This window comes from Salvelinus alpinus, chromosome 34 (assembly GCF_045679555.1).
Source record: "Salvelinus alpinus chromosome 34, SLU_Salpinus.1, whole genome shotgun sequence".
In the NCBI taxonomy this organism is placed as follows: domain Eukaryota; kingdom Metazoa; phylum Chordata; class Actinopteri; order Salmoniformes; family Salmonidae; genus Salvelinus; species Salvelinus alpinus.
In genome coordinates, this window is record NC_092119.1 from 14,189,726 (window position 1) to 14,333,904 (window position 144,179).

Consider the following 144,179-nt stretch of genomic DNA (forward strand, 5'->3'; position numbering starts at 1 on the left):
CACTCTTATGTGTGCATCATTTTGCTGTAGTTCTTCTTTGCTTTTAACTGCATGCAGCCTCACCACAAACTCTCCCACCTACAGGTGGACCCCAGCATTACCTTGTGGGTGCTGGACTTCCTGTTTTACAGGGGGAAGTATGTCAAGTTCAACAACACAACATCCCTTCCTCTGTGTACATCTACCAGTTCCCCCCAAGGAACTGTCATCTCTCCAGGGCTATTCTGGAGTGAAATATGCAGATGACACTGCCTATGTCAACCTCTCGGACGACACACTACATTTCCAAACATAAGTTAACATGGTTCATAACTGTTGCCATAACAACTATCTCACGCTCAAAAAAATAATAAAAATAAACTGCTTATTGATTTCCAGAGGAAGGCAGACCCAGTGAGCCACCTAGTCCTGGGTGGTGAAGAGATAGAGAGTGGAGAGTTTTAAGTACCTGGGAACCATCATGGACAGCACACTCTCTTTACATGCCAACTCTCAGAACATCAATAAAAAGTGACAACGACTGTACCTCCTGCACAGGATACTGTCCAACTACTGCACCAGACTGAGACAACAGACTGTCAACACCAGGATACTGTCCAACTACTGCACCAGACTGAGACAACTGAATGTCAACACCAGGATACTGTCCAACTACTGCACCAGACTGAGACAACTGACTGTCAACACCAGGATACTGTCCAACTACTGCACCAGACTGAGACAACTGACTGTCAACACCAGGATACTGTCCAACTACTACACCAGACTGAGATAACTGACTGTCAACACCAGGATACTGTCCAACTACTGCACCAGACTGAGACAACTGAATGTCAACACCAGGATACTGTCCAACTACTACACCAGACTGAGATAACTGACTGTCAACACCAGGATACTGTCCAACTACTGCACCAGACTGAGACAACTGAATGTCAACACCAGGATACTGTCCAACTACTGCACCAGACTGAGACAACTGAATGTCAACACCAGGATACTGTCCAACTACTGCACCAGACTGAGACAACTGAATGTCAACACCAGGATACTGTCCAACTACTGCACCAGACTGAGACAACTGACTGTCAACACCAGGATACTGTCCAACTACTACAGCAGACTGAGACAACTGAATGTCAACACCAGGATACTGTCCAACTACTGCACCAGACTGAGACAACTGACTGTCAACACCAGGATACTGTCCAACTACTGCACCAGACTGAGACAACTGAATGTCAACACCAGGATACTGTCCAACTACTGCACCAGACTGAGACAACTGAATGTCAACACCAGGATACTGTCCAACTACTGCACCAGACTGAGACAACTGACTGTCAACACTAGGATACTGTCCAACTACTACACCAGACTGAGACAACTGACTGTCAACACCAGGATACTGTCCAACTACTGCACCAGACTGAGACAACTGACTGTCAACACCAGGATACTGTCCAACTACTGCACCAGACTGAGACAACTGAATGTCAACACCAGGATACTGTCCAACTACTGCACCAGACTGAGACAACTGACTGTCAACACCAGGATACTGTCCAACTACTGCACCAGACTGAGACAACTGAATGTCAACACCAGGATACTGTCCAACTACTGCACCAGACTGAGACAACTGAATGTCAACACCAGGATACTGTCCAACTACTACACCAGACTGAGACAACTGACTGTCAACACCAGGATACTGTCCAACTACTGCACCAGACTGAGACAACTGAATGTCAACACCAGGATACTGTCCAACTACTACACCAGACTGAGACAACAGACTGTCAACACCAGGATACTGTCCAACTACTGCACCAGACTGAGACAACTGACTGTCAACACCAGGATACTGTCCAACTACTGCACCAGACTGAGACAACTGAATGTCAACACCAGGATACTGTCCAACTACTACACCAGACTGAGACAACTGAATGTCAACACCAGGATACTGTCCAACTACTACACCAGACTGAGACAACTGAATGTCAACACCAGGATACTGTCCAACTACTACACCAGACTGAGACAACTGAATGTCAACACCAGGATACTGTCCAACTACTGCACCAGACTGAGACAACTGACTGTCAACACCAGGATACTGTCCAACTACTACACCAGACTGAGACAACTGAATGTCAACACCAGGATACTGTCCAACTACTGCACCAGACTGAGACAACTGACTGTCAACACCAGGATACTGTCCAACTACTGCACCAGACTGAGACAACTGAATGTCAACACCAGGATACTGTCCAACTACTGCACCAGACTGAGACAACTGACTGTCAACACCAGGATACTGTCCAACTACTGCACCAGACTGAGACAACTGAATGTCAACACCAGGATACTGTCCAACTACTGCACCAGACTGAGACAACTGAATGTCAACACCAGGATACTGTCCAACTACTGCACCAGACTGAGACAACTGACTATCAACACCAGGATACTGTCCAACTACTGCACCAGACTGAGACAACTGACTGTCAACACTAGGATACTGTCCAACTACTACACCAGACTGAGACAACTGACTGTCAACACCAGGATACTGTCCAACTACTACACCAGACTGAGACAACTGACTGTCAACACCAGGATACTGTCCAACTACTACACCAGACTGAGACAACTGACTGTCAACACCAGGATACTGTCCAACTACTACACCAGACTGAGACAACTGACTGTCAACACCAGGATACTGTCCAACTACTACACCAGACTGAGACAACTGACTGTCAACACCAGGATACTGTCCAACTACTGCACCAGACTGAGACAACTGACTGTCAACACCAGGATACTGTCCAACTACTACACCAGACTGAGACAACTGAATGTTAACACCAGGATACTGTCCAACTACTGCACCAGACATATAGAGAGTGTGCTGACTTTCTGTTTACTGGCTTGGTACAGTGGGCAGTCAGTGGCCTGGTACGGTGGACAGTCAGTGGCCTGGTATGGTGGGCAGTCAGTGGCCTGGTACGGTGGGCAGTCAGTGGCCTGGTACGGTGGGCTGTCAGTGGCCTGGTACGGTGGGCTGTCAGTGGCCTGGTACGGTGGGCTGTCAGTGGCCTGGTACGGTGGGCTGTCAGTGGCCTGGTACGGTGGGCAGTCAGTGGCCTGATACGGTGGGCTGTCAGTGGCCTGGTACGGTGGGCAGTCAGTGGCCTGATACGGTGGGCAGTCAGTGGCCTGGTATGGTGGGCTGTCAGTGGCCTGGTACGGTGGGCTGTCAGTGGCCTGGTACGGTGGGCTGTCAGTGGCCTGGTACGGTGGGCAGTCAGTGGCCTGATACGGTGGGCTGTCAGTGGCCTGGTACGGTGGGCTGTCAGTGGCCTGGTACGGTGGGCTGTCAGTGGCCTGGTACGGTGGGCTGTCAGTGGCCTGGTACGGTGGGCTGTCAGTGGCCTGGTACGGTGGGCAGTCAGTGGCCTGATACGGTGGGCTGTCAGTGGCCTGGTATGGTGGGCAGTCAGTGGCCTGATACGGTGGGCTGTCAGTGGCCTGATACGGTGGGCTGTCAGTGGCCTGGTACGGTGGGCAGTCAGTGGCCTGATACGGTGGGCTGTCAGTGGCCTGGTACGGTGGGGTCAGTGGCCTGATACGGTGGGCTGTCAGTGGCCTGGTACGGTGGGCTGTCAGTGGCCTGGTACGGTGAGCAGTCAGTGGCCTGGTATGGTGGCTAATAAGGGGACCCTCAGTCGGACTGTGAACTTGGGGTCCAAGCTCTGCGGGCTGCAGTGCAGGGGGCTTCAAGATCTCTATGATAAATGGGCAAGGGACAAGGCCAAACACATCATAGAGGACCCCACACGTATTCTTGCCCAATGTTTTGAGCAATGTCAGTGGCCTGGTACGGTGGGCTGTCAGTGGCCTGGTACGGTGGGCTGTCAGTGGCCTGGTACGGTGGGCAGTCAGTGGCCTGATACGGTGGGCTGTCAGTGGCCTGGTATGGTGGGCAGTCAGTGGCCTGATACGGTGGGCTGTCAGTGGCCTGATACGGTGGGCTGTCAGTGGCCTGGTACGGTGGGCAGTCAGTGGCCTGATACGGTGGGCTGTCAGTGGCCTGGTACGGTGGGCTGTCAGTGGCCTGGTACGGTGAGCAGTCAGTGGCCTGGTATGGTGGCTAATAAGGGGACCCTCAGTCGGACTGTGAACTTGGGGTCCAAGCTCTGCGGGCTGCAGTGCAGGGGGCTTCAAGATCTCTATGATAAATGGGCAAGGGACAAGGCCAAACACATCATAGAGGACCCCACACGTATTCTTGCCCAATGTTTTGAGCTGCTGCCCTCCGGAAGGAGTTTAAGGGTCCCACTGTTCAGTAAGAATAGGAGCAAGGCTAGCTTCATTCCATCAGCCATTGGGCTGCTGAACAGGGGGACATAACACAGAGATTCACACCCAATACACGGTCAGGAGGCCGCTCACACTTTGAATATGTGTAAATGTAAGTGTGACTTGTGTACTAATTTTCCAGTTTTCCGTACTGGGTGTATTATAGTGTGTTGTGTTTGTGTATTTGTATGCTGACGTCACAGAATTAATTTCCATGTAACTGGAAAGATAAAGTACAGTATATCATATCGTATGGAAGTAATGAAGAATGGGACTATAGTGCCCACTGCTGTCTGATACATGTAATTGCATACAATGCACTTCATTGCAACACTATGGTAGTACCATTGAGCTTCTTCTGTACTTTAGGTGGCTTACTCAATAACTGCTGTGTATACTTAGTAATAGCACACACCATGGACTGTATCATGTGTCCTTGGTATACGATTGTATCCATAGAATAATAACTGATGGGGAATTTGGTGCCCTAAGAGATTTCTCTGGATTTTTAGCATGCTCAAAATAAGGTTGGGAAATGCAGCTGTATTATTGCTACATTTCCTGTCGCTCACAAAGATATTCCACAGATATGTCACCCACTGAGATATTCCACAGATATGTCACCCACTGAGATATTCCACAGATTTGGCATGAGTAATTTAATGATACATTTCCTCCTCATGAGTCAGAGCACACACACACACACACACACACACACACACACACACACACACACACACACACACACACACACACACACACACACACACACACACACACACACACACACACACACACACACACACACACACACACACACACACACACACACACACACACACACACACACACACACACACACACACACAAGTACAGGAATGGAGTGAGGCATGGTGGAGGAACAATAATCTGGATGTAGGGATTCCGCTATACAGGCGCGGGGGGGAACAGGCAGTGGCTCGGGAAGTTAAAGAGAAAACCTCATCCTCAGACAACTGTACTGTTTCTTCTGTTTCTCCTATGTCTCTCGCAGTTGTCTGACTGTGAGCGTGTCACAGACAAGGCTATGGGGAGAGGTCATCAAGGCTGAGTTCCAGGCTGACTATCTTACAGTCACCTGCCACATCTCAAAACATATAAACTGTGAAGCCGATGATGTGGCATGTAATCATTGGTTGATGAGCACAACGTGACTCTTATATAGTCAACCTGGAATGGGGGCAGTATCTTTCTGGCCAATCAAACGTCACTGCCTGAGTCAGTGTGGTTCATTAGGGAAAACAGCTGGATTGTACAGAGCTCTGACATCACAAAAATCTGGATGAGAAGCCAGCCAATCAAAGACAACATCTGTACAGCAGCCAGAGAGCAGCCAAACAAACAGCATGATGCAGGAACTCATATTCACAGTTCCCAGTTCCCCACAAAACATCAACGCAAACCTTCTTCTTGTTCAAATTGCCTACACGACTGTTTCACTAGCACAGACTGGAATATGTTCTGGGATTCATCCGGTGGCATTGAGGCGTTTACCACATCAGTACATCGACAAAGTCGTCCCCACAGACTGAACATATCCCAACCAGAAGCAATGGATTACAGGCAACATCCGCACTGAGTTATAGGCTAGAGCTGCCGCTTTCAAAGAGCGGGACACTAATCCAGACGCTTATAAGAATTCCCGCGACGACCTCAGAAAAGCCATCAAACAAGCAAAGCGTCAAAACAGGTCTAAGATTGAATCCTACTACGCCGGCTCGGACACTCGTCGGATGTGGCAGGGCTTGCAAACTATCACGGATTATAAAAGGAAACCCAGCCGCAAACTGCCCAGTGACATGAGCCTTCCAGATGAACTAAATGGCTTCTATGCTCACTTCGAGGCAAGCAACACTGAACCATGCATGAGAGCACCAAATGATCAGGACGACTGTGTGATCACGCTCTCCATAGCCGATGTGAGTAAGACTTTTAAACAGGTTAACATTCACAAGGCCGCAGGGCCAGACGGATTACCAGAGCATGCGCTGACCGGCTGGCAAGTGTCTCCCTTGACATATTCAACCTCTCTCTGAACCAGTCTGTAATACCTACACTACCTTTCAAAAGTTTGGGGTCACTTAGAAATGTCCTTGTTTTTGAAAGAAAAGCAAATTTTTTGTCCATTAAAATAACAGCAAATTGATCAGAAATACAGTGTAGACATTGTAAATGACTACTGTAGCTGGAAATGGCTGATTCTTTAATGGAATATCTACATAGGTGTACAAAGGCCCATTATCAGCATCCATCACTCCTGTGTTCCAATGGCACATTGTGTTAGCTAATCCAAGTTTATCATTTTAAAAGGCTAATTGATCATTAGAAAACCCTTTTGTAATTATGTTAGCACAGCTGAAAACTTTTGTCCCGACGAAAGAAGCAATAAAACAGTCCTCAACTGGCAGCTTCATTAAATAGTACCCGCAAAACACCAATCTCAACATCAACAGTGAAGAGGCGACGCGGGGATGCGGGCCTTCTAGGAAGAGTTCCACTGTCCAGTGTCTGTGTTATTTTGCCCAACGTAATCTTTATTTTTATTGGCCATTCTGAGATATGGCTTTTTCTTTACAACTCTGCCTAGAAGGCCAGCATCCCGGAGTCGCCTCTTCACTGTTGACGTTGAGACTGGTGTTTTGCGGGTACTATTTAATGAAGCTGCCGGTTGAGGACTTGTGAGGTGTCTGTTTCTCAAACTAAACACTCTAATGTACTTGTCCTCTTGCTCAGTTGTGCACCGGGGCCTCCCACTCCTCTTTCTATTCTGGTTAGAGCCAGTTTGTGCTGTTCTGTGAAGGGAGTAGTACACAGTGTTGTACGAGATCTTCAGTTTCTTGGCAATTTCTCACATGGAATAGCCTTAATTTCTCAGATCAAGAATAGACTGATGAGTTTCAGAAGAAAGTTCTTTGTTTCTGGCTATTTTGAGCTTGTAATCGAACCCACAAATGCTGATGCTCCAGATACTCAACTAGTCAAAAGGCCAGTTTTATTGCTTCTTTAATCAGGACAACACTTTTCAGCCGTGCTAACATAATTGCAAAAGGGTTTCAAATTGTCAATTAGCCTTTTAAAAGGATAAACTTGGATTAGCTAACACAATGTGCCATTGGAACATAGGAGTGATGGTTGCTGGTAATGAGCCTATGTAGATATTCCATAAAAAATCAGCCGTTTCCAGCTACAATAGTCATTTACAACATGAACAATGTCTACACTATATTTCTGATCAATTTTATGTTATTTTAATGAACCAAAAATGTGCTTTTCTTTCAAAAACAAGTACATTTCTAAGTGACCCAAACTTTGAACAGTGGTATACATGTTTCAAGTAGACCACCACAGTCCCTATGCCCAAGAACACTAAGGTAACCTGTATAAATGACTATCGCCCCATAGCACACATCTGTAGCCATTAAAGGCTTTGAAATGCTGGTCATGGCTCACATCAACACCATCATCCCAGACACCCTGGACCCACTCCAATTCACATACTGACCCAACATATCCACAGATGATACATTCTCTATTGCACTCCACACTGCCCTATCCCAACTGGACAAGAGGAACACCTATGTGAGAATGCTGTTCATTGACTACAGCTCATTGTTCAACACCATAGTGTCCTTCAAGCTCATCACTAAGCTAAGGACCCTGGAACTGAACACCTCTCTCTGCAACTGAATTCTGGACTTCCTGACGGGCCACCCCCAGGTGGCAAGGGGAGGCAACAACACATCCGCCACGTTGACCCTCAACACAGGGGCCCCTCAGGGGTATGTGCTTAGTCCCCTCCCTGTACACCCACGACTGCGTGACAGCACATGACTCCAACACCATCATTAAGTTTGCTGACGACACGACAGTGTTAGGCCTGATCACAGACGATGATGAGACAGCCTATAGGGAGGAGGTCAGAGACCTGGCAGTGTGGTGCCAGGACAACAACCTCTCCCTAAACGTCAGCAAGACATAGGAGCTGATCGTGGACTACAGGAAACAGAGGGCTGAGCATGCCCACATTCACATCGACAGGGCTGTGTTGGAGCGGACGGAGAGTTTCAAGTTCCCCTGTGTCCACATCCCTAAGGATCTATTACAGTCCACACACACCAACAGAGTCGTGAAGAGGGCATGACAATGGCTCTTCCCTCTCAGGAGGCTGAAAAGTTTTGCCATGGGCCCTCAGATCCTCAAAGTTCTACAGCTGCAGCATTGAGAGCATATTGATTGGCTGCATCACCACTTGGGATGGCAACTATGTAAAGCCCAGTACATCACTGGGGCTGAGCTCCCTGACATCCAGGACCTCTATACCAGGCAGTGTCAGAGGAAGGCCCTAAAAATGGTCAAAGACTCCAGCCACCGCACGGCAAGAGGTACCAATGCATCAAGTCTGGACCCAACAAGCTATAAGACTACTAAATAGTTAGTTAAATAGTTAACCAAATAGCTGTTAGTTAACCAATTTTACTCATCACATACGCTGCTGCTACTGTTTAGTATCTATCCTGTTGCCTAGTCACTTTAAACCTACCTATATGTACATATACTGTATACTTCAATTACCTCATACCCCTGCACATCAACTCGGTACTGGTACACCGTGTATATAGCCAAGTTATCATTACTCATTGTGTATTTATTATTACGTGTTATTACTTTTCTATTATTTCTCTAACTCTGCATTGTTGGGAAGGGCCTGTAAGTAAGCATTTCATTGTTAGTCTACACCTGTTGTTAACAAAGAATTATGACAAATACAATTTGATTTGATTTGAGAGCAGATTGTCTTGGATTAGATCCTGTTGATGAATGCAGGCTAGGATAGTGTAGTCACAAGAGGATGCTGTCTGGTTGTAAATCCAATAAACTGGACAACAATGTCGGTAAATGTATAGAAGTGCCACCCTACAGCACACACATACACAAGCGCGCACACACTAACACACTAACACACACACAATGTTACTTAATATTGAATGTGCAAGTAAACAATAATATACCTGCCTACTGTTGCATAGAACTACTTCACTGCGAATGTATTTGAGGTAAAAATATATAGAGACCTGTGATTGGCTTACCATGGTCACATGACTGCAGATTTTGGTCCCTATACACGTGGCTTAGTAATTGAGGTTTCCATATGATATAGATCAGATGTTAACCACAGACTTCCTCCAAGTCTCCATTTACATTGAAAACCACCTCGCCAAATACAGTACAGATTCAGTACACCATCAGAGGAAGAACCAGAGACCTAGGAGACAATCTCTGCTCTGATAAAATGCCCTATCTATCTGTGTCTCTGTCGGTCTGTCTCTCTGTGTCCATCTGTCTTTTTGTCTGTCTGGCTCTCTCTACCTCTCTGCTGGGGTTTTGGTCTGTCAGTCTGTCTGACTGCCTGTCTGTCTGTCTGTTTGTTTGTCTGTCTGCCTCTGTCTCTCTGTCTGTCTGCTTGCCTGTCTGTTTCTGTCCCTGTCCATCTCTGCCTGCCCTCCTGCCTGTCTATCTCCCTGGACTCTGACATGTTTTCATAGTAATAATCTCCTTGCTTGGACCCAGACATTTCACACACCACAGCTCTCTAGATGAGCAATCATTGAAGCTGTCCAAACCAGAAAGACTACTGTGTGGGTAGTGGGTACCTAACTATTTTATCAAACTGTCCTAAACAGCATGTCTCCTAATGATGTTTTACCCAATTCTGTTCAGAATTAGCTGTTGTGTGATGTCAATGTTGGCCTAGCAGTTCAGGACAGTTCAGGACGTGTTGCCTAATCCTGTTTTACTCTTATCCTTTAGAAAACAAATGAATGATGAAGAGAATTAATGTGATTTGAAACTCTCCTTTGTCTGAGAGTAATAAAAAACACATATTGAAAACAGAGGTTGTTACATACAGCCTAGTAAGACTACAACATTATCCATCTCCGCCTCTGTCTTCCATTTGAACATGATGGGACAATGAGGCCAAGGGAGATTAACAGACATTTTAAAAGGAATTGACCACACAAATGTATTGTAGTCTACTCATATGCAAGTTTAATTCAATCAAACAGCTAAACAGTTGAATACTTTATACATTTTCCATCTAGTAGTGAGTCTGAGGTAAGTAACCAGCAAGGTCACACCAGCAACAGCATTGTTGTGTTGTGTGAGGGAGGCGGGTAGTGAGAGGGCAGTGACGCTGAATAGTGCCCTCCTCCCTTCCCAATTCTGCCGATTTAGCGGCTGCCCACTCCTCGCTCCTGCACCGACCTCCAGGGGAAACCGCTTTGTTACCAACCGTATCCAAATTTTACGCGGGTTACCCAAGTCCGACTCAATTAAAATACAGTAGCCCCAGAGAGGTAGGTTTTGGAGAAATAACGTGTACTGTCTCTTTAAGATCCCTTGGCTAGTTTGCTTCGTATTGATCAATCCACCATTTTCCAACACACAGCGGCGGCAGTGGTAACACAGCGACAGCTAACCCTACCTGGAGACGCCAGGACCCGGGGCAGTCATGGCAGCGAACATGTACCGGGTTGGAGGTAAGGGGGAACACATTTTGGGACAATTTTGTATCCTTTATGTTGCGCTCGCCCGGTTCGTCGCAGGATTTGCAGCATGTTTTTACCCTTCCTCTTATTTCCTAAAGCGCCTTGTGTTTCAGTCAGAGTGATGAAGACGATGGTGACTGTGTGAGGAGGAGGATGGTGATGAAGGGCAGTCTCGTAGAGCTAGGGATCGACCCCGGGTTTTTATTGTTGTTGTTCCCATCCCGTGTCGCTATAGTTGTTACACAAACCAATATGATCGTCTTTGGTAGGCCTAACAGCATTTGTTTTCACTAAAATAGTTAAACCGCGATTCGCTTTTAAAAGTAAAGTTTGGCTTGCCAGGCAGCTACCAAACGTTAGCTAGCTAGGTTGCTAACATGTTATTTTGCTCTCTGGATAGAGTGAGTCAGAATTAAAGGAATTAGTATTAAATTAGTTTTCTAGCTATCTCTGGTGCGAGTGTTATGAGGCAGGGCAGGATGACTACTGCTGGTCTCTGAAGTTAGCTAACTTAAATACGGTAGCGAGCTACCTTCCAGAATTATAATAAATTACAATTTAGTCTACTCAGGTTCAGGTTGAGTTAATTTACCTGAGAGTCTAGCTATCCAACTCACCTGGATCTTTTAGTGTTGGGGGGTTGATTATAGTTAGAAGACTGAGGTAGTTGGAAGACTGAGGTCAGGTGTTTCACTCTCCTGCAATACATTTGAAGAGGAGTTTGTCAACAAATTGGTGACTATCCAGTAAGCTAACGTTAGTCAAGCCACACTTTTTAAACCAAGCTTGTTAGCTAGTGTGAAAATGTTTGTTGACCACAACTGTGTGTGTGTGTAAAGTGTTGGTTTCATAAACGGAAATAAAAGATCCCAGAAATGTTCCATATGCACAAAAAGCATATTTCTCTCAAATTTTGTCAACAAATTTGTTTACATTTCTCCTTTGCCAAGATATTCCATCCACCTGACAGGTGTGGCATATCAAGAAGCTGATTAAACAGCATGGTCAGTACACAGGTGCATCTTGTGTTGGGGACAATAAAAGGCCACTCTAAAATATGCAGTTTTGTCACACAACGCCACAGATGTCTCAAGATTTGAGGGAGTGTGCAATTGGCATGCTGACTGCAGGAATGTCCATCAGAGCTGTTGGCAGAGAATTGAATGTTAATTTCTCTACCATAAGCCACCTCCAACTTCATTTTAGAGAATTTGGCAGTACGTCCAACTGGCATCACAACCACAGACCACATGTATGGTGTCATGGGTGAGTGTTTTTCTGATGTCAACGTTATGAACAGAGTGCCCCACGGTGGGGTTATGGTACGGGCAGGCATAAGCTACGGACAACGAACACAATTCAATTTTATCGATGGCAATTAGAATGCTCTAAAATACCGTAATGAGATCCTAAGGCCCTTTTCTTTTTCTTTTTTAGGTATCTAGGTATCAGATGCATATCTGTATTCCCAGTCGTGAAATCAATAGATTAAGGCCTAATTCATTTATTTCAATTGACTGATCTCATATGAACTGTAACTCAGTGAAATTGTTGCATATATATATATATATATATATTACACTGAACAAAAATAAAAATGCTAAAATGTCTGATTTTACTGAGTTACAGTTCATATAAGGAAATCAGTCAATTTAAGTAAATTCATTAGGTTCTAATCTATGAATTTCACATGACTGGGCAGGGGCGCAGTCATGGGTGGGGCCTGGGAGGACATAGGCCCACCCACATGGGATCCATGCCCAGCCAATCAGAATGAGTTTTTCCCCACAAAAGTGCTTTATTACAGACAGAAATACTCCTCAGTTTCATCAGATGTCCGGGTGGCTGGTCTCAGACGATCCCGCAGGTGAAGAAGCTGGATGTGGAGGTCCTGGGCGTGGTTACATGTGGTCTGTGGTTGTGAGGACGGTTGGACATACTTCCAAATTCTCTAAAATTACATTGGAGGTGGCTTAGAGTAGAGAAATTAACATTACATTCTCTGGCAACAGCTCTAGTGGACATTCCTGCAGTCAGCAGGCCAATTGCACACTCCCTCAACTTGAAACATCTGTGGCATTGTGTTGTGACACAACTGCACATTTTAGTGACCTTTTATTGTCCCCAGCACAAGGTGCACGTGTGTAATGATCATGCTGTTTAATCATCTTCTTGATATGCCACACCTGTCAGGTGGATGGATTATCTTGGCAAAGGAGAAATGCTCACTAACAGGAATGCAAACACATTTGTGCACACATTTTGAGAGAAATAAGCTTTTTGTGTCTATGTAACATTTCTGGGATCTTTTATTTCAGCTCATAAAACTTTGGACCAACACTTTACATGTTGCGTTTATATTTTTGTTCTGTGTTTCCCCCCCCCCCTTTTTTTCAAACAATTGTTAACGGTGACCACGGTCATTTGGCTAACCAATAACCATCATCCAAAATGTCATGACCGTCACAGCCCTAACCTCAACACAGTGTTAGCAGCACCAGTTGTAGATTGTGAATGTGACAGATGGGGTCAATGGGACCAGTCATGGAGGAGACAATACTATATAACAACACAGCCTAGTCTTCCCACTTATTATTCATACATGTCAACTGGCTGTCAGCTGTTATGAACAAGTTGTTTTTCAGACAAGTGAGACAACTCACTGTTAAGATAGCTAGCTTTCATACAATATAGCCTACGGTTTGGTTCAGGCACTGTGTATAAATGGTGAGGATTGTGTGTGTGTGTGTGTGTGTTGTTGTGCCTGTCTGCATGCGATCAGGCCCATGCTGCTGTATAGAAGAGACTCGTGAGTTGTTGTGGAAACAGGTGAATTGAAGCCACTCCTCTTCTGTGTTAAACAGTCACTCGGTGCACACTGAGACGAGCTACATTTTTCCCCCATTTCCAGCAGATCATTTTAATTGATAGCTGGAAATGCAACTTTTGACAGCAGATTCACTACTGCTTTACACTAATTTTAGAAATTATGGAACTGTTTGCCAGTATCTCAAGAAGCTCTGATGAATGGCCAATCAATCAGTACCAAGATAGTAAAAGTAGGCCTAGATTTTAAGGAGTGAAATGGTTTTGAATTTCCATGTCAATAACATTTATTTTATAAAGCTCTTTTTACATCAGCAGTTGTCACAAACTGCCTTACAGATACCCAGCCTAGAACCCAATAGAGCAAGCAATGCAGAAGCACAGTGGCCAGGAATAACTCCCTAGAAGGCTGGAAACTAGGGAGGAACCAGGCACCAAGTGGTGGATGGTTCTCTTCTGACCCTCTAAATTCCCCGTAGGTCTCCTGTTTGGACCTACCACCCCAGTCATTGCCTTAGCTCTTCGGTACAATGGCAGTACACTGATGTTCAGAAATGGCTTTGGTCACAATTAGGGTTCTGAAGAGAGTCCCACATGTCAGTGAACCATTGTCAGAAGAAGCACCCATGGCACACTTTGAAGCTCTGTGCGAAGATCCAGGATAAAACAGATGCCACTGTGGCTGCCTTGTCCCCTCCTCCAGGCTTGGTTGGCATCAAAACAAAGCCTGGCTCCTCTCAAAGATGGCCAACACTTAGCAAGACAATTCTGGAGACAATGCTAGATCATCAGAGGCACTGAGGACTTTCCTTGTGGCTGAATTATGAACACAGTACGCTTGCCAGGCCCTAATGTCTTTGTTTCCCCCATTAGATCAGGACTTAGACCACTGCGCCTCACGGGAGGCCCTCATCCAATAGATCATTTGTCTTTTCTAGTACATCACTCTTCTGGAGAGCGAGAGAGAGCGCCACCTCTGGCATTTAGGTACCCTGAACATTTTATCCTCCAAAACCCAAGGACCATTTTTAAAACAAGGGTCTGGATGGTTGTTATTGGATGTTAGTCACACATCATTATTGTGAACTACAGGTAACTGCCAAAATAAAGGAAACACCAACATATAGTGTCTTAGTAGGGCATTGGGCCATCAGGAGCCAGAACAGCTTCAATGCACGTGGTGTAGATTCTACCAATGTCTGGAACTCTATTGGAAGGATGCGACACTTCTTCACGAGAAGTTTCATTTTTTTGTGTGTTTTTGTTGATGGTGGTGGAAACCGCTGTCTCAGGCGCCGTTCCAGAATCTCCCATAAGTGTTCAATTGCTTCTGAGACGGCCATTGCGAATGGTTTACATCGTTTTCATGCTCATCAAACCATTCAGTGAACACTCGTGCCCTGTGGATGGGACATTGTCATCCTATGGGGGCATAGCCATGGTAGTCAAAATAATGGCCTGTCCAGCATGATGATCCTAAAGCATGATGGGATGTTAATTGCTTCATTAACTTAGGAACCACACCTGTGTGGAAGCATCTGCTTTCAATATACTTTGTATCCCTCATTTACTCAAATGTTTCCATTATTTTGGCAGTTACCTGTACCATCATAATATCCAAAACAGATGAGTTGTCCTGGCATTGAGTGTCCCTGAACATTACCCTTAACAAAACCCATTGTAGCCTTCCTTCTTACATCGGAGGAGAGTTAGCCAGAGTTGCTTGATCAGCATTATCTACCTGGCATCTTCAGCTTATTTTCTCAGGCTCACACTAAATGATCACCTAATTGCCATCATGCCTACTTTCCCTGTAGGCGTGTAGTCTCAGGCCCTGGGATCAAAGGCCACGAGAGGATCCAGTTAGTTAAGCTATTTGCTTGAACAAGCTCTACTAAGTGTTTAGTTGGATTGGCTCTCCTGTGGAAACCCCCCCCCCCCCCCCCCCCCCCCATGGCACGGTCACATGGCATCTTCCTGACAAATGGCATTGGCTCATCAGAGTAGGTTACATGTCATGCAGAGACAGCCCATGGTGGGATCGATGTTTCGATGAACACTGTTAGGACAAAGAGCATCACTGTCTTCAGTGACAAGTCCCCTGGCGGCCAGTCACTGCGATAGAGATGTGATATATAACAGCAGAAATAACTGTAAAAATTTCCTCAGCAGATCAGTAACATATTGTGTGATGGTTAGGTGACAAACAAATGACCTGCGGCCACACAGAGGTGTGCACACCTGTATACACACACACACTGACTGCGTCTCCATGGAGCCGAACAGACTCCATCACACAGGTGGTAAACACACAGCATAGATTGTCAGCAGGATTGCCGCAGGTTTTAGACAGAGAGAACATGACACCGTGCGTCTCTGATAGAAGGCATCGCCTCCACCTTTTTCCCAACAGTCACGGACAGCACCGATTATCATAGTCAGTTTGGCTGTTGTTCATAAGAGGAAATGCAGGACCTATTTTAGTGAGATGGATGGACAGAGCGTATATGAGAGTTGGAGAGTAAGTGGGAAAAGAAGAGTGTGATAGGTTCAGTGGGGGATTGAATTACCTGACTGCCATTGCCATAGTAACCCCCATACCATATCCCTGCACACCGAGACTGACCCTGAAATGGCCTGTGGTGTCTGCTCCTCTCCACAAGAACATACCGCTGTGTAAGTGTGGACTGGACTTGGGTGGGAGGATGTTCTCTACCTCTCGTCTGTATCTCCCGCTAGTCCCTATGCCCATGTCTTTGTCTGTTTTTAATTGCTTACTTATTTACTTATTTCGCCTTGTACGTCAGTCGATGTCTGTCTGGCTCTTTCTCATTCCGTCTGTCTGTTTGTCCGTCTCTCTGCATGTCTGTCTTTCTGTCTGACTCTGGCCTGGTTTGGTTCCACTCAGAGCGGGCTGACTGTCTCTTTGGGTCTCAGCTCAGCAACATGGTACGATTGGCTCAGAGGATATTTGACTGCACTGTGACGTGGCGGTTAATGAGGGCGCGTGATTGGCTGAGGCTGGCAGTGGGGGAGGGGTGGGTGTAGCAGACGCTGGCTGTGGGCACATGTAGGTTGAGATGGCAGGAGGGTAGGCAGACAGACAGTTTGGTTTGCATGGAGCCTGTTCTGTATTTTAGCTGTATAACAGTTTTCTGCTTGTATGTTGTTTTTTTCTAGGAGCCCCTCTCTCTTTCTCTCTTTGTTTACATGAACCCTGAAGTATGTGTGTGTGTGTTCCTCCCTTCCTGGGAGAGTGGAGACTTACTCAGACAAGAGACGAAGATTCGGACTGGAGGGAATGGGGCAGGCCTGGAATTTAGTGATTTTTAGGGGCAAGGCCATTAACCAAAAATTGCCAATTTGAAATTGATTTGAAAACTGAAAAAGACTAGCTATTCTGTTATGAAAAACACAAGTGTACATAAGTAATTGGCCTACAGGTCAAAGGGTAGGTGATAGCCTATGGGAATTGGTTACAGTCTGTCATGTCCACACTGACACTGACAGGAGGAAGGTGCCTGACAATGTAGCCAAACTTTAATGAGACTTTTATTTATTTACAGATACACACACACAGGCTAAAGGAGCTGTCTTGTTTAACAATCAGAATGCAGGATAATTAACATGAACATCTAAGGCTTGATTCTGTAGTACTAGCGCCACTGTTTTCAGATGGCAGAGAAAGGCCAGTGCCTGTTCCGCACCACATCATCACCCACCTTGCAATCTGAGCAGAGGCAGTTATCATTTTTTGAAACTATTTAACCATAAATGCAATTGTTCAAAACCTGGATTTTTATATATATATTTTTTTCCCATGTTCTGACCATAGGAATGTTAAAAGAATTGTTTTATAAAAACTTCCTCATATGCCATTGAAACCAGTATTTCTCTCATGTTCTCAATTTTCCTTTGTTGTCCAGCAGCCAAAGACAAACTCCTAGTCATATTAACAACCATGTGCTAGTTGTTGCATTTCTACATCTTCTCTCTTTCTTTATTTCTAAAGGAGATTTTCATTTATGCATTTATGAAACTGCTCTCATTTGCGGCGCAATTTGGAGAACGGTGTATTCCCGCTAATTGCATTTTGGAACATTCGCTCTTATATGCAAGGCTTACTGTCTTGTGCGTGTTTCTGCGCTTATAATGTGAAGAAATAGCCTAATGGCTTATCAACATTTTAACCTAAATGTTCTGATCTGTTGCATCAGCGTAATTGTTTTTAAAATGTTTTTGATGTACAGTGGGTGTAATCATTTGGAATCTGTCCCAGAGTCGTTTTGGAATATTTATTTCTCGCCCAGAATGACCAATAGAATTGGTCAACTTTCGTACTATGGGGGATAGTAGATTGACATAGGCTAGTGCTTTTGTTGTTTGTTACTCATCTAGTTGGCTTAAGAAAAGTAAATGTGGACAGTTCTTCTAGCGTCTTGGAATTTGATAAGAAGGATGTGCGTCGTTTCCTCCCGATCTGTCTTCACTAGTAGCCTACTTCAGAGCTGCGACGCCTGTGAGAAGGACCCCATCATGTGACGGGCATTGGCTAATAAGAATTGAGATATCTGAAAGAGCCATGTGAGTGAGAGGTGCTTCGGAACAGGGTGATTGGCAGACGGGAGAATGGAATTATAATTATTATACTCATGGCACAACAGCCACTTTGGCTGCAAGGCATGAAAATGGGAGGCCTGGATAGGGGTCGACTAGGGAGAGTGGAGGGGGGAGATTTGAGGGGGTGGGAGTAGACTGTGGAGGGGTGAGAGAGTACGGGGTAGACTACGGAGGGTTGAGGGGGTGGGAGTAGACTGTGGAGGGGTGAGAGAGTACGGGGTAGACTACGGAGGGTTGAGGGGGTGGGAGTAGACTATGGGGTGGGGGGAAGCGAGTGAATGGATGTAGGGAGAATAGAGGAGGGGACGAGGGAGGGTTTAGCTCCAGGCAGCCTACCAAGTGTGCGGTGTGATAATCTGACGTTAGCCAAGACGCATGCAGGGTTAAGACTAGGCACCCTACCAAGCCCAGGGCCTAAAGGGATGTCAGGCTGAGTACTGAGGCTGCTATGGGCCTGGAGCTGGGCCAAGATCAGGGAGCGGGGGAGGGGAGAGCAGGGGGAGAGCATTGGGATAGGAGAGCAGGGGGCGAGGAGGGAAATGAGAGCAGGGGGGGAAGGGGATAGGAGAGCAGGGGGGGAAGGGGATAGGAGAGCAGGTGGAGCGCGAGAGGGGATTGGGGAGAGCAATGGGAGGGGATATGAGAGAGGGGGGAGAGAGCAGGGGGGGTTGGAGGGGGATGGGAGAGCAGGGGATGGAGGGGATGGGAGAGAAGCGGCGGAGGGGAGAGTTGGGGGAGAGCAATGGGAGGGGGATGGGAGAGCAGGGGGGGTTGGCGGGGGATGGGAGAGCAGGGGAGAGTGAGGGGATAGGAGAGCAGAGGGAGCGGGGAGAGCAGGGGGGAGGGGATGGGAGAGCAGGAAGGGATAGGGGGGAGCAATGCAGGGGGAGAGCAATGGGAGGGGATAGGAGAGCAGAGAGAGAGGGGAGAGCAAGTGGGGAGGGGATGGGAGAGCAGGGGATGGGTGGGAGAGAAGCGGCAGAGGGGAGAGAGATGAGGAGGAGGAGGAGAGCAGAGCAGAGCAGAGCAGAGCAGGAGGGGAGAGGGGATGGGAGGGGATGGGAGAGCAGGGGGAGGAGAGCAGGGGGAGAGGGTAGGAGAGCAGGAGAGGGGAGAGAAGGAGCTGGGTCAAGAGCACAGACCGAGGTAGAGGGAGCTGGAAATGGAGTGAAATGGAAAGGAGGAAAATATTGAATTGTGGGTCTGCACGTTTTGATTTACTGTACAACAAGCTATTGAAGTCATCCATTGGTCAGAGGGGCTAAACCACTCTGAGAATCCAGTTGCCACTGTCTCTGTCAGTTGGATATACAGAGTGACCTTGTTAAGACACTGTACTGACGTTCTCTCTCCCTCCTTTCTTCCCTCTTCCTCCACAGATTATGTTTATTTTGAAAATTCATCCAGTAACCCACTGCTGATCCGGCGGATAGAAGAGCTCAACAAGGTGAGACCGTGTGTGTGTGTGTGTGTGTGTGTGTGTGTGTGTGTGTGTGTGTGTGCGCAGTCTCTCTCGTCCTTTTATCTACTTCCCAAGAGTCAGATGACCTCGTCGATACCATTTTTATGTTTCTGTGTGCCATTTGAAGGAAGTTGCAAACTAGCGCTAGCGCAATTGCTAGCAGATACCCATAGACTTCCAGTCATTGTGCTAATAATAGTTAGCATTGCCTCACAAAACTACCTCTTACTTCCTTCATACTGGACATAGAGACATACAAATGGTATCCACGAGTTCATCTCTGAGGAAGTAGATAAAGTGCCAATCATTGCCAAAATCCGAAGTGTCCCTTTAACAGATGGACACAGACCTGAGCCTAGGCCTAGCTTAGCTGCTACACTCACTCATGCCACTGTCAGTCTGCCCAGACAGGCATAGCAGTGGCTCTTTCCCAAATAGTCTCAGATCCCTTGCTTTCTCTTTCTTTCACTCCTAAAAAAAAAATGCATTGGAGGAGAAGGTCTAAGGATATGGTTTGAGAAGGTGACGAGATTAACACCAATAATCGTTAGTCACCCCACTTTGATCAATCAACACTGGCATGTAAATGACTTCTTATAGCATAGTTATTACATGACCTAGGCTAGTTCTACTGTTGCTCACCAGACTTCACCAGAGTTTCTGCTCGTTCTGATATCGTAAGCAAACCTGAACTCCAACTCGACACTCTGTGTGTGTGACCAATGACGTGTGGCAGGCGCGCGCGGCTTGTGGTCAGTTACCATGGCAACCCTCAGTCTTCAGTTCTCTCTCTCTCTGTCTCGTATTGTTTACAGACGGCCAATGGAAACGTGGAGGCTAAAGTGGTCTGTTTCTACCGACGCAGAGACATCTCCTCAACGCTCATCGCCCTCGCCGACAAACACGCACGTGAGTGACACGCACGGTTCACTGTTCAGTCAGAATCCACTATTTCTTCACCAGCTAACCACTGTGACTGTTCAACATTGAATGTCAGCGTTCAAATCCTCTAGTAATAGTGACTGTTCAGTCAGAAACCACGTATTAATGTAACCTTTATTTATACAGGTTAAGCTATTGTCATTCAGATTCAACCTCTTGCAAGAGGGACCAGTTCCCTCTACACTGATTGACTAAGCACCATTCAGCATCCAATGCCACTTCGTTCCCTTGTATAGGCTAGTTCACAGAGAGATGGTTGGACTGAACTGTTTTCAAATGTGCCAGTAAAGCTAATTCAATCTGATGAGTTCTGTCATGTATAGTGAAAGACAATAGCTGTGTTCGAATACTCATACTAACTGTACTATTTGTGACGTGAATTGAGTATATAGTTAGTATGCCAAAAGTTCCCGGAAGTCGTACTAAATTCGCCAAAATACGAAGTATACACGCAGTGGACACGTTCTGTGCTTTTAAGGCCCATAATGCAATTCTTCAGAAAATGGGCTTAGCTTCACAATGTTTTCAGATTTGAAGAAAATGGCGAAACATTTGCGGCCGAAGTTTGACGAGAGGGTATACAAATTCGTTGCTTTAACTATATTAATTTTATTTAATCTTTATTGCTTTAACCAATTATAACAAATGTAAATAAAATGTTGAGTAATGTAATAAACGAATTACTTTTCAAATAAGTTACATTACACGTTATGTTGGCTGACAATTTGTTAGCTAGGCTATCCTTACAAACCGCATACCCGGTACATACTGCTGTAATGATATGCTATGTTGGCTACCTACTGCAACGTTAGTTGGCTACTAGTACATTGAACTTGCCAGTATATTTACTTTATGCTATCTAACTAACTACCCAATGTTTATTGACTTGATTATTCACGTCATTCATAGCTTGGCATAGTCGTTTTTGGATTCGTTTGTAAACTCGCTCTGGCGATCTACTCCAATTACAGAGCACTCTCGTTTGACTGCCAGAGGCAGAGCTCAGAATAACTGATTAATTGACAAACGCTGTGGCCAGTGTCAGTAAACGTCGGTAAAAAAGAGTAATTAAATTGTTGCCGGCAGCACGGTTAGTCACCAACACTGGATAACATGAAAACAGCCTAACCAGCTCTGCTAGGGTGAGTGAAATGGTCAGAGTGATGTGTTCTCTCTTTTGTGTCTGGGAATAGCTAGCCAACTTTAGCCAGTTAGTTTGGGTGCTTTACTGCGGTTGTGAGGTCAGCACGCTCGGATCAACCATACTCCTCGGCCAGAGCGTCCAGTGTGCGCTCTGTACGCTCCAAGAGCGACATGCTCTGAATTTACGAACTGACAATCTGACAACGCCCTGAATATACAAACGCCCAGAGCGCACCCTGGCACTTCAGATTGAATTTGCGAACACACCCGAAGTCTAGCTAGTAATTTGTTATGCTAACAAGCTAGCAAGAGGTTGCATAGCAACAGCATCAACTTCCGGTAGACTAGGTGAAGCGCTAGTACGCTCAACTGAAAGGATACCGTTAGTTTACAGCATACTAAAATGAACTAATAGTAGATGTTAGTATGGGTATTCGAACACAGCTAATATCTCTATCAGTTCTAGACTAGTCTAGGCAAATGTCAGTGTTTGTTTACGTTTGCTCATCTAAGCAGGACTGTGTGTGAATGACTATTTTCAGGCCAGCGTAACTGTGTACTCATCCTCGTGTGTGTGTGTGTGTGTGTGTGTGTGTGAGAGAGCTGGCTCTGCAGTGTTAGCGGCTGTAGCTAGCTGTGTGCTGTATCTTCGAGCTGTTGCTGTTTTGGGCTGCTTGTATCTGTTCTATCAGAGTGCAGTAGACTGTAGCTGTGAGGGCTGTCTGTAGCTGTGAGGGCTGTCTGTAGCTGTGAGGGCCTGACTGGGGAAAAAAGTGAATCGTTCTAGAGCAGTACTCCCTCTGTTCTGTCCTACTCTAAGTCCTTCCACCTACTCCCAACCTGCGTCCTTCCACCTACTCCCAACCTGCGTCCTTCCACCTACTCCCAACCTGCGTCACAAATGACACACTGCTCCTTATATAGTGCACTACTTTTGACCAGGACTCATAGTGCACTATGTAGAGAATAGGGTGCCATTTGGGATGCAAGACCCAGACAGACATTTACAATATGTGAAGTATGCATGTACGGAATGGCTCCTCACCGCATGGGTGGGCTGGTGTGTGTGTGTTTGTACGTGGTGGGCTGGTGTGTGTGTATGTGGTGGGCTGGGGTGAGTGTTGTGGTGGGCTGAGGTGTGTGTGTACGTGGTGGGCTGGGGTGTGTGTGTGTGTACGTGGTGGGCTGGGGTGTGTGTGTGTGTACGTGGTGGGCTGGGGTGTGTGTGTACGTGGTAGGCTGGTGTGTGTGTGTACGTGGTAGGCTGGTGTGTGTGTGTACGTGGTGGGCTGGGGTGTGTGTGTGTAAGTGGTGGGGTGTGTGTGTATGTGGTGGGGTGTGTGTGTATGTGGTGGGGTGTGTGTGTATGTGGTGGGGTGTGTGTGTACTTGGTGGGGTGTGTGTGTACGTGGTGGGGTGTGTGTGTACGTGGTGGGGTGTGTGTACGTGGTGGGGTGTGTGTACGTGGTGGGGTGTGTGTGTGTGTGGGCTGGTGTGTGTGTGTTTGTACGTGGTGGGCTGGTGTGTGTGTATGTGGTGGGCTGGGGTGTGTGTGTACGTGGTGGGCTGGGGTGTGTGTGTGTGTACGTGGTGGGCTGGGGTGTGTGTGTACGTGGTAGGCTGGTGTGTGTGTGTACGTGGTAGGCTGGTGTGTGTGTGTACGTGGTGGGCTGGGGTGTGTGTGTGTAAGTGGTGGGGTGTGTGTGTATGTGGTGGGGTGTGTGTGTATGTGGTGGGGTGTGTGTGTATGTGGTGGGGTGTGTGTGTACTTGGTGGGGTGTGTGTGTACGTGGTGGGGTGTGTGTACGTGGTGGGGTGTGTGTGTGTGTGTACGTGGTGGTGTGTGTGTACGTGGTGGGCTGGGGTGTGTGTACATGCTGGGGTGTGTGTACATGGTATGCTGGGGTGTGTGTGTACATGGTGGGCTGGGGTGTGTGTGTACATGGTGGGCTGGGGTGTGTGTGTGTGTGTACATGGTGGGCTGGGGTGTGTGTACATGCTGGTGTGTGTGTTTGTACATGGTGGGCTGGGGTGTGTGTGTGTGTGCACATGGTGGGCTGGGGTGTGTGTGTGTGTGCACATGGTGGGCTGGGGTGTGTGTGTGTGTGTGCACATGGTGGGCTGGGGTGTGTGTGTGTGTACACATGGTGGGCTGGGGTGTGTGTGTGTGTGTACACATGGTGGGCTGGGGTGTGTGTGTGTGTACACATGGTGGGCTGGGGTGTGTGTGTGTACACATGGTGGGCTGGGGTGTGTGTGTGTACACATGGTGGGCTGGGGTGTGTGTGTGTACACATGGTGGGCTGGGGTGTGTGTGTGTACACATGGTGGGCTGGGGTGTGTGTGTGTACACATGGTGGGCTGGGGTGTGTGTGTGTGTACACATGGTGGGCTGGGGTGTGTGTGTGTGTACACATGGTGGGCTGGGGTGTGTGTGTGTGTACACATGGTGGGCTGGGGTGTGTGTGTGTGTACACATGGTGGGCTGGGGTGTGTGTGTGTGCACATGGTGGGCTGGGGTGTGTGTGTGTGCACATGGTGGGCTGGGGTGTGTGTGTGTGCACATGGTGGGCTGGGGTGTGTGTGTGTGTACATGGTGTGTGTGTGTACATGGTGGTGTGTGTGTGTGCATGGTGGTGTGTGTGTGTGTACATGGTGGTGTGTGTGTGTACATGGTGTGTGTGTGTACATGGTGGTGTGTGTGTGTGCATGGTGGTGTGTGTGTACATGGTGGGTACATGGTGCTGGGGGGTGTGTGTGTACATGGTGGGCTGGGGGGTGTGTGTGTACATGGTGGGCTGGGGGGTGTGTGTGTACATGGTGGGCTGGGGGGTGTGTGTGTACATGGTGGTGTGTGTGTGTGTACATGGTGGTGTGTGTGTACATGGTGGTGTGTGTGTGTGTACATGGGTGGGCTGGTGGGCTGCTGCTGTATCCTGTCTGTATTCTGGAGCCAGCTGCCCAGACTGACACCAAGGACCTGTAAGAGAAAAGAGGGGATGATCAGAGGGCCTGGTATCTTGTCCAGACTTTCTGTTTGTTTAATAGTGGGAACCGGGTAAAATAACTTGGAGAAACCGGTATATTATAATAATTTATTTCTATGAACAGCATGGGGTGAAATGGAACTGTTATATGCAATGTCCAAATCTGGCTTCTCACATCCTTCTTTACTAACTGCATGATCAATCATCAACGCTCAGTGTGTGTCTCTGAGTGCGTGCGCTGTTGTACTAGCCTATCGTATTTACTATGTTGTTTAAGCATATTGTTTATGCTGAAACTGTAAACACCACCTTGACATGCAGTTGGTAGGCCTATGGCAGGGCTGCCCAACCCTCTTCCTGGAGATCTACTGTCCTGTAGGTTTTCGGTCCAACCCTAATTTAGCATATCTGATGAACATCCCAAATGTATTTATTTTATGGATGTCGGATGTTGATAAATGTATTTAATTATCATAACATTCCTATGAATAGCCTATGCCTTCGTTAACAAATAAGACCTTGCGAGATTATCAATGTCTTTATTGCTTTAAAATTACTGTTAGGCTAGGCTAACGAATGATACAAATTATACTTTAGAATTACTGTTAGGCTAGGCTAACGAATGATACAAATGATATTTTAGAATTACTGTTAGGCTAGGCTAACAAATGATACAAATGATACTTTAGAATTACTGTTAGGCTAACAAATGATATGAATGATACTTTAGAATTACTGTTAGGCTAGGCTAACGAATTATACAAATGATACTTTAGAATTACTGTTAGGCTAGGCTAACGAATGATACGAATGATACTTTAGAATTACTGTTAGGCTAACAAATGATACGAATGATACTTTAGAATTACTGTTAGGCTAGGCTAACGAATGATACAAATGATATTTTAGAATTACTGTTAGGCTAGGCTAACAAATGATACAAATGATACTTTAGAATTACTGTTAGGCTAACAAATGATATGAATGATACTTTAGAATTACTGTTAGGCTAGGCTAACGAATTATACAAATGATACTTTAGAATTACTGTTAGGCTAGGCTAACGAATGATACGAATGATACTTTAGAATTACTGTTAGGCTAACAAATGATATGAATGATACTTTAGAATTACTGTTAGGCTAGGCTAACAAATGATACGAATGATACTTTAGAATTACTGTTAGGCTAGACTAACAAATTATATGAATGATACTTTAGAATTACTGTTAGGCTAACAAATGATACGAATGATACTTTAGAATTACTGTTAGGCTAGACTAACAAATTATATGAATGATACTTTAGAATTACTGTTAGGCTAACAAATGATACGAATGCCATTGGAACATTTTAGATTTGATGTATAATAACACATTGGAATGGCATATGATTCTGTCCCATTGGTTTTATATGCTTTAGAATGACACTTCTGGTTTTGGCTGGAAATACCGGGTTACCTGGGAGAAAAGTTATTTGTTTTCAGAATGGAACATTTTCAAAATACTGGGAAAATATTGAGAGAGTGTGTGTGTGTGTGTGTGGGGGGAGGGGGGGGCCTGTGGAACATTGTCCTTGTGTGGAACATTGTCCTTGTGTGGAACATTGTCCTTGTGTGGTACTGGATGGCTTTCTTTCTCCCTTCTGGACTGGATCATTTCAGAATGGCTGTGTGTGTGTGTGTGTATTCTCCTCTGTTTGTGTGCTTGTCTTTGTGTGCGCGTGTTCGCCTGTGTGTGTGTATTCTCCTCTGTTTGTGTGCTTGTCTTTGTGTGCGCGTGTTCGCCTGTGTGTGTGCTGTGAGTCATAGATTAAATATTTTCCTTGCTAAGATTCGGTTAGAGCCTTAACTCAGAGGGCCCCTACGTGTCTTAGCCCCTCCCCTGCCGGCAGAGATGCCTCCTGAGTGGTCGGTCCCAGGGATTGACAAAGCCTTTGGCTCCTCTGGCCCTTCCCTCCAGTCATATGACTTAAGGCGTCAGTAGGGTTGCAAAGGGTCAGAAACTTTCCAGAAATTTTCCATGGCAAGTTGAGCCCGGGAATTTAGGGAATTTAGCTTAAATTCATAAAAACGTTAGCTTAACAGTGAACCTTTTTTGTGGGATACACATAAGGCAATTCTAGGTATTGTGGCATATTTTGGTTAAACTATCCCCAATTCATGGGAATTGCAATCCTCTGCATGCACAGTGCATTCTTCCATCACATTTACAGCTGATCCTCAATATCTTGTAAACTAATGAGATGCTATTGAGCCCACAATACTGCACTGTCTAGGCCAAGGACTACATGCTTTCTGGTAAGTTTTGATTACAATTCTGGGTGGGGTGAATATATTTTATGACATAATTTTTTTGTTAACTAGTAAATAGTATCCTACAGCAAAGTGTGTTTAAATAATTTTTAACTTGTTAACAATTTCTGCTAGTTAGTTTTTGCTATCATGTGGGGTTTAGCTTGCTTGAGCCTGCTAACTGAGTGTTAATTCACCTGTTTCCATACATGTTTCATTTTAAAACATTTATCTTACAAAGGAGTTGTTTTAATCTAACTGCTTAACTATTTATCTGTATATGGAATTGTATTATTATTTTTTCTTCTTCTAATCTTTCCAGATTAGCCACAGGCACTATCTGATGTGTGGAGTCATTTCACTGCAGCTAATGTAGAAGGAAAAGCTTTGCACATTTGCAAATACTGTGCCAAATCATATGTGAAGAATGCAACAAAGATGCAGAATCATCTGGCCAAGTGCATAAAGTTCCCTCAGCGCTCACAACAAGCACCCTCTGACAAAAGTCCTCCTACTTCTATTCGAGGTGAAAATGATGAATCGGACACCTTATCGATAGCAACAGCTCATGGTCTTCCTCGAATCTGAAGTTTTTTTGATTCAATGGAGGAACGTAGTCAGAGAAATGCTGATGAATATCTTGCTCGAGCTGTGTATGCAACTGGTTCACGTCTGATGCTCACAGGCAATGTGTGTTGGAAGAGATTTCTGAATGTTCTTCGCCCAGCATACACCCCTCCAACCAGACAGGCTTTATCTACTCATTTGCTGGATGTAGTTCAACAGAGTTTAACTGAAGGTCAAGCAAATCATAGAGAAAGCAGACTGTATTGCAATAATCTCTGATGGATGGACAAATGTTTGTGGGCAAGGAATTATTAACTACATCTCCACCCCTCAACCAGTATTCTACAAGCGCATAGACACAAGGGACAACAGACACACCGGTCTTTACTTTGCAGATGAGCTGAAGGCAGTCATCAATGACCTTGGACCACAGAAGGTATTTGCACTGGTGACAGACAATTCTGCGAACATGAAGTCTGCTTGGTCTAAAGTGGAGGAGTCCTACCCTCACATGACACCCATTGGCTGTGCTGCTCATGCATTGAATCTGCTCCTCAAGGACATCATGGCACTGAAAACAATGGATACACTCTACACGAGAGCCAACGAAATGGTTATGTAAGTGAAGGGTCATCAAGTTGTAGCAGCAATCTACCTCACCAAGCAAAGTGAGAAGAATTAAGAGCACCACATTGAAGCTGTCCAGCAACATCTGTTGGGGTGGTGTTGTCATCATGTTTGATAGTCTCCTGGAGGGGAAGGAGTCTCTCCAAGAAATGGCCATTATGGACAGCCCCATCAAGAGGATCCTCCTGGATGATGCATTTTGGAAGAGAGTGGTAAGCAGCCTGAAACTCCTGAAACCTATAGCAGTAGCCATTGCACAGATTGAGGGAGACAATGCCATCCTGTCTGATGTTCAGATTCTGCTTGCAGATGTAAGAGAATAAATCTGTACTGCCCTGCCCACTTCACTGTTGCTCCAAGCAGAGGAAACTGCAGTTCTGAAATACATCAAAAAGCGTGAAGACTTCTGCCTGAAGCCCATACACACCGCAGCGTACATGTTTGACCCCAAGTATTCTGGCAAGAGCATCGTGTCTAGGGCAGAGATCAACAAGGTCTATGGTGTCATCACTACCGTGTCTCGCCACCTTGGCCTGGATGAGGGCAAGGTTCTTGGCAGTCTGGCGAAGTACACTTCCAAGTTAGGGCTTTGGGATGGAGATGCAATATGTCAGTTGTGCCAACATATCTCATCAGCCATCTGGTGGAATCCCTTTGTGGATCTGAGGCTCTTTCCCCTGTTGCCTCCATCATCCTCCAAATCCCACCAACATAAGCCTCCTCAGAGCGCAACTGGTCCTTGTTTGGGAACACACACACCAAAGCACGCAACAGGCTGACCAATACAAGGGTTGAAAAATTGGGGGCCATCCGGGCAAATTGAGGCTTTTTGAGCCTGACAACGAGCCATCCTCAACACGGTTGTAACGTGACAGTGAAGATCAGGCCTGGAGAGTCTGATGTTCAAGAGCTGGACATTGAGAAGGTCCAGGGAGACGACATGGAAGGTTGAGAGGAAGATAACCAAAGCTTTAGTTTCTAGACTATCATTTTACAGATGTATGTTGAAAACATTTTTGGGAGATGCGATGGATCATTGGGGATCATTCAATATTCCCTTTCTTTTGTTCAGTGAAATCATCCCATGTGAAGAGTCAACTCATTTAATTAAAGTTCACTCCGTAACTAAATTGTATTTTTATTGCTATTGGCAGGATTTAATCATTTGCAATTGTCTACTTATGAGATAAAAGGTGTTTGTTCCATATGGTAATATATCCAATGCAAAAAAAATCTACATTTAAATGGTATTAATATAAATTTGCATATATTCCCGTTAATTCCCACGGAAAGTTTCCACCTCTGAATATTCCCGAAAATGTGCAACGCTAGGCGTCAGCATGCTTCAGTTCGGCTATCGGCTAGCCGAACGAGTGTGCTCGCATGCTCCCTCAAAAGACGTTCCCTTGAAAAAAATTAAAAGGGGATATTACCCCAGGACGGTAGAGAATGATGAGCTGGTAATAGCCATCTATGGCCAAACAAGGATGGAACGACACACCCAAACAAGGAAGACATGCGCGGGAGAATGAATTAGTTTTTCCAGAGAGACACTTGACTGGCGAATTTAATTTGTGAGAATTTCCTGGGATCTACTAGATTGGCTGTACCTAGCAACAAACATTGCATTCGGGAAAGTATTCAGACTCCTTCACTTTTTCCACATTTTGTTACGTTACAGCCTTACTCTAAAATGGATATAAAAAAAATCCCTAATCTATTGACACACCCCATAATGACAAAGCAAAAACAGGCCTTCATAATTTTCTAAAGTTATTAAAAAAAACGTAAATATTTCATTTACATATGTATTCAGACCCTTTACTCAGTACTTTCTTGAAGCACCTTTGGCAGTGATTACAGCCTTGAGTCTTCTTGGGTATGACGCTACAAGCTTTGCACACCTGTGTTTGGGGAGTTTCTCACATTTCTTCTCTGCAGATCCTCAAGCTCTGTCAGGTTGGATGGGGAGCGTTGCTGCACAGCTATTTTCTGGTCTCTCCATAGATGTTCGATTGGGCTCGGGCTCTGGCTGGGCCACTCAAGGACATTCAGAGACTTGTCCCGAAGCCTATCCTGCGTTGTCTTGGCTGTGTGCTTAGGGTCGTTGTCCTGTTGGAAGGTGAACCTTTGCCCCAGTCTGAGAACCTGCTCCAGAGCGCTCAGGACTTCATCAAGGATCTCTCTGTACTTTGCTCTGTTCATCTTTCCCTCGATCCTGACTAGTCTTCCAGTCCCTGCCACTGAAACACATCCCCATAGCATGATGCTTCCACCACCATGCTTCACCGAAGGGATAATAATGGCTAGGTGATGAGCGGTGCCTGGTTTCCTCCATACGTGAAGCTTTGCATTTAGGCCAAAGAGTTCAATCTTGGTTTCATCAGACCTGAGAATCTTGTTTCTCATGGTCCGAGAGTCCTTTAGGTGTCTTTTGGCCAACTCCAAGCGGGCTGTCATGTACCTTTTTACTGAGGAGTGGCTTCCGTCTGGCCACTCTACCATAAAGGCCTGATTTGTGGAGTGCTGCAGAGATGGTTGTCCTTCTGGAAGGTTCTCCCATCTCTAGAGGAACTCTGGAGCCCTGTCAGTGACCATCGGGTTCTTGGTCACCTTCCTGACCAAGGCGCTTCTTCTCCGATTGCTCAGTTTGGCTGGGCGGCCAGCTCAAGGATGAGTCTTGGTGGTTCCAAACTTCTTCCATTTAAGAATGGAGTCCACTGTGTTCTTGGGGACCTTCAATGCTGTTGACATTTTTTGGTACACTTCCCAAGATCTGTGCCTCAACACAATCTTGTCTCGGAGCTCTACGGACAAATCATTCGACCTCTGTTTTGTTTTTGCTCTGACATGCTATGACACGTGGGACCTTAATCTAGACAGGTGTGTGTGCCTTTCCAAATCATGTCCAATCAATTGATTTGACCACAGGTCGACTCCAAGTTGTAGAAACATTTCAAGGATGATCAATGGAAACAGGATGCACCTGAGCTCAATTTCGAGTTTCATAGCAAAGGGTCTGAATACCCTTTGGGGCGGAAGGTAGTCTAGTGGTTAGAGCGTTGGGCCAGTAACTGAAAGGTTGCTGGATTGAATCCCCGAGCGGACAAGGTAAAAATCTGTCGTTCTGCCCCTGAACAAGGCAATTAACTCACTGTTCCTCGTTAGGCTTTCATTGTAAAAAAAATTTGTTCTTAACTGACTTGCCTAGTTAAAAAAAGGTTAATTTAAAAACACTTATGTAAATAACGTAACTTTTATTTTTAAATGTGCTTAAACCAGTTTTCGCTTTGTCGTTATGGGGTATTCTGTGTAGATAATTAAAAAAAAAATCAGAATGTTAAAGGGAAGGGGTTTTTAACATTTTTCGAATGCACTGTATAATAGGCGAGATCCGGAGACGGAGAAGATGCCCGCTACAGGTTCACAATGGTGGATGTAGGGGCATACGGCCGAGAGCTATGGTGGATGTAGGGGCATACGGCCGAGAGAGCTATGGTGGATGTAGGGGCATACGGCCGAGAGAGCTATGGTGGATGTAGGGGCATACGGCCGAGAGAGCTATGGTGGATGTAGGGGCATACGGCCGAGAGAGCTATGGTGGATGTAGGGGCATACGGCCGAGAGAGCTATGGTGGATGTAGGGGCATACGGCCGAGAGAGCTATGGTGGATGTAGGGGCATACGGCCGAGAGAGCTATGGTGGATGTAGGGGCATACGGCCGAGAGAGCTATGGTGGATGTAGGGGCATACGGCCGAGAGAGCTATGGTGGATGTAGGGGCATACGGCCGAGAGAGCTATGGTGGATGTAGGGGCATACGGCCGAGAGCTATGGTGGATGTAGGGGCATACGGCCGAGAGCTATGGTGGATGTAGGGGCATACGGCCGAGAGAGCTATGGTGGATGTAGGGGCATACGGCCGAGAGCTATGGTGGATGTAGGGGCATACGGCCGAGAGAGCTATGGTGGATGTAGGGGCATACGGCCGAGAGAGCTATGGTGGATGTAGGGGCATACGGCCGAGAGAGCTATGGTGGATGTAGGGCCATACGGCCGAGAGAGCTATGGTGGATGTAGGGCCATACGGCCGAGAGAGCTATGGTGGATGTAGGGCCATACGGCCGAGAGAGCTATGGTGGATGTAGGGCCATACGGCCGGGAGCGCTATGGTGGATCTAGGGCCATACGGCCGAGAGCGCTATGGTGGATCTAGGGCCATACGGCCGAGAGAGCTATGGTGGATGTAGGGGCATACGGCCGAGAGAGCTATGGTGGATGTAGGGGCATACGGCCGAGAGCTATGGTGGATGTAGGGGCATACGGCCGAGAGCTATGGTGGATGTAGGGCCATACGGCCGAGAGCTATGGTGGATGTAGGGCCATACGGCCGAGAGAGCTATGGTGGATGTAGGGGCATACGGCCGAGAGAGCTATGGTGGATGTAGGGCCATACGGCCGGGAGCGCTATGGTGGATCTAGGGCCATACGGCCGAGAGCGCTATGGTGGATCTAGGGCCATACGGCCGAGAGAGCTATGGTGGATGTAGGGCCATACGGCCGGGAGAGCTATGGTGGAGTGTTACTAGAGTTATTTTGGGTCGTAACTGCCCGTAAAAGACCCTCGATTTACCACCGCAAGCTGTCCTGCCAGGTACCACAACTCCAACTCCTCATGTTTTCCTGGGAGATGCAGCTTTCCCCAACATGAGAACCTCATGCGCCCTTATCCAGGTATGTTGATAATAGAATGTTGGAATCAATTTCACTTTTTCTGTTTCTAATTTCCCTTGTTACTGCATACATGAATGAACCTCTGAGAAATACCATTTTTATCAAGGCTTTTGGAATATGGTATGGGGTTTTATATTATTACCGAATAGACACTATATCTGACATACACTTTTTACCTCTCATTTACAGGTGTCCATCTCAATAAACCTGGGCGTACCTGGAACTTTTCACTCTCGTTGACGGAGAGTCAAGGGAAAGCATTCGGCATCATGGCTGCAAGGATGAGGATTCTTGATGGACGCACAGACTCAGTTCTTTGTGAGCCAGTAGAGTTTTAACCTGATTCTGGGAGGTCTGTGTGCAGTCATTTTAGATTGAACTACACCACAGGTAGAAAGCCTGTGGCACAGCTCTTCTGTACATCGTCAGCACTTGATGTTCAAATAGAATGCATTGAAACACCTTGAAGAAATGCCAACAGAACTTTTTCAGCACACAAATAAACCTTTATTCTTGCTTCTGAAAGTAAACCACAATAGAAGTGTCTGCCGAGGACAGACATGAAAACAAGTATCTATGGAATAAAGTGTCAGTGTAGTTACACATTTCTGAATATAAATATTTCAGAACAATAGTAAGTGTTTTTATGAAAAGACATGTAAATAACAAGTGTCTTTGGAATAAAATTAAAGTGCCTAGTTTTTGACTCCTGAGATGTCTGAACAACAGAACAAGTTATTAATTTCACTGTGGTCTCAGTCCTGCGGTCCATGTCCTCTTGAAGTCATGCAGCTGGTGATCGAGTTCTGGAGTTTTGGTCAGAGTTCATCCATGAAATCAGCTATAGGTTCCAGGACCCTGTGGAGAGGATGAGAAGAGGAGGGGGGGATTAGGAGTGTCTGGAGATAGGATGAGAAGAGGAGGGGGGGATTAGGAGTGTCTGGAGAGAGGATGAGAAGAGGGGGGGGGATTAGGAGTGTCTGGAGAGAGGATGGAAAGAGGGGGGGGGATTAGGAGTGTCTGGAGAGAGGATGAGAGAGGGGGGGGGGGATTAGGAGTGTCTGGAGAGAGGATGAGAAGAGGGGGGGAATTAGGAGTGTCTGGAGAGAGGATGAGAAGAGGGGGGGAAATTAGGAGTGTCTGGAGAGAGGATGAGAAGAGGGGGGGAAATTAGGAGTGTCTGGAGAGAGGATGAGAAGAGGGGGGGATTAGAAGTGTCTTGAGAGAGGATGAGAAGGGGGGGGGGATTAGGAGTGTCTGGAGAGAGGATGGAAAGAGGGGGGGGGGGATTAGGAGTGTCTGGAGAGAGGATGAGGAGGGGGGGGGGGGATTAGGAGTGTCTGGAGAGAGGATGAGAAGAGGGGGGGAAATTAGGAGTGTCTGGAGAGAGGATGAGAAGAGGGGGGGATTAGAAGTGTCTTGAGAGAGGATGAGAAGAGGGGGGGATTAGAAGTGTCTGGAGAGAGGATGAGAAGAGGGGGGAAATTAGGAGTGTCTGGAGAGAGGATGAGAAGAGGGGGGAAAATTAGGAGTGTCTGGAGAGAGGATGAGAAGAGGGGGGGATTAGGAGTGTCTGGAGAGAGGATGAGAAGAGGGAGGGGATTAGGAGTGTCTGAAGAGAGAATGAGAAGAGGGGGGGATTAGGAGTGTCTGGAGAGAGGATGAGAAGGGGGGGGGGGTATTAGGAGTGTCTGGAGAGAGGATGAGAAGAGGGGGGGATTAGGAGTGTCTGGAGAGAGGATGAGAAGAGGGGGGGATTAGGAGTGTCTGGAGAGAGGATGAGAAGGGGGGGATTAGGAGTATCTGGTGAGAGGATGAGAAGAGGGGGATTAGGAGTGTCTGGAGAGAGGTGTGCATGGTAAAGAGGAAAAAGGACAACAGAAGAGAGGAAAGGGGATCAGAGTAAAGTCAAATCATTTTTATTTATTTGCCTCCGGGACAAGCTGGTGACTTGGTGCATGACGTTGTCCAGATCTTGAGACGTCTTCAATCATTTGCAATGCCTGTGCGAGTGATGTGTGAATGACTGAGTCTGCAGCTCTTTTCACCCCCCCTTCTCACACCCCTGCTACCACTGCTGCTGCTCTGTGGCATCGCTGAGGGGAAAGCCAATGGATTAGGTCTTGGAGGTGGGCCCAGGATAGAGCTTCCCAGGTCCTGCATGAAGAGCGGTTCTAATTATTCACTGCAACTCAGTGCGGGAGATGGGCTGGGGGCCGGTCACCGGTCAAATCAAATCAAATCAAATTTTATTAGTCACATACACATGGTTAGCAGATGTTGATGCGAGTGTAGCGAAATGCTTGTGCTTCTAGTTCCGACAATGCAGTAATAACCAACAAGTAATCTAACCTAACAATTCCACAACTACTACCTTATACACACACACAAGTGTAAAGGGATAAAGAATATGTACATAAAGATATATGAATGAGTGGTGGTACAGAACGGCATGGCAAGATGCAGTAGATGGTATAGAGTACGGTATATACATATGAGATGAGTACTGTATGGTATGTAAACATAAAGTGGCATAGTTTAAAGTGGCTAGTGGTACATGTATTACATAAAGATGGCAAGATGCAGTAGATGATATAGAGTACAGTATATACATATGAGATGGGTAATGTAGGGTATGTAAACATTATATTAAGTGGCATTGTTTAAAGTGGCTAGTGGTACATTTTTACATAATTTCCATCAATTCCCATTTTTAAAGTGGCTGGAGTTGAGTCAGTATGTTGGCAGCGGCCGCTAAATGTTAGTGGTGGCTGTTTAACAGTCTGATGGCCTTGAGATAGAAGCTGTTTTTCAGTCTCTCGGTCCCTGCTTTGATGCACCTGTACTGACCTCGCCTTCTGGATGATAGCGGGGTGAACAGGCAGTGGCTTGGGTGGTTGTTGTCCTTGATGATCTTTATGGCCTTCCTGTGACATCGGGTGGTGTAGGTGTCCTGGAGGGCAGGTAGTTTGCCCCCGGTGATGCGTTCTGCAGACCTCACTACCCTCTGGAGAGCCTTACGGTTGTGGGCGGAGCAGTTGCCGTACCAGGCGGTGATACAGCCCGACAGGATGCTCTCGATTGTGCATCTGTAGAAGTTTGTGAGTGCTTTTGGTGACAAGCCGAATTTCTTCAGCCTCCTGAGGTTGAAGAGGCGCTGCTGCGCCTTCTTCACAACGCTGTCTGTGTGGGTGGACCAGTTCAGTTTGTCCGTGATGTGTACACCGAGGAACTTAAAACTTTCCACCTTCTCCACTACTGACCCGTCGATGTGGATAGGGGGGTGCTCCCTCTGCTGTTTCCTGAAGTCCACAATCATCTCCTTTGTTTTGTTGACGTTGAGTGTGAGGTTATTTTCCTGACACCACACTCCGAGGGCCCTCACCTCCTCCCTGTAGGCCGTCTCGTCGTTGTTGGTAATCAAGCCTACCACTGTAGTGTCATCCGCAAACTTGATGATTGAGTTGGAGGCGTGCATGGCCACGCAGTCGTGGGTGAACAGGGAGTACAGGAGAGGGCTCAGAACGCACCCTTGTGGGGCCCCAGTGTTGAGGATCAGCGGGGTGGAGATGTTGTTACCTACCCTCACCACCTGGGGGCGGCCCGTCAGGAAGTCCAGGACCCAGTTGCACAGGGCGGGGTCGAGACCCAGGGTCTCGAGCTTGATGACGAGTTTGGAGGGTACTATGGTGTTAAATGCTGAGCTGTAATCGATGAACAGCATTCTCACATGGGTATTCCTCTTGTCCAGATGGGTTAGGGCAGTGTGCAGTGTGGTTGCGATTGCGTCGTCTGTGGACCTATTGGGTCGGTAAGCAAATTGGAGTGGGTCTAGGGTGTCCGGTAGGGTGGAGGTGATATGGTCCTTGACTAGTCTCTCAAAGCACTTCATGATGACGGAAGTGAGTGCTACGGGGCGGTAGTCGTTTAGCTCAGTTACCTTAGCTTTCTTGGGAACAGGAACAATGGTGGCCCTCTTGAAGCATGTGGGAACAGCAGACTGGGATAAGGATTGATTGAATATGTCCGTAAACACACCAGCCAGCTGGTCTGCGCATGCTCTGAGGACGCGGCTGGGAATGCCGTCAGTACTGGGGGCAGAGGTAGTGCTTGGGGCCGGTGAACAGGCAGTGCTGGGGCGCAGAGAACAAAACCAGGTGCTGTCTCCACTCACTGGTGTTTGAGCCTTAAATAAAAAAGGAGAGGGCTATTTAGTATACATATCCAGAACATTGTTGAACATCAAATATCATTAACCGTGACTACGATAGACTATATCATTTTGCAAACGTTTGAGCAGAGTTGAGTAGGCCTGGCCTAGCAACATTTTGACTAGCTGGACCTTGCAACCTAACTTTGACTTTGGTGTTACCAATGTCTGAAGCTTATGATTTTTCTTTCTATAACAAAATGATGTTTGAACAAAAGTTGTAAAGATCTTTAGTTTAGTTGGTTGGCTTGCTTTCCCTGCACGAGTATGCTGCTAGGCTAGCTAGCCACTAGCCAGCCAAGTAGCTAGAGCTAGCTGTCTAGCTATTGTTAGCAAAACATTTCTACTCTTTTCCTTGACTATAATAGAAAATACAACAACATACCTCATCCTTTGGTGTAGACAGCATGTTGGTTTAAGTCCTCCCATACTTCACGTGCCGAACAAGCTAGCAGTAACATTTCTGGAGTAGCCTTTCCGCCGGCATCTCCACTGTGGAGTAGCCTTTCTGCCGGGATCTCCACTGTGGAGTAGCCTTTCCGCCGGCATCTCCACTGTGGAGTAGCCTTTCTGCCGGCATCTCCACTGTGGAGTAGCCTTTCTGCCGGCATCTCCACTGTGGAGTAGCCTTTCTACCGGCATCTCCACTGTGGAGTAGCCTTTCTACCGGCATCTCCACTGTGGAGTAGCCTTTCCGCCGGCATCTCCACTGTGGAGTAGCCTTTCCGCCGGCATCTCCACTGTGGAGTAGCCTTTCTGCCGGCATCTCCACTGTGGAGTAGCCTTTCTGCCGGCATCTCCACTGTGGAGTAGCCTTTCTGCCGGCATCTCCACTGTGGAGTAGCCTTTCTACCGGCATCTCCACTGTGGAGTAGCCTTTCTACCGGCATCTCCACTGTGGAGTAGCCTTTCTGCCGGCATCTCCACTGTGGAGTAGCCTTTCTGCCGGCATCTCCACTGTGGAGTAGCCTTTCTGCCGGCATCTCCACTGTGGAGTAGCCTTTCTGCCGGCATCTCCACTGTGGAGTAGCCTTTCTGCCGGCATCTCCACTGTGGAGTAGCCTTTCTGCCGGCATCTCCACTGTGGAGTAGCCTTTCTGCCGGCATCTCCACTGTGGAGTAGCCTTTCTGCCGGCATCTCCACTGTGGAATAGCCTTTCTACCGGCATCTCCACTGTGGAGTAGCCTTTCTGCCGGCATCTCCACTGTGGAATAGCCTTTCTACCGGCATCTCCACTGTGGAGTAGCCTTTCTGCCGGCATCTCCACTGTGGAGTAGCCTTTCTGCCGGCATCTCCACTGTGGAGTAGCCTTTCTGCCGGCATCTCCACTGTGGAGTAGCCTTTCTGCCGGCATCTCCACTGTGGCCTTTATTTATTTTCTTTGCCTTGACGAACTTTTTGCGAATCCTACCCCATTTTTAGAATTAGTGTTTGGGTCGGACCCCAGCGTCTCCGCAATCTCTTTCCATGAATTGGCATTTACATGGATGTTTTTATATAATGCATGGCTAGAATCGTACTAGTGAAGGTACTTTTGTACCTCCTCGGTCAATCGATGCTCCAAGTTGTCGTTCGCCATGTTGAACCCACACTGAATTTCGGGCTGAATCAACAAGAAGCAGAAACTCGCGTCGCCCCCTACAGTTCACCAATCATGGATGAAAGGGCATAGACTTCGGCTTCCGAACTTTGACTGGCCCCTGAACAAAAATGTGCGTGCCCGAACAGCCGAAAAAACCCTCACCAAACTCCAAAACGAACAAAAACGTCAGAAAATGTTGTCGTAAAATACGCACGAACTCTTCTGAACTGTTTCGGCTGGGTAGCATGTGGCCGCCTTTAGCCTCTCTTTAATGGGCCTTTCAATTCTAAGTCTAGAACTCTGGGCCCTTAGTTTCACTAAACAATAGACATCAATGTTGACTATGAATCTATTCACAAATACTAAACAATCTAGCGGCAAAGTATAGAATAACTGTTGCTCAATAGGCTACACTACATAGTATACTATTTGAAATAAAATTGAAGTCCTTCGAAACTCAGGATTATAGGTGTTGGTCCTCTCTTCCTCTCCTTTCGTCTGGTAAGGCGACTCACTCATCAATAACTGATAATTGGTAGGAACAGGTGAGATGGAGAGGCAATTTGTGGAGGGTATGGTCTAGGTGCTGTGTCAGTGGATTGGCTCTGTCTGTCTGTCTGGGGGTAGAGGGTCAGTCAGTCAGGAGCTGGTAGTGATAATGATGCCTCAGATTGTACTGAATTGATATCAGATTTGGATTGCCTGGCTGCCTGTAAGATTGAATCGGCTCGGGGGCTCTTGGATTGGGGTGCATGTTCACTCTGTGATGGTGTGTGTACAATAGTCTATGAGCCAGTCTGTCTGGTAAGTGAGAGTGAGAGAGAACTTATTGATTTTGGCCCCATATCCCTTCTCCTGAAAATCCCATTTGATTGCTTCTGTTCTGCTCTCCTCTCTGTCTCCCTCTCTCTGTCTCTCACCTTCTCTAATGAAACTCCAAATGAGCTGGAGCATGCTTCAACTGGTTTCTGCCCCCCCCCCCCCCTTCTCTGTCCCCCTCAGTCTCTTTCCTTCAGGGGGGTTATAGAGAGAGAGGAGAGTGGGGGTTATAGAAAAGAGGGGAGTGGGAAGAGAGGGTGTTATAGAGAAACACACCAGTCCAGGCAGGGATCTATATCCCTATTTATTCCTAAATGAGCCAGGTACCTGCAGTGTCACAAGGTGTCTTCACTGTTTTCCTGGAAAACCAATCCCTGTGGTATCTAATCCTCTTGTTTGTCTCAATTCTCTGGTTCTTTAATATGTCGTGCCCTAACCTCACCCTAAATTCTGAGCGAATCACAGGTGTCACAACTATGAGGCGTGGCTCTAAATCGAGGCGGGAGAGGGTCATCACTAGTTAACACAGCCACCATGTAGAAAATTACAGACACCGACATCATACCGAAGCAATTTTGCATATGTAGGTCATTTTTGGTGATTAGCCTACACAATATTCATGTGTGCATGAAACAATAGCCTACAGAGCGGCGCGGCATATATGAAAGCCAAGCGGCATAGAAAAAGACACTTTCATCTATGCCGTTTTATTTGAACCAAAACTACAACAGCCAAAGTGGATATGATGCAACTTCCACCAAGCCAGTGGATCCTCTTCACTGTCTACCAAAGGAGAAAACATGTAGCTATTCATCTCTGCTTCCCGTAGTGACACAGCGGGGACAGATGTTGAAGCTGCTGTGTCGCCTCCCTTGAAAGCTCCACAAAGACTTCCTGGGCCTTTTATTTTCTCCTATGGTGCACTAACTGGTGAGGTTCTGTCCTCACTGTGGGCCTCTCCGCCGTTGGGGTTCTGTCCTCACTGTGGGCCTCTCCACCGGTGGGGTTCTGTCCTCACTGTGGGCCTCTCCACCGGTGGGGTTCTGTCCTCACTGTGGGCCTCTCCACCGGTGGGGTTCTGTCCTCACTGTGGGCCTCTCCACCGGTGGGGTTCTGTCCTCACTGTGGGCCTCTCCACCGGTGGGGTTCTGTCCTCACTGTGGGCCTCTCCACCGGTGGGGTTCTGTCCTCACTGTGGGCCTCTCCACCGGTGGGGTTCTGTCCTCACTGTGGGCCTCTCCACCGGTGGGGTTCTGTCCTCACTGTGGGCCTCTCCACCGGTGGGGTTCTGTCCCTACTGTGGGCCTCTCCACTGGTGGGGTTCTGTCCTCACTGTGGGCCTCTCCACCGGTGGGGTTCTGTCCTCACTGTGGGCCTCTCCACCGGTGGGGTTCTGTCCTCACTGTGGGCCTCTCCACCGGTGGGGTTCTGTCCTCACTGTGGGCCTCTCCACCGGTGGGGTTCTGTCCTCACTGTGGGCCTCTCCACCGGTGGGGTTCTGTCCTCACTGTGGGCCTCTCCACCGGTGGGGTTCTGTCCCTCACTGTGGGCCTCTCCACCGGTGGGGTTCTGTCCTCACTGTGGGCCTCTCCACCGGTGGGGTTCTGTCCTCACTGTGGGCCTCTCCACCGGTGGGGTTCTGTCCTCACTGTGGGCCTCTCCACCGGTGGGGTTCTGTCCCTACTGTGGGCCTCTCCGCCGTTGGGGTTCTGTCCTCACTGTGGGCCTCTCCACTGGTGGGGTTCTGTCCCTACTGTGGGCCTCTCCACCGGTGGGGTTCTGTCCCTACTGTGGGCCTCTCCGCCGGTGGGGTTCTGTCCCTACTGTGGGCCTCTCCACCGGTGGGGTTCTGTCCCTACTGTGGGCCTCTCCACCGGTGGGGTTCTGTCCTCACTGTGGGCCTCTCCGCCGGTGGGGTTCTGTCCCTACTGTGGGCCTCTCCACCGGTGGGGTTCTGTCCCTACTGTGGGCCTCTCCACAGGTGGGGTTCTGTCCTCACTGTGGGCCTCTCCACCGGTGGGGTTCTGTCCCTACTGTGGGCCTCTCCACAGGTGGGGTTCTGTCCTCACTGTGGGCCTCTCCACCGGTGGGGTTCTGTCCCTACTGTGGGCCTCTCCACCGGTGGGGTTCTGTCCCTACTGTGGGCCTCTCCACCGGTGGGGTTCTGTCCCTACTGTGGGCCTCTCCACCGGTGGGGTTCTGTCCTCACTGTGGGCCTCTCCGCCGGTGGGGTTCTGTCCCTACTGTGGGCCTCTCCACCGGTGGGGTTCTGTCCCTACTGTGGGCCTCTCCACCGGTGGGGTTCTGTCCCTACTGTGGGCCTCTCCACAGGTGGGGTTCTGTCCTCACTGTGGGCCTCTCCACCGGTGGGGTTCTGTCCCTACTGTGGGCCTCTCCACAGGTGGGGTTCTGTCCTCACTGTGGGCCTCTCCACCGGTGGGGTTCTGTCCCTACTGTGGGCCTCTCCACCGGTGGGGTTCTGTCCCTACTGTGGGCCTCTCCACCGTTGGGGTTCTGTCCTCACTGTGGGCCTCTCCACCGGTGGGGTTCTGTCCCTACTGTGGGCCTCTCCACCGGTGGGGTTCTGTCCTCACTGTGGGCCTCTCCACCGGTGGGGTTCTGTCCTCACTGTGGGCCTCTCCGCCGTTGGGGTTCTGTCCTCACTGTGGGCCTCTCCGCCGTTGGGGTTCTGTCCCTACTGTGGGCCTCCACCGGTGGGGTTCTGTCCTCACTGTGGGCCTCTCCACCGGTGGGGTTCTGTCCCTACTGTGGGCCTCTCCGCCGGTGGGGTTCTGTCCTCACTGTGGGGTTCTGTGCTCACTGTGGGCCTCTCCGCCGTTGGGGTTCTGTCCCTACTGTGGGCCTCCACCGGTGGGGTTCTGTCCTCACTGTGGGCCTCTCCGCCGTTGGGGTTCTGTCCTCACTGTGGGGTTCTGTGCTCACTGTGGGCCTCTCCACTGGTGAGGTTCTGTCCCCACTGTGGGGTTCTGTGCTCACTGTGGGCCTCTCCACTGCTGGGGTTCTGTCCCCACTGTGGGATTCTGTGCTCACTGTGGGCCTCTCCACTGCTGGGGTTCTGTCCCCACTGTGGGGTTCTGTGCTCACTGTGGGCCTCTCCACTGTTGGGGTTCTGTCCCCACTGTGGGGTTCTGTGCTCACTGTGGGCCTCTCCACTGCTGGGGTTCTGTCCCCACTGTGGGATTCTGTGCTCACTGTGGGCCTCTCCACTGCTGGGGTTCTGTCCCCACTGTGGGGTTCTGTGCTCACTGTGGGCCTCTCCACTGTTGGGGTTCTGTCCCCACTGTGGGTTTCTGTGCTCACTGTGGGCCTCTCCACTGCTGGGGTTCTGTCCCCACTGTGGGTTTCTGTGCTCACTGTGGGCCTCTCCACTGGTGGGGTTCTGTCCCCACTGTGGGTTTCTGTGCTCACTGTGGGCCTCTCCACTGGTGGGGTTCTGTCCCCACTGTGGGTTTCTGTGCTCACTGTGGGCCTCTCCACTGCTGGGGTTCTGTGCTCACTGTGGGGTTCTGTGCTCACTGTGGGCCTCTCCACTGGTGGGGTTCTGTCCCCACTGTGGGTTTCTGTGCTCACTGTGGGCCTCTCCACTGGTGGGGTTCTGTCCCCACTGTGGGGTTCTGTCCCCACTGTGGGTTTCTGTGCTCACTGTGGGCCTCTCCACTGGTGGGGTTCTGTCCCCACTGTGGGTTTCTTTGCTCACTGTGGGCCTCTCCACTGGTGGGGTTCTGTCCCCACTGTGGGTTTCTGTGCTCACTGTGGGCCTCTCCACTGGTGGGGTTCTGTCCCCACTGTGTCACTTAAGGGAAGCACTGTAAGCAGAGATGAATAGCTACATGTTTTCTCCTTTGGTAGACAGTGAAGAGGATCCACTGGCTGAGTAGAAGTTGCAACATGTCAACGTTCCTACAGTAAACAAACTGGCACAGAAGCACCTGTGTATCCCTGCCACCAGCTCGCCGTCTGAACGAGTTTTCAGCACAGGCGGCAGCATTGTTACATGCCACCGATCATGTTTGAAACCAGACAAGGTCAATATGTTGGTTTTTCTGGCTAAAAGCCTTTAGTAGGTTGAGACTGAAGGCCATGTTGAATCTAATTTTATAATTTTTCAGTTTACAAATGTACAGTTTACAAATGTACTGACACTGAGATAAAGCGAAACTGAACAGAACTTTTTGTTGCTAATATTTTAAATTGAAGAGAATAGTTAGCCTATTATTCAAGATAAAAATAACATGTTATGTAGCTACTCATGTCAAATAACTGAAACTAAATAAAAGAGTTGAGAATTGTAATCGCATTTTTACATAAAAAAAAAAAAAAGTTGACCATGTTTTTGCAGGATTTTGACCTTCTAGGTACTTTGCCCTTGTCAATTCTCCATATCCCAGGTTAATGTGTTACATTTTCTGAATAATGCCTTTTTTTCCCTTTTCAGCCTTTTGCTGGATCACTTGGTAATCAAGTAACTTTCTTTGACCTGGTATAAAAAAGGCACTAATGGAGAATAACCACCCAAAAATATAATTTATCACAATGTATCGTTATCGCAGTCATAAACCTTGCCTATTTCTACAATTTATCTTCTTAAAATCTGATTTAAACCTTAACCCTAACCTTAACCACACTGCTAACCTTATGCCTAACCTTAAATTAAGACCGAAAGCTCATTTTTGTAGCCAATTTTGACTTTGGCTGTGCAATTTGACTTTGTGGCTGTGCAATCTGACTAAGGCAGGTGGTTAGGGCGTTGGACTAGTAACCGGAAGCTTGCAAAAATGAATCCCCGAGCTGACAAGGTAAAAATCTGTAATTCTGCCCCTGAACAAGGCAGTTAACCCACCCTTCCTAGGCCTTAATTGAAAATAAGAATGTGCTCTTAACTGACTTGCCTAGTTAAATAAAGGTGTACAAAAAAAAAATCTGAATAGTCGGCCAAATCGGTGTCCAAAAATACCGATTTCCGATTGTTATGAAAACTTCAAATCGGCCCTAATTTAATCGGCCATTTCGATTAATCGGTCGACCTCTAATCTGCACGCACAGTGAGGCTAAGACCTTTGGAGGATGGCCTGGTGTCAAGAAGGGCAGCAAAGAAGCCACTTCTCTCCAGGAAAAACATCAGGGACAGACTGATATTCTGCAAAAGGTACAGGGATTGGACTGCTGGCTCACTCACAATTTTACCTAAGAACACAGCCATGAATAAAGAATGGTACCAACACATCCTCCGAGAGCAAATTCTTCCAACCATCCAGGAACAGTTTGCTGACGAACAATTCATTTTCCAGCATGATGGAGCACTTTGCCATAAGGCAAAAGTGATAACTATGTGGCTCGGGGAACAAAACATCAATAGTTTGGGACCATTGCCAGGAAACTCCCCAGACCTTAATCCCATTGAGAATTTGTGGTCAATCCTCAAGAGGCGGGTGGACAAACAAAAACCCACAAATTCTGACAAACCCCAAGCATTGATTATGCAAGAATGGGCTGCCATCAGTCAGGATGTGACCCAGAAGTTAATTGACAGCATGCCAGGGCGGATTGCTGAGGTCTTGAAAAAGAAGGGTCAACACTGCAAATATTGACTCTTTGCATCAGCTTCATGTAATTGTCAATAAAAGCCTTTGACACTTATGAAATGCTTGTAATTATACTTCAGTATTCCATAATAACATCTGACAAAAATATCTAAAGACACTGAAGCAGCAAACTTTGTGGAAATTAATATTTGTGTCATTCTCAAAACTTTTGGCCACGACTGTAGTACTGTGCGCCTCCCATAGTCTGTTCTGGACTTGGGGAATGTGAAGAGATCTCTGGTGGCATGTCTTTGGTGTATTCATGGGTGTCCGAGCTGTGTGCCAGTAGTTTAGACAGACAGCTCGGTGCATTCAACATGTCAATGCCTCTCACAAATACAAGTAGTGATGAAGTCAATCTCTCCTCCACTTTGAGCCAGGAGAGATTGACATGCACAAACTCCCTCTTTGTGGTACCTGACCACACATCTGAACAGAAGTCCAGGTGCGACAAAACTAGGGCCTGTAGGACCTGCCTTGTTGATAGTGCTGTTAAGAAGGTAGAGCAGCGCTTTATTATGGACAGACTTCTCCCCGTTTTAGTTACTGTTGTATCAATATGTTTTGACCATGACAGTTTACAATCCAGGGTTACTCCAAGCAGTTTAGTCTCCTCAACTTGCTCAATTTCCACATTATTCATTACAAGATTTAGTTGAGGTTCAGGGTTTAGTGAATGATTTGTCCCAAATACAATGCTTTTAGTTTTTGAAATATTTAGGACTAACTTATTCCTTGCCACCCATTCTGAAACCATTTGCAGCTCTTTGCTGTAGTAGCTGACCTGGGGAATTCCTGATTCTACATGGATTATGTTGGAGAGGCTTCCATTTAACAACACCCTCTGTGTTCTGTTAGACAGGTAACTTTTTATCCACAATTTAGCAGAGGGTGTAAAGCCATAACACATATTGTTTTTCCAGCAGCTGACTATGATCGGTAATATCAAAAGCCACACTGAAGTCTAACAAAACAGCCCCACAATCTTTTTATCATCAATTTCTCTCAGCCAATCATCAGTAATTTGTTTAAGTGCTGTGCTTGTTGAATGTCCGTCCCTATAAGCGTGCTCAAAGTCTGCTGTCAATTTGTTTACAGTAAAATAGCATTGTATCTGCTCAAACACCAATCCAAGGGGATTTAACAGTTTTTACAGTACTTTTCATAATGGGTGCGTGCTTAGTAGTAACTGGAATAAGCAATTTCGTAAATGTGTCAAGTGCAGCATCTGGTTGCTCCTCATTACACACCACAGACCAGCAAATATTCTTTACATCATCAACATAAGAATCACTACAAAACTTATTGTATGACCTCTTATACACTACATTAAGCCCAGCCTTTGGAACTTTGGTTTTCCTCAATATGGCTATTATATTGTGATCACTACATCCGATGGATTTGGATACTGTTTTAAAGGACATTTCTGCAGCATTTGTAAAGATGTGATCAATACATGTTGATGATTTCATTCCTGTGCTGTTTGTAACTACCCTGGTAGGTTGACTGATAACCTGAACCAGGTTGCAGGCACTGGTTACAGTTTGAAACTTTTTCTTGAGTGGGCAGCTTGATGAAAGCCAGTCAATATGGAAATCACCCAGAAAATGACTTCTGTTTATCTCATACATTATCAAGCATTTCTCACACATTATCCAAATACTGACTGTTAGCACTTGGTGGTCTATAGCAGCTTCCCACCAGAATGGGCTTTAGGGGAGGCAGATGAACCTGCAGCCATATTACTTCAACAGTATTTAACATGAGATCCTCTCTAAGCTTTACTGGAATGTGGTTCTCAATATAAACGGCAACACCGCCCCCATTGGCATTTAGTCTTTTCTGTAGATGTTATAACCATGTATTGCTTCCACTGTATCATCAAAGGTATTATCTAAGTGAGTTTCAGAGATAGTCAGAATATGAATATCATGTGTTACTAGCATGTTATTGACTTCATGAACCTTGTTTCTCAGGCTACATATGTTAACGTGGGCAATTTCTTGCACTTTTCTGGGGTGCTTGATGCATGTGTAATGATCATGCTGTTTAATCAGATTCTTGATATACCACACCTGTCAGGTGGATGGATTATCTTGGCAAAGGAGAAATGCTCACTAAACAGGGATAGAAACACATTTGTAGCACTTTTTCTTTCTTGAGAAGTAAGCTTTTTGTGCATATGGGATTTTTAAAATGTCAGCTCATGAAACGTGAGACCAACAGTTTACATGTTGTGTTTATATTTTAGTTCTGTGTAGATGGGACTTAACTGTTCTAACACATTAACCATATTATTTATTTTTTTAATAACATTTTTCGTATGTGTGGCAAGATTCCACTGGTTTCGTGAAAACTCAGTTGAGCTAACCAAATGTGAGTATTTACCTTTGACCCATATCAGGAGAGATGGAGGAGATGCTGAACTGTGTGTGTGTCTGTGTCTCTGTGTGTGCACCCGTTTTGTGTGTGTGCGCACGCCTAACTAACGTTAGTGTGTTTGACTTCTGACCCCTATCCAGGAGAGATGGAGGAGGAGATGGAGAACCCAGAGTTGAACCCAGTTGACCTGCCAGAGAAACAGAAACACCAGCTGAGACACCGGGAGCTGTTCCTGTCCCGCCAGCTAGAGTCACTACCCGCTACACACATCAGGTACACCATGACACTGTCACACCTTTCCCTTCATCCATCACACCTTATATACCTGCTACACACACATCAGAGAAACCCATACACCAGCTGAGACACCGAGAGCTGTTCCTGTCCCGCCAGCTAGAGTCACTACCCACTACATTATATACCTACTACTAGACTAGCTAGTCACTACCCACTACATTATATACCTGTTAGTAGACCAATTAGTCACTACCCACTACATTATATACCTACTACTAGACTAGCTAGTCACTACCCACTACATTATATACCTGTTAGTAGACCAATTAGTCACTACCCACTACATTATATACCTACTACTAGACTAGCTAGTCACTACCCACTACATTATATACCTACTACTAAACCAGCTATAGTCACTACCCACTACATTATATACCTGCTACTAAACCAATTAGTCACTACCCACTACATTATATACCTGTTACTAGACCAATTAGTCACTACCCACTACATTATATACCTGTTACTAAACCAGCTAGTCACTACCCACTACATTATATACCTGTTACTAAACCAGCTAGTCACTACCCACTACATTATATACCTGTTATTAGACCAATTAGTCACTACCCACTACATTATATACCTACTACTAGACCAGCTAGTCACTACCCACTACATTATATACCTGCTACTAAACCAGCTATAGTCACTACCCACTACATTATATACCTACTACTAAACCAGCTATAGTCACTACCCACTACATTATATACCTGCTACTAAACCAATTAGTCACTACCCACTACATTATATACCTACTACTAAACCAGCTATAGTCACTACCCACTACATTATATACCTGCTACTAAACCAATTAGTCACTACCCACTACATTATATACCTACTACTAAACCAGCTATAGTCACTACCCACTACATTATATACCTACTACTAAACCAGCTATAGTCACTACCCACTACATTATATACCTGTTACTAAACCAGCTATAGTCACTACCCACTACATTATATACCTGCTACTAAACCAATTAGTCACTACCCACTACATTATATACCTGTTACTAAACCAGCTAGTCACTACCCACTACATTATATACCTGTTACTAAACCAGCTAGTCACTACCCACTACATTATATACCTGTTATTAGACCAATTAGTCACTACCCACTACATTATATACCTACTACTAGACCAGCTAGTCACTACCCACTACATTATATACCTGCTACTAAACCAGCTATAGTCACTACCCACTACATTATATACCTACTACTAAACCAGCTATAGTCACTACCCACTACATTATATACCTGCTACTAAACCAATTAGTCACTACCCACTACATTATATACCTACTACTAAACCAGCTATAGTCACTACCCACTACATTATATACCTACTACTAAACCAGCTATAGTCACTACCCACTACATTATATACCTGTTACTAAACCAGCTATAGTCACTACCCACTACATTATATACCTGCTACTAAACCAATTAGTCACTACCCACTACATTATATACCTGTTACTAAATCAGCTAGTCACTACCCACTACATGATATACCTACTACTAAACCAGCTATAGTCACTACCCACTACATTATATACCTGTTACTAAATCAGCTAGTCACTACCCACTACATTATATACCTCATACTAAACCAGCTAGTCACTACCCACTACATTATATACCTACTACTAAACCAATTAGTCACTACCCACTACATTATATACCTGTTACTAAACCAGCTAGTCACTACCCACTACATTATATACCTACTACTAGACCAGCTAGTCACTACCCACTACATTATATACCTACTACTAAACCAATTAGTCACTACCCACTACATTATATACCTGTTACTAGACCAGCTAGTCACTACCCACTACATTATATACCTACTACTAGACCAGCTAGTCACTACCCACTACATTATATACATGCTACTAGACCAGCTAGTCACTACCCACTACATTATATACCTGTTACTAGACCAGCTAGTCACTACCCACTACATTATATACCTACCACTAGACCAGCTAGTCACTACCCAGTACATTATATACCTACTACTAGACCAGCTAGTCACTACCCACTACATTATATACCTACTACTAGACCAGCTAGTCACTTCCCACTACATTATATACATGCTACTAGACCAATTAGTCACTACCCACTACATTATATACCTACTACTAGACCAGCTAGTCACTACCCACTACATTATATACCTACTACTAAACCAATTAGTCACTACCCACTACATTATATACCTGTTACTAGACCAGCTAGTCACTACCCACTACATTATATACCTACTACTAGACCAGCTAGTCACTACCCACTACATTATATACATGCTACTAGACCAGCTAGTCACTACCCACTACATTATATACCTGTTACTAAACCAGCTATAGTCACTACCCACTACATTATATACATGCTACTAAACCAGCTAGTCACTACCCACTACATTATATACCTGTTACTAAACCAGCTAGTCACTACCCACTACATTATATACCTGTTACTAAACCAGCTAGTCACTACCCACTACATTATATACCTGTTACTAGACCAGCTAGTCACTACCCACTACATTATATACCTACTACTAGACCAGCTAGTCACTACCCATTGCATTATATACATGCTACTAAACCAGCTAGTCACTACCCACTACATTATATACATGCTACTAGACCAGCTAGTCACTACCCACTACATTATATACCTACTACTAAACCAGCTAGTCACTACCCACTATATTATATACCTGCTACTAAACCAATTAGTCACTACCCACTACATTATATACCTGTTACTAGACCAATTAGTCACTACCCACTACATTATATACCTGCTATTAGACCAATTAGTCACTACCCACTACATTGTATACCTGCTACTAAACCAGCTATAGTCACTACCCACTACATTATATACCTGTTACTAAACCAGCTATAGTCACTACCCACTACATTATATACCTGCTACTAGACCAGCTAGTCACTACCCACTACATTTTATACCTGTTACTAAACCAGTTAGTCACTACCCACTACATTATATACCTGTTACTAAACCAGTTAGTCACTACCCACTACATTATATACCTACTACTAGACTAGCTAGTCACTACCCACTACATTATATACCTGTTAGTAGACCAATTAGTCACTACCCACTACATTATATACCTACTACTGGACTAGCTAGTCACTACCCACTACATTATATACCTGTTAGTAGACCAATTAGTCACTACCCACTACATTATATACCTACTACTAGACTAGCTAGTCACTACCCACTACATTATATACCTACTACTAAACCAGCTATAGTCACTACCCACTACATTATATACCTGCTACTAAACCAATTAGTCACTACCCACTACATTATATACCTGTTACTAGACCAATTAGTCACTACCCACTACATTATATACCTGTTACTAAACCAGCTAGTCACTACCCACTACATTATATACCTGTTACTAAACCAGCTAGTCACTACCCACTACATTATATACCTGTTATTAGACCAATTAGTCACTACCCACTACATTATATACCTACTACTAGACCAGCTAGTCACTACCCACTACATTATATACCTGCTACTAAACCAGCTATAGTCACTACCCACTACATTATATACCTACTACTAAACCAGCTATAGTCACTACCCACTACATTATATACCTGCTACTAAACCAATTAGTCACTACCCACTACATTATATACCTACTACTAAACCAGCTATAGTCACTACCCACTACATTATATACCTGCTACTAAACCAATTAGTCACTACCCACTACATTATATACCTACTACTAAACCAGCTATAGTCACTACCCACTACATTATATACCTACTACTAAACCAGCTATAGTCACTACCCACTACATTATATACCTGTTACTAAACCAGCTATAGTCACTACCCACTACATTATATACCTGCTACTAAACCAATTAGTCACTACCCACTACATTATATACCTGTTACTAAACCAGCTAGTCACTACCCACTACATTATATACCTGTTACTAAACCAGCTAGTCACTACCCACTACATTATATACCTGTTATTAGACCAATTAGTCACTACCCACTACATTATATACCTACTACTAGACCAGCTAGTCACTACCCACTACATTATATACCTGCTACTAAACCAGCTATAGTCACTACCCACTACATTATATACCTACTACTAAACCAGCTATAGTCACTACCCACTACATTATATACCTGCTACTAAACCAATTAGTCACTACCCACTACATTATATACCTACTACTAAACCAGCTATAGTCACTACCCACTACATTATATACCTACTACTAAACCAGCTATAGTCACTACCCACTACATTATATACCTGTTACTAAACCAGCTATAGTCACTACCCACTACATTATATACCTGCTACTAAACCAATTAGTCACTACCCACTACATTATATACCTGTTACTAAATCAGCTAGTCACTACCCACTACATGATATACCTACTACTAAACCAGCTATAGTCACTACCCACTACATTATATACCTGTTACTAAATCAGCTAGTCACTACCCACTACATTATATACCTCATACTAAACCAGCTAGTCACTACCCACTACATTATATACCTACTACTAAACCAATTAGTCACTACCCACTACATTATATACCTGTTACTAAACCAGCTAGTCACTACCCACTACATTATATACCTACTACTAGACCAGCTAGTCACTACCCACTACATTATATACCTACTACTAAACCAATTAGTCACTACCCACTACATTATATACCTGTTACTAGACCAGCTAGTCACTACCCACTACATTATATACCTACTACTAGACCAGCTAGTCACTACCCACTACATTATATACATGCTACTAGACCAGCTAGTCACTACCCACTACATTATATACCTGTTACTAGACCAGCTAGTCACTACCCACTACATTATATACCTACCACTAGACCAGCTAGTCACTACCCAGTACATTATATACCTACTACTAGACCAGCTAGTCACTACCCACTACATTATATACCTACTACTAAACCAATTAGTCACTACCCACTACATTATATACCTGTTACTAGACCAGCTAGTCACTACCCACTACATTATATACCTACTACTAAACCAGCTAGTCACTACCCACTACATTATATACATGCTACTAGACCAGCTAGTCACTACCCACTACATTATATACCTGTTACTAAACCAGCTATAGTCACTACCCACTACATTATATACATGCTACTAAACCAGCTAGTCACTACCCAGTACATTATATACCTACTACTAGACCAGCTAGTCACTACCCACTACATTATATACCTACTACTAAACCAATTAGTCACTACCCACTACATTATATACCTGTTACTAGACCAGCTAGTCACTACCCACTACATTATATACCTACTACTAGACCAGCTAGTCACTACCCACTACATTATATACATGCTACTAGACCAGCTAGTCACTACCCACTACATTATATACCTGTTACTAAACCAGCTATAGTCACTACCCACTACATTATATACATGCTACTAAACCAGCTAGTCACTACCCACTACATTATATACCTGTTACTAAACCAGCTAGTCACTACCCACTACATTATATACCTGTTACTAAACCAGCTAGTCACTACCCACTACATTATATACCTGTTACTAGACCAGCTAGTCACTACCCACTACATTATATACCTACTACTAGACCAGCTAGTCACTACCCATTGCATTATATACATGCTACTAAACCAGCTAGTCACTACCCACTACATTATATACATGCTACTAGACCAGCTAGTCACTACCCACTACATTATATACCTACTACTAAACCAGCTAGTCACTACCCACTATATTATATACCTGCTACTAAACCAATTAGTCACTACCCACTACATTATATACCTGTTACTAGACCAATTAGTCACTACCCACTACATTATATACCTGCTATTAGACCAATTAGTCACTACCCACTACATTGTATACCTGCTACTAAACCAGCTATAGTCACTACCCACTACATTATATACCTGTTACTAAACCAGCTATAGTCACTACCCACTACATTATATACCTGCTACTAGACCAGCTAGTCACTACCCACTACATTTTATACCTGTTACTAAACCAGTTAGTCACTACCCACTACATTATATACCTGTTACTAAACCAGTTAGTCACTACCCACTACATTATATACCTGTTCCTAAACCAGCTAGTCACTACCCACTACATTATATACCTGCTACTAGACCAGCTATAGTCACTACCCACTACATTATATACCTGTTACTAAACCAGCTATAGTCACTACCCACTACATTATATACCTGTTACTAAACCAATTAGTCACTACCCACTACATTATATACCTACTACTAAACCAGCTAGTCACTACCCACTACATTATATACCTGCTACTAGACCAGCTATAGTCACTACCCACTACATTATATACCTCATACTAAACCAGCTAGTCACTACCCACTACATTATATACCTGTTAGTAGACCAGTTAGTCACTACCCACTACATTATATACCTGTTACTAGACCAGCTAGTCACACATCAGGTACACCTTTATACCAGCTAGCTACACACTTCAGGTACGCTATATTCCCTTTTTGGTATTAACGCTGCCTGGAAAATAGACGACTCTTCCTCTCACGGCTGGGAACACATATAGGCTGGGTGTGTAACGGTACACATATTCATAACGAACCGTTTGGGGATCTCTGATCAATCCGCACTGTGAATCTTAATGAATACATAATAAATAAATAAAAGCTATGCCTCTTGAGTAAATCTGAGGTGACGTTTTTTTTCTTCGGGCTATTCCGTTAAAACAACTACAGCCTATATACACGTAATCAACATTTTCATCTTAACTGGCACATTTCAAACGGTGCTTTTTTGAGGCGCAGCCGGGAACTAGTTCTTTATGATGGCTAGTGGTGGGGTCGATAAACCAGAGTTGGAGGATCCTCCGGCTTCGTTTAAATCTCCATTTTGGCTCACCAGTAGATTAGCCCTTGGCAGCTGATTGTGAACGGGCCAAAGAAATTACAAGAGCGAGAGGTAGGCTATATTTATATTTCAAACAATCTTTGGTTTATAGCTGCGGATATGCGTCCATTCTCGGTGGGTGAGAATAGGGGGTTTCAGGCCCTCATGAAAGATTTTGAGCCACCTTAAGAACTTCCCTTCTGCACCCAATTCAGCAAACAGGTAGTACTCGCTCTATATAAGCGAACCAAAGCCGAAGGTTTCAATGAATTGGCCAATGCACTTTGTGTTGTGCTTGCTTATCAGTGACAGTCCATCACATTACCCCAGAGTGGGAGATGTACTGTGCTACAGATACGCCCCCTTTATGAGAGGCACAAGTACAAATATTGCACTGAACTAGGCAGTGTAAGCAAGTGGGAAGGTGGAATTTACCACATACGACTGGTAAATTCCAGCCCTCAAACTGGTAATTACTAGTGGGAAACTTGTGTACCGAAAGCGAACCATGACCCCAAAACCGTAATATGTACCGAACCATGGGTTTGGTGAACCGTTACACACCTAATATAGGCTGTACTGTGCTTCATTATATAATACATGTAAGGGGTTGTTTCTGACTTTGTGTGTGTGTGTGTGTGTGTGTGTGTGTGTGTGTGTGTGTGTGTGTGTGTGTGTGTGTGTGTGTGTGTGTGTGTGTGTGTGTGTGTGTGTGTGTGTGGTAATCTCAGGGGGAAGTGTTGTGTCACTCTGCTGAACGAGACGGAGGCTCTGAAGTCCTATCTGGACCGAGAGGTATGTGGCTCACCTCTCAAACACTGCCCTTCTCTCTCTCACTGACTCTCAATCTCTCACTCACCCACACACACACACACTGTCCTCACATAGAACTGCTGGATGGAGAATGGGATGTACTGTCTAAATGTACTCTATATTAAATTAATGTGTGTGTGTCTTGATGCTGGATTAATAATTCAGTGTGTTGAACCAGAATGTTCTTTTCACAGTCAGTAATGAGAAGACGAGAGACTAGCTGCTACACACATACACACACAGCCCCACTCAACCTCTTCAATCCTTTGTCTCTTACTCTCCCTCTCTCCATCCCTCTCTCCTCCCTATCTGTCCCTCTCTCTTGTCCTCCCTCTCCATCCCTCTCTCCTCCATCTCTCTCTCCATCCCTCTCCATCTCTCTCCCCATCCCTCTCTCCTCCCTCCATCTCTCTCTCCATCCCTCTCTCCTCCCTCTCCATCTCTCTCTCCATCCCTCTCCATCTCTCTCTCCATCCCTCTCCATCTCTCTCTCCATCCCTCTCTCCATCCCTCTCCATCTCTCTCTCCATCCCTCTCTCCTCCCTCTCCATCTCTCTCTCCACCCCTCTCTCCTCCCTCTCCATCTCTCTCTCCACCCCTCTCTCCTCCCTCTCCATCTCTCTCTCCATCCCTCTCTCCTCCCTATCTCTCACTTGTCCTCCCTCTCCATCCCTCTCTCCATCCCTCTCCATCTCTCTCTCCATCCCTCTCTCCTCCCTCTCCATCTCTCTCTCCATCCCTCTCTCCTCCCTATCTCTCACTTGTCCTCCCTCTCCATCCCTCTCTCCATCTCTCTCCATCCCTCTCCATCTCTCTCTCCATCCCTCTCTCCTCCATATCTGTCCCTCTCTCTTGTCCTCCCTCTCCATCCCTCTCTCCATCCCTCTCTCCATCCCTCTCACCTCCCTCTCCATCCCTCTCTCCCCCCTATCTGTCCCTCTCTCTTGTCCTCCCTCTCCATCCCTCTCGCCATCCCTCTCTCCAGGATGCGTTCTTCTACTCCCTGGTCTACGACCCCCAGCAGAAGACTCTTCTGGCTGATAAAGGGGAGATCAGGGTGGGGAACAAGTACCAGGCAGACATCACAGACTTCCTCAAAGAGGGTACATTTATATTTTAGTCATTTATCAGACGCTCTTATCCAGAGTGACTTACAGGAGCAATTAGGGTACGTATGCCAAAGACACTCATACGAAAGACTGAACTGTTAGCCTTTCCCATAGCAAAATGTGTCACGCTAGCCTGTAGATTAGCCTCTTGGCTAGTATTCTCTTTGGTACTGCAGGCAGGGTCCTATCTCATCTCAGGGCGCAGTCAGTGGGAGGGCATGGGCGTCTATCACACTGCACTGGAAACTATTATGCAACGTTATGTCAAAGAGTGTGAATCAGAGTGTGTGAGTCAGAGTGTGTGAGTTTTAGTGAGAGCCATGTCACCCCAATAGTGTTTGAGAGGGCCAGAGGGCAGGATATATAACATTATGTCAAAGTGTGAATCAAAGTGTGAGTTTTAGTGAGAAGTCATTTCTCACCAATAATGTTTGAGAGGGCCAGAGGGCAGGATATATAACATTATGTCAAAGTGTGTGGATGTGTCTACAAGCAAGTTTTATGAGGAACGAGAACCACATCACCCCAAGACTGATGGAGAGCCAGAGGGCACGTCTGTCTCCTCACTTTACTGCACCGTCATAAGTTTAGTTTAAATACCCACAGGGCGGTTTAGTCAGGTTGGTGTAGTGTAGCAGACTGGGTGACTGTAACTGGTTTGTAATGGGTGACTGTGCTAACTGGTTTCTAACAGTGACTGTGTTAACTGGTTTGTAAGGGGTGACTGCTAACTGGTTTGTAACGGGTGACTGTGCTAACTGGTTTCTAACAGTGACTGTGTTAACTGGTTTGTAAGGGGTGACTGCTAACTGGTTTGTAACGGGTGACTGTGCTAACTGGTTTCTAACAGTGACTGTGTTAACTGGTTTGTATGGGGTGACTGTGCTAACTGGTTTCTAATGCGTAATTGTGCTAACTGGACCTCCAGGTGAGGAGGATGGCAGGGACCTGGCCAAGCTGGAGGAGAAGGTGTGGGACCCCAGCAGTCCCCTCACAGAGAAACAGATCGACCAGTTCCTGGTTGTGGCTAGGTATGTGGCTCCGGTCCGGTGGGCTATGGTGGAAGGGTTGTGGCTCTACTATGGTGGGAGGTGCTAGTAGCTTGGTAAGACTGCTGTGAAATGGATAGGAAATGTAAAATGCTTTTTCAGTAAGACTCTGGTGGGACTAGGAGGAGATGGAGCAGGGTTTTTGGTGTAGTCGTTGGTAAGATAGACTCTGTTGTGGTATAAGGATGGAGGGGGTTAGAAGACTGGTCTGGTGGAGGGGTTAGAAGACTGGTCTGGTGGGAGGTGGAGGGGTTAGAAGACTGGTCTGGTGGGAGGTGGAGGGGTTAGAAGACTGGTCTGGTGGGAGGTGGAGGGGTTAGAAGACTGGTCTGGTGGGAGGTGGAGGGGTTAGAAGACTGGTCTGGTGGGAGGTGGAGGGGTTAGAAGACTGGTCTGGTGGGAGGTGGAGGGGTTAGAAGACTGGTCTGGTGGGGGGTGGAGGGGTTAGAAGACTGGTCTGGTGGGAGGTGGAGGGGTTAGAAGACTGGTCTGGTGGAGGGGTTAGAAGACTGGTCTGGTGGAGGGGTTAGAAGACTGGTCTGGTGGAGGGGTTAGAAGACTGGTCTGGTGGGAGGTGGAGGGGTTAGAAGACTGGTCTGGTGGGAGGTGGAGGGGTTAGAAGACTGGTCTGGTGAGAGGTGGAGGGGTTAGAAGACTGGTCTGGTGGGAGGTGGAGGGGTTAGAAGACTGGTCTGGTGGGGGGTGGAGGGGTTAGAAGACTGGTCTGGTGGGAGGTGGAGGGGTTAGAAGACTGGTCTGGTGGGAGGTGGAGGGGTTTGAAGACTGGTCTGATGGGAGGTGGAGGGGTTAGAAGACTGGTCTGGTGGGAGGTGGAGGGGTTTATTGACACCTCTTCCTCTTAGCTCTGCACTATGTTGTCATACCTCTAAATCTGGAGGGTTAACACAAACTCCTCTTGATTATCTCTCTCTTCTCCCCCATCTCTTTCCCTCCTTGTGTCTCCCCCATCTCTTTCCCTCCTTGTCTCTCCCTCGCTCTTTCCCTCCTTGTCTCTCCCCCCATTGTCTCTCTCATCCTTCCCCCTCCCTCTCTCCCCCTTCCTCTCTCCATTCCTCTGTCTCTCAGGTCAGTGGGTACCTTTGCGCGGGCTCTAGACTGCAGTAGTTCTGTCCGGCAGCCCAGTCTTCACATGAGTGCTGCTGCTGCCTCTAGAGACATCACCCTGGTAAGACACACACACATACACACATACACACATTGCCCACTGCCCTAGGTAAGGTCAGGGTCAGGCCAGAGGTGAGTGCTCGGCAGGATTGCTGTTAGCCTAGGGGTATGCTGTGGGTGCATTCATGCGCATGTGTGTCTGTGTGCGTGTATGGGGCATCTCTGTGTGACTGAGCGTGTGTGTGATATTGCGTGTGTGTGTCTGAGTATCAGTAACGAGCAGGCTTCAGCGGCCCCAGACGACCCATGTGGCCATGTTCTGGCCCAATTCTGCACCTCATACATAAACATGGAACACAGGCCTCCGAGCTACAGCGTACACACAAACACACACATCCATATACATGAAAACAACATGCTCACAACACACATCCATATACAGTACCAGTCAAAAGTTTGGACACACCTACTCATTTAAGGGTTTTTCTTTATTTTGACTATTTTCTACATTGTAGAATAATAGTGAAGACATCAGAACTATGAAATATCACATAGGAATCATGTAGTAACCAAAAAAGCGTTAAACAAATCGAAATATATTTTAGATTCTTCAAAGTAGCCACCCTTTGCCTTGATGACAGCTTTTCACACTCTTGGCATTCTCTCAACCAGCTTCATGAAGAATGCTTTTCCAACAGTCTTGAAAGAGTTCCCACATATGCTGAGCACTTGTTGCCTGCGTATCCTTTACTCTGCAGTCCAATTCATCCCAAACAATCTCAATTGGGTTGAGTTCGGGTGATTGTGGAGGCCAGGTCATCTGATACAGCACTCCATCACTCTCCTTGGTCAAATAGCCCTTACACAGCCTGGAGGTGTGTTGGGTCATTGTCCTGTTGAAAAACAAATGATAGTCCCACTAAGCGTAAACCAGATGGGATGGCGTATCGCTGCAGAATGCTGTGGTAGCCATGCTGGTTAAATGTGCCTTGCATTCTAAATAAATCACTGACAGTGTCACCTGCAAAGCACCATCACACCTCCTCCTCCATGCTTCACAGTGGGAACAACACATGCGGAGATCATCCGTTCACCTACTCTGCGTCTCACAAAGACATGGCGGTTGGAACCCAAAATCTCAAATTTGGACTCATCAGACCAAAGGACAGATTTCCACTGGTCTAATGTCCATTGCTCGTGTTTTTTTCCCCGAAGCAAGTCTCTTCTTCTTATTCGTGTCCTTTAGTCCATGAAGGCCTGATTCACACAGTCTCCTCTGAACAGTTGATGTTGAAATGTGTCGGTTACTTGAACTCTGTGAAGCATTTATTTGGGCTGCAATCTGAGGTGCAGTTAACTCCAATGAACGTATCCTCTGCAGCAGAGGTAACTCTGGGTCTTCCTTTCCTGTGGCGGTCCTCATGAGAGCCAGTTTCATCATAGCGCTTGATGGTGTTTGCGACTGCACTTGAAGAAACTGTCAAAGCTCTTGAAATGTTCCGTATTGACTGACCTTCTTGCCATAATATGGACTTGGTCTTTTACCAAATAGGGCTATCTTCTGTATACCACCCGACCTTGTCACAACACAACTGAATGGCCCAAACGCATTAAGAAGGAAAGAAATTCCACAAATTCACTTTTAACAAGGCATAATTCAAAAAGGCACTCGCACATCTGAGCAATCTTATTTGCAGGTGCATGGCATCAATTGAACAAGATGAAGGAAAAGGAAACCGCACACTGCTCTTGATAGTATCACCGATATTTAATAAGCTTACGTATCGGCCACACGGCCTTCGTCAGAGCTTTTGGGATTTTTTGAAAGTTGCACCCTTATGTAGACCTGGCTCCACCCACATCCGTTCTACACATCGAAGGGGGTTGGAGGCAAAGGAAAATAAATAAGTGCTACCAAATATAACAATGTGCATTTCATAAATATTACAAAAGTGTATAAATAAGGCGTATTGAACACTTCTGTATAATCTCAATGAGGACATAGCAAGTTCATTAGTCATTGGGTACATCATATGAAAAACGTCAGAATAATCTACAAGAGACACACATTTCATGTTCCAATTCACAGCATAACATACAAAGGCATTTCATCATTAAGTCCTTTTGGAAACAATGTCTGGAGGGTGAAAATCCAAAAACATTCTCTTTTACTCAGAGTATTATTAATATCACCTCCCCTGTCTGATATCTTAACTTTCTCTATGCCACAAAATCTAAAGGTGGAAATGTCATGCTTCATGTCATTGAAATGTACAGCGACTGGATAATCCCTGTCGTTTCTCCTGATTGAACTTTTATGTTCACTAATTCTCTGTTTGAGAGAGCGGGTGGTTTTACCGACATAACAGAGCCCACATGGACATTTAATAATGTAAATAACATGGGTGGTGGAACACGTAATAATGTCATTTATTTGGAACCTTTTTCCTGTGTGTGGGTGACAGAAATATTGACACTTCATCATATTGTTGCACTGTGCGCATCCTCTGCATTTATAGCTACCATTTGGTAGAGGGCGTAAAAGTGCTTGGCTAATTTTCTTAAGTGGCTGGCAGTTGGCATGAACCAATTTATCGCGTAAATTGCGACCTCTCCTATACACAATACGTGGTGGATATTTAAATTCAGCCGGCAAAGCTGGGTCCGATGATAAAATATGCCAGTGTTTCTTGACCACCTCTCCCACTTTTCGCGAATTCAAAGTATATGTGGTTGTGAACATTACGGAGTGTTCTTTAGCTTTAGCGGGTCTTTTTTGTAGCAGTTCATCTCGTGTTTTTTCCAATGCCAAGTTATGAGCTTCATCCACACATTGTGACGAATAGCCTCTTTTTAGAAACCTCATGCGCATCTCCGCTGCTTTTTCTAGATAATCATCTGTGGAGTGGCATATACGGCGCAGTCTAAAAAATTGGCTTCTTGGAAGTCCTCTTTTTAATGGCTCAGGGTGGAAGCTGTCACCCTGTAATAGAGTATTTCTGTCCGTTTCTTTTCTATATAGACTTGTAAACAAGGTTCCATTTGATTTCTCAATCCACATATCGAGATAATGAACACGTTTAGTGTCACGTTCAATAGTGAATTTGAGATTGGGGTCAATGTCATTGAGTAGTGCCATAAAATCTGACAGTTCTTCTTCAGTTCCTACCCATATACAAAAAAATGTCATCAATATATCGATACCACTTAAGGACTTTATTCAAAAATGGATTCTCGTTTTCATTATTAACAAAACGTTCTTCAAAAAGACCCATATAGAGGTTGGCATAGCTCGGAGCAAATGTAGAGCCCATCGATGTTCCATTCGTTTGGAGATAGTATTCATCATCAAACCTGAAATAGTTGTACGTCAAAACATATTCAGCCAACTCTAGAATGAAGTTTGTTGGTGGATATTCATTAGTATCTCTGTCTCCCAAATAGTGTGCTAGTGCTGCCAGCCCCCCCACATGGGGAATGCTGGTATAAAGACTCTCGACATCTAATGTGACCAAAATACAGTCTTCTTTTAAACCCGTTATTGGTGAGATCTTGTTTATGAAGTCTATAGAGTCCTTTACATATGATGGCAATGATTGCACATGAGATTTAATAAAAGAGTCTACAAAGTTTGACAATGGCTCTAGCATTGAGCCTATTCCTGCAACCACTGGTCTGCCTGGATAGTTGCCTTGTTGTGTTTTAGGTTTGTGTAATTTCGGTAAAATGTATAAGCATGGACGTATGGCACATTTGCAACAAAGATATTCATATTCAGGTTTTGAGATAAGGTTGTTTAATAGGGCTTGCTCCAAATTAGAGCAAATATCCCTTTGGAACACCTGTGTGGGATCAACACTCAATTTTCTATAGAAACGTTCATTGCTGAGTTGTCTCTGAATTTCTTCTTTATATTTGTCATAGTCTAAAACAACCACAGCACCACCCTTGTCTGCAGGTTTTATAACCAAAGATGAATCTTTCATTAATTCTTTGAGTGCCAGTTCTTCTGTTCTAGTGAGATTCTTCTGAATATGTTTTGTTAGTCTTGTATATACTGACATGGCTTCTTGTTCGACTAACCTACAATAGGTATTAATCGAGGAGTTGTTAACCATAGGACAGAATTTGCTTTTGGGCTTAAAATGGGTGCCAGTTCCTTGATGTGTTACTAGGCCCGAATCAGTGTTTTGCGAAAACACATGCTTAAGTTTAATCTTGCGAAAGAATTTAAACAGATCTACTTTCGTATCGAATGGTTTATCTGTACATGTAGGTACAAAAGAGAGGCCCTTAGATAAGACTGAGACTTGAGCGTCAGTAAGGTCTTTTTTGGAGAGGTTAATTACCGCGTCCTGCTGTAGCTCCGTGTCCACGGCCTTTGTTCCTGGTCTCCTCTTCGACCGCTTACCTCTCCTGCATCGTTTCTTTTCTTTCGTGGAGCCCTCTGTTGCTTCCGGGCTAAAAAAACGGATTGTGTGCCATGGAAGCTGGAGTCACTGTCTGTAGGGAATTCGCTCTCGGTGGATGCCTCTGTGTCCAAGTTTCCATGTCCTCCCGCTGCTGCGTATCTGCGTCCCCCGATCAGCGGTGCGTCCCTCCGTCGGCCTCTGCGTGCTCCTGTCCTTGGGCCTTCCCATGCGTACACCTGGTTGAGCTGGTAATCCTCTGTGTCTCGCTGGTATTTCCTGATTTTTGTTGCTTGTAGAGAGTCTCTGTATTTCCCAATGGACTGCTTGATCATGTCGTCTATGGTTGTAAAATGAGGGCCTAGAATCTCCTTCATTATAGCCTCATGTTCGCTAATCTTAACTTCAACTTCTTTCACTTCCTTCAACACATGTTCCACGATAAGTAGCATTAAATCTAATGAGCATTTGTTGAGTATTTCACCCCATTGCTGAACGAAAGTTTTGTCGTTATTACCTATAGTAGGCTCCTTCTGTATTCTCAGTCCTCTTGGAATGCGCTTGTTGCGCCAATACTCACTAAGAGTGGTGCCATGCAGGAACAAACGTGTTTCTTTCTCTCGAAGTCTCTGAAGTTGGATTTTGAGTTCGACAGTCGAGCGTGGAACTGGGTTGTCCATGTTGGAGGTAGGAAAAAGAATCTTATTTGCGTCTTCTTGTGTGAATGAAAGGGTACTCGCACAATGCGTGGTAAGTGAGTTGATCTCTCGTAGTGGATCCATTGTATACTTGGTACGTCTTTAACTAGTGTGTATACTTACAAGATTTAAGAGTGCGGAGTGAAAGATAGTTATACAAATTCAAAAAGGCACTCGCACATCTGAGCAATCTTATTTGCAGGTGCATGGCATCAATTGAACAAGATGAAGGAAAAGGAAACCGCACACTGCTCTTGATAGTATCACCGATATTTAATAAGCTTACGTATCGGCCACACGGCCTTCGTCAGAGCTTTTGGGATTGCCAACTGCCAGCCACTTAAGAAAATTAGCCAAGCACTTTTACGCCCTCTACCAAATGGTAGCTATAAATGCAGAGGATGCGCACAGTGCAACAATATGATGAAGTGTCAATATTTCTGTCACCCACACACAGGAAAAAGGTTCCAAATAAATGACATTATTACGTGTTCCACCACCCATGTTATTTACATTATTAAATGTCCATGTGGGCTCTGTTATGTCGGTAAAACCACCCGCTCTCTCAAACAGAGAATTAGTGAACATAAAAGTTCAATCAGGAGAAACGACAGGGATTATCCAGTCGCTGTACATTTCAATGACATGAAGCATGACATTTCCACCTTTAGATTTTGTGGCATAGAGAAAGTTAAGATATCAGACAGGGGAGGTGATATTAATAATACTCTGAGTAAAAGAGAATGTTTTTGGATTTTCACCCTCCAGACATTGTTTCCAAAAGGACTTAATGATGAAATGCCTTTGTATGTTATGCTGTGAATTGGAACATGAAATGTGTGTCTCTTGTAGATTATTCTGACGTTTTTCATATGATGTACCCAATGACTAATGAACTTGCTATGTCCTCATTGAGATTATACAGAAGTGTTCAATACGCCTTATTTATACACTTTTGTAATATTTATGAAATGCACATTGTTATATTTGGTAGCACTTATTTATTTTCCTTTGCCTCCAACCCCCTTCGATGTGTAGAACGGATGTGGGTGGAGCCAGGTCTACATAAGGGTGCAACTTTCAAAAAATCCCAAAAGCTCTGACGAAGGCCGTGTGGCCGATACGTAAGCTTATTAAATATCGGTGATACTATCAAGAGCAGTGTGCGGTTTCCTTTTCCTTCAACAAGGCATAATTGAAATGCATTCCAGGTGTCTACCTCATGAAGCTGGTTGAGAGAATACCAAAAGTGTGCAAAGCTGTCAACAAGGCAAAGGGTGGCTACTTTGGAGAATCTCAAATATATAATATATTTTGATTTGTTTAACACTTTTTGGTTACTATATGATTCCATATGTGTTATTTCATAGTTTTGATGTCTTCACTGTTATTCTACAATGTAGATAATAATAAAAAAATAAAGAAAAACCGTTGAAAATCTTATTTCATTTTTTATTTAACCAGGTAGGCTAGTTGAGAACACGTTCTCATTTACAACTGCGACCTGGCCAAGATAAAGCAAAGCACTTCGACACATACAACAACACAGAGTTACACATGGAATAAACAAACGTACAGTCAATAATACAGTAGAAAAAGTCTATATACAGTGTGTGCAAATGAGTTAGGATAAGGGAGGTAAGGCAATAAATAGGCCATGGTGGCGAAGTAATTACAATTTAGCATTAACACTGGAATGGTAGATGTGATGTGCAAGTAGAAATACTGGGGTGCAAAGGAGCAAGATAAATAAATAAATACAGTATGGGGATGAGGTAGTTGGAGGTAAGGGAGGTAAGGCAATAAATAGGCCATGGTGGCGAAGTAATTACAATTTAGCATTAACACTGGAATGGTAGATGTGATGTGCAAGTAGAAATACTGGGGTGCAAAGGAGCAAGATAAATAAATAAATACAGTATGGGGATGAGGTAGTTGGATGGGCTATTTACAGATGGGCTATGTGCAGGTACAGTGATCTGTGAGCTGCTCTGACAGCTGGTGCTTAAAGCTAGTGAGGGAGATATGTGTCTCCAGCTTCAGTGATTTTTGCAGTTCGTTCCAGCAGAGAACTGGAAGGAAAGGCGGCCAAAGGAAGAATTGGCTTTGGGTGACCAGTGAGATATACCTGCTGGAGCGCGTGCTACGGGTGGGTGCTGCTATGGTGACCAGTGAGCTGAGATAAGGCGGGGCTTTACCTAACAGAGACTTGTAGATGACCTGGAGCCAGTGGGTTTGGCGACGAGTATGAAGCAAGGGCCAGCCAACGAGAGCATACAGGTCGCAGAGGTGGGTAGTATATGGGGCTTGGGTGACAAAACGGATGGCACTGTGATAGACTGCATCCAATTTGTTGAGTAGAGTGTTGGAGGCTATTTTGTAAATGACATCGCCGAAGTCGAGGATTGGTAGGATGGTCAGTTTTACGAGGGTATGTTTGGCAGCATGAGCGAAGGATGCTTTGTTGCGAAAAAGGAAGACGATTCTAGATTTAATTTTGGATTGGAGATGTTTAATGTGAGTCTGGAAGGAGAGTTTACAGTCTAACCAGACACCTAGGTATTTGTAGTTGTCCACATATTCTAAGTCAGAACCGTCCAGAGTAGTGATGCTGGATGGGTGGTCAGGTGTGGGCAGCAATCGGTTAAAGAGCATGCATTTAGTTTTACTTGCATTTAAGTGCAGTTGGAGGCCACGGAAGGAGAGTTGAATGGCGTTGAAGCTCGTCTGGAGGTTTGTTAACACAGTGTCCAATGAAGGGCCAGATGTATTACAGAATGATGTCGTCTGCGTAGAGTTGGATCAGGGAATCACCCGCAGTAAGAACGACATCATTGATATATACAGAGAAGAGAGTCGGCCCGAGAATTGAACCCTGTGGCACCCACATAGAGACTGCCAGAGGTCCGGACAACAAGCCCTCTGATTTGATACACTGAACTCTGTCTGAGAAGTAGTTGGTGAACCAGGTGAGGCAGCCATTTGAGAAATCAAGGGTGTTGAGTCTGCCAATAAGAATGTGGTGATTGACAGAGTCGAAAGCCTTGGCCAGGTCGATGAAGACGGCTGCACAGTAATGTCTCTTTATCGATGGCGGTTATGATATCGTTTCGGACCTTGAGCGTGGCTGAGGTGCACCCGTGACCAGATCTGAAACCAGATTGCATAGCGGAGAAGGTACGATGGGATTCGAAATGGTCGGTAATGAGTAGGTGTTCAAACTTTTGACTGGTACTGTACATGAAAACAACATGCGCACAGCACACATACATATACATGAAAACAACATGCGCACAGCACACGTACATATACATGAAAACAACATGCGCACAGCACACGTACATATACATGAAAACAACATGCTCACAGCACATATACATGAAAACAACATGCTCACAGCACACATACATATACATGAAAACAACATGCGCACAGCACACGTACATATACATGAAAACAACATGCGCACAGCACACATACATGAAAACAACATGCTCACAGCACACATACATATACATGAAAACAACATGCGCACAGCACACGTACATATACATGAAAACAACATGCGCACAGCACACGTACATATACATGAAAACAACATGCGCACAGCACACATACATGAAAACAACATGCGCACAGCACACATACATGAAAACAACATGCGCACAGCACACATACATATACATGAAAACAACATGCGCACAGCACACATACATATACATGAAAACAACATGCGCACAGCACACGTACATATACATGAAAACAACATGCGCACAGCACACATACATATACATGAAAACAACATGCGCACAGCACACAAATCAACTCTTACACTCATGAATAGAGAGACCCTCACACTGACTAAGACAAGTGACAAGATAATAACACATCCATAATAGACTATTCAGCACCATTAACCTTGGTGGCTTTGACAGACAGAAAAATAGGGACCTTTTGCTTGGTTTGTTTGTTACAAGGGTGTGTTTTGTTGGCTGGGTATAGGTGAAATCCAGGGGCATACATGTTCATCCGGGCACACAGTAAACCCCACGGAAGTGTTTCTTATTGGACAAATACAGATGGTACCTCCCTGTTTCTTCGTGTTTTCTGCCTACTGAACACAACACAATATTCCCCCCCTCCCATCTTCTCCCTAGTTCCATGCCATGGACACCTTGGATAAGACGGGTTATGACATGACGCGGGCCATCGCTGCCCTGGTTCCCCAGGGAGGACCTATTCTTTGCCGGGACGAGATGGAGGAGTGGAGCGCCTCAGAGGCCAACCTGTTTGAAGAGGCCCTGGAGAAATACGGAAAAGACTTCACAGACATACAACAGGACTTTGTGAGTACAGACGGACAACGGGCAGACAGACATGTTTCAGACAGACAGACAGGTACGGTTCTGCTGCCTTGGCTTGGACTACCCTCCACAAGGAAACTCTGATGTGCATATCACCAAATCTTCAGGGGAATTGTTGGGCTGCAGCTTGCCAGCCTGGTCCACCACTAGGGACCAATCAGATTGCATTATTTATTTCTAGAACTACTCTCACAAATGTAAAGGAAACGATGCTTAGACTGAGAGGAACTGTTAAAGGCTCATAATAATGTAACTATTGGTGAGACTCAACTCAGAGACTATCAGGCAGGCATCTATTGAGAGCAGAAAAGATAATACTGCATGTCTACGTCAGCCATAGATATAAATAGAGTATTTCTCTCAGCCATAGATACAGTTGAAGTCGGAAGTTTACATACACCTTAGCCAAATACATTTAAACTCAGTTTTTCACAATTCCTAACATTTAATCCTAGTAAAAAGTCCCTGTCTTAGGTCAGTTAAGATCACAAATTTATTTTAAGAATGTGAAATGTCAGAATAATAGTAGAGAATTATTTATTTCAGCTTTTATTTCTTTCACCACATTCCCAGTGGGTCAGAAGTTTACATACACTCAATTAGTATTTGGTAACATTGCCTTTAAATTGTTTAACTTTGGTCAAATGTTTCGGGTAGCTTTCCACAAGCTTCCCACAATAAGTTGGGTGAATTTTGGCCCATTCTTCCTGACAGAGCTGGTGTAACTGAGTCAGGTTGTAGGCCTCCTTGCTCGCACACGCTTTTTCAGTTCTGCCCACAAATTTCCTACAGGATTGAGGTCAGGGCATTGTGATGGCCACTCCAATACCTTGACTTTGTTGTCCTTAAGCCATTTTGCCACAACTTTGGAAGTATGTTTGGGGGTCATTGTCCATTTGGAAGACCCATTTGCGGTCAAGCTTTAACTTCCTGACTGATGTCTTGAGATGTTGCTTCAATATATCCACATAATTGTCCTTCCTCTTGATGCCATCTATTTTGTGAAATGCACCAGTCCCTCCTGCAGCAAAGCACCCCCACAACATGATGCTGCCACCCCCGTGCTTCACGGTTGGGCTGGTGTTCTTCGGCTTGCAAGCCTCCCCTTTTTCCTCCAAACATAACGATGGTCATTATGACCAAACAGTTCTATTTATGTTTCATCAGACCAGAGGACATTTCTCCAAAAAGTACGATCTTTGTCCCCATGTGCAGTTGCAAACCGTAGACTGGCTTTTTTATGGCGGTTTTGGAGCAGTGGCTTCTTCCTTGCTGAGCGGCCTTTCAGGTTATGTCGATATAGGACTCATTTTACTGTGGATATAGATACTTTTGCACCTGTTTCCTCCAGCATCTTCACAAGGTATTTTGCTGCTGTTCTGGGATTGATTTGCACTTTTTGCACCAAAGTACGTCCATCTCTAGGAGACAGAACGCATCTCCTTCCTGAGCGGTATGACGGCTGCGTGGTCCCATGGCGTTTATATTTGCGTACTATTGTTTGTACAGATGAACGTGGTACCTTCAGGTGTTTGGAAATTGCTCCCAAGGATGAACCAGACTTGTGGAGGTCTACAATTTTTTTCTCCAGATTTTCTTTTGATTTTCGCATGATGTCAAGCAAAGAGGCACTGAATTTGAAGGTAGGCCTTGAAATACATCCACAGGTACACCTCCAATTGACTCAAATGATGTCAGTTAGCCTATCAGAAGCATTATAAGTGAAATAATCTGTCTGTAAACAATTACTTGTGTCACGCACAAGTAGATGTCCTAACCGACTTCCATAAGAAATTTGTGGAGTGGTTGAAAAACGAGTTTTAATTACTCCAACCTAAGTGTTTATTAAAAAAATATATATTTAACCTTTAGTTAGCTAGTTAAGAACAAATTCTTATTTACAATGATGGCCTAGGAACAGTGGGTTAACTGCCTTGTTCAGGGGTAGAACGACAGATTTTTACCTTGTCAGCTCGGGGATTCGACCTAGCAACCTTTCGGTTACTGGCCCAATGCTCTAACCACTAGGCTACCTGCCGCCCATATATATGTATGTGTATATATATATATATATATATATATATATATGAAACTTCCGACTTCAAATGTAGATACTGTATCTCTCTCAGCCATAGAGATAGTTACTGTATGGCTATATCTCTCTCAGCCATATAGATAGATATGGTATGGCTATATAGTGCGTTCGGGAAAGTATTCAAACCGCTTGACTTTTTAAAAATTTTGTTACGTTATAGCCTTATTCTAAAATTGATTACATTTAAAAAATCCTCATCGATCTACACACAATATCCCATAATGACCAGGCAAAAACAGGTTTTTAGAAATGTTTGCAAATGTATTAAAAATTAAGAACAGATACCTTATTTACATAAGTATTCAGACCCTTTGCTATGAGACTCAAAATTAAGCTCAGGTGCATCCTGTTTCCATTGATCATCCTTGATGTTTCTACAACTTGATTGGAGTCCACCTGTGGTAAATTCAATTGATTGGACATGATTTGGAACGGCACACTCCTGTCTAAATAAGGTCCCATAGTTGACAGTGCATGTCAGAGCAAAAACCATGCCATGAGATCGAATTAATTGTTCGTAGAGCTCAGAGACAGGATTGTATCCAGGCACAAATCTGGGGAAGGGTACCAAAACATTTCTGCAGCATTGAAGGTCCCCAAGAACACAGTGTCCTCCATCATTCTTAAATAGAAGAAGTTTGGAATCACCAAGACTCTTCCTAGAGCTGGCCATCTGGCCAAACTGAGCAATTGGGGGAGAAGGTCCTTGGTCAGGGAGGTGAGCAAGAACCCAATGAACTCTCTGATAGAGCTCCAGAGTTCCTCTGTGGAGATGGGAGAACCTTTCAGAAGGACAACCATCTCTGCAGCAATCCACCAATCAGGCCTTTATGGTAGAGTGGCCAGACGGAAGCCACGCCTCAGTAAAAGGCACATGACAGCCCACTTGGAGTTTGCAAAAAGGCACCTAAAGGACTCAGACCATGAGAAACAAGATTCTCTGGTCTGATGAAACCAAGATTGAACTCTTTGGCCTGAATGCTAAGCGTCACGTCTGGAGGAAACCTGGTACCATCCCTACGGTGAAGCATGGTGGTGGCAGAATCATGCTGTGGGGATGTTTTTCAGCGGCAGGGACTGGCAGACTTGTCAGGATCGAAAGAGGAACTGAGCAAAGTACAGCGAGATCCTTGATGAAAACCTTCTTCAGAGCGCTCAGGAACTCAGACTAGGGCGAAGGTTCACCTTCCAAAAGGACAGCAACCCTAAGCACACAGCCAAGACAATGCAGGAGTGGCTTCAGGACAAGTCTCAATGTCCTTGAGTGGCCCAGAAAGAGCCCGGACTTGAACCCGATCAAACATCTCTGGAGAGACCTGAAAATAGCTGTGCAGCGACACTCCCCATTCAACCTGACAGAGCTTGAGAGGATTTGCAGAGAAGAATGGGAGAAACTCCCCAAATACAGGTGTGCCAAGCTTGTAGCGTCATACCCAAGAAGACTCAAGGCTATAATCGCTGCCAAAGGTGCTGAGTAAAGGGTCTGAATACTTATGTAAATGTAGTTTTTTATTTATATTTTAAACCTGTTTATTCCTTGTTATTATTCAGTATTGTGTTTAGATTAATGAGGAAAAACAATTGAATCAATTTTACAATAAGGCTGTAACGTAATAAAATGTGGAAAAAGTCAAAGGGTCTGAATTCTCCAAATGCACTGTATATAATTAGCCTAAATTATGACTATTCAATCTACTCATCACATTAGGAATAGTAGGCTACCTTACATAAGTCTGCAAATGTGATGATGCTTGGAATGATTTATTATAAAGGTGAATTTTTATCATAAAAATGAGCTTCCCCATGCTTGAAACTAAAGTGCCGTCTATGGCTACAGAAACACCACTAGCCAAACAACGGTCTGGCTGGTGGCTCCTGAATTAAAGTGTAAGTACACTAACAAATCAACATTTCTCTTATTATTATTATTTTCTTTGTATTTATTTTTTGGGGGTTATTTTGAGAGTGAAAACCTGAAGAAAAAATCTTGGGGAAATTGGTAATCTCTCTGTTTTTTCTATGGCTATATCTGGTGGTGTAGTGGTTCCTAGAGAACTGGGTATGTATACTCTAATTTTGCCGAACAGTTCTCAAACTGCAGACCTGGCCATGGAAAATTGTATGAGAAACAATGACATACAGTACCAGTCAAAAGTTTGAACATACATACTCATTCAAGGGTTTATCTTTATTTTTACTATTTACATTGAAGAATAATAGTGAAAACATCAACATTTAAAAATAACACATATGGAATCATGTAGTAACCAAAAATGTTTAAACAAATCCAAATATATTTGAGATCCTTCAAAGTAGCCACCCTTTGCCTTGATGACAGCTCTGCACACGCTTGGCATTATTTCAATCAGCTTCACCTGGAATGCTTTTCCAACTGTCTTGAAGGAGTTCCCACATATGCTGAGCACTTGTTGGCTGCTTTTCCTTCACTCTGCAGTCCAACTCATCCCAAACCATCTCAGTTGGGTTGAGGTCTAGTGATTGTGGAGGCCAGGTCATCTGATGCAGCACTACATCACTCTCCTTCTTGGTCAAATAGCCCTTACACAGCCTGGAGGTGTGTTGGGTCATTGTTCTGTTGAAAATCAAATGATAGTCCCACTAAGCGCAAACCAGATGGGATGACATATCGCTGCAGAATGCTGTGGTAGACATGCTGGTTAAGTATGCCTTGAATTCTAAATAAATCACTGACAGTGTCACCTGCAAAGCACCATCACACCACCTCCTCCATGCTTCACAGTGGAAACCACACATGCAGAGATCATCCATTCATCTACTGTGTGTCTCACAAAGACATGGTGGTTGGAACCAAAAATCTCACATTTGGACTCATCAGACCAAAGGACAGATTTCTAATGTCCATTGCTTGTGTTTCTTGGCCCAAGCAAGTCTCTTCTTATTGGTGTATTTTAGTAGTGGTTTCTTTGCAGCAATTCGACTATGAAGGCCTGATTCACACAGTCTCCTCTGAACAGTTGATGTTGAGATGCGTCTGTTTCTTGAACTCTGTGAAGCATTTATTTGGGCTGCATTCTGAGGTGCAGTTAACTCTAATGAACTTATCCTCTGCAGTAGAGGTAACTCTGGGTCTTCCTTTCCTGTGGCGGTCCTCATGAGAGCCAGTTTCATCATAGCGCTTGATGATTTTTGCGACTGCACTTGAAGAAACTTTCTTGAAATTTTCCAGATTGACTGACCTTCATGTCTTAAAGTAATGATGGACTGTCTTTTCTCTTTGCTTATTTGACCTGTTCTTGCCATAAAAGACTTGGTCTTTTACCAAATACGACATCTTCTGTATACCACCCCTACCATGTCACAACTCAACTGATTGGCTCAAACGCATTAAGAAGGAAATAAATTCCACAAATGAACTTTTAACAAGGCACACCTGTTAATTGAAATGCATTCCAGTTGACTACCTCATGAAGCTGGTTAAGAGAATTCCAAAAGTGTGCAAAGTTGTCACGGCAAAGGGTGGCTACTTTGAAGAATCTCAAATATAAAATATATTTTGATCTAACACTTTTTTGGTTACTACATGATTCCATATGTGTTATTTCATAGTGTTGATGTCTTCACTATTATTCTACACGGTAGAAAAACTCTTGAATGAGTAAGTGTCCAAACTTTTGTCATATCTCTCTCGGCTAATAGTAAGCCTACTATTGAAACAGATAAATGAGGCTGTCAACTGAGTCAGAAATTCAGAAGTTTCTGTTTTTCATTTTTTTTCTTCAGGTTTTTGCTCGCATTCACACTTTTTTAAAATAGAAAAAACAAAATGTAAGTAAATAACAATGCTAAACCACTTTAGGAGACCACTTTTGAGGTCTGGGAAAAATATTAGAAATTTCGATTTTTGAGTGTAGTTGCCTTTTAAATCAAGTGCACAGGCACCTAGCACTGTTTGATTAGTGGTGTTTCTGTAGCACATGAGATGGACTTTGTAAAACAAATGGGCACTGGATTGATGCAAGTAATCTTGATATCGTTCTGCTAGAAGACAGGTAGGTCTATCATTAGTATCGCTATATTTTTCCTGTTCCTTAAAACTTCTTATGGCTGGGGGCAGTATTGAGTAGCTTGGATGAATAAGGTGCCCAGAGTAAACTGCCTGCTACTCAGTCCCAGAAGCTAAGATATGCATATTATTAGTATATTTGGATAGAAAACACTCTGAAGTTTCTAAAACTGTTTGAATGATGTCTGTGAGTATAACATAACTCATATGGCAGGCAAAAACCTGAGAAAAAATCCAACCAGGAAGTGGGAAATCTGAGGTTTGTAGTTTTTCAACTCATCGCCTATCGAATATACAGTGGGATATTGGTCATATTGCACTTCCTAAGGCTTCCACTAGATGTCAACAGTCTTTAGAACCTTATTTGATGCTTCTACTGTGAAGGAGGGGGAAATGAGGGCTCTTTGAGTCAGGGGTCTGGCAGAGTGCCATGAGCTGACCGCGCGTTAAAAACATCCTAAAGATTGATTCTATACATTGTTTGACATGTTTCTACGGACTGTAACGGAACTTTTAGATTTTTCGTCTGCACCTAGTGATCGCGCCTCATGAATTTTGATTACTGGGCTAAACGCGTGAACAAAAAGGAGGTATTTGGACATAAATTATGTACTTTATCGAACAAATCAAACATTTATTGTGAAACTGGGATTCCTGGGAGTGCATTCTGATGAAGATCATCAAAGGTAAGTGAATATTTATAATGCTATTTCTGGCTTCTGTTGACTCCACAACATGGCGGATATCTGTATGGCTTGGTTTTGTGTCTGAGCGCTGTACTCAGATTATTGCATGGTTTGCTTTTTCCGTAAAGTTTTTTTTAAATCTGACAGCGGTTGCATTAAGGAGAAGTATATCTCTAATTCTGTGCAAAACACTTGTATCTTATATTAAAGTTTATGATGACTATTTCTGTAAATTGATGTGGCTCTCTGCAAAATCACTGGATGTTTTTGAAGCAAAACATTACTGAACGTAACGCGCCAATGTAAACTGAGATTTTTGGATATAAATATGCACTTTATCAAACAAAACATACATACATGTATTGTGTAACATGAAGTCCTATGAGTGTCATCTGATGAAGATCATCAAAGGTTAGTGATTCATTTTATCTCTATTTCTGCTTTTTGTGACTCCTCTCTTTGGCTGGAAAAATGGCTGTGTGTAGGTGCAGACCTAACATAATTGTTTGGTGTGCTTTCGTCGTAAAGGCTTTTTGAAATCGGACACTGTGGTGGGATTAACAACAAGTTTATCTTTAAAATGGTGTAAAATACTTCTATGTTTGAGGAATTGTAATTATGAGATTTCTGTTGTTTTGAATTTGGCGCCCTGCACTTTCACTGGCTGTTGTCATATCGATCCCGTTAACTGGATCTTAGCCGATCTCAGCCATAAGAGGTTTTTAAGCAATCTGATCTGTTCCATCCGCCTTGTTAATTGATACGGCGTATACCTCAACTACACTACTTTGATACGCATCATGGGGATTAAAAAGTGAATCTACACAATGCCCACTGAAAAATAAATACCCTCCATAGCCATAGAGATAGATACAGTATGCTTATATCTCTCTCAGCCATGGAGATAGATACTTTATGGTCATATCTCTCTCAGCCATGGAGATAGATACAGTATGGCTATATCTCTCTCAGCCATAGAGATAGATACTGTATGGTCATATCTCTCTCAGCCATAGAGATAGATACTGTATGGTCATATCTCTCTCAGCCATAGAAATAGATACTTTAGGTCATATCTCTCTCGGCCATAGAGATAGATACTGTATGGTTATATCTCTCTCAGCCATAGAGATAGATACTGTATGGTTATATCTCTCTCAGCCATAGAGATGCACTATATATACAAATGTATGTGGACACCACTTCAAATTAGTGGATTCGGCTATTTCAGACACAGCCGTTGCTAGCAGGTGTATAAAATCAAGCACACAGCCATGCAATCTCCATAGAAAAAACATTGGCAGTAGAATGGCCTTACAGAAGAGCTCAGTGACTTTCAACGTGGCACCGTCATAGGGTGCCACATTTTCAACAAGTCAGTTCGGAAAATTTCAGCCCCGCTTGAGCTGCCCTGGTCAACTGTAAGTGCTGTTATTGTGAAGTGAAAACGTCTAGGATCAACAACGGCTCAGTTGCGAAGTGGTAGGCCACACAAGCTCACAGAATGGGGCCACCGAGTTCTGAAGTGCGTAGTGTGTAAAAAAAAAAAAAATATGTATCTCCTCTGTTGCAACACTCACTACCGAGTTCCTCTGGAAGCAACGTCAGCACAAGAACTGTTCGTCGGGAGCTTCATGAAATGGGTTTCCATGGCTGAGCAGCCGCACACAAGCCTAAGATGACCATGCGCAATGCCAAGCGTCGGCTGGAGTGGTGTAAAGTTCGCCTCCATTGGACTCTGGAACAGTGGAAACGCGTTTTCTGGAGTGATGATTCACGCTTCACCATTTGGCAGTCCGGTGGACCAATCTGGGTTTGGCGGATGCCAGGAGAACGCTACCTGCCCAAATGCATAGTGCCAACTGTGAAGTTTGGTGGAGGAATAATAGTCTTTTCTTTTTTTTTCATGGTTCGGACTAGGCCCTTTTAGTTTCAGTGAAGGGAAATCTTAACGCTACAGCATACAATGACATTCTAGACGATTCTGTGCTTCCAACTTTGTGGCAATAGTTTGGCGAAGGCCCTTTCCTGTTTCAGCATGACAATGCCCCTGTGCACAAAGCGAAGTCCACACAGATTAATGCCCATGTTTTAGGATTAAAAATATATATTTTTATTTAAATAGGCAAGTCAGTTAAGAACAAATTCTTATTTACAATGACGGCCTACCCTGGCCAAATCCGGACAACGGATATATATATATATACTATGCTGCTGTTACCCTGAGGCGAAGGAATAAATGAGGGTTCTGCTGTCTTTACACTGTGTATCACCATGCCACCTGGTGGTCAATTACAGTTAGTGTAATTCACTGTTCTACCCAATCCCACAGCCACAGCAAACCACGTGCTGCCATTAGGGGTGGGGCCTGCCAGCTCTGGTATTCTGACAATTCAGTTACCTCTTTGAAACTTTTTAAAGAGAGCGGTCTTAATTCAACTATAAAATATCAATTTACAAAGATTGTACTGAATAGAAAAAAATGAGAGAAAATACAAAATACAAAAGGTGGTGCCTTTTTAAAGCATGATGACAAAGATGTTGAGAATGTTGTCTCTCTTGTCCTCCCCTGCAGCTGCCCTGGAAGTCCCTGACCAGTATCATAGAGTATTACTACATGTGGAAGACCACAGACAGATACGTACAGCAGAAACGGTTAAAAGCAGCGGAGGCAGAGAGCAAGTTGAAGCAAGTCTACATCCCCAACTAGTGAGTATCTACAGACTGAGACAGCAGGTCCTAATGAGCTCCTCCCAAACCCCTAACGTTAACTCTTATGAAGTCTGCAGGTCGGAAGGCTCTGTATAGGCATAAGCCGTGTAGTGGTGGAGCTTCCACCATATTGCTTACACTTTACAGGGAGCAAAATGGGACTGGCTGCAGTATGTTGCGTTTCTGAGACTCTGATCATCTGCCCACTTCCTCATAGCAACAAACCTAACCCCAACCAGCTGAGTGCTAACAGTGTGAAGCCTGGCATTGTGGGAGGCCTAGTGAACGGCTCCGGGGCTGCAGCTGGAGCCACAGTCGGAGCTGGGGGTGTCCCGGGGGTGCTACCAGTGCCCCCAGGACAGACCCCAGGACTGGGCCGCGCTTGTGAAAGCTGCTACAGTGAGTACCACTCCCCTCCACCCACACTCAGTGTTTTTGCTTCATTTAGACCGCATGGAAATGAGTGATTCATTCCATATTGTAGTAAGGCTCCAAGCCATTGCCTCTATGGCTGTCCTTTAACAATGGAGTGAGTTAGAGAGAGTGCGTGAGAGCTAGATGGAGTGAGTGAGCTCAGTGTAATCTAGTCAGAGCTATTTTAGTGTTAATTAATTCAGTCTTAAATGATTAAAGAATGTCACTAACTCTGTGTGTGTGTGTGTGTGTACGTGTCTCTGCGTGTGTGTGTCCTTCCCCATGTGTCTCTGTCTCTCTCTGTGTGTGTAGCCATCAGCTCGTACCAGTGGTACTCGTGGGGTCCCCCCAACATGCAGTGTCGTCTATGTGCCTCCTGCTGGACCTACTGGAAGAAGTATGGAGGACTGAAGATGCCAACAAGACTGGAAGGAGAGAGGCCTGGACCCAACCGCAACAACATGGTAAACAACATGTAAACAACAACAACAAACTGAGATCATGATTAGGATGAGAAGGTTTTCCCAAGTAATCTAAACTGAGCAGGAGAATCTCCTGGCCCTCCTTAATGTCAACCTAGAGAATCTCCTGGCCCTCCTTAATGTCAACCTAGAGAATCTCCTGGCCCTCCTTAATGTCAACCTAGAGAATCTCCTGGCCCTCAATGTCAACCTAGAGAATCTCCTGGCCCTCCTTAATGTCAACCTAGAGAATCTCCTGGCCCTCCTTAATGTCAACCTAGAGAATCTCCTGGCCCTCCTTAATGTCAACCTAGAGAATCTCCTGGCCCTCAATGTCAACCTAGAGAATCTCCTGGCCCTCCTTAATGTCAACCTAGAGAATCTCCTGGCCCTCCTTAATGTCAACCTAGAGAATCTCCTGGCCCTCCTTAATGTCAACCTACAACTCTTTGTCTTGGACTCCTCTTGTCTGATTGTTGTCCATTCTCTAACTCTCTCCTCTTCCTCCTCTCCCCTCTCACTCTGTCTCTCTGGCTTCTCTCTCCTCTTCCTCCTCCTCCTCTCACTCTGTCTCTCTGGCTTCTCTTCCTCCTCCTCCTCTCCCCTCTCACTCTGTCTCTCTGGCTTCTCTTCCTCCTCCTCCTCTCCCCTCTCACTCTGTCTCTCTGGCTTCTCTATCCTCTTCCTCCTCCTCCTCTCCCCTCTCACTCTGTCTCTCTGGCTTCTCTCTCCTCTTCCTCCTCCTCCTCTCCCCTCTCACTGTCTCTCTGGCTTATCTTCCTCCTCCTCCTCTCCCCTCTCACTCTGTCTCTCTGGCTTCTCTCTCCTCTTCCTCCTCCTCCTCTCACTCTGTCTCTCTGGCTTCTCTCTCCTCTTCCTCCTCCTCCTCTCCCCTCTCACTCTGTCTCTCTGGCTTCTCTCTCCTCTTCCTCCTCCTCCTCTCCCCTCTCACTCTGTCTCTCTGGCTTCTCTCTCCCACCCCCCTCCCCTCCTATCCAGTCTCCCCACGGTGTTCCAATGCGTCACAGCGGGAGCCCCAAGTTTGCTGTAAAGACGAAACAGGCCTTCTACCTAATGACCACTCGGGTGACGCGCGCCGCCCGACGCGTCTGTCAGGACATCATCAGACCACGCTTCCTCGCCAGGCACCCCTACCTCCCTCTCAACACAGCCCAAATCAAACAAGAATGTGAGTAACGTACTACACCTCTACCTACACCCCTGTCCTACACACCTATCCTCCACTCCTATCATCCGCTCCTCCACCCCTATCCTCCACTCCTATCCGCCGCTCTTCCACCCCTATCTTCCACCCTTATCCTCCACCCATATCCTCCACTCCGCTCCTCCACCCCTGTCCTACACTCCTCCACCCCTATCCTCCACTCCTATCCTCCGCTCCTCCACTCCTATCATCCGCTCCTCCACCCCTATCCTCCACTCCTATCCTCCGCTCCTCCACCCCTATCTTCCACCCTTATCTTCCACCCTTATCTTCCACCCTTATCCTCCACCCCTATCCTCCAATCCCCCACCCCACTCCTCCACCCCTATCCTCCACTCCTATCCTCCGCTCCTCCACCCCTATCCTCCACTCCTATCCTCCGCTCTTCCACCCCTATCTTCCACCCTTATCCTCCACCCCACTCCTCCACTCCTATCCTCCACTCCTCCACCCCTATCCTCCACTCCTATCCTCCGCTCCTCCACTCCTATCATCCGCTCCTCCACCCCTATCCTCCACTCCTATCCTCTGCTCCTCCACCCCTATCCTCCACTCCTCCACCCCTATCCTCCACTCCTATCCTCCGCTCCTCCACTCCTATCATCCGCTCCTCCACCCCTATCCTCCACTCCTCCACCCCTATCCTCCACTCCTATCCTCCGCTCCTCCACTCCTATCATCCGCTCCTCCACCCCTATCCTCCACTCCTATCCTCTGCTCCTCCACCCCTATCCTCCACTCCTATCCTCCGCTCCTCCACTCCTATCCTCTGCTCCTCCACCCCTATCCTCCACACTATCACAGTGCCATCTGTTTTGTTACCAAAGCCCCATATACTACCCACCACTGCGACCTGTATGCTCTCGTTGGCTGGCCCTCGCTTCATACTCGTCGCCAAACCCACTGGCTCCTGGTCATCTACAAGACCCTGCTAGGTAAAGTTCCCCCTTATCTCAGCTCGCTGGTCACCATAGCAGCACCCACCTGTAGCACGCGCTCCAGCAGGTATATCTCTCTGGTCACCCCCAAAACCAATTCTTCCTTTGGCCGCCTCTCCTTCCAGTTCTCTGCTGCCAATGACTGGAACGAACTACAAAAATCTCTGAAACTGGAAACACTTATCTCCCTCACTAGCTTTAAGCACCAGCTGTCAAAGCAGCTCACAGATTACTGCACCTGTACATAGCCCATCTATAATTTAGCCCAAACAACTACCTCTTTCCCTACTGTATTTATTTATTTATTTTGCTCTTTGCACCCCATTATTTCTATCTCTACTTTGCACATTCTTCCACTGCAAATCAACCATTCCAGTGTTTTACTTGCTATATTGTATTTACTTCGCCACCATGGCCTTTTTTTTTGTTGCCTTCACCTCCCTTATCCTACCTCATTTGCACACACTGTATATAGACTTTTTCTACTGTATTATTGACTGTACGTTTGTTTATTCCATGTGTAACTCTGTGTTGTTGTTTGTGTCGAACTGCTTTGCTTTATCTTGGCCAGGTCGCAGTTATAAATGAGAACTTGTTCTCAACTAGCCTACCTGGTTAAATAAAGGTGAAATAAAAAAATAAAAAAACTCCACCCATATCCTCCACACCTATCCTCCGCTCCTCCACTCCTATCCTCCACCCATATCCTCCACTCCTATCCTCCACTCCTATCCTCCACCAATATCCTCCACTCCCCCACCTCTATCCTCCACCCCTATCCTCCACCCCTATCCCCCACCTCTATCCTCCACCCCTATCCTCCACCCCTATCCCCCACCTCTATCCTCCACCCCTATCCTCCACCCCTATCCTCCACCTCTATCCTCCACCCCTATCCTCCACTCCTATCCTCCACCCCTATCCTCCACTCCTATCCTCCACCTCTATCCTCCACCCCTATCCTCCACCCCTATCCTCCACTCCTATCCTCCACCCCTATCCTCCACCTCTATCCTCCACCCCTATCCTCCACCAATATCCTCCACTCCCCCACCTCTATCCTCCACCCCTATCCTCCACTCCTATCCTCCACCCCTATCCTCCACCTCTATCCTCCACCAATATCCTCCACTCCCCCACCTCTATCCTCCACCCCTATCCTCCACCGCTATCCCCCACCTCTATCCTCCACCCCTATCCTCCACCCCTATCCTCCACCTCTATCCTCCACCCCTATCCTCCACTCCTATCCTCCACCCCTATCCTCCACTCCTATCCTCCACCTCTATCCTCCACCCCTATCCTCCACCCCTATCCTCCACTCCTATCCTCCACCCCTATCCTCCACCTCTATCCTCCACCCCTATCCTCCACCCCTATCCTCCACTCCACTCCTCCACCCCTATCCTCCACTCCTCCACCAATATCCTCCACTCCCCCACCTCTATCCTCCACCCCTATCCTCCACTCCTATCCTCCACCTCTATCCTCCACCCCTATCCTCCACTCCTATCCTCCACCTCTATCCTCCACCCCTATCCTCCACTCCTATCCTCCACCAATATCCTCCACTCCCCCACCTCTATCCTCCACCCCTATCCTCCACTCCTATCCTCCACCTCTATCCTCCACCCCTATCCTCCACTCCTATCCTCCACCCCTATCCTCCACTCCTATCCTCCACCCCTATCCTCCACTCCTATCCTCCACCTCTATCCTCCACCCCTATCCTCCACTCCTATCCTCCACCGCTATCGTCCAATCCTCCACCCCTATCCTCCACTATTTTATTTCCACCTTTACCTTCCCCCTCCACTCCTACCTCCCCCTCAACACAGGTCAAATCAAGGCCTATTGAGAGTACTGAGTAGACCTGGGTCCTGATCATTAAGGCACCACACAAAGGAAACTGAGTAAAACAGGGAGAGACTGTAATTGTCCAATAAGAAATGCCATTTTCCTTTTCTGTTGTAATTTTTTGTGTGACACACATACTAACCCTGTGCTGTGGTGTTGTCCAGGTGCACTGCGGTTGCCAGACGAGCCCAAAAAGCCATTGCCGCTGAAGCCGGTTGACAGGAAGCCTCTGGAGTCAGTGGTCCGATATCTTGGTGGGAATCTCATTCTTACACATCTATAGAGAAGTCTCTAATTTTCAGTCTGCTAAATGGCATATATTAAATATAATAGTCTGTTTTAGCTAGTGTTGATTTGAAATTCATAACTTTGCTGATTAAACTCAAACATCTGTCTCTCTCCTTCCTCTTTCTCCCTCCCTTCCCCTCTTTCTCTCCCCTCCCTCTCTCCATGCCCAGAGGCCCACCCGTGCCCACCCAAACCTGACCTCCCGCGCGGCCAGACCGTAACCACGGGCAGCCTGACACCCATCAAGTCGACGCCTAACATCCTCAACAACGGATCACCCACCATCCTGGGCAAACGCACCTACGAGCAGCACAACGGCATGGACGGTGAGAGACCGGGGAGAGGGAGAGCGGTTCAGAGGTAGAGAGGGGCTGGAGGAGGATAACCTAGATGAAAGACAGTGTGGTCATGGCTAGGGCTGTTGCGGTGACCATATTACCTCCACACCGGCGGTCACGAGTCATGAAGGCAGTCAAATTCCACATGACCGTTTAATCACGGTAATTAGGCTTCTCCAAGCTCTGATGCTGCTGCTGGTTATTAGTAGCCTACCAAACGTGATAACTGTCTGGTACTCAGCACTCTATTGTTCCTCTAATCACTCTGACATCAATGCAAAAGTTTTTGAAAATCTAAACAAACACTTCATGATAGCCCATGAGCTCATTTTGCGCCACATTTCTATAGACTATACAATTGTGGGAGAAAACAGAGTGATGGCCTCTATTAAAAAGAGGAGGATCCCATCAGCTTTCTATAGGCTAGGCCTACTATATTTATTTCTCAACTTTCCTGATGTTAAGCACATTGCTTCTCTTTACAACAGGAGTATAGCCTACCTGGCTGGCATGAAAATAATCCACGGGGAAAAACATCCTCCATTGGCTATTTAAGTGCATAGATGACATGTATTTTTCCCCGCTGCCCCTGTTTCGATACAGGTACGTGATTATGGTCAATTCTAAATCATAACAAATGTCACACATATATTATTTAGTATATGTAAAGACAATATTAAATCAAGACTAGTGTGATGGGTGACAATATTATCCTATCACTTGTGAATGATGCCCAGCATAAGAAACAATGCCTTTTTTTGCGACTTTTTCTAATCATAATCCCACACCTCATGTAGCCTAACCCATAGGCCTATATGTTTTAATAAGATTTGTATCACAACTAAAGTGGCCAAATAACTTCTTAAAATGAAGCACATTAATCCGCTTTACAAGGGGTGTAGGGCCTAACTGGCATAAGTATACAGCGCGTGACTCAAGTTTGGGGAAGATCATTTTCACCATAAAATGCTACGCTTATAATGTGAAGAAATAGCCTAATAGTTGATCAACATTTTAAGCTAAACGTTCTAATCTGTTGCTTCAGCCACATTGCGTAAAAAAGTTTTTGTTGATGCTAGTGGTTGTATTAATTTGGGATCTATCGCATCCCACAACTGTCCCAGACGGTTTGGAATATTTATTTCAATTCAATTAAAATTTAAGGGGCTTAATTAAATTGCTTTATTTCTCGCATAGCATAGGTCAAATTCTGTACTATGGTGATAGTAGATTGACAGGCCAGTGCTTTTGCTGTTCGTTAGGCCGACTCATCTTGTTGGCTGATGAAAAGTAAATGTGGACAGTTCTTCCAATATCTTCAATATGCACCTCGGAATTGGATAAGGACAAGCACAGTTGCGTCCCCGATGTGTCTGTCTTGTAGCCTGTGAGAAAGACCTGATCACGTGACGGGGCGCCATGAGAGACGCTCCGGATTGCGCATCACACTCAGGGAGAAGGGCACACCGCTGCATCCCTGTCCGCAAAAGGCATGGATCTTTTTAGGGTGCATTACGGCCACAAAGGGGATGCCGCCGGGAAATTCAAGGCATTATCAAGTGCTTGTCAAATTATGAATGAGAGACTATTGGAGTGTGTACAGCCTGTGCAAAAAACACAAAGCAGAGCTCATGCCTTTTCAAACAACTTTTTTCAAATCATCATTAGTCTCGTCATACAGCCTCACAATGTATTAAAAATCTAAACATTTGTGACCCGATTCAGGAAACTAGGCGTTTGTCGCAAGTCACGACTTAACAGGAGAGCCGTTTGAATGTGAACAAATGTTTTTTTTATCAAAATGCGTTTTTTTGTTGCAGAAATGCCTTCTTGAACATGTGAACTTTCATGTGCCTTGATAACAAACTAGTATGCCATCTGTAAATATGAAAACAATTGTTAAATTACGAGCCTTGTTGATTAAGCCACAGAAAAAGTCAGCAACCTTCCTACTAGCCATGATTGGCTGAGATAATGAGTGGGCTGGACATCCCGAGAGCGGAGTTCGGATTGGTCTGCCATAGAAGCTCGTCAGTCTGTGTTGGTAATCCTGTCGAACGCAGCTTTTTTTATGTATTGTGTAGTGGAGCTGCATAAGTGTGGCTGTCCACTTTCTGGAGGATCAAGTTTTGAAATCAGTGTAATTAGAGTTTGATAGCTAAAGAGATGGAGGAAACACCTGTCTCCGGGTTACATCTTCAAACTAAGGGCAACACGTTTTGTAATTTTGACAAAGTGGTTTCAAGCTAACATTAGCTGGCTGGCTCCCGAGCTGATGTTATTATTCGTTTCCCAGAGCCGTATGCTGTTCTAGTTAGAGCCTAATGTTAGATAGCTAATATTGAACATGGTTGATTAGATCCCAGCACTGTGGCATTGTTGGCACTGTTCATTGTTGTTTGACTAGCTAACGTTAGCTGGCTGGCTCGTTAGCTAACGTTATGTGACGTGTGTGAACTTACACTTTGTTTATCTAGCTAGGTACATTGTTTATTGTATATGTCTTATGCTAAAGTGTACTGTTAGCTAGCTAGCTAACGTTAGCTGGCAGGCTCCCTAGCTGACATTATTAGTTTCCCAGAGCCGTATGCTGTTCTAGTTAGAGACTAATGTTAGCTAGCTAACATTGAACATGGTTGGTTAGCTCCCAGCACTGTGGCGTTGTTGGCACTGTTTATTGTTTAACCTGTTATGGCTGCAGCCAGACGTCATCCCGACGCCGGTACACCTATGACAACATCCAGCTCAAGTGCACGGCGCGAAATTCAAAATCTATTTTTTTTTTAATATTTAACTTTCACACATTAACAAGTCCAATACAGCATTTGAAAGATAAACATCTTGTCAATCCAGCCAACATGTCAGATTTTTTAAATGTTTTACAGAGAAAACACCACATATATTTATGTTAGCTCACCACCAAATAAAAAAGGAGGACAGACATTTTTCACAGCACAAGTAGGATGCAAGTAGCATGCACAAGCCAACCTAACTAACCTAGAACCAACCTAAATAACCTAGAAAAAACTACCTCAGATGACAGTCCTATAACATGTTACACAATAAATCTATGTTTTGTTCAAAAAATGTGCATATTTTAGCTATAAATCAGTTTTACATTACTGCTACCATCATAGCTACAGTCAGAAATCGCACGGGAGTAGCCAGAGAAAATACAGACACCAACGTCAACTACCTAATTACACATCATAAAACATTTCAGAAAAATATATGGTGGATAGCTAATGAAAGAGAAAGATCTTGTGAAGAGAGCCAATATTTCCGATTTTTGAAGTGTTTTACAGCGAAAACACCACATATATTTATGTTAGTTCACCACCAAATACAAAAGACAGACAGACATTTTTCACAGCAACGGTAGCATGCAAGTAGCATGCACAAAGCTAACCTAACTAACCTAGAACCAACCTAAATAACCTAGAAAAAACTCCCTCAGATGACAGTCCTATAACATGTTACACAATAAATCTATGTTTTGTTCGAAAAATGTGCATATTTTAGCTATAAATCAGTTTTACATTACTGCTACCATCATAGCCACCATCACAGCTACAGTCAGAAATCGCACGGGAGTAGCCAGAGAAAATACAGACACCAACGTCAACTACTAATTACACATCATAAAACATTTCAGAACAATATATGGTGGATAGCTAATGAAAGAATAAGATCTTGTGAACAGAGCCAATATTTCCGATTTTTGAAGTGTTTTACAGCGAAAACACAATATATCGTTATATTAGCTTACTACAATAGCTAGCACACAGCAGCATTGATTCTAGTCAAACGGTAGCATAGAACAGTTCGACAGATATATGAAAAAGCATCCCAAATTGGGTCCTTATCTTTGTTGATCTACCATCAGAATGTTCTCCAAGGGGTCCTTTGTTCAGAAATGTCTTTATTTCGATCCAGAACGAACAATTTCCCTCTTGAATTAGCAAGCACACTGGCAGTGCGACGCTAACCTCTCCATCTTGAAAAAATTATTGCGTCGCATCACGTCTAAAGTCCAGAATACATTTCAATAATATAATTAAAGTATATTGAAAAAACATACTTTAGGATGATATTGTGACATGTATCAAATAAAATCGAAGCCAGAGATCATATTCACCTATAACGACGGTTTTCCAGGAGGCTACTCCAGATCCAACTTCGCGCCTTCCAAAAAAAATAAAGTGCGCACTTCTCACTCCAAGATGTTGTATACAATCCCTGACCGAGATAATCAAGTGATTTCTTCTCTCACTTCCGCATGACACCCAGAGGAAGGCGTATGACGTGTTTCTACAGTCCTAAGTGACATGCCCTTTTATAGACAAGGGCTTGAAAAGCGACATCGATTTTGGAAATCTCACTTCCGGATAGGAAATGGGCTGTAAAAATTGTTCTGTTCCACTTAGAGAAATAATTAAAACGGTTTTAGAAACTAGAGACTGTTTTCTATCCAATAGTAATAATAATATGCATATTGTAAGAGCAAAAATTGATTAAGAGGCCGTTTGAAAATTTGCACATATTTTCCAGTTTTTCAATACGCCCCCTGCAGCCATAACAGGTTAACTAGCTAACGTTGGCTGGCTGGCTCGTTAAGTGACGTGTGTACAACACCCGTTGAATATGGCCGGTGTCAGTAAACATCAGCAAAAAAGCGTAATGAAATTGTTGCCAGCAGAGCTGGTTAGGCTGTTTTCATGTTATCCAGAGGTAAACAAATCATCGGCCAGAGCGTCAAGTGTGCACTTCGAGAGCGAAACGAGATGGGTGGGGCTAAAGGTGAGGGTGTGAACGATGCTGAATGGGTGAAGATGGCTCTTTAGCAGAACATTCAAAGGCGATTTTCTCAAAAGTGAGTTTACAAGTTGATCAACATTCAAATCAGAATTACTTTCCCATTGTTCTTCAAATACAGTGTATTATATACCATTTTGTAGCTCTGAGTCTCTACTTTTATATAATGTAAAAAACACCATTTCAAATTTTGCTACATAAGACTGAATCCAGGTGGTGAGTTACATATAGCCCATTGTTTGTAGAACAACTAAAGTTACAAATAATAACTCTAAATTAAGCATACAGGAGTACTTATTTCTTTGTTAACCTCTCAACACAGAATAGCCGCATGTGCGTACTCCCTCAGATCGTTTGGAGAAAATATTTAAATTTATTCAGCTTTGTTCAATTGAATTCTTCATACAATAAAATAATATAAAATAATACCATGGCTAATGTTGTCTGGCTGGCTCGTTAGCTAACGTTATGTGACGTGTGTACAACACCCGTTGAATATGGCCGGTGTCAGTAAACTGCTAAATGAACTAGTGTATCCCACAGCCATTTGGCATAGCCACATCAGGACCTAACATAAGGACAACTCGGAGTATGCTATTCTGTTCTTCTGAAATAGACTACATTTTCTTCATATCATGCTTCTTCAGACCTGTCTAAAATAAATAATGGATTCATTGTAGGCTATATTACATGGATTTATTAGACTTTTTAAAATGACTTGTAGGCTATGTGTGGAAACCAGGAGATGCTAAATGTGTTTATGCTAATTAACGGTCAATTACCGTGAGACCGACAGTTATTTGCTTGACAATCACAGACTGACAAAATGTTGAGACCGCCACAGCCCTAGTTCATGGCTAACCCTAACCCTCCTCTGGTTTTAATCTGCTCCCCAACATTGTATCTTTTGTATTTGTCTCCCTCTCCTTTTTTGCTGCCTCTCTTTTCCCACCCCTCCACCTAAACATTTCTCCACCCCTCCACCATCTCTACCTTTCTCAAACCCTCCGCCACCTCAACCTTTCTCCACCCCTCCCCCCACCTTTCTCCACCCCTGCCCACCTCCCTTTCTCCACCCCTCCCCCACCTCTCCCTTTCTACACCCCTCCAACACCCATCTCTCCCTTTCTACACCCCTCCCCCACCTTTCTCCACCCCTCCCCCACCTAAACCTTTCTCCACCCCTCCCCCACCTCAACCATACGCCACCCCTCCCCCACCTAAACCTTTCTCCACCCCTCCACCACCTCAACCTTACTCCACCCCTCCCCCACCTCAACCATACGCCACCCCTCCCCCACCTAAACCTTTCTCCACCCCTCCACCACCTCTCCCCTTCTCCACCCCTCCCCCACCTCAACCTTTCTCTACCCCTCCCCCCACCTCAACTTTTCTCTACCTCTCCCCTTCTCCACCACCTCTCCCTTTCTCCACCCCTCCCCCACCTCAACCTTTCTCCACCCCTCCCCCAAAGCAACCTTACTCCACCCCTCCCCCACCTCAACCTTACCCCACCCCTCCCCCACCGAAACCTTACTCCACCCCTCCCCCACCTCAACCTTACTCCACCCCTCCCCCACCTCAACCTTACTCCACCCCTCCCCCACCTCAACCTTTCTACACCCCTCCACCACCTCTCCCTTTCTACACCCCTCCCGCGCCTCAACCTTACTCCAACCCTCCACCTTACTCCACCCCTCCCCCGCCTCAACCTTTCTCCACCCCTCCCTCCCCCAAAGCAACCTTACTCCACCCCTCCCCCACCTCAACCTTACTCCACCCCTCCCCCACCTCAACCTTACCCCACCCCTCCCCCACCCTTTCTCCACCCCTCCCCCACCACAACCTTTCTCCACCCCTCCCTCACCTCTCCCTTTCTACACCCCTCCCCCGCCTCAACCTTACTTCAACCCTCCACCTTCCTCCACCCCTCCCCCACCCTTTCTCCACCCCTCCCCCACCACAACCTTTCTCCACCCCTCCCTCACCTCTCCCTTTCTACACCCCTCCCCCGCCTCCACCTTACTCCACCCCTCCACCACCGCAACCTTTCTCCATCCCTCCCCCACCGCAACCTTTCTCCACCCCTCCCCCACCGTAACCTTTCTACACCCCTCCACCACCTCAACCTTTCTCCACCCTTCCCCCACCTCAACCTTTTTTCACTCCTCCCCCACCGCAACCTTTCTCCACCCCTCCACCACCTCTCCCTTTCTACACCTCTCCCCCACCTCAACCTTACTCCACCCTTCCCCCACCTCAACCTTTCTCCACCCTTCCACCACCTCAATATTTATCCCCCCCCTCCCCCACCTCAACCTTTCTACACCCCTCCCCCACATCAACATTTTTTCACTCCTCCCCCACCGCAACCTTTCTCCACCCCTCCCCCTCCCCCACCGCAACCTTTCTCCACCCCTCCCCCACCGTAACCTTTCTACACCCCTCCACCACCTCTCCCTTTCTACACCCCTCCCCCACCTCAACCTTACTCCCCCCCTCCACCACCTCTCCCTTTCAACACCCCTCAACCTTTCTCCACCACCTCTACCTTACTCCACCACCTTTTCTCCACCCCTCCACTCCCTTTCAGTTTCCCTTTCAGTCTCAATATACTGTACTACTGTAAATGTGGTTACGGATGTCTACTTTTTTTCTCACCAACTCTTCACCTTTCACTCTCTTTCTCTTACTCTACCTTTCCCAACCTTCTTTCTCTCCAGTTTATTTTTCCCCCTCCCTGCTCTCTCCAGCTCTCTCTCTACCCATCTCTCCCTCTCCCCCTCTATCTCTCTCTCCCCCATCTCTCCATCGCCATCTCCCTCTCTTTCACGCTCTCCCTCCATATCTCTCGCTTTTTCTCGCCATCTCGCTCTCTCATTTCCATATCTCCTCTCTCTCTCTTTGTCTCTGTATATCCATCTCAGTATGTTGTAGTGAATGCTGGTTTCTCTCCCTGTGGTTTATATAGCTCCAGGCTATATGGTGGGTGTTGTCATGGTAACGGAAGGTAGCCAGGAACTATCTGAGACTAGAGGGGTAGTTTGGTCCGGTGGGACCTCACCGGTAATAACCCTGCTCCTCTCCTGGACCAGACCACACTCATTAGGGACTATGTCCATGCTCTGTTCAGAAAGGAAGAGCACATATAAAAACTGTGTGTTAATATGTCTGCAGAGAGAGAGAGAGATATGTGGAGGAGGAGATAAGTCTATAGGCTACCTACACTGAGTGGTTGTTTTAGTTCTGCAGTGCAGACTAGCTAGTAGCTACAGACATCTTCTCTGGGTTTGGAGTTTGGACGGGAGCCAAGTCTCCATGGATATGTGCTGTCTGACTAGTCTGACCGGCACTCCATGTCTTTCTCTCCTTTGTTTTGGAAACATCCTCTGAGCTTAAAGAAACTTCTACACATCACAGACTGCACTACTACATGAATAACATGTATAGGCTACTGCAAGTTTCAGTCAATCTCAGTGATATGTTGTATGAACAGAGCAGTTGGATTAGAGTCCTGTTTAGTCTGAGTCTGTAATTGTCTGTCTGTAGCAATGTCTTTCTGTCCTCAGGGTTGGGGTTTGGGACAAGAGGTGTGTCACTGGGTAGAATGGCTCTCCTGCAGCGCAGGGCAGAGACATGGCAGACATGAACATGTAGTTCTACATAGACCACCAGGGGGCAGGAGAGGTCATATTTTATTGCTGCTGCTCCATCAGCATAAGTCACAAAGTGATGAATGCGGCAAAGGGATAGACTATATAGTGTGGCTGTGTGCATTTGCCATGCGTGTGTTTGTGTGTGAATTAATATCCCTCTGTCCTCTGCTAGGAACAAAGCCCAAAGCCCCACAGTGGGACATCATGGCCAAGAGAACAGCTGAGCCAGGCAGGACCACTTCTGCCCCCATGCAGCAGGACGAGGTACATGAACTGGACTGACTGACCACAGCAGGGACCTCACTACAACCTTCATATAAGGTAGGAAACCTCTCATTCAAGGATGAATTGATTGATGGCTGATTTGATGTAAAATGGACACTCACGCATGACTGTAAGTCGCTTTGGATAAAACCGTCTGCTAAATGGTATATTATGTAAGGCATAAACGGCGACGTTCTGTACATTACCTTGGAAATAATGAACGGCACTTCTTCCCTTTGCAGAGTTAATTGTTCCAATGTAATGTACAGAACGGAGGTGTTTATCCTGCTTACACCACAGTTGCCAAAGAAAACAATACTAAAGCACACATTTACCAGTAGGGGAAAAAATTGTTGATATTTCTTTATAAGATAACTCACACTTTCTCATCTTTTGGTTGCTAGAGACGTTAGTTCGATTGGTTCGATATTTATGGACGCGACCCAGTTGTTCATTCTATATGATCAATACAGTTACTACAAAGATACAGGCGTCCTTCCTGACTCAGTTGCCGGAGAGGAAGGAAACCGCTCAGGGATTTCAACATGAGGCCAGTAGTGATTTTAAAACGGTTACAGAGTTTAATGGCTGTAATAGGAGAAAACAGGATGGATCAACATCGTAGTTACTCCACAATAGCCTAGTGGTTAGAGCGTTGGACTAGTAACCGGAAGGTTGCAAGATCGAATCCCCGAGCTGACAAGGTAAAAATCTGTCGTTCTGCCCATGAACTGTTCCTAGGCCGTTATTGAAAATAAGAATTTGTTCTTAACTGACTTGCCTAGTTAAATGAAGGTAAAAAAATAAAATACTAACCTAAATGACAGAGTGAAAAGAAGGAAGCCTGTACAGAATAAAAATATACATCCTTCAATAAATCTTAGGGATAGCCCCATTTTTTTCAATTTTCGCCTAAATGACATACCCAAATCTAACTGCCTCTAGCTCAGGCCCCGAAGCAATGATATGCATATTCTTGGTACCATTTGAAAGGAAACACTTTGAAGTTTGTGGAAATGTGAATTGAATGTAGGAGAATATAACACAATAGATGTGACAGAAGAAAATACAAAGAAAAAAACAACCAGTGTTTTTTTACCACCGTCTTTGAAATGCAAGAGAAAGGCCACTGTTATAGCCATCACTCTGGTTGTAATTCCGATAGTGTCCACAAGATGACAGCAGTGAATGTGCAAAGTTTCAGATGGATAACTTGGAGTATGACTGATCCACAAGACTTTTAGTGTGAAGTCCCCAGGTACATTTGGGCAAATCGTGAAGAAGACATTCGCATTCATATTCCATTTTTCTGCAAGAATATCATCAAATCTGTATACTTGGACTTTGATTTAGCTTTCCAAGTATTAGTAGCCATATTATAAGTTCAACATTAGCAAAACAACCAGGTTTCATAACTTCATAACTCTGAATATCCTTATAATTTTTGTTCAAAATGGAAAGGCATGCTATCGTACAAGGTTAGAAGCTACATTTTACGACATATACAGGGTTTCCAGATACTCCCATAAAGCCCAGCTCATTGACTATCTAGCTAGCTTTGTTTGGTGCTTTGGTGATTGGTGCTTATTTGACAAAGATACAGTCGTTCAAGAGATGGCCGCCCGTGTCATCGGTGTGCCATGAAGGCGTCGCTCTCTGACCAAATATGGGGTCCTATAGGATATACTACACCCCTAATGAAATAGTGAAGTCTTGTTACCTTCTAGGATCTCTGAGGAATAGATAACGAACGTGATTTGACTCATTCAAACAACATTTAGAGTGAGATTTTCACAGATTCCTTTCTTTGCAAATTGAAGGAGTGGAAATACAAAATCGATCGTGCATGCTATATGGACCTTTTTAGGGTATGAAAAATGATTTTATCTAACAAAACGACACTTCATGTTATATCTGGGACCCTTTGGATGATAAATCAGAGCAAGATTTCAGAATGTTAAGTACACATTTCACCTTCAGAGGTGAATTTATCAAACCTATCGCGGTGAAAAAACTGTTTTGTTGTTAGGAGCTCTCCTCAAACAATAGCATGCCATTTTATCTCAGTAATAGCTACTGTAAATTGGACAGTGCAGTTATATTAACAAGTATGTAATCTTTGATCTGATATAAGACACTTATATGTATCGACGTTTGTTGTTTCTCTAAAATCTGAGATCTTGACATAACGTGCTGCATGATTTACAACTGTCTCGTTGACGGGATGTCGATCTGTGGTGTAATGAAGTGATAATACCAGAGCATATATCGGTACGGGTTAGAGGGCATTATCACTTTATACAACGGGTTACCAACATATTTAAATAATGATTGACATATTTTTGTACATTTTGATTAATTTATTCATACGATTTCATCCTTCCACAAGATACAGTCCCGACATCTAGGGTCAATACCCAAGCCGGCTGGTCGTTTGATCTATCGGTTGGGTTGCCAGAAACGCGACCCAGTCGTTTAGTCTTTTTGTTCTGTATCTATGGACGCGACCCTGTTGTTTGTTCTAAATGTTTCCATTGCCATACTGGCTACATTCTTATCCCTTGCTTGCTAGCTAGCCAACTACAGCTAACTTACAGTCACGTCAAAAAGTACAACCAGAATAACAGCAAAGTAGTTGCATTTGCAGCTGCACTACAAATATCTAGGTGTCTGGTTAGACTGTAAACTCTCCTTCCAGACTCACATTAAGCATGTCCAATCCAAAATTAAATCTAGAATTGGCTTTCTATTTCGCAACAAAGCCTCCTTCACTCATGCCGCCAAACATACCCTCGTAAAACTGACTATCCTACCAATCCTTGACTTCGGCGACGTCATTTACAAAATAGCCTCCAACACTCTACTCAGCAAACTGGATGCAGTCTATCACAGTGCCATCCGTTTTATCACCAAGCCCCATATACTACCCACCACTGCGACCTGTATACTCTCGTTGGCTGGCCCTCACTACATATCCGTCGCCAAACCCACTGGCTCCAGGTCATCAATACGTTTTTGCTAGGTAACGTTCTGCCTTATCTCAGCTCACTGGTCACCATAGCAACACCCACCCGTAGCACACGCTCCAGCATGTATATTGCACTGGTCATCCATAAAGCCAACACTTCCTTTGGCCGCCTTTCCTTCCAGTTCTGCTGCCAATGACTGGAACGAATTGCAAAAATCTCTGAAGCTGGAGACTTATATCTCCTTCTCTAACTTTAAGCATCAGCTGTCAGAGCAGCTTACTGATCACTGTACACAGCCAATCTGTAAATAGCACACCCGACTACCTCATCCCCATATTATTTCTTACCCTCTTGCTCTTTTGCACCCCAGTATCTCTACTTGCACATCATCATCTGCATATCTATCACTCCAGTATTAATGCTAAATTGTAATTATTTCGCCTCTATGGCCTATTTATTGCCTACCTCCCTACTCTTCTACGTTTGCACACACTGTGCATCGATCTTTCTATTTTTCTCTTCTTTTGTGTTATTGACTGTACGTTTTTTTATGTGTAACTCTGTGTTGTTGTTTTTGTCGCACTGCTATGCTTTATCTTGGCCAGGTCGCAGTTGTAAATGAGAACTTGTTCTCAACTGGCCTACATGGTTAAATAAAGGTGAAATAAAAAATGTAATAAAAACATTTTAATTTGTTTAAGCTGTTTTCTAGTGACATTTATTTGGATACATCCATAATAATGACCTAATGAGGTGCGATTTCGCCTGGCATAGAAAATATGCTCTCATCAGGACACTGTTGTTCAGAGGAGCTATCCAACAACACAGCTAACACAATCCCTTCAAACTGAAGCTAGAAAGACTGCAAACTAGCTGCACTTATTTTATTTTATTTAACCTTTTTTCAATTGACATTCTTTGTTTATATCCATAAAAATTATGCTAGCTGATTCATGATTTTGACTGGCTGAGAAATGCTGCCTGCCTGTGTGTCTCGTCCCGACTCCCAACACGTTCATTACTATGGGACAACTGGAGATCAAATTTGAATATTGAAACAATATAGCAAATGTCGGAGAGACAGCCAGCAAGGTTTATACAAATCTCTGCTGTTGAAAACTACATGTTAGTCTAAAATAAATTTGAGATAATGTCTAGGGTTATAGTGGAGATCAAGTTTATAAATTGCCTGGCTGGGCTGATGAGACAGTGGATTGCGCAGTCAGATGGAACAGGGTAAATAGGCATTTTAACGTCATAGATTTAGCCGGTGGTAACTTGTGGAATAGACACCGGCTGGAATGCGGTTTTAGCCATCATTCAGGATTAGAACCACCCGTTGTATAATATTTTATGTATTAAGATGCATTTGTCCATATGGGCTTATAAAATGCTAGATATTCCAAAAGTAATCCATTTACAGTGTGTTAAATAATACACTATTGTGCACTAGAACCATATAGTGGATTATTAAGTCTCAACCCTCTTCTTGTGTTTTCTTACCCCAGGTAACATCCAAAGATGGAGTTGGGGGGGATTTGAGTGGAGCAGGGATGGAGGCCGCAGCACCATCACTGATTGGCCACCATCTCACACAATCAGCATGAGCCTGCAAACTGTCAAAGACCAACCAACCAATCGTCTTTTGGAATGGAAGGAATAGAACTAAGGCTGTGGCCTATCAGAAGACTGCCTGACTGTACAGGACTGTGTTTATTACTTAACCTTTCTTGTTATTACTGTCATTACTGTAATTATTATTTTGTTTATTTTAGTTTAATTTTTTTTACCAACTATAACCCGAAGCTTAAGTTTAATTGTTGATAATAAAAAATAAAAAAAAAGATGAAACTTAGTTTCATGAAAACTGCTTTCGTTGTTGCGTGGAAAACCCCTGTGGAAAAGGGTGAAAGAAGGACTGTCTGTATTGTAATATAAGCCACTTGCATCTTTTTTTAACAGGTTTATTAAACATATGGCAAGGAGATGAACATTCATTTCAATGACATAAGTATACTTCCTTGGTTATTTTTATTATTATTTTGAAATCTTCAAGAGGATTCTGTTTTGTGAGCAGGCCCGACCCTATTTGACCAGAGAGGTTTAACTTATTGAGAAAGACTGAAACATGCTGTTTTTTCTACCTTTTTCACAAGTAATGCATCTATGCTTCAATGATGTAATTAAAATGATAATAGATTTTTTTCGCCTTGTGTGGGATTACTGTTCTGGTTCTGGAACTCCTAGATAGCGTCCCAAATGGCACCCTAAACCCTATATACTGCACTTGTTTTGACCATGGCTCTGGTCAAACGTAGTGCACTATATAGGGCTCACAGGGTTCTGGTCAAAAGTAGTGTACTATATATGGAATATGATGACATTTGGGACGCATCCCTATATGAGGTGCTATTAGTGGTGGTGATGTCAATGCTTCTGTTAACTGAAATACGACTGCTAGAGGTTTTGCCCTGCCCCCTGTCTCCTAAACCACTTCCAGGTCACCCAGGTTCTGTTGATGACAGGCTTTTTTAGAGACCAGGCTGTATGTCAGGTTCAGGATATGGGTCAATTCCATAAGAGCTGTCTTTACCTGGTGAAGTCAAATCAAGGCTAAGGCCGAGTCCTGTGTCAAAGTTTATTTTTTTATTTAACTAGGCAAGTTATGTTATTTACAATGACGGCCTACCCCGGCCAAACCCTAACCCAGACGACCCTGGGCCAATTGTGTGCCCTCTATGGGACTCCCAATCACGTCCGGTTGTGATACAGCCTGGAATCGAACCAGGGTCTCTAGTTAAGCCTCTAGCACTGAGATGTAGTGCCTTAGACCGCTGCGCCACTCAGGAGCCAAAAGTGGAATACAGTTGAGGTCGGAAGTTTACATACACCTTAGCCAAATACATTTAAACTCAGTTTTTCACAATTGCTGACATTTAATCCTTGCAAGAATTCCCTGTCTTAGGTCATTTAGGATCACCACTTTATTTTAAGAATTTGAAATGTCAGAATAATAGTAGAGAGAATGATTTATTTCAGCTTTTATTTCTTTCATCACATTCCCAGTGGGTCAGAAGTTCACATACACTCAATTAGTATTTGGTAGCATTGTCTTTTAAATTGTTTAACTTGGGTCAAGCATTTCGGGTGGCCTTCCACATCCTTCCCACAATAAGTTGGCCAAATTACGGCCCATTCCTCCTGACAGAGCTGGTGTAACTGAGTCAGGTTTGTAGGCCTCCTTGCTCACACACGCTTTTTCAGTTCTACCCATAAATGTTCTATTGGATTGAGGTCAGGGCTTTGTGATGGCCACTCCAATACCTTGACTTTGTTGTCCTTAAGCCATTTTGCCACAACTTTGGAAGTATGCTTGGGGTCATTGTCCATTTGGAAGACCCATTTGCCACCAAGCTTTAACTTCCTGACTGATGTCTTGAGATGTTGCTTCAATAAATCCACATAATTTCCCTACCTCATGATGCCATCTATTTTGTGAAGTGCACCAGTTCCTCCTGCAGCAAAGCACCCCCACAACATGATGCTGCCACTCCCGTGCTTCACGGTTGGGATGGTGTTCTTTGGCTTGCAAGCTTCCCCCTTTTTCCTCCAAACATAACGATGGTCATTATGGCCAAACAGTTCTATTTTTGTTTCATCAGACCAGAAGACATTTCTCCAAAAAGTATGATCTTTGTCCCCATGTGCAGTTGCAAACCGTAGTCTGGCTTTTTAATGGTGGTTTTGGAGCAGTGGCTTCGTCCTTGCTGAGCGGCCTTTCAGGTTATGTCGATATAGGACTTGTTTTACTGTGGATATAGATACTTTTGTACTTGTTTCCTCCAGCATCTTCACAAGGTCCTTTGCTGTTCTGGGATTGATTTGCACTTTTCGAACCAAAGTACGTTCATCTCTAGGAGACAGAACGCGTCTCCTTCCTGAGTGGTATGTCGGCTGCGTGGTCTCATGGTGTTTATACCTCCGTACTATTGTTTGTACAGATGAACGTGGTACCTTCAGGCATTTGGAAATTGCTCCCAAGGAGGAACCAGACTTTTGGCCAGGTCTTGGCTGATTACTTTTGATTTTCGCATGATGTCAAGCAAAGAGGCACCGAGTTTGAAGGTAGGCCTTGAAATGAATCCACAGGTACACCTCCAATTGACTCAAATTATGTCAATTGGCCTATCAGAAGCTTCTAAAGCCATGACATCATTTTCTGGAATTTTCCAAGCTGTTTAAAGGCACAGTCAACTTATTGTATGTAAACTTCTGAACCACTGGATTTGTGATACAGTGAATTATAAGTGAAATAATCTGTAAACAATTGTTGGAAAAATTACTTGCGTCATGCACAAAGTAGATGTCCTGACCGACTTGCCAAAACTATAGTTTGTTAACAAGAAATTTGTGGAGTGGTTGAAAAACGAGTTTTAATGACTCCAACCTAAGTGTATGTCAACTTCCGACTTCAACTGTATATACTACTTCCAGAGGTCTTGCCCTGCCCCCTCCAAAATTCAATGTTGCCTTGGCAGTCACCTAATGTCTCATTTGTCTGTGTGAAGGAGAAAGACAGAGGTTGAGGTTGTAATTCAAGTTTCCCTGTGAAATGAAATGAACAGCTAAACTCTGCATTCTCTTGTAAAGTGACTATAATTAGTGGATGAGGTACCTCTGCTTTTAACACCTGATATCCTGAACTGTTCACACAGCAGACAACTAAAATATTCATATTTTAAATATGCCAAGTCTGACAGCATGGGACCTTACAGCCAAACTGCACGCGCGCGCAGTGGTACCGAGGCTGCCGTGCAGCTCCCCCGGGACTGCTGCGCAGAAATATCAGCCCACGGAGAGAAGCACGAGATTGTAACTTCACTCAACTTTCTAGAGCAGTGGTCACCAACCCGTCAATCGCGATCGACTGGTCGATCTCCAAAGCATTCCCAGTAGATCGCCAAACATTTCTGTAAAAAACCCAACGATAAAGCCTTGTGTTCCTATTTTTTTGTCTAGGTCCGTTGTATGTAGGTGCACCCGATTCAGCTGCTCTGCGTGCGTTTGTGTCTGAAGGCACAAACGCTGTTTTCCGGGCGGGCCCAGAGAGCAAATCACCTATATAGTTACCACTGGCCAATCGGATGCAATAAAGTAGCATGCATTAAAGAAAGCTACAGCAAAGTTGATACTGTGAGATTTGAAAACGTTTAAAACCACGACTAGAGAGACCTTCAACAAATACAGCAAAGAGATGCTGTTTTTCATGAGTGTCGAGGAATATTTCACTTTCTCTGCTCATAGGAGTAACACCAGTAATTTGTACATGAGACAGAAATAATGCGGTGCGACTCCAGTTTCGCCATGAGCTGAAAGACTCCCTTTTTGGTCCGCGGAGGAAAGGGAGAGCAGAGGGATGTTGACAGACGGACCCTCAGTCTGCTGCTCTCTCCCTCCGCTGAGACTGACCATCAGATACAGGCACCATCAGCCTAGTAAAATAACAATACAAAGCTAATTATGTAAATGTATGCTCACTCAGCTGTGCTTCACAAGTAATACAATAACTGATATATTACCGGTGTGATCATTCAGTCTGTAATATTCATATGTGTAAACATACTGAATTATAATTGGATGCATTTTACCGCCGTATCATACTGTGCTATGATTGGACCACCCAGATGGTTAGGTCATGGTCAGTTGATCATGGTTGGAGATACGTGAACATGCCAGTTATAGCTAGCTAATAAAGAGCTACGTTAAGAAATATCCTGTAGTACTGCATTTTATTATTTTGTACAAAATTGTACTGCATTGACACCAACTACTCAGCCCGTACTCTACACAGACTGATGCAGCATAAACAATCAGAGCTGCAGCAGGCCTATATGCAAATAGACCATTCCAAAAAATGATCTGTGCCATTTACTTTACACTGGGCTGTGTTTACAGCATTAGCGGTCGTGAGTAGATGCGCTTCCGCATTTAACCCGCACCTCTCTGAATCAGAGAGGTGCGGGGGGCTGCCTTAATCGAGATCCATGTCTTCGGTGCAAGGAGAACAGAGCAAGACAGTTGGTTAACTGTCTTGCTCAGGGGCAGAAGACGTGGATGTTGATTAAGGCAGCCACCCGCACCTCTCTGATTCAGGGGGGTTGGGTTAAATGCGGAATACACATTTCAGTTGAAGGCATTCAGTTGTACAACTGACGAGGCTACGGTCCAAACACTTAAAAGACACACCCTATCCCCTCAACTTAAGTGGACACTTCTGATGACGTCTCATGACGTGTGACGAGTATACACTTGCAGGGCAAGGGGCAAGGGCGGCAGGAATAATTTTTAAATGTACCACCCTTGGCCGGAAATTCGTCACACCTGTAACTTGTGGGTGCTTTATATGCGCTACAGTCAATTATGATTGCATGTCTACTTAAATATATAATTATGAATACACGGCTACTGTATGATAGCTAGCAAATTAATTAGCTAACTTTTTCCCCGGCATCAACCAGCCTTAGCTCGGACAATGACCTGCCAGTCTGCACAGCGCGATATCAACCCAGAGCATATCGGACTGCTTCTCTCTACCATATCACCGGATTTCTGCTGCTCTGGATCATTACACCAGATCATTACTCCGGATCATCACAGCTAGCTAGCTGCAAACGAGTGGCTACTGTTAGCTAATGCCTCTGTCCCGAAGCAAGCACCAGCTAGCCTTGAGCTAGCCCATATACCAGCTAATTCTAGGGCTACAATACCTCCTTTGCCAATTGGCCTGGACCCTTTATTATCGTCACGGAGCCCCGCCCGATGCGGTCTCAACAGGCTATTCTGTTATGATATCGCCAAAGAACCATCTACTAGCCCCGGCCCGCTAGCTTTTCTGAACGTTGTGTCCCCTGCTTGCCCAGCGTAGTAGTGACTACCGAACAGCACCCTGACTCACCTATTGCTGCTCTTTTGACCCTATGATCACTCGGCTACACAGCTGATGCCCCCGGACTGTTTCAATAACACGGTACCTCGCTTTGTTTACCTGCCAGCCCCAGCCTCGAACTCAGGTACTGTATGTACCTAACTGACCCGCCCTGCCCATTCATCGCCATTTACCCGTTGTTGTCTTAGCTCTCCTGATCAACACCTGTGATTGCTTTATGCCTCTCTCAAATGCCAATATGCCTTGTCTACTGCTGTCTTGGCTAGTTTTTGTTTCATTTCACTGTAGAGCCCTCAGTCCCGCTCAAAATGCTTTAGATAGCTCTTTCGTCCTACCCCACACACATGCGGAGACCTCACCTAGGTTAACTGATGCCTCCAGAGTCAAAACGTCTCTCATCGTCACCCAACGCATAGGTTTACCTCCACTGTCCTCACATTCTACCATACCCTTGTCTGTACATTCTACCACACCCAGAAATCTGCTCCTTTTATTCTCTGTCCCCAACACACTAGACGACCAGTTCTTACAGCCTTTAGCCGTACCATTATCCTACTCCTCCTCTGTTCCTCTGGTGATGTAGAGGTTAACCCAGGCCCTGTAGGCCCCAGTTCCACTTCTATTCCCCAGGCGCTATCATTTGTTGACTTCTGTAACCGTAAAAGCCTTGGTTTCATGCATGTTAACATCAGAAGCCTCCTCCCTAAGTTTTTGTTTTTCACTGCTTCAGCACACTCCGCCAACCCTGATGTCCTAGCCATGTCTGATTCCTGGCTTAGAAAGGCCACCAAATATTATGACATTTCCATCCCCAACTACAACATTTCCTACCAAGATAGAACTGCCAAAGGGGGTGGAGTTGCAATCTACTGCAGAGACAGCCTGCAGAGTTCTGTCATACTATCCAGGTCTGTGGCCAAACAGTTCGAGCTTCTACTTTTGAAAATCCACCTTTCTAGAAATAGGTATCTCACTGTTGCCACTTGTTATAGACCCCCCTCAGCCCCCAGCTGTGCCCTGGACACCATATGTGAATTAATCGGCCCCATTTATCTTCAGAGTTTGTACTGTTAGGCGACCCAAACTGGGATATGCTTAACACCTCGGCCGTCCTACAATCTAAACTAGATGCCTTCAATCTCACACAATTTATCATGGAACCTACCAGGTACAACCCTAAATCCATAAACGCGGGCACCCTCTTAGATATCATCCTGACCAACCTGCCCTCTAAATACACTTCTGCTGTCTTCAACCAGGATCTCAGCGATCACTGCCTCATTGCTTGCGTCCGTAATGGGTCCGCGGTCAAACGACCACCCCTCATCACTGTCAAACGCTCCCTAAAACACTTCAGCCAGAGCAGCTTACAGATCATTGCACCTGTACATAGCCCATCTGTAAACAGCCCACCCAACTACCTCATCCCCATATAGTTTTTTTCCTCCTTTGCACCCCAGTATCTCTACTTGCACATTCATCTTCTGCACATCTATCACTCCAGTGTTTAATTGCTAAACTTTCATTATTTTGCCACTATGGCCTATTTATTGCCTTAACTCCCTAATCTTACTTCATTTGCACACACTGTATATAGACTTTTCTGTTGTGTTTTTGACTGTACGTTTGTTTATTCCATGTGTAACTCTGTGTTGTTTGTGTCGCACTGCTTTGCTTTATCTTGGCCAGGTTGCAGTTGTAAATGAGAACTTGTTCTCAACTGGCCTACCTGGTTAAATAAAGGTGAAATAAAAAAGATTGTGACGGGGCATAAGACGAGGGTGTGTCTTTTAAGTGTTTGGACCGCAACCAAGGTATCCCCCTTTCCCTTTTTGTTTTGAGATCAGAGCGAGAGCTGCATGTAGCCACGTGTGCACATTTTGTTCATATCCTTTGCTAGTTAGTGAGTTATTAGCCCAGTTATAAATCATTTGTAGTCAGCAGTAGGGAAGTGAGTGCTTCCTACAAGAGCACAAAACATACATTTCTAGACATCTTTGAAAAGCTAGTCAGGTAAAGAGTTTTTTTTTTGTCTTAAATGGGCGGTGTTGTATTTTTAGACAGGCTGAGTGGAAAAAATATCTCCTGGTCCGACGAATCCCGGTTCCTGTTGCGTCATGCTGATGGCAGAGTCAGGGTTTGGCCTAAACCGCAATGAATCCAACAGGAGTCCATTGATCCGTGGCAGTGGTTTAACCTTCTGGTGTGGTAAATGTTTTTCTGGCACACGTTAGGACATTTGATAAAAATTGAGCAATGATTGAACGCCACAGCGTATCTGAACATTGTTGCTGGCCAGGTGCAACCATTCAGGCTGTTCTGGAGGTGAAGGGGGGTCCGACCTGGTACTAGATGGGTTTACCTAACAAAAAGCCAATGGGTCAGTTTGTGCACAACTCAGATCCGTCACCCTCCCTCTGGCTATAGATACGGGTACATTTAACAGAGTGCCTGAAGAGGTGACAATTTGCCGACTATGTGATCTAGTTTTTTGCCCTCTGTATGGCGATCTGAGACGTTATTTTTTTGTTAATTTCTGGTGCTAACCCTAAAGTATTCTGGTTAAGAGACGAGCAGAGGTGTAACTTTTGTTTCAGTGTTTGAGATTGCATCGTTTGTTCACAATGCCTGGAGGAGAAGGAGAAATGTACTGTTTGTGGCTGTACGATTATTGTATATTTGTAGAATTTGTGAAAAACAAAAAACATGTTTTGAGTACAAGGAAATTGGTACTATTGTTTAGTAGTAGGTGTATGACACTTAAATAAATCATATCACTCAATAATACCCCAGGTCAGGGTCCCTGGAGGTTAGTGGCCATCTGCTCTGTCCTTTGATTATCTCATGACAAATTGGCTGCCTGGGGTAGAAAGGCCTGGGTCCTGTTCAGTAGGGCACACTGTAGCAAAACGTTTCACAAAGGAAAATTGAAACTACACTTGTTCTAATTGGACAAGTTCCGGTAGCACTTTAGCGGTTAAGAGAGTCGGGCCAGTAACCGAAATGTCACTGGTTCGAATCTCCGAGCCGGCAAGTTGGAAAAATCTGCCGTTCTTCCCATGAGCAAGGCAGTTAACCGCCAACAATAACTGCTCCCTGGGAGCCAATAACTTGGATATCGATTAAAGCAGCCCCCGCATCTCTCTGATTCGGAGGGGTTCGGTTAAATGTGGAAGACCCATTTTGGTTGAATGCATTCAGTTGTGCAACTGACTAGGTATCCCCCTTTCCTTTCCACTCTCACTCAGTTTCAAAATGTTTCTCCCCACTGAACAAGACCCAGCTCGGAGTGCTGCTCACTGTTTAAAGGCACTGTTCGTTGAGGTGACGAAAGAGTTAAGATGCAAGAACGGCGTGAGTGGAGCCGGTGCTGGAGCCGTCTCTAAACATGTGCCGCTGTCCTGGCTAGTGGCTACTACTGCAGTCCGTGAAGGATCAGACAGTGGAGGGACGACCGGGAACGGTGTGCCGGTAACAGGACGGTGAGACTTCGCATGGACTGTTAGTCCATATATCACATAAATTATTGACTGTGCTGCATCCGGTGGGACCACCGCAGCGACAATATTACGGTAAGATGTTTAGGTTTTAATAATTTTTGTTACACTTTAAATTAATGTACTTGAAACCGGACAGGACATTGTGCAAGACTACTTTTTTCATCACTACAGTAATTAATATTTATTTGACTGAAATCTCCTCTTGCAAAACGACCCGAGGATAATATGGGTATGCAGCAGTGACATATTGAACCAAATGAATGAAATGTAGCCAAATAAAATATGGGCCAGCTTGTGTCCGCGGTTCGCTGTCATTTTTTTCTCTGTCCAATTTATTTTACAACACTGCAATCATCACGGACAAGACAATTCATGTTTATCTATAAGGATTATAACCAGAGTTTCCCCCGATATTTCCAGTTTCTTCAGATAATATTCGCACATGTTTATTCTCACACTGATTTTAAAGGAACAGTTTGTCGCATTGGCATAATGTAGTGTAGCCTAAAAGAAATGCACACAAAGCCATCGTCAGCAATCAATATTTTGATTTGGGGGAGTACTCAGTAGGGTATGCCACCGTAGCCTATTTGTGTCATGTCATCGACATTTCCCCCACTATCAGCTAGGCTTTGTGAGTTTGCCAATGCAGCGTTTAGAACCGGGACAGGAGAGATGGAGAATCTTGCATCCGCGCAGTAATGCTGCAGTCTCCCCTCCCCCTCGTTCACAAGCCTGGTCAAGGTGTCGTGGCCAACCCTTCTTCTTCCTCTTTTAATTTGAGTGTCCAAGATTCCTAATCCCATGGATATTAACCATGTCACAGGTTGGAGGGCTTAGTTTTTGAACTCCACATACCAGGGTCTTTCAGGGTCCCTGAACTCAATGACACAGAGAGAGGGAGAGAGCTAGAGATAGGGGGCGGGGCCACAGGCTAGTAATTCATTTTACTGAATTAATTTCCACACAGCACAGTAGCCTACCAAATAACCAAATCGCATCCACATTTTCGCATCAAACTTTGCATACTCTTTTAGTCATATAAAGTTTTTTTAAAACATTATTATATATACCACAACAGAGCATGAAAACGAATGAGCGCATGCTGCAGCACCAGAGACGTTTAGATTTCTATACAGACTATTGTTAAAAAAGAGGATAGTCTAAGTTTGGAAAAGTTGTCCATCAAGTGTAAAAATGTAGAGCAACAGAACCGGTTACAACTGAAGTATCTGATCGTCAATGAATTGGAGAAAAAGCCATTAATTGATTAACACAGCAGGCACATATCATCAGGTGTGCACTTGTAATTTATTTTTCATTTGGCAACTATCATTTTCTAATTCATTCTATTTTATTCCATTTTATTGTTGTTACAAAACAGATTTGTGTTGACTGTGGTTCAATAAGAGCATCTGCTAGGCTAAGTGAACAAGTTAGGCATGCATAGCTCACCACATGATCCTCAAACCAAAGACTGGCCAGACTCATGTTTCTTAAAGTGAATTCAAAGGCAAATAAGACATTTTTCGTTTCATTGATATTTAACTCTAAGTAGTTATTTTGTAAAAAAAAAATGTACAGCCTAAATGCTCAATTATAGGCATGTTGTTAAAGTGCTGTTGTTGATGTGTTGTTGTTGAAGTGCTGTTGTTGATGTGCTGTTGTTGATGTGTTGTTGTTGATGTGTTGTTGTTAAAGTGCTGTTGTTGATGTGTTGTTGTTGATGTGTTGTTGTTAAAGTGCTGTTGTTGATGTGTTGTTGTTGAAGTGCTGTTGTTGATGTGCTGTTGTTGATGTGTTGTTGTTGATGTGTTGTTGTTAAAGTGCTGTTGTTGATGTGTTGTTGTTGATGTGTTGTTGTTAAAGTGCTGTTGTTGATGTGTTGTTGTTGAAGTGCTGTTGTTGATGTGTTGTTGTTAAAGTGCTGTTGTTGATGTGTTGTTGTTGATGTGTTGTTGTTGATATGTTGTTGTTGATGTGCTGTTGTTGATGTGTTGTTGTTGATGTGTTGTTGTTGATGTGTTGTTGTTGATGTGTTGTTGTTAAAGTGCTGTTGTTGATGTGTTGTTGTTGATGTGTTGTTGTTGATGTGCTGTTGTTGATGTGTTGTTGATGTGCTGTTGTTGATGTGTTGTTGTTGATGTGTTGTTGTTGATGTGTTGTTGTTGAAGTGCTGTTGTTGATGTGTTGTTGTTGATATGTTGTTGTTGATGTGTTGTTGAAATGCTGAGTGCTCCTGACAGCCTGTAGCGTGTCACAAATGTTTCACAATTTAATTCTTAAATAGCATTGAAATAATAATATAGCCTAAATATTTAATTTTAGGCTACCTTGCTTGCTTCTGACAGATTTAGAGTTAGTATGTTGTTTAATAGCTTGTTGAAATGGCGAACCTCAATTGATAGTGACAGAATCCTTACTTCCCTAGTAAAGTCATTTTTTTGTCTCCTCCTCAGCTACAGAAGGTTGTAGCGCAGCTTCTGAATGTCATAGAGACAAACCAAATATATCCCATATGCATCGGAGTCACGACATTTTCCATCCAGCATCCTTATAGATCCCTTTATATAATCAGTTCAATTTTTTTTTTTAAATCTTAAGTTAACAAAGAGTAGGCCTATGCTTTTAGCCATTTTCTTTAACAAAAGCCACAATACCCTCACATACCCACTCAATTGGAGCCCTGGTTTTAACTTAACACACCAAGCCCTTCACTGACACTGAGATATTTAAGGAGTTCATTGTGACTGAAGGAATTGGCTGGCAAAATCTATGGACAGTAGCCTATAATTTAGTCTTTCAAACAGGTAGGCCTACCTTTTATTTAATAGGAAGAAATAGGCTCCAACACAAAGCCCTCTAGTTGTTAGTAGCCTAAAGTCTAATTCAAATTAGACTGTTTTAAATTAATTAGGTCTTCTCGAATTAGCCTACTTTCAGCACCCATGTGCTGTCCATCTCTGTGGCTTCCGCTTCATAGTAATCTATGTAAATTACTTGAATATGGTTTATTTGTGAGTTCAATAACTCTGATAAATAGCTTCATTATGGGCAATGAAACATTATTTTTATTAAAATAAATTCTACCAATAGTAAGCTCACCTCCGGTCCTCCTTCTCCTCTTCACGCTCTCCCTCTCAAGCTGAAGAGGACATCAGTAGGCCTAGTCATTGCACACAGATATTGCATTATTGGTTGACAAATTGACTCGCCTCCTGAAGTGCCACGATACACAGCACAGTCATTGGTTAGGCAGCACAAAAAGGGTTTACATCAGCAAGAGCAGGGCATGCCAGGGCTCATGATTGGGATAGCCTATCCATTGCAGTGTGTAATGCCCGGGAAGGAAGTATACTTCTTTGAGTATGCGCTTCACATAGTCTAGGCCTACATTATTGGCGAGCCTTTCTCAAACTTTTGTACCAGGGACACCCCAGAGGTGTCTTCAATAGCCTGTCTGTTGCGATATTTAGATTTTGTTGCAGCAAGAGATGAGAAGCTGGTCTCACATACAGGGCATTCGGAAAGTATTCAGACCCCTTGACTTTTGTTCCACATTTTGTTACTTTACAGCCTTATTCTGAAATTGATTAAATAGTTTTTTTCCCTTCACCACTCTACACACAATACCCCAAAATGACAAAGAAAAAACTGGTTTTTAGAAATGTTAGCACATTTCTAAAATAAAAAAACGGAAAAAACACATTTACATAAGTATTCAAACTCTTTACTTAGTACTTTGTTGAAGCACCTTTGGCAGCGTTTACAGCCTTCAGTCTTCTTGGGTATGAGCTACAAGCTTGGCACACCTGTATTTGGGGAGCTATTTTCAGGTAACTCCAGAGATGTTCGATTGGTTTGAAGTCCGGGCTCTGGCTGGGCCACTCAAGGACATTCAGAGACTTGTCCAGAAGCCACTTCTGCATTGTCTGTGTCCTTAAGGTCGTTGTCCTGTTGGATGGTGAACATTCACCGCAGTCTGAGGTCCTGAGTGCTCTGGAGCAGGTTTTCATCAAAGATCTTTCTGTATTTTATGCCTTTCATCTTTCCCTCGATCCTGACTAGTCTCCCAGTACCAGCTGCTGAAAAACATCCTCACAGCATGATGCTGCCACCACCATGCTTCACCGTAGGGATGGTACCAGGTTTCCTCCAGACTTGACGTTTGGCATTCAGGCCATATAGTGGTTTTATCAGACCAGAGCATCTTGTTTCTCATGGTCTGAGTCCCAAGGGGGCAGTCATGTGCCTTTTACTGAAGATTGGATTCCGTCTGGCCACTCTACCATAAAAGCCTGATTTGTGGAGTGCTGCAGAGATGGTTGTCCTTCAGGAAGGTTCTCCCATCTCCACAGAAGAACTCTGGAGCTCTGTCAGAGTGACCATTGGGTTCTTGGTCACCTCCCTGACCAAGGCGCTTCTCCCCCGATTGCTCAGTTTGGCCGGGAGGCCAGCTTGAGGAAGAGTCTTGATGGTTCCAAACTTCTTCCATGTAAAAATGATGGAGGCCACCGTGTTCTAGGGGACCTTCAATGCTGCAGAAATATTTTGGTAACCTTCCCCAGATCTGTGTCTCAACATAATCCTGTCTTGGAGCTCTATGGACAATTCCTTTGACCTCATGGCTTGGTGTTTGCTCTGATATGCACTGTCAAATCAAATCAAATCATCAAATCTATTTTTAAAGCCCTTCTTACATCAACTGATGTCACAATGTGCTGTACAGAAACCCAGCCTAAAACCCCAAACAGCAAGCAATGCAGGTGTAGAAGCACGGTGGCTAGGAAACACTCCCTAGAAAGGCCAGAACCTAGGAAGAAACCTAGAGAGGAACCAGGCTATGAGGGGTGGCCAGTCCTCTTCTAGCTGTGCCGGGTGGAGATTATAACAGAACATGGCCAAGATGTTCAAATGTTCATAGATGACCAGCAGGGTCAAATAATAATAATCACAGTGGTTGTCGAGGGTGCAACAAGTCAGCACCTCAGGAGAAAATGTCAGTTGGCTTTTCATAGCTGATCATTCATAGTATCTCTACCACTCCTGCTGTCTCTAGAGAGTTGAAAACAGCAGGTCTGGGACAGGTAGCACGTCCGGTGAACAGGTCAGAGTTCCATAGCCGCAGGCAGAACAGTTGAAACTGGAGCAGCAGCACGGCCAGGTGGACTGGGGACAGCAAGGAGTCATCAGGTCAGGTAGTCCTGAGGCATGGTCCTAGGGCTCAGGTCCTCAGAGAGAGAAAGAAAGAAAGAGAGAAAGAGAAAGAAAGAGAGAAAAAGAGAGAGAGAATTAGAGAGAGCATACTTAAACTCACACAGGACACCGGATAAGACAGGAGAAATACTCCAGATATAACAGACTGACCCTAGCCCCCGACACATAAACTACTGCAGCATAAATACTGGAGACTAAGGCAGGAGGGGTCGGGAGACACTGTGGCCCCGTCCGACGATACCCCCCGGACAGGGCCAAACAGGCAGGATATAACCCCACCCACTTGCCAAAGCACAGCCCCCACACCACTAGAGGGATATCTTCAACCACTAACTTACCATCCTGAGACAAGGTGGCACAACCCAAGGGGGGGCGCCAACCCGGAGCTGTCAACTGTGGGACCTTTATATAGACAGGTGTGTGCCTTTCCAAATCATGTCCAATCCATTTTAGAGTAAGGCTGTAACGTAACAAAATGTAGAGAAGGAGAAGGGGTCTGAATACTTTCCAAATGCATTGTAAGTAGGTAGAATGAAAGATGATTAACGTCTTCACAGCCATCTCGTCGAGTTGCGGGTATTCTCTGCTTCTGAACAGCCAGAATTTGGACAGGCGCATCTCATTCAAATGAGCGGCAGGCCTTGGTCATTGGACAGGGTGAAGGGATTACACATCCACTGCTTTCCCGGGCGTGGATCAGGTTGTGAAGGGAAGTAATCCTCGAATTTGAGCAGAGTTTGGCTCAGATGTGACCTCATCAATTTACAAATGTGATCCATGTCTACATAACCCACGTCAGCCAGAATTGAGAATAGGGGGAGCATATCGAAAATTATTCTATCCTCTCGGGCTCTCCAGATGCCCAGTTTTTTTCATGAAATCAGCAATTTTATTGTTTGCTTGGAAATTGTCACTTGCGCATCTCTGCATGGATAGGTTGAGCAGCAGTCTCGTCGGTAGACTTTACAGATCCCGGTATAACGGTCCCATCATAATCCATCTCCCATCATGTACTCATTCAGAACACAGAATATTTCACCTGCATTTGTATTCTGAGGCAATTCTTTACAACAAAGACATTTTTCATGTAGCGAATATATATACAAGAAGCGGCATTTGAAATGTCAGTCGTCTCATCTAATTGGAAGGCAAACCAATTTGATGTGCGGGCTCTGTCTAAAACCTGCATGTGATTCAATATAATCTGCCATATCCTGGATTCTACCATTGACATTGTCGTTGGAAAGTGGGATTTCACTGATCTTTGTAACAGCAGTTGGGCCTAAAACCTATCGGCAAGCATCCACGACTGAGGGCATGACCAGCTTTTCAACTATAGTGAAAGGAGCCTGGCACTTGGAAATGTTATGAGAGAGGAAGTATGAAGTCTTCAGTAAACTCTCGTTGTCTGGGAAACTATTGTGCAGCATTGTTGTTAGGTTGGTTCATTTCTTTTTTGATAAAAAAATAAAATAAATGGTCTGGTTTATCCTTGGGATATGGATGCTTTGTTTCTAAATGTCTGCGTATTTTCGATGGCGTCATAACTTCGTTGCTGAGGCCAATCTGACATATCACAAAGACCGGTTTTGGCGGGCAGCTGTTTGAAACAAACCAGAGAGAGAGAGCGCGTGTGTGTGTGTGTGTGTGTGTGTGTGTGTGTGTGTGTGTGTGTGTGTGTGTGTGTGTGTGTGTGTGTGTGTGTGTGTGTGTGTGTGTGTGTGTGTGTGTGTGTGTGTGTGTGTGTGTGTGTTTTGGTGTAGCTAGACTTAGTCATGGCAACACAATTTTCTTTATTGCGGCATGCATAGTTCAGCGCATTGCGAAGGTAGGCCCATGGCAAGTATTTATTCGAGTCAGATAGGGTGCAGACCATAACCCCCCCCCCCCCAATCATATTCAATACAAATATGCTGCAGACAGACAAGCATTCCTCCACAGACCCGGGGTTTGAGAAAGGCCGGTATAGGCTATGGATCATTTTACTGAGACCAAACCAGGTGCACTTGATATTGCACGCCCAGCAGAGAATCATGGGTGAGGGGCATCATTGGGCACACATGAGATATTATAATAAGCAACTCATTTTCAAACCCTGAGCAATATGACATTCAATTGATTACAAATTACATGACCCTCCCCTGGACAAAATAAAACAAATACGAAAACCTCCCCGACTGAAATTAAACCCATTGCCTCCAGATAACTATTATGTAAATGTGGACCTCTCCCCAACACACTGCAACAATGTATGTACTGTATACCCATCATGAAGAGCAGAGGTGTCATGCCCATAGGGGGCACATTCCCCCTCAGATTTGTCCTATTTAAATATATATATATATATATATAGTTTCTCTGTAATACTACTAGCCACCTAGCAATTTTATGAAGTTTAGCTAGTCTAGATAGGTTCCCAACCTCATAACTAGATACCAAGAAGCCATTTCAGGCTATCAATCAAGTTAGTTTGACAAGCTGGCTACTCTATCATAGCTGGCATGACTGCTGGCAAGTTTGGTAGACTTTAGAAAAGCAAGCAATAAATAAATGTGCTGAATAAGACTCACATTCCTTTCAATATTTTACCCAGATTTTAGCAGACATGCAGAGAAGCAATATATTGTTTTTCTTTTTTCTTTAGTTTCTTTAAAAAAAAAAGAACCGCCAGTCAGGAGGATACAGAAGCTCAAGAGGTATACTTCGATATGCAGACATTTTTATGTGATGATTATGGCTCTAGATTGCAGAAAACAACTGTTTCAGGTGTTTGAAAAATCCCAAATTCTCCAATATATGGTTGGATGGCCTAGCCCCCCTCCGGACCATCCTCGCGTACTTTGTGCCCCCTCAGATTTTTGGTGTGCCTCACACCCCTGATGAAGAAAATAATGACGAAATTATATAGACCTAACTATTCTCTCTATCTCTCTCTCTCTCTCCGTGTTTTGTTTAGGATTCACCTTGAGGAGAACTGATGCCTACTGGAGTGTTACATGAGCTTTTTAAGCAAAAATCTCTCTCTCTCTTCCATCAGTATCACTCTGTTCTTTTTATATAATCCTCCATGCTATTCTCTCTCTCTCAGTGGGTTTGACTCTCACAGTCAGTGACCTCAGGAAGGTCACTGTTTTATTTCTTCTATTCCTTCTGTATTACATTTCCATTAGGGCTTCACTGTATCAGAGCTACTGTATACTAAAACACACAGGAGACTGTTCAGGAGGAGTCGAAAACATCTTTCCTATTCATTTGGAACATCTTTTTTTTGTGCTGCTGTGTGTGTGAACCGCTGGTGCATACAGTACATGACAGGAACCCAGTAACTGCAAAAATCATGATAAATAAAGAGTGACTTAGGAAGCCATACAACTGTCAGTTACTGGCCGGGGGTCAATACCTTGGCCCGTATCCACAGTGTCTCAGAGTAGGACATTTCTGAGAATAGAAACATTCTAATCCTACTCTTATGGGTCAAAATAAAAGCTGTGTGTGAAGCCTCTTTACTCATAAGATTCCCACCTAGTCGACATATACACTACATGACCAAAAGTATGTGGACACCTGCTTGTTGAACATCTCATTCCAAAATCATGGACATTAACAGGGAGTTGGTCCCAGCTTTGCTGCTATAACAGCCTCCACTCTTCTGGGAAGGCTTTCCACGAGATGTTGGAACATTGCTGCAGGGACTTGCTTCCATTCAGCCACGAGCGTTAGTGAGGTCGGCCACTGATGTTGAGCGATTAGGCCTGGCTCGCAGTTGTCATTCCAATTCATCCCAAAGGTGTTCGATGGAGTTGAAGTCAGGGTTATGTGCAAGCCAGTCAAGTTCTTCCACACTGATCTTGACAAACAATTTCTGTATAGAGCTTGCTTTGTGCACGGGGGTATTGTCATGCTGAAACAGGAAAGAGCCATCCCCAAACTGTTGCCACAACGTTGGAAGCACAGAATCATCTAGAATGTCATTGTATGTTGTAGCGTTAAGATTTTCCTTCACCCAAAACATGAAGAACAGCCCCAGACCATTATTCCTCCTCTACCAAACTGTACAGTTGGCACTATGCATTCGGGCAGGTAGCGTTCTCCTGGCATTCACCAAACCCAGATTCGTCCGCCGGACCGCCAGATGGTGAAGTGTGATTCATCACTCCAGAGAATGTGTTTCCACTGCTCCAGAGTCCAATGGCGGCGAGCTTTACACCACTCCAGTCGACACTTGGCATTGTGCATGGTGATCTTAGGCTTGCGTGCGGCTGCTCGGCCATAGAAACACATTTCATGAAGCTCCCGACGAACAGTTCTTGTGCTGACGTTGCTTCCAGAGGCAGTTTGGAACTCGGTAGTGAGTGTTGCAACTGAGGACAGACAATTGTTACGTGCTTCAGCACTCGGCGGTCCCGTTCTGTGCGCTTGTGTGGCCTACCACTTTGCGGCTGAGCCGTTGTTGCTCCTAGACGTTTCCACTTCACAATAACAGCACTTACAGTTGACCGGGGCAGCTCTAGCAGTCCAGAAATTTGACAAAATGACTTGTTGGAAAGGTGGCATCCTATGACGGTACCACGTTGAAAGTCACTGACCTCTTCAGTAAGGCCATTCTACTTGGAATGTCTTAAATAAAAATATATACAGTATGGGCTGCATGATGTGACTATAGGCTCTTGATAATTTGAGAAAGTCGCTGTTCTCTCATCAAGTGATCATATTTTCACCCATCAGACTATTCTCAGTTTAATCTTGTCTTTACTAATATGTCAAATGAGTTTAGATCCAGAATGCTCCGTTATCAAATGGGCGGGAACAGGGGCAGGGGGAAAATGGAGTCCACTTTCCTACGGTTCGTTTTTCAATAATGCAGGTAGGCTACTATTTCACTCCCTGCATCAACCACTGTTTGAGGTGCATGCAGCCTCTTGCTGTGGGACTGGTGATATTTCGCCCAAACTCTGTATGCCATGGGCTCTCCAACCCTGTTCCTGCAGCTAACCAGTGCTCTGTATGCCATGGGCTCTCCAACCCTGTTCATGCAGCTAACCAGTGCTCTGTATGCCATGAGCTCTCCAACCCTGTTCATGCAGCTAACCAGTGCTCTGTATGCTATGGGCTCTCCAACCCTGTTCATGCAGCTAACCAGTGCTCTGTATGCCATGAGCTCTCCAACCCTGTTCATGCAGCGTAGCATAAGGTAACCAGTACATCCAGTATGCATCATAATACAGTCCACACTCAAAGGTGATTAATAGAATTTGTTTAATTCTGGAGTATAGGCTCGACCAATTATGTACTAAAGACATCTTTAAATCAGTAAAAAAATTATAAAGTCTGTAATAAATCGTAAAAATCCAAATAACTTCACAAGATGCCATCCCTGCCAAAATAAATAAATCTGGTATTGTATAATGGCACAATCATTATTTTAATTCAGTTTTTTTTGTGGGGCTTGGGCTCATATATAGGCCTATGCATATGCATCAGCTCTAATATGCATATGGGAGTTTTGAACGAATCATCACCTTAGAAAGCGCTGTCATTTTCATTGTGTTAGGCTTTGAAACAACATCCACAAGGACCATGTATTCCACTTAGTTTCAACTTGTTGTTGAACTTCTTTCTTGAAATTGATCATCACAGTGATGTGAGTTTTAAAAGAACAATACTGTTTTGATGATAAGTGTTTGATGTGATTTTCGAATACGTTTGCATTGATGTCAGAGTAGTTAAATGGACAATAGAGCCCTGAGTACCAGGCCATTAGCTATCTGATGGTCGTTAGCGAGTGGGTACTGCCAACACATGTCCAGAGTGCATAAGAGGACATTACCGTGACTCAATGGTCACGTGGAATTTGACTGCGATCATGACTCATGACTGCCAGTGTTGCGGTGTCAACAGCCCTATGTACCTGTATGACAGAGTGCTTGTATGACAGAGTGGTTGTATGACAGAGTGGTTGTATGACAGAGTGGTTGTATGACAGAGTGGTTATATGACAGAGTGGTTGTATGACAGAGTGGTTGTATGACAGAGTGGTTGTATGACAGAGTGGTTATATGACAGAGTGGTTATATGACAGAGTGGTTGTATGACAGAGTGGTTGTATGACAGAGTGGTTATATGACAGAGTGGTTATATGACAGAGTGGTTATATGACAGAGTGGTTGTATGACAGAGTGGTTGTATGACAGAGTGGTTGTATGACAGAGTGGTTGTATGACAGAGTGGTTGTATGACAGAGTGGTTGTATGACAGAGTGGTTGTATGACAGAGTGGTTATATGACAGAGTGGTTGTATGACAGAGTGGTTGTATGACAGAGTGGTTATATGACAGAGTGGTTGTATGACAGAGTGGTTGTATGACAGAGTGGTTGTATGACAGAGTGGTTATATGACAGAGTGGTTGTATGACAGAGTGGTTGTATGACAGAGTGGTTGTATGACAGAGTGGTTGTATGACAGAGTGGTTATATGACAGAGTGGTTGTATGACAGAGTGGTTGTATGACAGAGTGGTTATAAGACAGAGTGGTTGTATGACAGAGTGGTTGAAGGATGCCATCCCTGCCAGGGCCTCCAGACTCCTGATACCAGTGGTGCCTACTGCCTCGGACTAAAACACACTACCAACTAAATTCAGAAAGAAAAGAAACGTCCCTTTTTCAGGACCCTGTCTTTCAAAGATAAATCGTAAAAATCCAAATAACTTCACAGATCTTCATTGTAAAGGGTTTAAACACTGTTTCCCATGCTTGTTCAATGAACCATGAACAATTAATGAACATGCACCTGTGGAACGGTCGTTAAGACACTAACAGCTTACAGACGGTAGGCAATTAAGGTCACAGTTATGAAAACTTAGGACACTAAAGAGTCTTTTCTACTGACTCTGAACAACACCAAAAGAAAGATGCCCAGGGTCCCTGCTCATCTGTGTGAACGTGCCTCAGGCATGCTGAAAGGAGGCATGAAGATGTCCATACTGTGAGACGCCTACTGTGACGCAAACTGTGAGACGCCTAAGACAGCGCTACAGGGAGACAGGACGGACAGCTCATCGTCATCACAGTGGCAGACCACGTGTAACAACACCTGCACAGGATTGGTGGCAACAACAACTGCCCGAGTTACACCAGGAACGCACAATCCCTCCATCAGTGCTCAGACTGTCTGCAATAGGCTGAGAGAGGCTGGACTGAGGGCTTGTAGGCCTGTTTTAAGGCAGGTCCTCACCGACATCACTGGCAACAACGTCGCCTATGGGCACAAACCCACCATCGCTGGACCAGACAGGACTGGCAAAAAGTGCTCTTCACTGACGAGTCGCGGTTTTGTCTCACCAGGTGTGATGGTCAGATTTGCGTTTATCGTCGAAGGAATGAGCATTACACCGAGGCCTGTACTCTGGAGCGGGATTGATTTGGAGGTGGAGGGTCCGTCATGGTCTGGGACGGTGTGTCACAGCATCATCGGACTGAGCTTGTTGTCATTGCAGACAGTGAGAAGATGTTTCTTTTTTTGCTGAGTTGATAAACCAGCAGACCCTCTCACTGCCAAATAAACTAAACCAGCTTTAATGCAGATTTGACTTTTCAATCACAAAGACAATAACACCCACATCTCCCTCCTTGCCACTTACCCCTCTTACCCCCCCCCCCTCCCTCCCCCATGCCTTTCCAGGTTCCTCTCTCCTCTAGGTCTCTGCCATCCCAGGAACCCCCCACCCTCCCTCCCCCAGCCTGTCCAAGGCCGCCCTCCACTTCCCCCACCACTTGTCATCACAGAGCAGGAGGTCAACAGACTCTTTAGAAAACAGAACAGCAGGAAGGCTGCCGGCCCAGATAAGGTATCTCCATGCAGCCACACTTAAGCGCTGCACTGACCAGCTCTCCCCGGTTTCCACGGACGTATTCAACCAGTCAGTAGAGCAATGCACTGTTCCTGCCTGTTTCAAATCTTCCATCGTTGTTCCATCGTTGTCCCAGCTGAACATGTTCAGCTCCATCTGTCAGTTGATCACTGACTTTCTGCCCAACAGGACGCAACACGTGAAGCTGGGAAAACACCTTTCAGACTCTTTATCCCTCAGCACCGGAGCGCCGCAAGGATGTGTGCTCTCACCTCTACTCTACTCACTCTACACCAACGACTGCACCTCCAACATCGCATCTGTCAAACCACTCAAGTTTGCAGATGCCATCACTCTGGTTGGTCCATGTACCGTGGAGAGGTCGACTGGCTGATTGTCGGTAGGGAATTGGATACTACCAGTGCATGTCCAGAGTGCATAAGAGGACATTACCGTGACTCAATGGTCACGTGGAATTTTACTGCGGTCATGACATGACTGTCAGTGTGACACTGCAAAAGCCCTGTATACCTGTATGACAGAGTGGTTATTTGGCAAAGTGGTTGAAGGATGCCCTCCCTGATAGGGCCTCCAGACACCTGATACTAGTGGTGCCTACTGCCTATGTGTGTCTGGCCAGGCATCCCTTATTTATACAGTCTCTGGTCTGACCTGGGTATTTACACTACAGAAAGCAAGGGCACATGATGCACACAGATCATGTGGGTTACTCAAATCAAATGTTATTGGTCACATACACATGGTTAGCAGATGTTATTGTGAGTGTAGCGAAATGTTTATGCTTCTAGATCTGACAGTGCAGCAGTATCTAACAGGTAATATCTCACAATTCCACAACAAAACCTAATACACACGATCTAGTAAAGGAATGGGATGAGAATATATAAGTATAAAATATATGGATGAGCAGTGACAGAGCGGCTAAGATGCAATAGATAGTAAAGAATAGATAGTGAAGGATACAGTATATACATATGAATTGAGTAATGCGAGATATGTAAACATTCTTCAAGTGGCATTATTAAAGTGACTTGTGTTCCATTTATTAAGTGGCCAATGATATCAAGTCTGTAGGTAGGCAGCCACCTCTCTGTGCTAGTGGTGGCTGTTTAACAATCTGATGACCTTGAAATAGAAGCTATTTTTCAATCTCTCTGTCCCAGCTTTGATGCACCTGTACTGACCTCGCCTTCTGGATGGAAGTGGGGTGAACAGGCAGTGGCTCGGGTGGTTGTTGTCCTTGATGATCTTTATGGCCTTCCTGTAACATTGGGTGTTGTAGGTGTCCTGGAGGGTAGGTAGTTTGCCCCCAGTGATGCGTTGTGAAGACCGCACCACCCTTTGGAGAGCCCTGTGGTTTTGAGTGGTGCAGTTGCCGTACCGGGTGGTGATACAGCCCGACAGGATGCTCTCAATTGTGCACCTGTAAAAGTTTGTGAGGGTTTTTGGTGACAAGCCACATTTTTTCAGCCTCTTGAGGTTGAAGAAGCGCTGTTGCGCCTTCTTCACCACACTGTCTGTGTGCGTGGACCATTTCAGTTTGTCGGTGATATGTACACCGAGGAACTTAAAACTTTCCACCTTTTCCACTGCTGTCCCGTCGATGTGGATAGGGGGTTGCTCCCTCTGCTGTTTCTTGAAGTCCACGATCATCTCTTTTGTTTTGCTGACATTGAGTGAGAGCTTATTTTCCTGACACCACATTCCTAGGGCCCTGACCTCCTCCCTGTAGGCCGTCTCGTCGTTGTTGGTAATCAAGCCTACCACTGTAGTGTCGTCTGCAAACTTGGTGATTTGAGTTGGAGGCGTGCATGGCCATGCAGTCATGAGTGAACAGGGAGTACAGGAGAGGGCTGAGAACGCACCATTGTGGGGCTCCAGTGTTGTGGATCAGTGGAGTGGAGATGTTGTTTCTTACCTTCACCACCTGGGGGCGGCCCATCAGGAAGTCCAGTTGCACAGGGCCGGGTCGAGACCCAGGGTCTCAAGCTTAATGAGGAGTTTGGAGGGTACTATGGTGTTGAATGCTGAGCTGTAGTCAACAAACAGCATTCTTACATAGGTATTCCTCTTGTCCAGATGGGATAGGGTAGTGTGATGACGATTGCATCGTCTGTGGACCTATTGGGGCGGTAAGCAAATTGGAGTGGGTCTAGGGTGACAGGTAGGGTGGAGGTGATATGATCCTTGACTAGTCTCTCAAAGCACTTCATGATGACAGAAGTGAGTGCTACGGGGCGATAGTCGTTTAGTTCAGTTACCATAGCTTTCTTGGGAACAGGAACAATGGTGGCTATCTTGAAGCATGTGGGGACAACAGACTGGGATAGGGATTGATTGAATATGTCTGTAAACACACCAGCCAGCTGGTTTGCGCATGCAAAAGGACGCAGCTAGGGATGCCTTCTGGGCCGGCAGCCTTGTGAGGGTTAACACGTTTAAATGCTTTACTCACGTTGGCCACGGAGAATGAGAGTCCACAATCTTTGGTAGCGGGCCGTGTCGGTGGCACTTTATTGTCCTCAAAGCGTGCAAAGAAGTTGTTTAATTTGTCTGGGAGCAAGACGTCGATGTCCACGACGGGGCTGGTTTTCTATTTGTAATCCATGATCGTCTGTAGACCCTGCCACATACGTCCCGTGTTTGAGCCGTTGAATTTCGACTCCACTTTCTCTATACTGACGCTTTGCTTGTATGATTGATTGTTTGATTACTCTCTTTATATGATATTGTGTTGAGCCTGATTCCAGGGGCCATATGTAGCTTCTTAGAGTAGGAGTGCTGATCTAGGATCAGGTCCCCCCTCTTTATGCAATCTTATTAATTGTGATCTAAGAGCAAAACTGATCTGAAATCTGTAAGCCTACTCTCAGACTCTTGATACATATAGCCCCAGATATGTAATATTAAGGGTCTCCGCAGTGCCAAAAATGAATCCTACAGGGCTCTCTGCTCTGCCAAAGAGGAAGACTACAGGAACAACAGGAACAGGGGGGCCAAGAAAAAGCTCCACTCAGGAATGAAGGCAGCCAAACATCAGTACAAAGTCAGACTAGAGCAGCAGTCCTCCAGCAACGGCTGCTTGTCTGTCTGGAAAGGACTAAAATACATGACCAACTACAAACCTAAAGCTCCCCCGGCAGCAGATGACCCCCTCACTGACAAATAAACCAAACCAACTTTATTTCAGATTTGACTCACAAAGGCTTTTCAATCACAAAGCCAATAACACCCACATCTCCCTCCTTGCCACTTCCCACTCTTACCCATCTATCTCACCCCTCCCTCCCCCATTCCTTTCCAGGTTCCTCTCTCGTCTAGGTCTCTGCCATCCCAGGAACCCCCCACCCTCCCTCCCCCAGCCTGTCCAAGGCCGCCCTCCACTTCCCCCACCACTTGTCATCACAGAGCAGGTCAACAGACTCTTTAGAAAACAGAACAGCAGGAAGGCTGCCGGCCCAGATAAGGTATCTTCATGCAGCCACACTTAAGCGCTGCACTGACCAGCTCTCCCCGGTTTCCACGGACGTATTCAACCAGTCAGTAGAGCAATGCACTGTTCCTGCCTGTTTCAAATCTTCCATCGTTGTTCCAGTCCCGAAGAAACAAAAGATGTCCTGCCAGAACGATTACAGACCTGTAGCGCTCCCCTCACTCATCATGAAAATCTTTGAGCTCCTGGTTCTGTCTCATCACAAAACCAGCACTACCTCGACCCACTGCAGTTCGCCTACAGAGCCAACAGGTTGTTGGACGAAGCTGTCAACTTAAGCTCTGCGTTCAACACCATCATCCCAGAACTGCTACAAGACCAACTCTCCCAGCTGAACATGTTCAGCTCCATCTGTCAGGCCAAAGTGTTCAATCTTGGTTTCATCAGACCAGAGAATCTTGTTTCTCATGGTCTGAGAGTCCTTTGGGTGCCTTTTGGCAAACTCCAAGTGGTCTGTCATGTGCCTTTTACTGAGGAGTGGCTTCCGTCTGGCCACGCTAAAGGCCTGATTGTTGGAGTTCTGCAGAGATGATTGTCCTTCCGGAAGGTTCAACCCATTTCCACAGAGGATCTTTGGAGCTCTGTCAGAGTGACCATCGGATTCTTGGTCAATTCCCTGACCAAGGCCCTTCTCCCCTGATTGCTCAGTTTGGCTGGGCGGCCAGCTCTAGGAAGAGTCTTGGTGGTTCCAAACTTCTTCCATTTAAGAATTATGAAGGCCACTGTGTTCTTGGGGACCTTCAGGTCTGCAGAAATTGTTTGGTACCCTTCCCCAGATCTGTGCCTCGACACAATCCTGTCTTGGAGCTCTATGGACAATTCCTTCGACCTCATGGCTTGGTTTTATGCTCTGACATGCACTGTCAACTGTGGGACTATAGCTCTATGCTCACTCTACTTAGTTGTATAAAATGTACAGTACCAGTCAAAAGTTTGGACACACCTACTCATTCAATGGTTTTTCTTTATTTTACTATTTTCTACATTGTAGAATAGTGAAGATGTCAAAACTATGAAACAACACATATGAAATCATGTAGTAACCAAAAAAGTATTAAATCAAAATATATTTTATATTTGAGATTCTTCAAAGTAGCCACCCTTTGCCCTGATGACAGCTTTGCACACTCTTGGCATTCTCTCAACCAGCTTAATGAGGAATGCTTTTCCAACAGTCTTGAAGGAGTTCCCACATATGCTGAGCACTTGTTGGTTGGTTTTCCCTCACTCTGCGGTCCAACTCATCCCAAACAATCTGAATTGGGTTGAGGTCGGGTGATTGTGGAGGCCAGGTGATCTGATGCAGCACGCCATCACTATCATTGGTCAAATAGCCCTTACACAGCCTGGAGGTGTGTTTTGGGTCATTGTCCTGTTGAAAAACAAATGATAGTCCCACTAAGCGCAAACCAGATGGGATGGAGTATTGCTGCAGAATGTTGTGGTAGCCATGCTGGTTAGGTGTGCATTGAATTCTAAATAAATCCCTGACATGGCCACCAGCAAAGCACCCCCACACCATCACACCTCCTCCTCCATGCTTCACGGTGGGAACCACACATTCGAAGATCATTCGTTCACCTACTCTGCATCTCACAAAGACACAGCGGTTGGAACCAAAAATCTTACTTTTGGACTCATCAGACCAAAGGACAGATTTCCACCAGTTTAATGTCCATTGCTCATGTTTCTTGGTCCAACCAAGTCTCTTCTTCTTATTTGTGTCCTTTAGTAGTGGTTTCTTTGCAGCAATTTGACCATGAAGGACTGATTCACAGCCTCCTCTGAACAGTTAATGTTGAGATGTGTCTGTTAATTGATCTCTGTGAAGCATTTATTTGGGCTGCAATCTGAGGTGCAGTTAACTCCAATGAACGTATCCTCTGCAGCAGAGGTAACTCTTGGTCTTCCTTTCCTGTGGCGGTCCTCATGAGAGCCAGTTTCATCATAGGGCTTGATGGTGTTTGCGACTGCACTTGAAGAAACTGTCAAAGCTCTTGAAATGTTCCGTATTGACTGACCTTCTTGCCATAATATGGACTTGGTCTTTTACCACATAGGGCTATCTTCTGTATACCACCCTGACCTTGTCACAACACAACTGAATGGCCCAAACGCATTAAGAAGGAAAGAAATTCCACAAATTAACCTTTAACAAGGCACACCTGTTAATTGAAATGCATTTCAGGTGACTACCTCATGAAGCTGGTTGAGAGAATGCCAAGAGTGTACAAAAATCTGTGATCAAGGCAAAGGGTGTGAAGAATCTCAAATATAAAATATATTTTGATTTGTTTAACACTTTTTTTGGTTACTACATGATTACATATGTGTTATTTCATAGTTTTGATATCTTCACTATTATTCAACAATGCATAAAATAGTAAAAATAAAGAAAAACCCTTGAATGAGTAGGTGTCCAAACTTTTGACTGGTACTGTATGTAAACTTTGTGTAAACTCCGCTGTCTGTGTTCTATCTCTAAATGTTGTCTATCACTAGCAGCACCATATCACCAAGAAACATTTTTAGTATGTGTAAATGTATTTGGTGAATAAAGGTTATTCTGAACTTTATGTTCAGTCGTTTTACTGCTTCTCACGGTTCTATAATTGAAAACTGACTTGGTTTGAAATGCAAACTGATGTTGATTGAGGACCGGTAGCCAACAACGTTAGAAGGGAATGGGAGTCCTCTACGCACCTACAGTTTAATCATTAGCAGTCAGTGTACTTTCCACAATAGGCCTATTGTATGTACTTAAAACAGTCATTGTAATACTCTGTGTACCATCACCACAAGGACACAAGGTAGGTTTTAGAGAGCCAGAGAACCTCTGCTACTCCTGTCTGGTTCTATAACGCCACACTGCCTAACTCACTTTCTCTCCTTTATCCCTCTCAGACCTGTATTTCTCATCCACTAGATAAAAGGAGAGGGATGGTCATAATGGTGTAATTGAACAGGGGACCTCTCACACACCAAACCAACCATTAGACCAAGAGAAAATCCTTGAGGTCTCAAAGTGACATTTGGGCATAAAACTCTCAGGCACGACTACCTCATCACGAAGGCGTGGCGATTCCAAATAACCACTACTACAATGGCAACCACAGCCCCTACGCCGGTGCCTCTGACGGTCCTGTGTCGCTGGTACCTGTACGCCATCCACGGCTACTTCTGTGAGGTCATGTTCACCGCCGCCTGGGAGTTTGTGGTCAACCGCGACTGGAAGTTCCCTGGTGTTACCAGTGTGTGGGCTCTGTTCATCTACGGCACCTGCATCCTCATTGTGGAGCACATGTACCTGTCCCTCCGAGCTCTCCACTGCCCCCTGCTGCTGCGATGCCTCATCTATACCCTATGGACGTACATCTGGGAGTTCAGTACAGGGCTGTTGTTGACCCAGTTCGGGGCATGTCCCTGGGATTATTCACATTTTCAGTATAACTTCATGGGGTTGATCACGGCAGAGTACGCCCTGCCATGGTTCTGTGCGTCGTTCATGATGGAGCAACTGGTTATACGCATCACACTGCGGCTAAGGATGGACACAGACGGAACAGAGGACGTCAAGTCTGATGCAGGCGGGGGAGAAGATGGGGGAGGAGGGGGGAGGAGACAACGGGGTGAACAAGGAGGTACAGAGGTCAATGGTTTCCTGAAAGTGGACTGAGGACTGAGTAAAGAACACTGAGGTCCGGTTTTAAAGACACTGATAAACCTAATAGTGGACTAAAAAGCCTTCTCAATGGATCATCTCTATTGAAAGTGCTTTTTAGTCCAGGACTAGGCTTAATCTGGGTCCAGAAAACGGTCCCTGAATCGTAACTCTTCCTTCTGGGAAATGTACACTGTATTTTTATTTAACAACATTCAAAGTACTGTAGTTATGTATCTTCAGGTTGCAATCTGAAGTAAGTTTTGTGTTGACTATCACATTTGACTGGGTCCTAAAGCAATGCAATAGCTTCAATTAATTTGTCATGTGGAGAATGTTTTTCTAAAGTTAGTGATATAGTTCTGTATGCACTGCAGTCTGGTTCAAAAGGCAATTCATTTAGAGTAGTCTACAACTCAGTTAGGTGTACTCTTATAATGTACTGTATGTATTGCACATGATTTAGAGTAGTCTACAGCTCAGTTAGGTGTACTCTTATAATGTACTGTATGTATTACACATGCCCTAGCCTGCTATATGAATGATGTCTCAGGTACCTACATTAACTGTGGGCTGTATCTACTGTTCTTCCAAATGAATGAAATCAGGATTTCTATGTTCAGAACCAGAACCTTGGCAATGTCTAGAGTTACCCTCTTGTGGATTTGCACTCTAACCCCATTTGTCATTTTATTTTACCTTTATTTAACTAGGCAAGTCAGTTAAGAACACATTCTTATTTACAATGACAGCCTCAGGAACAGTGGGTTAACTGCCTTGTTCAGGGGCAGAATGACACATTTCACCTTGTCGGCTCGGGGATTTGATCTAGAAACCTTTCAGTTACTGGCCCAACACTATAACCACGAGGCTACCTGCTGAACTTGGTTCAGTTTATCAACCAGCTAATTATTAGAATCAGGTGCGGTAGACTAGGGTTGGGGTGAAAACCTACAGGAGAGTAGTGCTCTAGGAATTGATAAGATACAGCACCTGAAAGCTTGATCTGAAGACTCATATGAATACTGTATTACCACAAATCTTTCCCAACTTCCAAATCCAGGAGCTGGTGCGAGATTTGGTTCTGTGTTCCTTCAGAGATTATATTGGCACCAACAACAACCATAGGATTTGACAAGACAGCACAAACAGATGTGGGACCTTAGAGATAGAATTACATTCTGTGTGTGGGACAACCAGGCTACCTCAAGCCACGCGGAATCACAAGCAGTAGATCAACAATGCAAAGTGATAACGATTATAGTTTGGTTTTTTTCAATCGCTTTGGTACTATTTTCACAAGTATGTGGGGAATTTTCAAAACTCCAAACTGTAACGCACTCGTAAAATTTTTTGTGCATTAATTTTGTTTGAAGACATCTTTCACCACACAACCATTGATCCAAAGATCCAAGTTTACTGTGAAATACAATGAGAACATTGATTTAATCACCAGAACACATTTACATTTACGTCATTTAGCAGACGCTCTTATCCAGAGCGACTTACAAATTGGAAAGTTCATACATATTCATCCTGGTCCCCCCGTGGGGAATGAACCCACAACCCTGGCGTTGCAAGCGCCATGCTCTACCAACTGAGCCACACGGGACCATTTTTCAAAACACAACAATGATATCTTCTCAATTTAGTTATTTTAACAACCAGTTAATCAATAGTAAAAATAAAATAAAAATACATGTTTAAAAATTGCCCTTGGAATGTAACATGCTACTGTACTATAAATGATGGTACATTACACTGTTTTCACATTACACTTGCACTACCCATTAAAATGTACTGAACCTCAAATGTCCATCATTTCTATACCATGTGTGATCAAAGGTGTGAAAATTGAAGACATCTTTCACAATCATTGATGCAGAAATGTAATGTACTGTTCAAGTATCACTGCAGCATACTGTAGGTGTATTGTAACCAATTGAAAGGAATGTAAAAAACAATTAACAGGCATTAGTTTGCATCAAAGGTTGTCTTGAGAATTTGGCCATAGGCTCATATGGACATGGCAGTAAATGTCCTCATGTTCATGCTCGTGGGGAAAAACCTTTTGGCATGGTGAATCCAAGCTTTACATAGGTCTGATGTCACTGCATGCTTCATCCATGGCCTGAATGAGGGTGGTACGCTCATGGGGATTGCAATCATACATCTTGTACCTGTATTGTAATCATGTATTGTATTTTACAGTATTGAATTGTACTTATGTATTATAGTGGTCCTGTACGTGGCTCAGTTCATAAGAGCACGGCACAAGCAACACCAGAGTTATGGGTTCAATTCCCATTCCCAGTTACAATGCAACTTTATTTAAGCGGAGTGACCCCCCCCCCCCCCCCCCCCATCAAAAAGACCCCAGCAACTTCGTTCTGGACACATATTTACTGTATATGGGGTGCATTTGTTACATACATCACATCTCTGATCTGGTTAATATCAGATTTCTTAAAACTTACTATGAAGTCAAATCCTAGTCATCATTATAGTGCATTATAGTATACTGTATATTATACTTTATGTGTTTCTAGTTTACAGACATACATTTTCATTATGTACAAAATCTGTGGTAGACAAAACACTTTAAAATCTATAGGTTTAACAAACAGTTCAGTGATTAGCAAACGTACCACATATTTGTGAAAATTGCACCGAAGGTATTTACAATTTTTATTTAAAAATGTTTTTAAAAATGTAGTCCCTAACTGGTTATTTGAGTCTAATTTACTACTACCGGTATATGTCAGTAGGCCTAGAACATTGGGTGCTGCTAATGTCTTTATACAAGAAATCCATTGCTTTGATGATACAATTATAGTAATGAGAATTTACAAGCCACAGAAATGAAATATGCAATGGAAAGAGTGTGTGTATGTGTCTGCATGTTTAGTGATGGTGGGGGAGAGGCTGATCTCTCACCACATAAACCTAAGACTTAGTATGCATGTAACAAAATCTGTTATTGTCAGGTGTACTTTTTTCCAAACCTTAGTTTTCTTGGTTTGACAAAAGAAAACTAATATTATGAAATACTGCACTGTATTATATCACAAATTTTAACGATGTATTGTGTATAGTTTGTGGAATAAACTTATTTATTTGACCATAAAATCTGTTGCTCTTTGGTTTTAGGCTGGGTATCTGTAAATCACTCAGTGACAACTGCTGATTTCAAAAGAGCTTTATAAAATACATTTGTGAGTTAGGTAAATAACCACTTCGCTTCACTACAGTCTCAGATGAGGGCCGCTCTATGCCAGCCAAGGAATTTCATTCGAGTTTTTTTTTTATGGCTTTATTTTAATCACTTTGGCAGTACTTTGTGGTACATTTTCACATCTCTGAGAACAAAACTCCAAACTGTTCACACTTGTGACACAGCCAGTCTTTCTTTCAAAACCTGTCATTGTGCATTCATTTGGATTGTAAACATCTCTCACCACAACCATACGTCCTATCACACCATCTTCAGTAATAGTTGTGTGCATGGAGATGTTTCCCCAATGTTGTCCAGACATTGGACCGTCACCTGTTGGCGCCGTGGGCGGAACCACATCAGCCGAGTTTTGGCCAGGTTGAAGCATGCTTCATTAACAAAGATATACTTGTCATGGTTCACAGCATCAAGCACCATCACCCTCTACAAATATATTTTGGTTAGTTATTTTTTACAGGATAGTTCCAATATGATATTGTGAAGTAGCACATGCATCAATTAGTAACAGTAATACAGTATCTAGTTGTCACGGCCGTCGTCGGAAGGCCCAGGTGCAGCGTGGTGAGCGTACATTTTCTTTTATTAATGTAAATGTCACCAACAAAACAAGAAACGTAGACACAACCCTGAAGCTCAACAGAGCTATAGTGCCACTAACAAAGATAACTACCCACAAACACCAAAGGAAAAAAGTCTGCCTAAGTATAATTCCCAATCAGAGACAACGAATGACAGCTGTCCCTGATTGAGAACCATACCCGGCCAAAACGTAGAAATACAAAACATAGAAATAAAGAACATAGAATGCCCACCCAAATCACACCCTGACCAAACCAAATAGAGACATTAAAAGGCTCTCTAAGGTCAGGGCGTGACACTAGAGCTGTACCTGAACATACTCGGCCCGCAGTTGTTTCACGTGGTCGTTGTTTCTCTCAAAAGGCACCAGGTAAATGTGTTTCATAGATACCTGCTGCCTCCTCAAAAGGCGGGCGATTGTTGGTAGGCTTATGAATGCCAAATTGGCAAAGGTGTCATCGTTCTCCTCAATGGCTGCTGAAGACTGCAATTAATCAAATGGCTACCCGGCCCAAAATGTTTTAACACTGCTGCTACTCTCTGTTTATTATCTATGCATTGTCACTTTACCCCGACCTACATGTGCATATTACCTCAATTACTTTGACTAACCTGTACCCCGCACATTGACTCGGTACTGGCACCCCCTGTATATAGCCTCGTTATTGTTATTTTATTGTGTTACTTTTTGAACTTTATTTCGTAAATATTTTCTTAACTCTATTTCCTTAAAACTGCAATGTTAAGGGCTTTTTACCACATGGTCAACGATGATGGCCCAGACTTCATTAGACACAACCAGTTTCCTACCGTCTGCCTCCCTCGCTCTGATGTCCATCTCGTTGACGAGACCCATTCCCACCTCTTTCATGGGGCCCATGCCCACCTCTTTGACGGGGCCCATGCCCACCTCTTTGACCTTTTTGATGGGGCCCATGCCCACCTCTTTGACCTTTTTGATGGGGCCTATGCCCACCTCTCTGACCTCTTTGACGGGGCCCATGCCCACCTCTTTGACCTTTTTGATGGGGTCCATGCCCACCTCTTTGACCTCTTTGATGGGGCCCACTCCCACCTCTTTGATGGGGCCCATACCCACCTCTTTGACCTCTTTGATGGGGCCCATGCCCACCTCTTTGACCTCTTTGATGGGGCCCATGCCCACCTCTTTGACCTCTTTGATGGGGCCCATGCCCACCTCTCTGACCTCTTTGATGGGGCCCATGCCCACCTCTCTGACCTCTTTGATGGGGCCCATTCCCACCTCTTTGACCTCTTTGATGGGGTCCATGCCCACCTCTTTGACCTCTTTGATGGGGCCCATGCCCACCTCTTTGACCTCTTTGATGGGACCAATGCCCACCTCTTTGACCTCTTTGATGGGGTCCATGCCCACCTCTCTGACCTCTTTGATGGGGCCCATGCCCATCTCTTTGACCTCTTTGATGGGACCAATGCCCACCTCTTTGACCTCTTTGATGGGACCAATGCCCACCTCTTTGACCTCTTTGATGGGACCAATGCCCACCTCTTTGACCTCTTTGATGGGGTCCATGCCCACCTCTCTGACCTCTTTGATGGGGCCCATGCCCATCTCTTTGACCTCTTTGATGGGGCCCATGCCCACCTCTTTGACCTCTTTGATGGGGTCCATGCCCACCTCTTTGACCTCTTTGATGGGGCCCATGCCCATCTCTCTGACCTCTTTGATGGGGCCCATGCCCATCTCTTTGACCTCTTTGATGGGACCAATGCCCACCTCTTTGACCTCTTTGATGGGGTCCATGCCCACCTCTCTGACCTCTTTGATGGGGCCCATGCCCATCTCTTTGACCTCTTTGATGGGACCAATGCCCACCTCTTTGACCTCTTTGATGGGGCCCATGCCCATCTCTTTGACCTCTTTGATGGGACCAATGCCCACCTCTTTGACCTCTTTGATGGGGTCCATGCCCACCTCTCTGACCTCTTTGATGGGGCCCATGCCCATCTCTTTGACCTCTTTGATGGGACCAATGCCCACCTCTTTGACCTCTTTGATGGGGTCCATGCCCACCTCTTTGACCTCTTTGATGGGGCCCATGCCCATCTCTCTGACCTCTTTGATGGGACCCATGCCCATCTCTTTGACCTCTTTGATGGGACCAATGCCCACCTCTCTGACCTCTTTGATGGGGCCCATGCCCACCTCTTTGACCTCTTTGATGGGGCCCATGCCCATCTCTTTGACCTCTTTGATGGGACCAATGCCCACCTCTTTGACCTCTTTGATGGGACCAATGCCCACCTCTTTGACCTCTTTGATGGGGCCCATGCCCAACTCTCTGACCTCTTTGATGGGACCCATGCCCATCTCTCTGACCTCTTTGATGGGACCCATGCCCATCTCTTTGACCTCTTTGATGGGACCAATGCCCACCTCTCTGACCTCTTTGATGGGGCCCATGCCCATCTCTCTGACCTCTTTGATGGGACCCATGCCCATCTCTCTGACCTCTTTGATGGGACCCATGCCCATCTCTTTGACCTCTTTGATGGGACCAATGCCCACCTCTCTGACCTCTTTGATGGGGCCCATGCCCACCTCTTTGACCTCTTTGATGGGGCCCATGCCCATCTCTTTGACCTCTTTGATGGGACCAATGCCCACCTCTTTGACCTCTTTGATGGGACCAATGCCCACCTCTCTGACCTCTTTGATGGGGCCCATACCCACCTCTTTGACCTCTTTGATGGGGTCCATGCCCACCTCTCTGACCTCTTTGATGGGGCCCATGCCCATCTCTTTGACCTCTTTGATGGGACCAATGCCCACCTCTTTGACCTCTTTGATGGGGCCCATGCCCATCTCTTTGACCTCTTTGATGGGGCCCATGCCCACCTCTTTGACCTCTTTGATGGGGTCCATGCCCACCTCTCTGACCTCTTTGATGGGGCCCATGCCCATCTCTTTGACCTCTTTGATGGGACCAATGCCCACCTCTTTGACCTCTTTGATGGGGTCCATGCCCACCTCTTTGACCTCTTTGATGGGGCCCATGCCCACCTCTCTGACCTCTTTGATGGGGTCCATGCCCACCTCTCTGACCTCTTTGATGGGGCCCATGCCCACCTCTTTGACCTCTTTGATGGGGTCCATGCCCACCTCTTTGACCTCTTTGATGGGGCCCATGCCCACCTCTCTGACCTCTTTGATGGGGCCCATGCCCACCTCTTTGACCTCTTTGATGGGGCCCATGCCCACCTCTCTGACCTCTTTGATGGGGCCCATGCCCATCTCTTTGACCTCTTTGATGGGACCAATGCCCACCTCTTTGACCTCTTTGATGGGGTCCATGCCCACCTCTCTGACCTCTTTGATGGGGTCCATGCCCACCTCTCTGACCTCTTTGATGGGGCCCATGCCCACCTCTTTGACCTCTTTGATGGGGTCCATGCCCATCTCTTTGATGTGGCCCATACCCACCTATCTGACGGGCCCCTTGTCCATGAGGTCTTTGATTTCTTCCTCTCTCTTGCTGTCAATCTTGCTCCATGTTGAAAGAAATTGCAAATGTTCACACACCCCATTTTATATGGTGACCAATTGTGGTTACCACAATGTGAAATAAATTAGCAAGAAGGAGTAGTAATTTAGATGTTTATACTTTACAAACACACATTTCATTTCTGTAGTTCTCAAAATCTGTATATAGTAGACAAACCAGTTTAAAATCCATATATAGTAGACACACCAGTTTAAAATCCATATATAGTAGACACACCAGTTTAAAATCTGTATATAGTAGACACACCAGTTTAAAATCTGTATATAGTAGACACACCAGTTTAAAATCCATATATAGTAGACAAACCAGTTTAAAATCTATATATAGTAGACACACCAGTTTAAAAGCTGTATATAGTAGACACACCAGTTTAAAATCCATATATAGTAGACACACCAGTTTAAAATCTGTATATAGTAGACACACCAGTTTAAAATCCATATATAGTAGACAAACCAGTTTAAAATCTATATATAGTAGACACACCAGTTTAAAATCTGTATATAGTAGACACACCAGTTTAAAATCCATATATAGTAGACAAATCAGTTTAAAATCTATATATAGTAGACAAACCAGTTTAAAATCCATATATAGTAGACACACCAGTTTAAAATCTATATATAGTAGACACACCAGTTTAAAATCTGTATATAGTAGACACACCAGTTTAAAATCCATATATAGTAGACACACCAGTTTAAAATCTATATATAGTAGACAAACCAGTTTAAAATCTATATATAGTAGACAAACCAGTTTAAAATCCATATATAGCAGACAAATCAGTTTAAAATCTATATATAGTAGACAAACCAGTTTAAAATCCATATATAGTAGACACACCAGTTTAAAATCTATATATAGTAGACACACCAGTTTAAAATCTGTATATAGTAGACAAACCAGTTTAAAATCTATATATAGTAGACACACCAGTTTAAAATCTGTATATAGTAGACACACCAGTTTAAAATCCATATATAGTAGACAAACCAGTTTAAAATCTATATATAGTAGACACACCAGTTTAAAATCTGTATATAGTAGACAAACCAGTTTAAAATCTATATATAGTAGACACACCAGTTTAAAATCCATATATAGTAGACACACCAGTTTAAAATCTGTATATAGTAGACAAACCAGTTTAAAATCTATATATAGTAGACACACCAGTTTAAAATCCATATATAGTAGACACACCAGTTTAAAATCTGTATATAGTAGACAAACCAGTTTAAAATCTATATATAGTAGACACACCAGTTTAAAATCTGTATATAGTAGACACACCAGTTTAAAATCTGTATATAGTAGACACACCAGTTTAAAATCCATATATAGTAGACACACCAGTTTAAATACTATAGGTTTACCAAACATTTAAGTGATTAACCATTAAGCACAGTTGTATTAAGTGAAATGTGTTTAAACAAATGAGAAGAGAATCCTATGGGAAGTATTGTGAGCATTGCATTGTAAAAGGCAATTACTTTATATGAAAGGTTTTTCTAGATGAAACACTGATTAGTTTGGTGAAAAAGTTATTGTGTGATTTTGTGTGTTGTACTTAGTCAATTGAAATGTGCTTAAAGTTTTGGAAAAAAATCCAGCCTTTTTGATGGTCTGTTTTGAGTTTTGTACTATGAGTTGTGAAATTTTACCACATACTTGTGAAAATAGTACCAAAATGATAAAAAAAACTAAGATAGATGTGAAACAGGATAAATGGGAAAGTCATATTTCCTCGGCTCAAATCCTGTGGTCATTTAGAAAGTAAACAATGCAGTTATCCTACCTATATAATGAGCTTTACTAATACGAGCCTTTGTGTAAGATGGCGCCGGAGAGGAAGTCTGTCGTTTCATGGGCTCTTTAAACCAACCATATTGTTTTGTTAGTTTTTTAGCATTTTTTGTAACTTATTTCGAAAAAAAAACGTCTCTTATGACCGAAAAGAGCTTCTGGACGAGAGGGATTTACTCGAACAGGCCCTCATCCCCGTCATTCGCAGGAGAAAGAGACGGAAAAGATATTGCGGAAAGAGATCGGGGTGCCGACGAGTGGCTAATCTGCCCTTGCCATCAGTACTACTGGCCAACGTATAATGGCTGGAAAATAAATTGGACAATCTAAAAGAACGTATATCCTACCAACCGAACATTTCACAGAGTCGTGGCAGAACGACGACATGAATAACATATAGCTGGCGTGTTATACACTGCATCGGCAGGATAGAACAGCAGCCTCTGGTAAGGCAAGGGGTGTTAGTCTATGTATATTTGTAAACAATAGCTGGTGCACGATATCTAAGGAAGTCTCAAGCTTTTTCTTGCCCGAGGTAGAGTATCTCTTGATAAGCTGTAGACCACACTATCTACCAAGAGTTTCCATCTGTATTTTTCGTAGCTGTCTACGTACCACCACAGACTGATGCTGGCACTAAGATTGCACTCAATGAGCTGTATACTGCCATAAACAGGAAAACGCTCATCCAGAGGTGGCACTCCTAGTGGCCAGAGACTTTAATCTATCAGCATGTTAAATGTGCAACCAGAGGGGGAAAAAACTCTAGACCACCTTTACTCCACACACAGAGAACATACAAAGCTCTCCCTCCCCTCCATTTGGCAAATCTGACCATAATTCTATCCTCCCGATTCCTGCTTACAAGCTAAAATTAAAGCAGGAAGGACCAGTGACTCGGTTAATAAAAACGTGGTCAGATGAAGCAGATGCTAAGCTACAGGACTGTTTTGCTAGCACAGACTGGAATATGTTCCGGGATTCTTCCGATGGCATTGAGGAGTACACCACATCAGTCACTGACTTCATCAATTAGTGCATCGAGGATGTCGTCCCCACAGTGACTGTATGTACATACCCCAACCAGAGGCCATGGATTACAGGCAACATCCGCACTGAGCTAAAGGGTAGAGCTTCCGCTCTCAAGGAGTGGGACTCTAACCCGGAAGCTTATAAGAAAACCCTGCTATGCCCTCCGACGAACCATCAAACAGGCAAAGCGTCAATACAGGACTAAGATAGAATTGTACTACATCGGCTGCGACACTCGTCAGATGTGGCAGGGCTTGCAAACTATGACAGACTACAAAGGGAAGCACAGCTGAGAGGTCCCCGTGACATGAGCCTACCAGATGAGGTAAATTACTTCTATGCTCGCTTTGAGGCAAGTAACACTGAAACATGCATGAGAGCACCAGCTGTTTCGGACGACTGTGTCAGCGTTCAACACCATAGTGCCCTCAAAGCTCATCACTAAGCTAAGGACCCTGGGACTAAACACCTCCCTCTGCAACTGGATCCTGTACTTCCTGACGGGCCGCCCCCAGGTGGTAAGGGTGGGTAACAATACATCCGCCATGCTGATCCTTAACACAGGGGCCCCTCAGGGGTGCGTGCTCAGTCCCCTCCTGTACTCTCTGTTCTCTCATGACTGCATGGCCAGGCACGACTCCAACACCATCATTAATTTTGCCAATGACACAACAGTGGTCAGCCTGATCACCAACAACGACAAGACAGCATATAGGGAGGAAGTCAGAGACCTGGCCGTGTGGTGCCAGAACAACAACCTCTCCCTTAATGTGATCAAGTGTGGCGAGTGTAGAGAGTATAGAGATATTGTTATCCACGTCGGCACCAACGATGTTAGGATGAAACAGTCAGAGGTCACCAAGTGCAACATAGCTTCAGCGTGTAAATCAGCTAGAAAGATGTGTCGGCATCGAGTAATTGTCTCTGGCCCCCTCCCAGTTAGGGGGAGTGACGAGCTCTACAGCAGAGTCTCAGCACTCAATCGCTGGTTGAAAACTGTTTTCTGCCCCTCCCAAAAGATAGAATTTGTAGATAATTGGCCCTCTTTCTGGGACTCACCCACAAACAGGACCAAGCCTGACCTGCTGAGGAGTGACGGACTCCATCCTAGCTGGAGGGGTGCTCTCATCTTATCTACCAACATAGATAGGGCTCTAACTCCTCTAGCCCCACAATGAAATAGGGTGCAGGCCAGGCAGCAGGCTGTTAGCCAACCTGCCAGCTTAGTGGAGTCTGCCAATAGCACAGTCAGTGTAGTCAGCTCAGCCATACCCATTGAGACTGTGTCTGTGCCTCGACCTAGGTTGGGCAAAACTAAACATGGCGGTGTTCGCCTTAGCAATCTTATTAGGATAAAGACCTCCTCCATTCCTGCCATTATTGAAAGAGATCGTGATACCTCACATCTCAAAATAGGGTTACTTAATGTTAGATCCCTCACTTCAAAGGCAGTCATAGTCAATGAACTAATCACTGATCATAATCTTGATGTGATTGGCCTGACTGAAACATGGCTTAAGCCTGATGAATTTACTGTGTTAAATGAGGCCTCACCTCCTGGTTACACTAGTGACCATATCCCCCGTGCATCCCGCAAAGGCGGAGGTGTTGCTAACATTACGATAGCAAATTTCAATTTACCCCCCAAAAAATGGCGTTTTCGTCTTTTGAGCTCCTAGTCATGAAATCTATGCAGCCTACTCATTCACTTTTCATAGCTACTGTTTACAGGCCTCCTGGGCCATATACAGCGTTCCTCTCTGAGTTTCCTGAATTCCTATCAGACCTTGTAGTCATAGCAGATCATATTCTAATTTTTGGTGATTTTAATATTCACATGGAGAAGTCCACAGACCCACTCCAAAAGTCTTTCGGAGCCATCATCGACTCAGTGGGTTTTGTCCAACATGTCTCTGGACCTACTCACTGCCACAGTCATACTCTGGACCTAGTTTTGTCCCATGGAATAAATGTTGTAGATCTTAATGTTTTTCCACATAATCCTGGACTATCGGACCACCATTTTATTACGTTTGCAATCGCAACAAATAATCTGCTCAGACCCCAACCAAGGAGCATCAAAAGTCGTGCTATAAATTCTCAGACAACACAAAAATTCCTTGATGCCCTTCCAGACTCCTTCTGCCTACCCAAGGACGTCAGAGGACAAAAATCAGTTAACCACCTAACTGAGGAACTCAATTTAACCTTGCGCAATACCCTAGATGCAGTTGCACCCCTAAAAACGAAAAACATTTGTCATAAGAAACTAGCTCCCTGGTATACAGAAAATACCCGAGCTTTGAAGCAAGCTTCCAGGAAATTGGAACGGAAATGGCGCCACACCAAACTGGAAGTCTTCCGACTAGCTTGGAAAGACAGTACCGTGCAGTACCGAAGAGCCCTCACTGCTGCTCGATCATCCTACTTTTCCAACTTAATCGAGGAAAATAAGAACAATCCAAAATTTCTTTTTGATACTGTTGCGAAACTAACTAAAAAGCAGCATTCCCCAAGAGAGGATGGCTTTCACTTCAGCAGTAATAAATTCATGAACTTCTTTGAGGAAAAGATCATGACCATTAGAAAGCAAATTACGGACTCCTCTTTGAATCTGCGTATTCCTCCAGGGCTTAGCTGTCCTGGATCTGCACAGCTCTGCGAGGGCCTGGGATCGGGAGAGACACTTAAGTGTTTTAGTACTATATCTCTTGACACAATGATGAAAATAATCATGGCCTCTAAACCTTCAAGCTGCATACTGGATCCTATTCCTACTAAACTGCTGAAGGAGCTGCTTCCTGTGCTTGGCCCTCCTATGTTGAACATAATAAACAGCTCTCTATCCACCGGATGTGTACCAAACTCACTAAAAGTGGCAGTGATAAAGCCTCTCTTGAAAAAGCCAAACCTTGACCCGGAAAATATAAAAAACTATCGGCCTATATCGAATCTTCCATTCCTCTCAAAAATTTTAGAAAAAGCTGTTGCGCAGCAACTCACTGCCTTTCTGAAGACAAACAATGTATACGAAATGCTTCAGTCTGGTTTTAGACCCCATCATAGCACTGAGACTGCACTTGTGAAGGTGGTAAATGACCTTTTAATGGCGTCAGACCGAGGCTCTGCATCTGTCCTCGTGCTACTAGACCTTAGTGCTGCCTTTGACACCATCGATCACCACATTCTTTTGGAGAGACTGGAAACCCAAATTGGTCTACACGGACAAGTTCTGGCCTGGTTTAGATCTTACCTGTCGGAAATATATCAGTTTGTCTCTGTGAATGGTCTGTCCTCTGACAAATCAACTGTACATTTCGGTGTTCCTCAAGGTTCCGTTTTAGGACCACTATTGTTTTCACTATATATTTTACCTCTTGGGGATGTTATTCGAAAACATAATGTTAACATTCACTGCTATGCGGATGACACACAGCTGTACATTTCAATGAAACATGGTGAAGCCCCAAAATTGCCCTCGCTAGAAGCCTGTGTTTCAGACATAAGGAAGTGGATGGCTGAAAACTTTCTACTTTTAAACTCGGACAAAACAGAGATGCTTGTTCTAGGTCCCAAGAAACAAAGAGATCTTCTGTTAAATCTGACAATTCATCTTGATGGTTGTAAAGTCCTCTCAAATAAAACTGTGAAGGACATCGGCGTTACTCTTGACCCTGATCTCTCTTTTGACGAACATATCAAGACTGTTTCAAGGACAGCTTTTTTCCATCTACGTAACATTGCAAAAATCAGAAATTTTCTGTCCAAAAATGATGCAGAAAGATTTATCCATGCATTTGTTACTTCTAGGTTAGACTACTGCAATGCTCTACTTTCCGGCTACCCGGATAAAGCACTAAATAAACTTCAGTTAGTGCTAAATACGGCTGCTAGAATCCTGACTAGAACCAAGAAATTTGATAATATTACTCCAGTGCTAGCTTCCCTACACTGGCTTCCTGTTAAGGCAAGGGCTGATTTCAAGGTTTTACTGTTAACCTATAAAGCGTTACATGGGCTTGCTCCTACCTATCTTTCCGAGTTGGTCCTGCCGTACATACCAATACGTACGCTACGGTCACAAGACGCAGGCCTCCTAATTGTCCCTAGAATTTCTAAGCAAACAGCGGGAGGCAGGGCTTTCTCCTATAGATCTCCATTTTTATGGAACAGTCTGCCTACCCATGTGAGAGACGCAGATTCGGTCTCAACCTTTAAGTCTTTACTGAAGACTTATCTCTTCAGTAGGTCATATGATTGAGTGTAGTCTGGCCCAGGAGTGTGAAGGTGAACGGAAAGGCTCTGGAGCAACGAACCGCCCTTGCTGTCTCTGCCAGGCCGGTTCCCCTCTCTCCACTGGGATTCTCTGCCTCTAACCCTGTTACAGGGGCTGAGTCACTGGCTTGCTGGTGCTCTTTCATGCCGTCCCTAGGAGGGGTGCGTCACTTGAGTGGGTTGAGTTACTGACGTGATCTTCCTGTCTGGGTTGGCGCCCCCCCCTTGGTTTGTGCTGTGGTGGAGACCTTTGTGGGCTATACTCGGCCTTGTCTCAGGATTGTAAGTTGGTGGTTGAGGATTTCCCTCTAGTGGTGCGGGGGCTGTGCTTTGGCAAAGTGGGTGGGGTTATATCCTTCCTGTTTGGCCCTGTCCGGGGGTTTCTTCGGATGGGGCCACAGTGTCTCCTGACCGCTCCTGTCTCAGCCTCCAGTATTTATGCTGCAGTAGTTTATGTGTCGGGGGGCTAGGGTCAGTTGGTTACCTGGAGTACTTCTCCTGTCTTATCCAGTGTCCTGTGTGAATTTAAGTATGCTCTCTCTAATTCTCTCGTTCTCTCTTTCTCTCTGAGAACCTGAGCCCTAGGACCATACGTCAGGACTACCGGGCATGATGACACCTTGCTGTCCCCAGTCCGCCTGGCCTTGCTGCTATTCCAGTTTCAACTGTTCTGCCTGCGGTTACGGAACCCCTACCTGTCCCAGACCTGCTGTTTTCAACTCTTAATGATCGGCTATGAAAAGCCAACTGAGATTTATTCCTGATTATTATTTGACCATGCTTGTCATTTATGAACATTTTGAAAATCTTGGCTCTCTCTAATTTTCTCCTTCTCTCTTTCTTTCTCTCGGAGGACCTGAGCCCTAGGACCATACGTCGGGACTACCGGCCGTGGTGACTCCTTGCTGTCCCCAGTCCGCCTGGCCTTGCTGCTATTCCAGTTTCAACTGTTCTGCCTGCGGTTATGGAACCCCTACCTGTCCCAGACCTGCTGTTTTCAACTCTTAATGATCGGCTATGAAAAGCCAACTGAGATTTATTCCTGATTATTATTTGACCATGCTTGTCATTTATGAACAATTTGAAAATCTTGGCTCTCTCTAATTTTCTCCTTCTCTCTTTCTTTTTCTCGGAGGACCTGGGCCCTAGGACCATGCGTCGGGACTGCCGCCCGTGGTGACTCCTTGCTGTCCCCAGTCCGCCTGGCCTTGCTGCTATTCCAGTTTCAGCTGTTCTGCCTGCGGTTATGGAACCGCCACCTGTCCCAGACCTGTTGTTTTTCAACTCTTGATGATCGGCTATGAAAAGCCAACTGAAAATTATTCATGATTATTATTTGACCATGCTTGTCACTTATGAACATTTTTGAACATCTTGGCATAGTTCTGTTATAATCTCCACCCGGCACAGCCAGAAGAGGACTGGCCACCCCTCATAGCCTGGTTCCTCTCTAGGTTTCTTCCTAGGTTTTGGCCTTTCTAGTGAGTTTTTCCTAGCCACCGTGCTTCTACACCTGCATTACTAGCTGTTTGGGGTTTTAGGCTGGGTGTCTGTACAGCACTTCGAGATATTAGCTGATGTACGAAGGGCTATATAAAATAAAATTGATTGATTGATTGATCAAGCATAAGGAGGATGATTGTGGACTACAGGAAAAGGAGGACTGAGCACTCCCCCATTCTCATCTATGGGGCTGTAGTGGAGCAGGTTGAGAGCTTCAACTTCCTTGGTGTCCACATCACCAACAAACTAACATGGTCCAAGCACACCAAGACAGTCGTGAAGAGGGCACAACAACACCTATTCCCCCTCAAGAGACTGAAAAGATTTGGCATGGGTCCTCAGATCCTCAAAAGTGTCTACAGCTGCACCATCGAGAGCATCCTGACTGGTTGCATCACTGCCTGGTATGGCAACTGCTCAGCCTCCGACCGCAAGGCACTACAGAGGGTAGTGCGTATGGCCCAGTACATCACTGGGGCCAAGCTTCCTGCCATCTAGGACCTCTATACCAGGCGGTGTCAGAAGAAGGCCCTAAAAATGGTCAATGACCCCAGCCACCCCAGTCATAGACTGTTCTCTCTGCTACCACACGACAAGCGGTACCGGAGCGCCAAGTCTAGGTCCAAGAGGCTTCTAAACAGCTTCTACCCCCAAGCCATCAGACTACTGAACATCTAATCAAATGGCTACTCAGGCTACTTGCATTGCCCCCCCCCCCCCACTACGCTGCTGCTACTCTCTGTTATTATCTATGCATGAGTCACTTCACTTTATTAACTCTACCCACATGTATATATTACCTCAATTATCTCAACTAACCAGTGCCCCCGCACATCGACTCTGTACCGGTACCCCCTGTATATAGCCTCGCTATTGTTATTTTACTGCTGCTCTTGAATTATTTGTTACTTTATATCTTAATTATTATTTTTCTTAAAACGGCATTGTTGGTTAAGGGCTTGTAAGTAAGCATTTCACTGTAAGGTCTACACCTGTTGTATTCGGTGCATGTGACAAATAACATTTGATTTGATTTGACATTTCTCATTCTCGCCTACCTCAAGCTGCACAGTGTTGCAGTGCAGTAACGTTGTTCTGCCACACGGTATCGCTCTTTCACTACAAAATAATGAGATCAGTGGGGTTGTTTTGTCAGAGGGGTTGTTTTGCCAGTTGCATGTTGGGTTTCGGAACACACAGTTCGGGGGCTTATTGTTTTATTTAGGTCTACAGTGTAGGCCTACAAATTCAATTCCAAAAATAGTTGTAGTTGTAATCAAAAATGGTTGTAGTTTAAAAAAATCATCCAAAGTAGGCCTAGGCAAAAACTTAAACACTCACACATACATGAGCTAAAGCAAGAGCTCTATACCAGACCAACCAACCCGACCAACAAGAGCAAATGGCTTAAATATCACCTTAAAACGAGATAGGCTACAATAAACATTTATTTTACATTTTAAAAAGTAATTGGTAATAGTACAATTCATTTTAAATCGTACAAAACGTAATATTATGTCACTGACATTTCAGAATGGGTGGTGATCTAGGCCTACGTGGGTAAAGTGTGCACTCTCTAGAACATGAGATTCTCAAACTGGTGAGTAGCCTAGGCCAGGGGTTCCCAAACGCCACATCTATTTCAATGGGCACAAGCACTGTTCACAACTCTCTTGTTGGTGGAGAGAACATTTTGCAGGTTTAAAGTTTATTCCCTGCAATTCTACACATTTTGTCATGGGGTACAGAGAACATTTTGCAGTTGTAAAGCTAATTTTCTTGCAATTCTATACATTCTGCCATGTCTTATGTGTATTCGTGTGATATTTGAGTGACTCGAACATTACTACAAAATCTATGGGCTAAAACACGTAGATAGAAACGCGTTAGCTGACGTGGGCTAGTTGATCTGGACGTTTCAGACAAGTTATAAAGAGCTCTCTAAGGTCTACAATGACTGACATGACAAGAGAAATAATGATTTCGAAATTTCCCCTTATGCATTCTAATATTACAACTTTCAAAATGAAGTTGAAAGCTGGACTGAGTTCCTTAAAGAAAAGAGGAACCACAGGTTGGC

At 44.8% G+C, this 144,179-nt stretch overlaps 2 protein-coding genes across 5 annotated transcripts; both read left to right on the top strand.

Moving 5' to 3' along the window:
- Positions 1–10,560: 10,560 nt before the first annotated feature.
- On the top strand, positions 10,561–97,634 carry LOC139563907 (metastasis-associated protein MTA1-like). Of its 2 annotated transcripts, none has more exons than XR_011672664.1 (18): positions 10,561–10,769; positions 10,862–10,952; positions 19,787–19,854; positions 20,685–20,778; positions 47,900–48,032; positions 55,833–55,896; positions 56,900–57,017; positions 57,952–58,054; positions 59,159–59,258; positions 68,462–68,650; positions 78,070–78,203; positions 78,424–78,605; positions 78,933–79,084; positions 80,081–80,270; positions 83,266–83,355; positions 83,560–83,715; positions 84,216–84,330; positions 92,371–92,509. XR_011672664.1 is itself a non-coding variant. In XM_071382921.1 (18 exons), exons 2-17 carry the CDS (start codon positions 10,925–10,927, stop codon positions 92,478–92,480), a joined length of 1,911 nt encoding a protein of 636 aa, XP_071239022.1. In that variant the 5' UTR covers positions 10,561–10,769; positions 10,862–10,924; the 3' UTR covers positions 92,481–92,519; positions 96,940–97,634. The 2 variants fall into 2 exon arrangements, 1 of the variants encoding a protein (XP_071239022.1); XM_071382921.1 differs by lacking the exon at positions 84,216–84,330 and adding an exon at positions 96,940–97,634 and having other exon boundaries at positions 92,371–92,519.
- An 8,030-nt stretch (positions 97,635–105,664) lies between these two features.
- Positions 105,665–128,474, top strand: LOC139563642 (transmembrane protein 229b-like). 3 transcript variants are annotated; one of them, XR_011672601.1, is made up of 3 exons: positions 105,665–105,949; positions 125,362–126,542; positions 126,606–128,474. XR_011672601.1 is itself a non-coding variant. In XM_071382485.1 (2 exons), exon 2 carries the CDS (start codon positions 125,561–125,563, stop codon positions 126,131–126,133), a length of 573 nt encoding a protein of 190 aa, XP_071238586.1. In that variant the 5' UTR covers positions 105,665–105,949; positions 125,362–125,560; the 3' UTR covers positions 126,134–128,474. The 3 variants fall into 3 exon arrangements, 1 of the variants encoding a protein (XP_071238586.1); XR_011672602.1 differs by having other exon boundaries at positions 125,384–126,542; XM_071382485.1 differs by having other exon boundaries at positions 125,362–128,474.
- The last annotated feature ends 15,705 nt before the right edge of the window (positions 128,475–144,179 follow it).

Coding starts and splice junctions, on each gene's coding strand:
- LOC139563907 (XM_071382921.1), top strand. CDS start 10,925: ATGGCAGCGAACATGTACCGGGTTGGAG. Junction 10,953..19,786: donor GAACATGTACCGGGTTGGAG/GTAAGGGGGAAC, acceptor CTTCCTCCACAG/ATTATGTTTATTTTGAAAAT. Junction 80,271..83,265: donor AGCCCAAATCAAACAAGAAT/GTGAGTAACGTA, acceptor GGTGTTGTCCAG/GTGCACTGCGGTTGCCAGAC.
- LOC139563642 (XM_071382485.1), top strand. CDS start 125,561: ATGGCAACCACAGCCCCTACGCCGGTGCCTCTGACGGTCCTGTGTCGC.